Genomic DNA, 130,142 nt, shown 5'->3' with positions numbered 1-130,142 from the left:
TCGCCCTCTGTTTCAGCCCCTCTGTTTCAGCCCCTCTGTTTCAGCCCCTCTGTTTCTCGCCCTCTGATTCAGCCCCTCTGTTTCAGCCCTTCTGTTTCTCGCCCTAAGTTTCAGCCCCTCTGTTTCAGCCCCTCTGTATCAGCCCCTCTGTTTCAGCCACTCTTTTTCAGCCCCTCTGTATCAGCCCCTCTGTTTCAGCCCCTCTGTTTCAGCCCCTCTGTATCAGTCCCTCTGTTTCAGCCCCACTGTTTCTCGCCCTCTGTTTCTCGCCCAATGTTTCAGCCCCTCTGTTTCAGCCCCTCTGTTTCAGCCCCTCTGTTTCAGCCTCTCTGTTTCTCGCCCTCTGTTTCAGCCCCTCTGTTTCAGCCCCTCTGTATCAGCCCCGCTGTTTCAGCACCTCTGTTTCTAGCCCTCTGTTTCTCGCCCTCTGTTTCAGCCCCTCTGTTTCAGCCCCTCTGTTTCAGCCCCTCTGTTTCAGCCCCTTTATTTATCGCCCTCTGTTTCTCTCTCTCTGTTTCTCGCCCTCTGTTTCTCGCCCTCTGGTTCACCCCTCTGATCCAGCCCCTCTGTATCAGCCCCTCTGTTTCAGCCCCTCTGTTTCTCGCCCTCTGTTTCAGCCCCTCTGTTTCAGCCCCTCTGTTTCAGCCCCTCTGTTTCAGCTCCTCTTTTTCTCGCACTCTGTTTCAGCCCCTTTGTTTCTCGCCCTCTGTTTCAGCCCCTCTGTTTCAGCCCCTCTGTTTCATCCCCTCTGTTTCTCGCCCTCTGTTTCAGCCCCTCTGTTTCAGCCCCTCTGTTTCAGCCCTTCTGTTTCTCGCCCTCTGTTTCAGCCCCTCTGTTTCAGCCCCTCTGTATCAGCCCCTCTGTTTCAGCCACTCTGTTTCAGCCCCTCTGTATCAGCCCCTCTGTTTCAGCCCCTCTGTTTCAGCCCCTCTGTATCAGTCCCTCTGTTTCAGCCCCACTGTTTCTCGCCCACTGTTTCTCGCCCTCTGTTTCAGCCCCTCTGTTTCAGCCCCTCTGTTTCAGCCTCTCTGTTTCAGCCCCTCTGTTTCAGCCCCTCTGTTTCTCGCCCTCTGTTTCTCGCCCTCTGTTTCTCGCTCTCTGTTTCTCGCCCTCTGTTTCTCGCCCTCTGTTTCAGCCCCTCTGTTTCACCCCTCTGTATCAGCCCCTCTGTTTCAGCCCCTCTGTTTCTCGCCCTCTGTTTCAGCCCCTCTGTTTCTCGCCCTCTGTTTCTCGCCCTCTGTTTCAGCCCCTCTGTTTCTAGCCCTCAGTTTCACGCCAACTGTTTCTCGCCCTCTGTTTCAGCCCCTCTGTTTCATCCCCTCTGTTTCAGCCCCATTGTTTCAGCCCCTCTGTTTCTCGCCCTCTGTTTCTCGCCCTCGGTTTCAGCCCCTCTGTTTCTCGCCCTCTGTTTCAGCCCCTCTGTTTCTCGCCCTCTGTTTCAGCCCCTCTGTTTCAGCCCCTCTGTTTCAGCCCCTCTGTTTCAGCCCTTCTGTTTCAGCCCCTCTGTTTCAGCCCCTCTGTTTCTCGCCCTCTGTTTCAGCCCCTCTGGTTCTCGCCCTCTGTTTCAGCCCCTCTGTTTCAGCCCCTCTGTTTCAGCCCCACTGTTTCAGCCCCTCTGTTTCTCGCCCTCTGTTTCTCGCCCTCGGTTTCAGCCCCTGTGTTTCTCGCCCTCTGTTTCTCGCCCTCTGTTTCTCGCTTTCTGTTTCTCGCCCTCTGTTTCTCGCCCTCTGTTTCAGCCCCTCTGTTTCTCGCCCTCTGTTTCAGCCCCTCTGTTTCTCGCCCTCTGTTTCAGCCCCTCTGTTTCAGCCCCTCTGTTCCAGCACCTCTGTTTCATCCCCTCTGTTTCTCGCCCTCTGTTTCAGCCCCTCTGTTTCAGCCTCTCTGTTTCTCGCCCTCTCTTTCAGCCCCTCTGTTTCAGCCCCTCTGTATCAGCCCCTCTGTTTCAGCCCCACTGTTTCTAGCCCTCTGTTTCTCGCCCTCTGTTTCAGCCCCTCTCTTTCAGCCCCTCTGTTTCAGCCCCTCTGTTTCAGCCCCTCTGTTTCTCGCCCTCTGTTTCTCGCTCTCTGTTTCTCGCCTACTGTTTCTCGCCCTTTGTTTCAGCCCCTCTGATCCAGCCCCTCTGTATCAGCCCCTCTGTTTCAGCCCCTCTGTTTCTCGCCCTCTGTTTCAGCCCCTCTGTTTCAGCCCCTCTGTTTCAGCCCCTCTGTTTCAGCTCCTCTGTTTCTCGCCCTCTGTTTCTCGCCATCTGTTTCAGCCCCTCTGTTTCTCGCAATCTGTTTCAGCCCCTGTGTTTCTCGCCCTCTGTTTCAGCCCCTCTGTTTCAGCCCCTCTGTTTCAGCCCCTCTGTTTCTCGCCCTCTGATTCAGCCCCTCTGTTTCAGCCCTTCTGTTTCTCGCCCTCTGTTTCAGCCCCTCTGTTTCAGCCCCTCTGTATCAGCCCCTCTGTTTCAGCCACTCTGTTTCAACCCCTCTGTATCAGCCCCTCTGTTTCAGCCCCTCTGTTTCTCGCCCTCTGTTTCAGCCCCTCTGTTTCAGCCCCTCTGTTTCAGCCCCTCTGTTTCAGCTCCTCTGTTTCTCGCCCTCTGTTTCGCGCCATCTGTTTCAGCCCCTCTGTTTCTCGCACTCTGTTTCAGCCCCTCTGTTTCAGCCCCTCTGTTTCAGCCCCTCTGTTTCTCGCCCTCTGTTTCTCGCCCTCTGTTTCTCGCCCTCTGTTTCAGCCCCTCTGTTTCAGCCCCTCTATTTCTCGCCCTCTGTTTCAGCCCCTCTGTTTCAGCCCCTCTGTTTCAGCCCCTCTGTTTCTCGCCCTCTGTTTCTCGCTCTCTGTTTCTCGCCCTCTGTTTCTCGCCCTTTGTTTCAGCCCCTCTGTTTCTCGCCCTCTGTTTCAGCCCCTCTGTTTCAGCCCCTCTGTTTCAGCTCCTCTGTTTCTCGCCCTCTGTTTGTCGCCCTCTGTTTCAGCACCTCTGTTACTCGCACTCTGTTTCAGTCCATCTGTTTCTCGCCCTCTGTTTCAGCCCCTCTGTTTCAGCCCCTCTGTTTCTGCCCCTCTGTTTCTCGCCCTCTGTTTCAGCCCCTCTGTTTCTCGCCCTCTGTTTCAGCCCCTCTGTTTCTCGCTCTCTGTTTCTCGCCCTCTGTTCCTGGCCCTCTGTTTCAGCCCCTCTGTTTCAGCCCCTCTGGTTCAGCCCCTCTGTTTCAGCCCCTCTGTTTCTCGCCCTCTGTTTCAGCCCCTCTGTTTCAGCCCCTCTGTTTCTCGCCCTCTGTTTCAGCCCCTCTGTTTCAGCCCCTCTGTATCAGCCCCTCTGTTTCAGCCCCTCTGTTTCTAGCCCTCTGTTTCTCGCCCTCTGTTTCTCGCACTCTGTTTCAGCCCCTCTGTTACAGCCCCTCTGTTTCAGCCCATCTGTTTCTCGCCCTCTGTTTCTCGCTCTCTGTTTCTCGCCCTCAGTTTCTCGCCCTCTGTTTCAGCCCCTCTGTTTCTCGCACTCTGTTTCAGCCCCTCTGTTTCAACCCCTCTGTTTCAGCTACTCTGTTTCTCGCCCTCTGTTTGTCGCCCTCTGTTTCAGCCCCACTGTTTCTCGCCCTCTGTTTCAGCCCCTCTGTTTCAGCCCCTCTGTATCAGCCCCTCTGTTTCAGCCCCTCTGTTTCTAGCGCTCTGTTTCTCGCCCTCTGTTTCTCGCCCTCTGTTTCAGCCCCTTTGTTTCAGCCCCTCTGTTTCAGCCCCTCTGTTTCAGCCCCTCTGTTTCAGCCCCTCTGTTTCTCGCTCTCTGTTTCTCGCCCTCTGTTTCAGCCCCTCTGTTACTCGCACTCTGTTTCAGCCCCTCTGTTTCTGCCCCTCTGTTTCTCGCCCTCTGTTTCAGCCCCTCTGTTTCTCGCCCTCTGTTTCAGCCCCTCTGTTTCTCGCTCTCTGTTTCTCGCCCTCTGTTCCTGGCCCTCTGTTTCAGCCCCTCTGTTTCAGCCCCTCTGGTTCAGCCCCTCTGTTTCAGCCCCTCTGTTTCTCGCCCTCTGTTTCAACCCCTCTGTTTCAGCCCCTCTGTTTCTCGCTCTCTGTTTCAGCCCCTCTGTTTCAGCCCCTCTGTATCAGCCCCTCTGTTTCAGCCCCTCTGTTTCTAGCCCTCTGTTTCTCGCCCTCTGTTTCTCGCACTCTGTTTCAGCCCCTCTGTTTCAGCCCCTCTGTTTCAGCCCCTCTGTTTCAGCCCATCTGTTTCTCGCCCTCTGTTTCTCGCTCTCTGTTTCTCGCCCTCTGTTTCTCGCCCTCTGTTTCAGCCCCTCTGTTTCTCGCCCTCTGTTTCAGCCCCTCTGTTTCAACCCCTCTGTTTCAGCTACTCTGTTTCTCGCCCTCTGTTTGTCGCCCTCTGTTTCAGCCCCTCTGTTTCTCGCCCTCTGTTTCAGCCCCTCTGTTTCAGCCCCTCTGTATCAGCCCCTCTGTTTCAGCCCCTCTTGTTCTAGCCCTCTGTTTCTCGCCCTCTGTTTCTCGCCCTCTGTTTCAGCCCCTCTGTTTCAGCCCCTCTGTTTCAGCCCCTCTGTTTCAGCCCCTCTGTTTCTCGCTCTCTGTTTCTCGCCCTCTGTTTCAGCCCCTCTGTTACTCGCACTCTGTTTCAGTCCCTCTGTTTCTCGCCCTCTGTTTCAGCCCCTCTGTTTCAGCCCCTCTGTTTCTCGCCATCTGATTCAGCCCCTCTGTTTCAGCCCATCTGTTTCTCGCCCTCTGTTTCAGCCCCTCTGTTTCAGCCCCTCTGTATTATCCCCTCTGTTTCAGCCCCACTGTTTCTCGCCCTCTGTTTCTCGCCCTCTCTTTCAGCCCGTCTGTTTCAGCCCCTCTGTTTCAGCCTCTCTGTTTCAGCCACTCTGTTTCAGCCCCTCTGTTTCAGCCCCTCTGTTTCAGCCCCTCTGTTTCTCGCTCTCTGTTTCTCGCCCTCTGTTTCAGCCCCTCTGTTACTCGCACTCTGTTTCAGTCCCTCTGTTTCTCGCCCTCTGTTTCAGCCCCTCTGTTTCAGCCCCTCTGTTTCTCGCCATCTGATTCAGCCCCTCTGTTTCAGCCCATCTGTTTCTCGCCCTCTGTTTTAGCCCCTCTGTTTCAGCCCCTCTGTATTATCCCCTCTGTTTCAGCCCCACTGTTTCTCGCCCTCTGTTTCTCGCCCTCTCTTTCAGCCCGTCTGTTTCAGCCCCTCTGTTTCAGCCTCTCTGTTTCAGCCACTCTGTTTCAGCCCCTCTGTTTCTCGCCCTCTGTTTCTCGCTCTCTGTTTCTCGCACTCTGTTTCTCGCCCTCTGTTTCTCGCCCTCTGTTTCAGCCCCTCTGTTTCAGCCCCTCTGGATCAGCCCCTCTGTTTCAGCCCCTCTGTTTCTCGCCCTCTGTTTCAGCCCCTCTGTTTCTCGCCCTCTGTTTCTCGCTCTCTGTTTCAGCCCCTCTGTTTCTAGCCCTCTGTTTCTCGCCCTCTGTTTCTCGCCCTCTGTTTCAGCCCCTCTGTTTCAGCCCCTCTGTTTCAGCCCCTCTGTTTCAGCCCCTCTGTTTCTCGCCCTCTGTTTCAGCCCCTCTGTTTCAGCCCCTCTGTATCAGCCCCTCTGTTTCAGCCCCTCTGTTTCTAGCCCTCTGTTTCTCGCCCTCTGTTTCTCGCACTCTGTTTCAGCCCCTCTGTTTCAGCCCCTCTGTTTCAGCCCCTCTGTTTCAGCCCATCTGTTTCTCGCCCTCTGTTTCTCGCTCTCTGTTTCTCGCCCTCAGTTTCTCGCCCTCTGTTTCAGCCCCTCTGTTTCAACCCCTCTGTTTCAGCTACTCTGTTTCTCGCCCTCTGTTTGTCGCCCTCTGTTTCAGCCCCACTGTTTCTCGCCCTCTGTTTCAGCTCCTCTGTTTCAGCCCCTCTGTATCAGCCCCTCTGTTTCAGCCCCTCTGTTTCTAGCGCTCTGTTTCTCGCCCTCTGTTTCTCGCCCTCTGTTTCAGCCCCTCTGTTTCAGCCCCTCTGTTTCAGCCCCTCTGTTTCAGCCCCTCTGTTTCAGCCCCTCTGTTTCTCGCTCTCTGTTTCTCGCCCTCTGTTTCAGCCCCTCTGTTACTCGCACTCTGTTTCAGCCCCTCTGTTTCTGCCCCTCTGTTTCTCGCCCTCTGTTTCAGCCCCTCTGTTTCTCGCCCTCTGTTTCAGCCCCTCTGTTTCTCGCTCTCTGTTTCTCGCCCTCTGTTCCTGGCCCTCTGTTTCAGCCCCTCTGTTTCAGCCCCTCTGGTTCAGCCCCTCTGTTTCAGCCCCTCTGTTTCTCGCCCTCTGTTTCAACCCCTCTGTTTCAGCCCCTCTGTTTCTCGCCCTCTGTTTCAGCCCCTCTGTTTCAGCCCCTCTGTATCAGCCCCTCTGTTTCAGCCCCTCTGTTTCTAGCCCTCTGTTTCTCGCCCTCTGTTTCTCGCACTCTGTTTCAGCCCCTCTGTTTCAGCCCCTCTGTTTCAGCCCCTCTGTTTCAGCCCATCTGTTTCTCGCCCTCTGTTTCTCGCTCTCTGTTTCTCGCCCTCTGTTTCTCGCCCTCTGTTTCAGCCCCTCTGTTTCTCGCCCTCTGTTTCAGCCCCCTTGTTTCAACCCCTCTGTTTCAGCTACTCTGTTTCTCGCCCTCTGTTTGTCGCCCTCTGTTTCAGCCCCTCTGTTTCTCGCCCTCTGTTTCAGCCCCTCTGTTTCAGCCCCTCTGTATCAGCCCCTCTGTTTCAGCCCCTCTGTTTCTAGCCCTCTGTTTCTCGCCCTCTGTTTCTCGCCCTCTGTTTCAGCCCCTCTGTTTCAGCCCCTCTGTTTCAGCCCCTCTGTTTCAGCCCCTCTGTTTCTCGCTCTCTGTTTCTCGCCCTCTGTTTCAGCCCCTCTGGTACTCGCACTCTGTTTCAGTCCCTCTGTTTCTCGCCCTCTGTTTCAGCCCCTCTGTTTCAGCCCCTCTGTTTCTCGCCATCTGATTCAGCCCCTCTGTTTCAGCCCATCTGTTTCTCGCCCTCTGTTTCAGCCCCTCTGTTTCAGCCCCTCTGTATTATCCCCTCTGTTTCAGCCCCACTGTTTCTCGCCCTCTGTTTCTCGCCCTCTCTTTCAGCCCGTCTGTTTCAGCCCCTCTGTTTCAGCCTCTCTGTTTCAGCCACTCTGTTTCAGCCCCTCTGTTTCAGCCCCTCTGTTTCAGCCCCTCTGTTTCTCGCTCTCTGTTTCTCGCCCTCTGTTTCAGCCCCTCTGTTACTCGCACTCTGTTTCAGTCCCTCTGTTTCTCGCCCTCTGTTTCAGCCCCTCTGTTTCAGCCCCTCTGTTTCTCGCCATCTGATTCAGCCCCTCTGTTTCAGCCCATCTGTTTCTCGCCCTCTGTTTTAGCCCCTCTGTTTCAGCCCCTCTGTATTATCCCCTCTGTTTCAGCCCCACTGTTTCTCGCCCTCTGTTTCTCGCCCTCTCTTTCAGCCCGTCTGTTTCAGCCCCTCTGTTTCAGCCTCTCTGTTTCAGCCACTCTGTTTCAGCCCCTCTGTTTCTCGCCCTCTGTTTCTCGCCCTCTGTTTCTCGCACTCTGTTTCTCGCCCTCTGTTTCTCGCCCTCTGTTTCAGCCCCTCTGTTTCAGCCCCTCTGGATCAGCCCCTCTGTTTCAGCCCCTCTGTTTCTCGCCCTCTGTTTCAGCCCCTCTGTTTCTCGCCCTCTGTTTCTCGCTCTCTGTTTCAGCCCCTCTGTTTCTAGCCCTCTGTTTCTCGCCCTCTGTTTCTCGCCCTCTGTTTCAGCCCCTCTGTTTCAGCCCCTCTGTTTCAGCCCCACTGTTTCAGCCCCTCTGTTTCTCGCCCGCTGTTTCTCGCCCTCGGTTTCAGCCCCTCTGTTTCTCGCCCTCTGTTTCAGCCAATCTGTTTCTCGCCCTCTGTTTCAGCCCCTCTGTTTCAGCCCCTCTGTTTCAGCCCCTCTGTTTCTCGCCCTCTGTTTCTCGCCCTCTGTTTCAGCCCCACTGTTTCAGCCCCTCTGTTTCAGCCCCTCTGTTTCAGCCCCTCTGTTTCTCGCCCTCTGTTTTAGCCCCTCTTTTTCAGCCCCTCTGTTTCAGCCCCTCTGTTTCATCCCCTCTGTTTCACGCCCTCTGTTTCAGCCCCTCTGTTTCAGCCTCTCTGTTTCTCGCCCTCTGTTTCAGCCCCTCTGTTTCAGCCCCTCTGTATCAGCCCCTCTGTTTCAGCCCCTCTGTTTCTAGCCCTCTGTTTCTCGCCCTCTGTTTCAGCCCCTCAGTTTCAGCCCCTCTGTTTCAGCCCATCTGTTTCAGCCCCTTTGTTTCTCGCCCTCTGTTTCTCGCTCTCTGTTTCTCGCCCTCTGTTTCTCGCCCTCTGGTTCAGCCCCTCTGATCCAGCCCCTCTGTATCAGCCCCTCTGTTTCAGCACCTCTGTTTCTCGCCCTCTGTTTCAGCCCCTCTGTTTCAGCCTCTCTGTTTCAGCTTCTCTGTTTCTCGCACTCTGTTTCAGCCCCTTTGTTTCTCGCCCTCTGTTTCAGCCCCTCTGTTTCAGCCCCTCTGTTTCAGCCCCTCTGTTTCTCGCCCTCTGTTTCAGCCACTCTGTTTCAGCCCCTCTGTTTCACCCCCTCTGTTTCAGCCCCTCTGTTTCTCGCCCTCTGTTTCAGCCCCTCTGTTTCAGCCCCTCTGTTTCTCGCCCTCTGTTTCAGCCCCTCTGTTTCAGCCCCTATGTATCAGCCCCTCTGTTTCAGCCCCTCTGTTTCTAGCCCTCTGTTTCTCGCCCTCTGTTTCTCGCCCTCTGTTTCAGCCACTCTGTTTCAGCCCCTCTGTTTCAGCCCCTCTGTTTCAGCCCCTCTGTTTCTCGCCCTCTGTTTCTCGCTCTCTGTTTCTCGCCCTCTGTTTCTCGCCCTTTGTTTCAGCCCCTCTGTTTCTCGCCCTCTGTTTCAGCCCCTCTGTTTCAGCCCCTCTGTTTCAGCTCCTCTGTTTCTCGCCCTCTGTTTGTCGCCCTCTGTTTCAGCACCTCTGTTACTCGCACTCTGTTTCAGTCCCTCTGTTTCTCGCCCTCTGTTTCAGCCCCTCTGTTTCAGCCCCTCAGTTTCTGCCCCTCTGTTTCTCGCCCTCTGTTTCAGCCCCTCTGTTTCTCGCCCTCTGTTTCAGCCCCTCTGTTTCTCGCTCTCTGTTTCTCGCCCTCTGTTCCTGGCCCTCTGTTTCAGCCCCTCTGTTTCAGCCCCTCTGGTTCAGCCCCTCTGTTTCAGCCCCTCTGTTTCTCGCCCTCTGTTTCAGCCCCTCTGTTTCAGCCCCTCTGTTTCTCGCCCTCTGTTTCAGCCCCTCTGTTTCAGCCCCTCTGTATCAGCCCCTCTGTTTCAGCCCCTCTGTTTCTAGCCCTCTGTTTCTCGCCCTCTGTTTCTCGCACTCTGTTTCAGCCCCTCTGTTTCAGCCCCTCTGTTTCAGCCCCTCTGTTTCAGCCCATCTGTTTCTCGCCCTCTGTTTCTCGCTCTCTGTTTCTCGCCCTCAGTTTCTCGCCCTCTGTTTCAGCCCCTCTGTTTCTCGCCCTCTGTTTCAGCCCCTCTGTTTCAACCCCTCTGTTTCAGCTACTCTGTTTCTCGCCCTCTGTTTGTCGCCCTCTGTTTCAGCCCCACTGTTTCTCGCTCTCTGTTTCAGCCCCTCTGTTTCAGCCCCTCTGTATCAGCCCCTCTGTTTCAGCCCCTCTGTTTCAAGCGCTCTGTTTCTCGCCCTCTGTTTCTCGCCCTCTGTTTCAGCCCCTCTGTTTCAGCCCCTCTGTTTCAGCCCCTCTGTTTCAGCCCCTCTGTTTCAGCCCCTCTGTTTCTCGCTCTCTGTTTCTCGCCCTCTGTTTCAGCCCCTCTGTTACTCGCACTCTGTTTCAGCCCCTCTGTTTCTGCCCCTCTGTTTCTCGCCCTCTGTTTCAGCCCCTCTGTTTCTCGCCCTCTGTTTCAGCCCCTCTGTTTCTCGCTCTCTGTTTCTCGCCCTCTGTTCCTGGCCCTCTGTTTCAGCCCCTCTGTTTCAGCCCCTCTGGTTCAGCCCCTCTGTTTCAGCCCCTCTGTTTCTCGCCCTCTGTTTCAACCCCTCTGTTTCAGCCCCTCTGTTTCTCGCCCTCTGTTTCAGCCCCTCTGTTTCAGCCCCTCTGTATCAGCCCCTCTGTTTCAGCCCCTCTGTTTCTAGCCCTCTGTTTCTCGCCCTCTGTTTCTCGCACTCTGTTTCAGCCCCTCTGTTTCAGCCCCTCTGTTTCAGCCCCTCTGTTTCAGCCCATCTGTTTCTCGCCCTCTGTTTCTCGCTCTCTGTTTCTCGCCCTCTGTTTCTCGCCCTCTGTTTCAGCCCCTCTGTTTCTCGCCCTCTGTTTCAGCCCCTCTGTTTCAACCCCTCTGTTTCAGCTACTCTGTTTCTCGCCCTCTGTATGTCGCCCTCTGTTTCAGCCCCTCTGTTTCTCGCCTCGCGTTTCAGCCCCTCTGTTTCAGCGCCACTGTATCAGCCCCTCTGTTTCAGCCCCTCTGTTTCTAGCCCTCTGTTTCTGGCCCTCTGCTTCTCGCCCTCTGTTTCAGCCCCTCTGTTTCAGCCCCTCTGTTTCAGCCCCTCTGTTTCAGCCCCTCTGTTTCTCGCTCTCTGTTTCTCGCCCTCTGTTTCAGCCCCTCTGTTACTCGCACTCTGTTTCAGTCCCTCTGTTTCTCGCCCTCTGTTTCAGCCCCTCTGTTTCAGCCCCTCTGTTTCTCGCCATCTGATTCAGCCCCTCTGTTTCAGCCCATCTGTTTCTCGCCCTCTGTTTCAGCCCCTCTGTTTCAGCCCCTCTGTATTATCCCCTCTGTTTCAGCCCCACTGTTTCTCGCCCTCTGTTTCTCGCCCTCTCTTTCAGCCCGTCTGTTTCAGCCCCTCTGTTTCAGCCTCTCTGTTTCAGCCACTCTGTTTCAGCCCCTCTGTTTCAGCCCCTCTGTTTCAGCCCCTCTGTTTCTCGCTCTCTGTTTCTCGCCCTCTGTTTCAGCCCCTCTGTTACTCGCACTCTGTTTCAGTCCCTCTGTTTCTCGCCCTCTGTTTCAGCCGCTCTGTTTCAGCCCCTCTGTTTCTCGCCATCTGATTCAGCCCCTCTGTTTCAGCCCATCTGTTTCTCGCCCTCTGTTTCAGCCCCTCTGTTTCAGCCCCTCTGTATTATCCCCTCTGTTTCAGCCCCACTGTTTCACGCCCTCTGTTTCTCGCCCTCTCTTTCAGCCCGTCTGTTTCAGCCCCTCTGTTTCAGCCTGTCTGTTTCAGCCACTCTGTTTCAGCCCCTCTGTTTCTCGCCCTCTGTTTCTCGCCCTCTGTTTCTCACACTCTGTTTCTCGCCCTCTGTTTCTCGCCCTCTGTTTCAGCCCCTCTGTTTCAGCCCCTCTGGATCAGCCCCTCTGTTTCAGCCCCTCTGTTTCTCGCCCTCTGTTTCAGCCCCTCTGTTTCTCGCCCTCTGTTTCTCGCTCTCTGTTTCAGCCCCTCTGTTTCTAGCCCTCTGTTTGTCGCCCTCTGTTTCTCGCCCTCTGTTTCAGCCCCTCTGTTTCAGCCCCTCTGTTTCAGCCCCACTGTTTCAGCCCATCTGTTTCTCGCCCTCTGTTTCTCGCCCTCGGTTTCAGCCCCTCTGTTTCTCGCCCTCTGTTTCAGCCAATCTGTTTCTCGCCCTCTGTTTCAGCCCCTCTGTTTCAGCCCCTCTGTTTCAGCCCCTCTGTTTCTCGCCCTCTGTTTCTCGCCCTCTGTTTCAGCCCCACTGTTTCAGCCCCTCTGTTTCAGCCCCTCTGTTTCAGCCCCTCTGTTTCTCGCCCTCTGTTTTAGCCCCTCTGTTTCAGCCCCTCTGTTTCAGCCCCTCTGTTTCATCCCCTCTGTTTCACGCCCTCTGTTTCAGCCCCTCTGTTTCAGCCTCTCTGTTTCTCGCCCTCTGTTTCAGCCCCTCTGTTTCAGCCCCTCTGTATCTGCCCCTCTGTTTCAGCCCCTCTGTTTCTAGCCCTCTGTTTCTCGCCCTCTGTTTCAGCCCCTCTGTTTCAGCCCCTCTGTTTCAGCCCATCTGTTTCAGCCCCTTTTTTTCTCGCCCTCTGTTTCTCGCTCTCTGTTTCTCGCACTCTGTTTCTCGCCCTCTGGTTCAGCCCCTCTGATCCAGCCCCTCTGTATCAGCCCCTCTGTTTCAGCACCTCTGTTTCTCGCCCTCTGTTTCAGCCCCTCTGTTTCAGCCCCTCTGTTTCAGCCTCTCTGTTTCAGCTCCTCTGTTTCTCACACTCTGTTTCAGCCCCTTTGTTTCTCGCCCTCTGTTTCAGCCCCTCTGTTTCAGCCCCTCTGTTTCAGCCCCTCTGTTTCTCGCCCTCTGATTCAGCCCCTCTGTTTCAGCCCTTCTGTTTCTCGCCCTCTGTTTCAGCCCCTCTGTTTCAGCCCCTCTGTATCAGCCCCTCTGTTTCAGCCACTCTTTTTCAGCCCCTCTGTATCAGCCCCTCTGTTTCAGCCCCTCTGTTTCAGCCCCTCTGTATCAGTCCCTCTGTTTCAGCCCCACTGTTTCTCGCCCTCTGTTTCTCGCCCTCTGTTTCAGCCCCTCTGTTTCAGCCCCTCTGTTTCAGCCTCTCTGTTTCAGCCCCTCTGTTTCAGCCCCTCTGTTTCTCGCCCTCTGTTTCTCGCCCTCTGTTTCTCGCTCTCTGTTTCTCGCCCTCTGTTTCTCGCCCTCTGTTTCAGCCCCTCTGTTTCACCCCTCTGGATCAGCCCCTCTGTTTCACCCCTCTGGATCAGCCCCTCTGTTTCAGCCCTCTGTTTCTCGCCCTCTGTTTCTCGCCCTCTGTTTCAGCCCCTCTGTTTCTAGCCCTCTGTTTCTCGCCCTCTGTTTCTCGCCCTCTGTTTCAGCCCCTCTGTTTCATCCACTCTGTTTCAGCCCCACTGTTTCAGCCCCTCTGTTTCTCGCCCTCTGTTTCTCGCCCTCGGTTTCAGCCCCTCTGTTTCTCGCCCTCTGTTTCAGCCCATCTGTTTCTCGCCCTCTGTTTCAGCCCCTCTGTTTCAGCCCCTCTGTTTCAGCCCCTCTGTTTCAGCCCTTCTGTTTCAGCCCCTCTGTTTCAGCCCCTCTGTTTCTCGCCCTCTGTTTCAGCCCCTCTGGTTCTCGCCCTCTGTTTCAGCCCCTCTGTTTCAGCCCCTCTGTTTCAGCCCCACTGTTTCAGCCCCTCTGTTTCTCGCCCTCTGTTTCTCGCCCTCGGTTTCAGCCCCTGTGTTTCTCGCCCTCTGTTTCTCGCCCTCTGTTTCTCGCTTTCTGTTTCTCGCCCTCTGTTTCTCGCCCTCTGTTTCAGCCCCTCTGTTTCAGCCCCTCTGTTTCAGCCCCTCTGTTTCACGCCCTCTGTTTCATCCCCTCTGTTTCTCGCCCTCTGTTTCAGCCCCTCTGTTTCAGCCCCTCTGTTTCAGCACCTCTGTTTCATCCCCTCTGTTTCTCGCCCTCTGTTTGTCGCCCTCTGTTTCTAGCCCTCTGTTTCAGCCCCTCTGTTTCTCGCCCTCTGTTTCAGCCCCTCTGTTTCAGCCCCTCTGTATCAGCCCCTCTGTTTCAGCCCCTCTGTATCTATCCCTCTGTTTCTCGCCCTCTGTTTCTCGCCCTCTGTTTCAGCCCCTCTGTTTCAGCCCCTCTGTTTCAGCCCCTCTGTTTCAGCCCCTCTGTTTCTCGCTCTCTGTTTCTCGCCCTCTGTTTCAGCCCCTCTGTTATTCGCACTCTGTTTCAGTCCCTCTGTTTCTCGCCCTCTGTTTCAGCCCCTCTGTTTCAGCCCCTCTGTTTCTCGCCATCTGATTCAGCCCCTCTGTTTCAACCCATCTGTTTCTCGCCCTCTGTTTCAGCCCCTCTGTTTCAGCCCCTCTGTATTATCCCCTCTGTTTCAGCCCCACTGTTTCTCGCCCTCTGTTTCTCGCCCTCTCTTTCAGCCCGTCTGTTTCAGCCCCTCTGTTTCAGCCTCTCTGTTTCAGCCACTCTGTTTCAGCCCCTCTGTTTCTCGCCCTCTGTTTCTCGCCCACTGTTTTTCGCACTCTGTTTCTCGCCCTCTGTTTCTCGCCCTCTGTTTCAGCCCCTCTGTTTCAGCCCCTCTGGATCAGCCCCTCTGTTTCAGCCCCTCTGTTTCTCGCCCTCTGTTTCAGCCCCTCTGTTTCTCGCCCTCTGTTTCTCGCTCTCTGTTTCAGCCCCTCTGTTTCTAGCCCTTTGTTTCTCGCCCTCTGTTTCTCGCCCTCTGTTTCAGCCCCTCTGTTTCAGCCCCTCTGTTTCAGCCCCACTGTTTCAGCCCCTCTGTTTCTCGCCCTCTGTTTCTCGCCCTCGGTTTCAGCCCCTCTGTTTCTCGCCCTCTGTTTCAGCCAATCTGTTTCTCGCCCTCTGTTTCAGCCCCTCTGTTTCAGCCCCTCTGTTTCAGCCCCTCTGTTTCTCGCCCTCTGTTTCTCGCCCTCTGTTTCAGCCCCACTGTTTCAGCGCCTCTGTTTCAGCCCCTCTGTTTCAGCCCCTCTGTTTTTCGCCCTCTGTTTTAGCCACTCTGTTTCAGCCCCTCTGTTTCAGCCCCTCTGTTTCATCCCCTCTGTTTCACGCCCTCTGTTTCAGCCCCTCTGTTTCAGCCTCTCTGTTTCTCGCCCTCTGTTTCAGCCCCTCTGTTTCAGCCCCTCTGTAACAGCCCCTCTGTTTCAGCCCCTCTGTTTCTAGCCCTCTGTTTCTCGCCCTCTGTTTCAGCCCCTCTGTTTCAGCCCCTCTGTTTCAGCCCATCTGTTTCAGCCCCTTTGTTTCTCGCCCTCTGTTTCTCGCTCTCTGTTTCTCGCCCTCTGTTTCTCGCCCTCTGGTTCAGCCCCTCTGATCCAGCCCCTCTGTATCAGCCCCTCTGTTTCAGCACCTCTGTTTCTCGCCCTCTGTTTCAGCCCCTCTGTTTCAGCCCCTCTGTTTCAGCCTCTCTGTTTCAGCTCCTCTGTTTCTCGCACTCTGTTTCAGCCCCTTTGTTTCTCGCCCTCTGTTTCAGCCCCTCTGTTTCAGCCCCTCTGTTTCATCCCCACTGTTTCTCGCCCTCTGATTCAGCCCCTCTGTTTCAGCCCTTCTGTTTCTCGCCCTCTGTTTCAGCCCCTCTGTTTCAGCCCCTCTGTATCAGCCCCTCTGTTTCAGCCACTCTTTTTCAGCCCCTCTGTATCAGCCCCTCTGTTTCAGCCCCTCTGTTTCAGCCCCTCTGTATCAGTCCCTCTGTTTCAGCCCCACTGTTTCTCGCCCTCTGTTTCTCGCCCACTGTTTCAGCCCCTCTGTTTCAGCCCCTCTGTTTCAGCCTCTCTGTTTCAGCCCCTCTGTTTCAGCCCCTCTGTTTCTCGCCCTCTGTTTCTCGCCCTCTGTTTCTCGCTCTCTGTTTCTCGCCCTCTGTTTCTCGCCCTCTGTTTCAGCCCCTCTGTTTCACCCCTCTGGATCAGCCCCTCTATTTCAGCCCCTCTGTTTCTCGCCCTCTGTTTCTCGCCCTCTGTTTCAGCCCCTCTGTTTCTAGCCCTCTGTTTCTCGCAATCTGTTTCTCGCCCTCTGTTTCAGACCCTCTGTTTCATCCACTCTGTTTCAGCCCCACTGTTTCAGCCCCTCTGTTTCTCGCCCTCTGTTTCTCGCCCTCGGTTTCAGCCCCTCTGTTTCTCGCCCTCTGTTTCAGACCCTCTGTTTCTCGCCCTCTGTTTCAGCCCCTCTGTTTCAGCCCCTCTGTTTCAGCCCCTCTGTTTCAGCCCTTCTGTTTCTCGCCCTCTGTTTCAGCCCCTCTGTTTCTCGCCCTCTGTTTCAGCCCCTCTGGTTCTCGCCCTCTGTTTCAGCCCCTCTGTTTCAGCCCCTCTGTTTCAGCCCCACTGTTTCAGCCCCTCTGTTTCTCGCCCTCTGTTTCTCGCCCTCGGTTTCAGCCCCTCTGTTTCTCGCCCTCTGTTTCTCGCCCTCAGTTTCTCGCTTTCTGTTTCTCGCCCTCTGTTTCTCGCCCTCTGTTTCAGCCCCTCTGTTTCAGCCCCTCTGTTTCAGCCCCTCTGTTTCACGCCCTCTGTTTCATCCCCTCTGTTTCTCGCCCTCTGTTTCAGCCCCTCTGTTACAGCCCCTCTGTTTCAGCACCTCTGTTTCATCCCCTCTGTTTCTCGCCCTCTGTTTCAGATCCTCTGTTTCAGCCCCTCTGTTTCAGCTCCACTGTTTCCCTTCCTCTGTTTCTCGCCCTCTGTTTCAGCCCCTCTGTTTCAGCCCCTCTGTTTCAGCCCTTCTGTTTCTCGCCCTCTGTTTCAGCCCCTCTGTTTCAGCCCTTCTGTTTCTCGCCCTCTGTTTCAGCCCCTCTGTTTCAGCCCCTCTGTATCAACCCCTCTGTTTCAGCCCCTCTGTTTCAGCCCCTCTGTTTCAGCCCCTCTGTATCAGTCCCTCTGTTTCAGCCCCACTGTTTCTCGCCCTCTGTTTTTCGCCCTCTGTTTCAGCCCCTCTGTTTCAGCCCCTCTGTTTCAGCCTCTCTGTTTCAGCCCCTCTGTTTCAGCCCCTCTGTTTCTCGCCCTCTGTTTCTCGCCCTCTGTTTCTCGCTCTCTGTTTCTCGCCCTCTGTTTCTCGCCCTCTGTTTCAGCCCCTCTGTTTCACCCCTCTGGATCAGCCCCTCTGTTTCAGCCCCTCTGTTTCTCGCCCTCTGTTTCAGCCCCTCTGTTTCTCGCCCTCTGTTTCTCGCCCTCTGTTTCAGCCCCTCTGTTTCAGCACCTCTGTATTAGCCCCTCTGTTTCAGCCCCACTGTTTCTCGCCCTCTGTTTCTCGCCCTCTGTTTCAGCCCCTCTGTTTCAGCCCCTCTGTTTCAGCCTCTCTGTTTCAGCCCCTCTGTTTCAGCCCCTCTGTTTCTCGCCCTCTGTTTCTCGCCCTCTGTTTCTCGCCCTCAGTTTCTCGCTTTCTGTTTCTCGCCCTCTGTTTCTCGCCCTCTGTTTCAGCCCCTCTGTTTCAGCCCCTCTGTTTCAGCCCCTCTGTTTCACGCCCTCTGTTTCATCCCCTCTGTTTCTCGCCCTCTGTTTCAGCCCCTCTGTTTCAGCCCCTCTGTTTCAGCACCTCTGTTTCATCCCCTCTGTTTCTTGCCCTCTGTTTCAGATCCTCTGTTTCAGCCCCTCTGTTTCAGCTCCACTGTTTCCCTTCCTCTGTTTCTCGCCCTCTGTTTCAGCCCCTCTTTTTCAGCCCCTCTGTTTCAGCCCTTCTGTTTCTCGCCCTCTGTTTCAGCCCCTCTGTTTCAGCCCCTCTGTATCAGCCCCTCTGTTTCAGCCACTCTTTTTCAGCCCCTCTGTATCAGCCCCTCTGTTTCAGCCCCTCTGTTTCTGCCCCTCTGTATCAGTCCCTCTGTTTCAGCCCCACTGTTTCTCGCCCTCTGTTTCTCGCCCACTGTTTCAGCCCCTCTGTTTCAGCCCCTCTGTTTCAGCCTCTCTGTTTCAGCCCCTCTGTTTCAGCCCCTCTGTTTCTCGCCCTCTGTTTCTCGCCCTCTGTTTCTCGCTCTCTGTTTCTTGCCCTCTGTTTCTCGCCCTCTGTTTCAGCCCCTCTGTTTCACCCCTCTGGATCAGCCCCTCTATTTCAGCCCCTCTGTTTCTCGCCCTCTGTTTCTCGCCCTCTGTTTCAGCCCCTCTGTTTCTAGCCCTCTGTTTCTCGCCCTCTGTTTCTCGCCCTCTGTTTCAGACCCTCTGTTTCATCCACTCTGTTTCAGCCCCACTGTTTCAGCCCCTCTGTTTCTCGCCCTCTGTTTATCGCCCTCGGTTTCAGCCCCTCTGTTTCTCGCCCTCTGTTTCAGCCCCTCTGTTTCTCGCCCTCTGTTTCAGCCCCTCTGTTTCAGCCCCTCTGTTTCAGCCCCTCTGTTTCAGCCCTTCTGTTTCAGCCCCTCTGTTTCAGCCCCTCTGTTTCTCGCCCTCTGTTTCAGCCCCTCTGGTTCTCGCCCTCTGTTTCAGCCCCTCTGTTTCAGCCCCTCTGTTTCAGACCCACTGTTTCAGCCCCTCTGTTTCTCGCCCTCTGTTTCTCGCCCTCGGTTTCAGCCCCTCTGTTTCTCGCCCTCTGTTTCTCGCCCTCAGTTTCTCGCTTTCTGTTTCTCGCCCTCTGTTTCTCGCCCTCTGTTTCAGCCCCTCTGTTTCAGCCCCTCTGTTTCAGCCCCTCTGTTTCACGCCCTCTGTTTCATCCCCTCTGTTTCTCGCCCTCTGTTTCAGCCCCTCTGTTTCAGCCCCTCTGTTTCAGCACCTCTGTTTCATCCCCTCTGTTTCTCGCCCTCTGTTTCAGATCCTCTGTTTCAGCCCCTCTGTTTCAGCTCCACTGTTTCCCTTCCTCTGTTTCTCGCCCTCTGTTTCAGCCCCTCTGTTTCAGCCCCTCTGTTTCAGCCCTTCTGTTTCTCGCCCTCTGTTTCAGCCCCTCTGTTTCAGCCCCTCTGTTTCAGCCCTTCTGTTTCTCGCCCTCTGTTTCAGCCCCTCTGTTTCAGCCCCTCTGTATCAACCCCTCTGTTTCAGCCCCTCTGTTTCAGCCCCTCTGTATCAGCCCCTCTGTTTCAGCCCCTCTGTTTCAGCTCCTCTGTATCAGTCCCTCTGTTTCAGCCCCACTGTTTCTCGCCCTCTGTTTCTCGCCCTCTGTTTCAGCCCCTCTGTTTCAGCCCCTCTGTTTCAGCCTCTCTGTTTCAGCCCCTCTGTTTCAGCCCCTCTGTTTCTCGCCCTCTGTTTCTCGCCCTCTGTTTCTCGCTCTCTGTTTCTCGCCCTCTGTTTCTCGCCCTCTGTTTCAGCCCCTCTGTTTCACCCCTCTGGATCAGCCCCTCTGTTTCAGCCCCTCTGTTTCTCGCCCTCTGTTTCAGCCCCTCTGTTTCTCGCCCTCTGTTTCTCGCCCTCTGTTTCAGCCCCTCTGTTTCTAGCCCTCTGTTTCTCGCCCTCTGTTTCTCGCCCTCTGTTTCAGCCCCTCTGTTTCATCCCCTCTGTTTCAGCACCATTGTTTCAGCCCCTCTGTTTCTCGCCCTCTGTTTCTCGCCCTCGGTTTCAGCCCCTCTGTTTCTCGCCCTCTGTTTCAGCCCCTCTGTTTCTCGCCCTCTGTTTCAGCCCCTCTGTTTCAGCCCCTCTGTTTCAGCCCCTCTGTTTCAGCCCTTCTGTTTCAGCCCCTCTGTTTCAGCCCCTCTGTTTCTCGCCCTCTGTTTCAGCCCCTCTGGTTCTCGCCCTCTGTTTCAGCCCCTCTGTTTCAGCCCCTCTGTTTCAGCCCCACTGTTTCAGCCCCTCTGTTTCTCGCCCTCTGTTTCTCGCCCTCGGTTTCAGCCCCTGTGTTTCTCGCCCTCTGTTTCTCGCCCTCTGTTTCTCGCTTTCTGTTTCTCGCCCTCTGTTTCTCGCCACCTGTTTCAGCCCCTCTGTTTCAGCCCCTCTGTTTCAGCCCCTCTGTTTCTCGCCCTCTGTTTCAGCCCCTCTGTTTCTCGCCCTCTGTTTCAGCCCCTCTGTTTCAGCCCCTCTGTTCCAGCACATCTGTTTCATCCCCTCTGTTTCTCGCCCTCTGTTTCAGCCCCTCTGTTTCAGCCTCTCTGTTTCTCGCCCTCTGTTTCAGCCCCTCTGTTTCAGCCCCTCTGTATCAGCCCCTCTGTTTCAGCCCCTCTGTTTCTAGCCCTCTGTTTCTCGCCCTCTGTTTCAGCCCCTCTCTTTCAGCCCCTCTGTTTCAGCCCCTCTGTTTCAGCCCCTCTGTTTCTCGCCCTCTGTTTCTCGCTCTCTGTTTCTCGCCCTCTGTTTCTCGCCCTTTGTTTCAGCCCCTCTGATCCAGCCCCTCTGTATCAGCCCCTCTGTTTCAGCCCCTCTGTTTCTCGCCCTCTGTTTCAGCCCCTCTGTTTCAGCCCCTCTGTTTCAGCCCCTCTGTTTCAGCTCCTCTGTTTCTCGCCCTCTGTTTCTCGCTCTCTGTTTCAGCCCCTCTGTTTCTCGCAATCTGTTTCAGCCCCTGTGTTTCTCGCCCTCTGTTTCAGCCCCTCTGTTTCTGCCCCTCTGTTTCAGCCCCTCTCTTTCTCGCCCTCTGATTCAGCCCCTCTGTTTCAGCCCTTCTGTTTCTCGCCCTCTGTTTCAGCCCCTCTGTTTCAGCCCCTCTGTATCAGCCCCTCTGTTTCAGCCACTCTGTTTCAACCCCTCTGTATCAGCCCCTCTGTTTCAGCCCCTCTGTTTCTCGCCCTCTGTTTCAGCCCCTCTGTTTCAGCCCCTCTGTTTCAGCCCCTCTGTTTCAGCTCCTCTGTTTCTCGCCCTCTGTTTCTCGCCATCTGTTTCAGCCCCTCTGTTTCTCGCACTCTGTTTCAGCCCCTCTGTTTCTCGCCCTCTGTTTCAGGCCCTCTGTTCAGCCCCTCTGTTTCAGCCCCTCTGTTTCAGCCGCTCTGTTTCAGCCCCTCTGTTTCAGCCCCTCTGTTTCTCGCCCTCTGTTTCTCGCTCTCTGTTTCTCGCCCTCTGTTTCTCGCCCTCTGTTTCAGCCCCTCTGTTTCTCGCCCTCGGTTTCAAACCCTCTGTTTCAGCCCCTCATTTTCTCGCACTCTGTTTCTCGCCCTCTGTTTCAGCCCCTCTGTTTCAGCCCCTCTGTTTCAGCCTCTCTGTTTCAGCCCCTCTGTTTCAGCCCCTCTGTTTCTCGCCCTCTGTTTCTCGCCCTCTGTTTCTCGCTCTCTGTTTCTCGCCCTCTGTTTCTCGCCCTCTGTTTCAGCCCCTCTGTTTCACCCCTCTGGATCAGCCCCTCTGTTTCAGCCCCTCTGTTTCTCGCCCTCTGTTTCTCGCCCTCTGTTTCAGCCCCTCTGTTTCTAGCCCTCTGTTTCTCGCCCTCTGTTTCTCGCCCTCTGTTTCAGCCCCTCTGTTTCATCCACTCTGTTTCAGCCCCACTGTTTCAGCCCCTCTGTTTCTCGCCCTCTGTTTCTCGCCCTCGGTTTCAGCCCCTCTGTTTCTCGCCCTCTGTTTCAGCCCCTCTGTTTCTCGCCCTCTGTTTCAGCCCCTCTGTTTCAGCCCCTCTGTTTCAGCCCCTCTGTTTCAGCCCTTCTGTTTCAGCCCCTCTGTTTCAGCCCCTCTGTTTCTCGCCCTCTGTTTCAGCCCCTCTGGTTCTCGACCTCTGTTTCAGCCCCTCTGTTTCAGCCCCTCTGTTTCAGCCCCACTGTTTCAGCCCCTCTGTTTCTCGCCCTCTGTTTCTCGCCCTCGGTTTCAGCCCCTGTGTTTCTCGCCCTCTGTTTCTCGCCCTCTGTTTCTCGCTTTCTGTTTCTCGCCCTCTGTTTCTCCCCCTCTGTTTCAGCCCCTCTGTTTCAGCCCCTCTGTTTCAGCCCCTCTGTTTCACGCCCTCTGTTTCATCCCCTCTGTTTCTCGCCCTCTGTTTCAGCCCCTCTGTTTCAGCCCCTCTGTTTCAGCACCTCTGTTTCATCCCCTCTGTTTCTCGCCCTCTGTTTCAGATCCTCTGTTTCAGCCCCTCTGTTTCAGCTCCACTGTTTCCCTCCCTCTGTTTCTCGCCCTCTGTTTCAGCCCCTCTGTTTCAGCCCCTCTGTTTCAGCCCTTCTGTTTCTCGCCCTCTGTTTCAGCCCCTCTGTTTCAGCCCCTCTGTATCAGCCCCTCTGTTTCAGACACTCTGTTTCAGCCCCTCTGTATCAGCCCCTCTGTTTCAGCCCCTCTGTTTCAGCCCCTCTGTATCAGTCCCTCTGTTTCAGCCCCACTGTTTCTCGCCCTCTGTTTCTCGCCCTCTGTTTCAGCCCCTCTGTTTCAGCCCCTCTGTTTCAGCCTCTCTGTTTCAGCCCCTCTGTTTCAGCCCCTCTGTTTCTCGCCCTCTGTTTCTCGCCCTCTGTTTCTCGCTCTCTCTTTCTCGCCCTCTGTTTCTCGCCCTCTGTTTCAGCCCCTCTGTTTCACCCCTCTGGATCAGCCCCTCTGTTTCAGCCCCTCTGTTTCTCGCCCTCTGTTTCAGCCCCTCTGTTTCTCGCCCTCTGTTTCTCGCCCTCTGTTTCAGCCCCTCTGTTTCTAGCCCTTTGTTTCTCGCCCTCTGTTTCTCGCCCTCTGTTTCAGCCCCTCTGTTTCATCCCCTCTGTTTCAGCCCCATTGTTTCAGCCCCTCTGTTTCTCGCCCTCTGTTTCTCGCCCTCGGTTTCAGCCCCTCTGTTTCTCGCCCTCTGTTTCAGCCCCTCTGTTTCTCGCCCTCTGTTTCAGCCCCTCTGTTTCAGACCCTCTGTTTCAGCCCCTCTGTTTCAGCCCTTCTGTTTCAGCCCCTCTGTTTCAGCCCCTCTGTTTCTCGCCCTCTGTTTCAGCCCCTCTGGTTCTCGCCCTCTGTTTCAGCCCCTCTGTTTCAGCCCCTCTGTTTCAGCCCCACTGTTTGAGCCCCTCTGTTTCTCGCCCTCTGTTTCTCGCCCTCGGTTTCAGCCCCTGTGTTTCTCGCCCTCTGTTTCTCGCCCTCTGTTTCTCGCTTTCTGTTTCTCGCCCTCTGTTTCTCGCCCTCTGTTTCAGCCCCTCTGTTTCAGCCCCTCTGTTTCAGCCCCTCTGTTTCTCGCCCTCTGTTTCAGCCCCTCTGTTTCTCGCCCTCTGTTTCAGCCCCTCTGTTTCAGCCCCTCTGTTCCAGCACCTCTGTTTCATCCCCTCTGTTTCTCGCCCTCTGTTTCAGACCCTCTGTTTCAGCCTCTCTGTTTCTCGCCCTCTGTTTCAGCCCCTCTGTTTCAGCCCCTCTGTTTCAGCCCCTCTGTTTCAGCCCCTCTGTTTCTAGCCCTCTGTTTCTCGCCCTCTGTTTCAGCCCCTCTCTTTCAGCCCCTCTGTTTCAGCCCCTCTGTTTCAGCCCCTCTGTTTCTCGCCCTCTGTTTCTCGATCTCTGTTTCTCGCCCTCTGTTTCTCGCCCTTTGTTTCAGCCCCTCTGATCCAGCCCCTCTGTATCAGCCCCTCTGTTTCAGCCCCTCTGTTTCTCGCCCTCTGTTTCAGCCCCTCTGTTTCAGCCCCTCTGTTTCAGCCCCTCTGTTTCAGCTCCTCTGTTTCTCGCCCTCTGTTTCTCGCTCTCTGTTTCAGCCCCTCTGTTTCTCGCAATCTGTTTCAGCCCCTGTGTTTCTCGCCCTCTGTTTCAGCCCCTCTGTTTCAGCCCCTCTGTTTCAGCCCCTCTGTTTCTCGCCCTCTGATTCAGCCCCTCTGTTTCAGCCCTTCTGTTTCTCGCCCTCTGTTTCAGCCCCTCTGTTTCAGCCCCTCTGTATCAGCCCCTCTGTTTCAGCCACTCGGTTTCAACCCCTCTGTATCAGCCCCTCTGTTTCAGCCCCTCTGTTTCTCGCCCTCTGTTTCAGCCCCTCTGTTTCAGCCCCTCTGTTTCAGCCCCTCTGTTTCAGCTCCTCTGTTTCTCGCCCTCTGTTTCTCGCCCTCTGTTTCAGCCCCTCTGTTTCTCGCACTCTGTTTCAGCCCCTCTGTTTCTCGCCCTCTGTTTCAAGCCCTCTGTTTCAGTCCCTCTGTTTCAGCCCCTCTGTTTCAGCCGCTCTGTTTCAGCCCCTCTGCTTCTCGCCCTCTGTTTCTCGCCCTCTGTTTCTCGTTCTCTGTTTCTCGCCCTCTGTTTCTCGCCCTCTGTTTCAGCCCCTCTGTTTCTCGCCCTCGGTTTCAAACCCTCTGTTTCAGCGCCTCATTTTCTCGCACTCTGTTTCAGCCCCTCTGTTTCTCGCCCTCTGTTTCAGCCCCTCTGTTTCAGCCCCTCTGTATCAGCCCCTCTTTTTCAGCCCCTCTGTTTCTCGCCGTCTGTTTCTCGCCCTCTGTTTCAGCCCCTCTGTTTCAGCCCCTCTCTTTCAGCCCCTCTATTTCAGCCCCTCTGTTTCTCGCCCTCTGTTTCTCGCCCTCTGTTACTCGCTTTCTGTTTCTCGCCCTCTGTTTCTCGCCCTCTGTTTCAGCCCCTCTGTTTCAGCCCCTCTGTTTCAGCCCCTCTGTTTCTCGCCCTCTGTTTCAGCCCCTCTGTTTCTCGCCCTCTGTTTCAGCCACTCTGTTTCAGCCCCTCTGTTTCACCCCCTCTGTTTCAGCCCCTCTGTTTCTCGCCCTCTGTTTCAGCCCCTCTGTTTCAGCCCCTCTGTTTCTCGCCCTCTGTTTCAGCCCCTCTGTTTCAGCCCCTCTGTATCAGCCCCTCTGTTTCAGCCCCTCTGTTTCTAGCCCTCTGTTTCTCGCCCTCTGTTTCTCGCCCTCTGTTTCAGCCACTCTGTTTCAGCCCCTCTGTTTCAGCCCAGCTGTTTCAGCCCCTCTGTTTCTCGCCCTCTGTTTCTCGCTCTCTGTTTCTCGCCCTCTGTTTCTCGCCCTTTGTTTCAGCCCCTCTGTTTCTCGCCCTCTGTTTCAGCCCCTCTGTTTCAACCCCTCTGTTTCATCCCCTCTGTTTCTCGCCCTCTGTTTCAGATCCTCTGTTTCAGCCCCTCTGTTTCAGCTCCACTGTTTCCCTCCCTCTGTTTCTCGCCCTCAGTTTCAGCCCCTCTGTTTCAGCCCCTCTGTTTCAACCCTTCTGTATCTCGCCCTCTGTTTCAGCCCCTCTGTTTCAGCCCCTCTGTTTCAGCCCTTCTGTTTCTCGCCCTCTGTTTCAGCCCCTCTGTTTCAGCCCCTCTGTATCAGCCCCTCTGTTTCAGCCCCTCTGTTTCAGCCCCTCTGTATCAGCCCCTCTGTTTCAACCCCTCTGTTTCAGCCCCTCTGTATCAGTCCCTCTGTTTCAGCCCCACTGTTTCTCGCCCTCTGTTTCTCGCCCTCTGTTTCAGCCCCTCTGTTTCAGCCCCTCTGTTTCAGCCTCTCTGTTTCAGCCCCTCTTTCAGCCCCTCTGTTTCTCGCCCTCTGTTTCTCGCCCTCTGTTTCTCGCTCTCTGTTTCTCGCCCTCTGTTTCTCGCCCTCTGTTTCAGCCCCTCTGTTTCACCCCTCTGGATCAGCCCCTCTGTTTCAGCCCCTCTGTTTCTCGCCCTCTGTTTCAGCCCCTCTGTTTCTCGCCCTCTGTTTCTCGCCCTCTGTTTCAGCCCCTCTGTTTCTAGCCCTCTGTTTCTCGCCCTCTGTTTCTCGCCCTCTGTTTCAGCCCCTCTGTTTCATCCCCTCTGTTTCAGCCCCATTGTTTCAGCCCCTCTGTTTCTCGCCCTCTGTTTCTCGCCCTCGGTTTCAGCCCCTCTGTTTCTCGCCCTCTGTTTCAGCCCCTCTGTTTCTCGCCCTCTGTTTCAGCCCCTCTGTTTCAGCCCGTCTGTTTCAGCCCCTCTGTTTCAGCCCTTCTGTTTCAGCCCCTCTGTTTCAGCCCCTCTGTTTCTCGCCCTCTGTTTCAGCCCCTCTGGTTCTCGCCCTCTGTTTCAGCCCCTCTGTTTCAGCCCCTCTGTTTCAGCCCCACTGTTTCAGCCCCTCTGTTTCTCGCCCTCTGTTTCTCGCCCTCGGTTTCAGCCCCTGTGTTTCTCGCCCTCTGTTTCTCGCCCTCTGTTTCTCGCTTTCTGTTTCTCGCCCTCTGTTTCTCGCCCTCTGTTTCAGCCCCTCTGTTTCAGCCCCTCTGTTTCAGCCCCTCTGTTTCTCGCCCTCTGTTTCAGCCCCTCTGTTTCTCGCCCTCTGTTTCAGCCCCTCTGTTTCAGCCCCTCTGTTCCAGCACCTCTGTTTCATCCCCTCTGTTTCTCGCCCTCTGTTTCAGCCCCTCTGTTTCAGCCTCTCTGTTTCTCGCCCTCTGTTTCAGCCCCTCTGTCTCAGCCCCTCTGTATCAGCCCCTCTGTTTCAGCCCCTCTGTTTCTAGCCCTCTGTTTCTCGCCCTCTGTTTCAGCCCCTCTCTTTCAGCCCCTCTGTTTCAGCCCCTCTGTTTCAGCCCCTCTGTTTCTCGCCCTCTGTTTCTCGCTCTCTGTTTCTCGCCCTCTGTTTCTCGCCCTTTGTTTCAGCCCCTCTGATCCAGCCCCTCTGTATCAGCCCCTCTGTTTCAGCCCCTCTGTTTCTCGCCCTCTGTTTCAGCCCCTCTGTTTCAGCCCCTCTGTTTCAGCCCCTCTGTTTCAGCTCCTCTGTTTCTCGACCTCTGTTTCTCGCTCTCTGTTTCAGCCCCTCTGTTTCTCGCAATCTGTTTCAGCCCCTGTGTTTCTCGCCCTCTGGTTCAGCCCCTCTGTTTCTGCCCCTCTGTTTCAGCCCCTCTGTTTCTCGCCCTCTGATTCAGCCCCTCTGTTTCAGCCCTTCTGTTTCTCGCCCTCTGTTTCAGCCCCTCTGTTTCAGCCCCTCTGTATCAGCCCCTCTGTTTCAGCCACTCTGTTTCAAATACTCTGTATCAGCCCCTCTGTTTCAGCCCCTCTGTTTCTCGCCCTCTGTTTCAGCCCCTCTGTTTCAGCCCCTCTGTTTCAGCCCCTCTGTTTCAGCTCCTCTGTTTCTCGCCCTCCGTTTCTCGCCATCTGTTTCAGCCCCTCTGTTTCTCGCACTCTGTTTCAGCCCCTCTGTTTCTCGCCCTCTGTTTCAGGCCCTCTGTTCAGCCCCTCTGTTTCAGCCCCTCTGTTTCAGCCGCTCTGTTTCAGCCCCTCTGCTTCTCGCCCTCTGTTTCTCGCCCTCTGTTTCTCGCTCTCTGTTTCTCGCCCTCTGTTTCTCGCCCTCTGTTTCAGCCCCTCTGTTTCTCGCCCTCGGTTTCAAACCCTCTGTTTCAGCCCCTCATTTTCTCGCACTCTGTTTCTCGCCCTCTGTTTCAGCCCCTCTGTTTCAGCCCCTCTGTTTCAGCCTCTCTGTTTCAGCCCCTCTGTTTCAGCCCCTCTGTTTCTCGCCCTCTGTTTCTCGCCCTCTGTTTCTCGCTCTCTGTTTCTCGCCCTCTGTTTCTCGCCCTCTGTTTCAGCCCCTCTGTTTCACCCCTCTGGATCAGCCCCTCTGTTTCAGCCCCTCTGTTTCTCGCCCTCTGTTTCTCGCCCTCTGTTTCAGCCCCTCTTTTTCTAGCCCTCTGTTTCTCGCCCTCTGTTTCTCGCCCTCTGTTTCAGCCCCTCTGTTTCATCCACTCTGTTTCAGCCCCACTGTTTCAGCCCCTCTGTTTCTCGCCCTCTGTTTCTCGCCCTCGGTTTCAGCCCCTCTGTTTCTCGCCCTCTGTTTCAGCCCCTCTGTTTCTCGCCCTCTGTTTCAGCCCCTCTGTTTCAGCCCCTCTGTTTCAGCCCTTCTGTTTCAGCCCCTCTGTTTCAGCCCCTCTGTTTCTCGCCCTCTGTTTCAGCCCCTCTGGTTCTCGCCCTCTGTTTCAGCCCCTCTGTTTCAGCCCCTCTGTTTCAGCCCCACTGTTTCAGCCCCTCTGTTTCTCGCCCTCTGTTTCTCGCCCTCGGTTTCAACCCCTGTGTTTCTCGCCCTCTGTTTCTCGCCCTCTGTTTCTCGCTTTCTGTGTCTCGCCCTCTGTTTCTCGCCCTCTGTTTCAGCCCCTCTGTTTCAGCCCCTCTGTTTCAGCCCCTCTGTTTCACGCCCTCTGTTTCATCCCCTCTGTTTCTCGCCCTCTGTTTCAGCCCCTCTGTTTCAGCCCCTCTGTTTCAGCACCTCTGTTTCATCCCCTCTGTTTCTCGCCCTCTGTTTCAGATCCTCTGTTTCAGCCCCTCTGTTTCAGCTCCACTGTTTCCCTCCCTCTGTTTCTCGCCCTCTGTTTCAGCCCCTCTGTTTCAGCCCCTCTGTTTCAGCCCTTCTGTTTCTCGCCCTCTGTTTCAGCCCCTCTGTTTCAGCCCCTCTGTATCAGCCCCTCTGTTTCAGCCACTCTGTTTCAGCCCCTCTGTATCAGCCCCTCTGTTTCAGCCCCTCTGTTTCAGCCCCTCTGTATCAGTCCCTCTGTTTCAGCCCCACTGTTTCTCGCCCTCTGTTTCTCGCCCTCTGTTTCAGCCCCTCTGTTTCAGCCCCTCTGTTTCAGCCTCTCTGTTTCAGCCCCTCTGTTTCATCCCCTCTGTTTCTCGCCCTCTGTTTCTCGCCCTCTGTTTCTCGCTCTCTGTTTCTCGCCCTCTGTTTCTCGCCCTCTGTTTCAGCCCCTCTGTTACACCCCTCTGGATCAGCCCCTCTGTTTCAGCCCCTCTGTTTCTCGCCCTCTGTTTCAGCCCCTCTGTTTCTCGCCCTCTGTTTCTCGCCCTCTGTTTCAGCCCCTCTGTTTCTAGCCCTCTGTTTCTCGCCCTCTGTTTCTCGCCCTCTGTTTCAGCCCCTCTGTTTCATCCCCTCTGTTTCAGCCCCATTGTTTCAGCCCCTCTGTTTCTCGCCCTCTGTTTCTCGCCCTCGGTTTTAGCCCCTCTGTTTCTCGCCCTCTGTTTCAGCCCCTCTGTTTCTCGCCCTCTGTTTCAGCCACTCTGTTTCAGCCCCTCTGTTTCAGCCCCTCTGTTTCAGCCCTTCTGTTTCAGCCCCTCTGTTTCAGCCCCTCTGTTTCTCGCCCTCTGTTTCAGCCCCTCTGGTTCTCGCCCTCTGTTTCAGCCCCTCTGTTTCAGCCCCTCTGTTTCAGCCCCACTGTTTCAGCCCCTCTGTTTCTCGCCCTCTGTTTCTCGCCCTCGGTTTCAGCCCCTGTGTTTCTCGCCCTCTGTTTCTCGCCCTCTGTTTCTCGCTTTCTGTTTCTCGCCCTCTGTTTCTCGCCCTCTGTTTCAGCCCCTCTGTTTCAGCCCCTCTGTTTCAGCCCCTCTGTTTCTCGCCCTCTGTTTCAGCCCCTCTGTTTCTCGCCCTCTGTTTCAGCCCCTCTGTTTCAGCCCCTCTGTTCCAGCACCTCTGTTTCATCCCCTCTGTTTCTCGCCCTCTGTTTCAGCCCCTCTGTTTCAGCCTCTCTGTTTCTCGCCCTCTGTTTCAGCCCCTCTGTTTCAGCCCCTCTGTTTCAGCCCCTCTGTTTCAGCCCCTCTGTTTCTAGCCCTCTGTTTCTCGCCCTCTGTTTCAGCCCCTCTCTTTCAGCCCCTCTGTTTCAGCCCCTCTGTTTCAGCCCCTCTGTTTCTCGCCCTCTGTTTCTCGCTCTCTGTTTCTCGCCCTCTGTTTCTCGCCCTTTGTTTCAGACCCTCTGATCCAGCCCCTCTGAATCAGCCCCTCTGTTTCAGCCCCTCTGTTTCTCGCCCTCTGTTTCAGCCCCTCTGTTTCAGCCCCTCTGTTTCAGCCCCTCTGTTTCAGCTCCTCTGTTTCTCGCCCTCTGTTTCTCGCTCTCTGTTTCAGCCCCTCTGTTTCTCGCAATCTGTTTCAGCCCCTGTGTTTCTCGCCCTCTGTTTCAGCCCCTGTGTTTCAGCCCCTCTGTTTCAGCCCCTCTGTTTCTCGCCCTCTGATTCAGCCCCTCTGTTTCAGCCCTTCTGTTTCTCGCCCTATGTTTCAGCCCCTCTGTTTCAGCCCCTCTGTATCAGCCCCTCTGTTTCAGCCACTCTGTTTCAACCCCACTGTGTCAGCCCCTCTGTTTCAGCCCCTCTGTTTCTCGCCCTCTGTTTCAGCCCCTCTGTTTCAGCCCCTCTGTTTCAGCCCCTCTGTTTCAGCTCCTCTGTTTCTCGCCCTCTGTTTCTCGCCATCTGTTTCAGCCCCTCTGTTTCTCGCACTCTGTTTCATCCCCTCTGTTTCTCGCCCTCTGTTTCAGGCCCTCTGTTTCAGCCCCTCTGTTTCAGCCCCTCTGTTTCAGCCCCTCTGTATCAGCCCCTCTGTTTCAGCCCCTCTGTTTCTAGCCCTCTGTTTCTCGCCCTCTGTTTCTCGCTCTCTGTTTCAGCCACTCTGTTTCAGCCCCTCTGTTTCAGCCCCTCTGTTTCAGCCCCTCTGTTTCTCGCCCTCTGTTTCTCGTTCTCTGTTTCTCGCCCTCTGTTTCTCGCCCTCTGTTTCAGCCCCTCTGTTTCTCGCCCTCGGTTTCAAACCCTCTGTTTCAGCCCCTCATTTTCTCGCACTCTGTTTCAGCCCCTCTGTTTCTCGCCCTCTGTTTCAGCCCCTCTGTTTCAGCCCCTCTGTATCAGCCCCTCTTTTTCAGCCCCTCTGTTTCTCGCCGTCTGTTTCTCGCCCTCTGTTTCAGCCCCTCTGTTTCAGCCCCTCTCTTTCAGCCCCTCTATTTCAGCCCCTCTGTTTCTCGCCCTCTGTTTCTCGCCCTCTGTTACTCGCTTTCTGTTTCTCGCCCTCTGTTTCTCGCCCTCTGTTTCAGCCCCTCTGTTTCAGCCCCTCTGTTTCAGCCCCTCTGTTTCTCGCCCTCTGTTTCAGCCCCTCTGTTTCTCGCCCTCTGTTTCAGCCACTCTGTATCAGCCCCTCTGTTTCACCCCCTCTGTTTCAGCCCCTCTGTTTCTCGCCCTCTGTTTCAGCCCCTCTGTTTCAGCCCCTCTGTTTCTCGCCCTCTGTTTCAGCCCCTCTGTTTCAGCCCCTCTGTATCAGCCCCTCTGTTTCAGCCCCTCTGTTTCTAGCCCTCTGTTTCTCGCCCTCTGATTCTCGCTCTCTGTTTCAGCCACTCTGTTTCAGCCCCTCTGTTTCAGCCCCTCTGTTTCAGCCCCTCTGTTTCTCGCCCTCTGTTTCTCGCTCTCTGTTTCTCGCCCTCTGTTTCTCGCCCTTTGTTTCAGCCCCTCTGTTTCTCGCCCTCTGTTTCAGCCCCTCTGTTTCAACCCCTCTGTTTCAGCTCCTCTGTTTCTCGCCCTCTGTTTGTCGCCCTCTGTTTCAGCACCTCTGTTTCTCGCACTCTGTTTCAGTCCCTCTGTTTCTCGCCCTCTGTTTCAGCCCCTCTGTTTCAGCCCCTCTGTTTCTGCCCCTCTGTTTCTCGCCCTCTGTTTCAGCCCCTCTGTTTCTCGCCCTCTGTTTCAGCCCCTCTGTTTCTCGCTCTCTGTTTCTCGCCCTCTGTTCCTGGCCCTCTGTTTCAGCCCCTCTGTTTCAGCCCCTCTGGTTCAGCCCCTCTGTTTCAGCCCCTCTGTTTCTCGCCCTCTGTTTCAGCCCCTCTGTTTCAGCCCCTCTGTTTCTCGCCCTCTGTTTCAGCCCCTCTGTTTCAGCCCCTCTGTATCAGCCCCTCTGTTTCAGCCCCTCTGTTTCTAGCCCTCTGTTTCTCGCCCTCTGTTTCTCGCACTCTGTTTCAGCCCCTCTGTTTCAGCCCCTCTGTTTCAGCCCCTCTGTTTCAGCCCATCTGTTTCTCGCCCTCTGTTTCTCGCTCTCTGTTTCTCGCCCTCTGTTTCTCGCCCTCTGTTTCAGCCCCTCTGTTTCTCGCCCTCTGTTTCAGCCCCTCTGTTTCAACCCCTCTGTTTCAGCTACTCTGTTTCTCGCCCTCTGTTTGTCGCCCTCTGTTTCAGCCCCTCTGTTTCTCGCCCTCTGTTTCAGCCCCTCTGTTTCAGCCCCTCTGTATCAGCCCCTCTGTTTCAGCCCCTCTGTTTCTAGCCCTCTGTTTCTCGCCCTCTGTTTCTCGCCCTCTGTTTCAGCCCCTCTGTTTCAGCCCCTCTGTTTCAGCCCCTCTGTTTCAGCCCCTCTGTTTCTCGCCCTCTGTTTCTCGCTCTCTGTTTCTCGCCCTCTGTTTCAGCCCCTCTGTTACTCGCACTCTGTTTCAGTCCCTCTGTTTCTCGCCCTCTGTTTCAGCCCCTCTGTTTCAGCCCCTCTGTTTCTCGCCATCTGATTCAGCCCCTCTGTTTCAGCCCATCTGTTTCTCGCCCTCTGTTTCAGCCCCTCTGTTTCAGCCCCTCTGTATTAGCCCCTCTGTTTCAGCCCCACTGTTTCTCGCCCTCTGTTTCTCGCCCTCTTTTTCAGCCCCTCTGTTTCAGCCCCTCTGTTTCAGCCTCTCTGTTTCAGCCCCTCTGTTTCAGCCCCTCTGTTTCTCGCCCTCTGTTTCTCGCCCTCTGTTTCTCGCACTCTGTTTCTCGCCCTCTATTTCTCGCCCTCTGTTTCAGCCCCTCTGTTTCAGCCCCTCTGGATCAGCCCCTCTGTTTCAGCCCCTCTGTTTCTCGCCCTCTGTTTCAGCCCCTCTGTTTCTCGACCTCTGTTTCTCGCTCTCTGTTTCAGCCCCTCTGTTTCTAGCCCTCTGTTTCTCGCCCTCTGTTTCTCGCCCTCTGTTTCAGCCCCTCTGTTTCAGCCCCTCTGTTTCAGCCCCTAAAGTTCTCGCCCTCTGTTTCTCGCCCTCTGTTTCAGCCCCACTGTTTCAGCCCCTCTGTTTCATCCTCTCTGTTTCAGCCCCTCTGTTTCAGCCCCTCTGTTTCTCGCACTCTGTTTCTCGCCCTCTATTTCTCGCCCTCTGTTTCAGCCCCTCTGTTTCAGCCCCTCTGGATCAGCCCCTCTGTTTCAGCCCCTCTGTTTCTCGCCCTCTGTTTCAGCCCCTCTGTTTCTCGCCCTCTGTTTCTCGCTCTCTGTTTCAGCCCCTCTGTTTCTAGCCCTCTGTTTCTCGCCCTCTGTTTCTCGCCCTCTGTTTCAGCCCCTCTGTTTCAGCCCCTCTGTTTCAGCCCCTAAAGTTCTCGCCCTCTGTTTCTCGCCCTCTGTTTCAGCCCCACTGTTTCAGCCCCTCTGTTTCAGCCCCTCTGTTTCAGCCCCTCTGTTTCTCGCCCTCTGTTTCAGCCCCTCTGTTTCAGCCCCTCTGTTTCAGCCCCTCTGTTTCATCCCCTCTGTTTCTCGCCCTCTGTTTCAGCCCCTCTGTTTCAGCCTCTCTGTTTCGCGCCCTCTGTTTCAGCCCCTCTGTTTCAGCCCCTCTGTATCAGCCCCTCTGTTTCAGCCCCTCTGTTTCTAGCCCTCTGTTTCTCGCCCTCTGTTTCAGCCCCTCAGTTTCAGCCCCTCTGTTTCAGCCCATCTGTTTCAGCCCCTTTGTTTCTCGCCCTCTGTTTCTCGCTCTCTGTTTCTCGCCCTCTGTTTCTCGCCCTCTGGTTCAGCCCCTCTGATCCAGCCCCTCTGTATCAGCCCCTCTGTTTCAGCACCTCTGTTTCTCGCCCTCTGTTTCAGTCCCTCTGTTTCAGCCCCTCTGTTTCAGCCTCTCTGTTTCAGCTCCTCTGTTTCTCGCACTCTGTTTCAGCCCCTTTGTTTCTCGCCCTCTGTTTCAGCCCCTCTGTTTCAGCCCCTCTGTTTCAGCCCCTCTGTTTCTCGCCCTCTGATTCAGCCCCTCTGTTTCAGCCCTTCTGTTTCTCGCCCTCTGTTTCAGCCCCTCTGTTTCAGCCCCTCTGTATCAGCCCCTCTGTTTCAGCCACTCTTTTTCAGCCCCTCTGTATCAGCCCCTCTGTTTCAGCCCCTCTGTTTCAGCCCCTCTGTATCAGTCCCTCTGTTTCAGCCCCACTGTTTCTCGCCCTCTGTTTCTCGCCCTCTGTTTCAGCCCCTCTGTTTCAGCCCCTCTGTTTCAGCCTCTCTGTTTCAGCCCCTCTGTTTCAGCCCCTCTGTTTCTCGCCCTCTGTTTCTCGCCCTCTGTTTCTCGCTCTCTCTTTCTCGCCCTCTGTTCTCGCCCTCTGTTTCAGCCCCTCTGTTTCACCCCTCTGGATCAGCCCTTCTGTTTCAGCCCCTCTGTTTCTCGCCCTCTGTTTCAGCCCCTCTGTTTCTCGCCCTCTGTTTCTCGCCCTCTGTTTCAGCCCCTCTGTTTCTAGCCCTCTGTTTCTCGCCCTCTGTTTCTCGCCCTCTGTTTCAGCCCCTCTGTTTCATCCCCTCTGTTTCAGCCCCACTGTTTCAGCCCCTCTGTTTCTCGCCCTCTGTTTCTCGCCCTCGGTTTCAGCCCCTCTGTTTCTCGCCCTCTGTTTCAGCCCCTCTGTTTCTCGCCCTCTGTTTCAGCCCCTCTGTTTCAGCCCCTCTGTTTCAGCCCTTCTGTTTCAGCCCCTCTGTTTCAGCCCCTCTGTTTCTCGGCCTCTGTTTCAGCCCCTCTGGTTCTCGCACTCTGTTTCAGCCCCTCTGTTTCAGCCCCTCTGTTTCAGCCCCACTGTTTCAGCCCCTCTGTTTCTCGCCCTCTGTTTCTCGCCCTCGGTTTCAGCCCCTGTGTTTCTCGCCCTCTGTTTCTCGCCCTCTGTTTCTCGCTTTCTGTTTCTCGCCCTCTGTTTCTCGCCCTCTGTTTCAGCTCCTCTGTTTCAGCCCCTCTGTTTCAGCCCCTCTGTTTCTCGCCCTCTGTTTCATCCCCTCTGTTTCTTGCCCTCTGTTTCAGCCCCTCTGTTTCAGCCCCTCTGTTTCAGCACCTCTGTTTCATCCCCTCTGTTTCTCGCCCTCTGTTTCAGATCCTCTGTTTCAGCCTCTCTGTTTCTCGCCCTCTGTTTCAGCCCCTCTGTTTCAGCCCCTCTGTATCAGCCCCTCTGTTTCAGCCCCTCTGTTTCTAGCCCTCTGTTTCTCGCCCTCTGTTTCAGCCCCTCTCTTTCAGCCCCTCTGTTTCAGCCCCTCTGTTTCAGCCCCTCTGTTTCTCGCCCTCTGTTTCAGCCCCTCTGTTTCAGCCCCTCTGTATCAGCCCCTCTGTTTCAGCCCCTCTGTTTCTAGCCCTCTGTTTCTCGCCCTCTGTTTCAGCCCCTCTCTTTCAGCCCCTCTGTATCAGCCCCTCTGTTTCAGCCCCTCTGTTTCTCGCCCTCTGGTTCAGGCCCTCTGTTTCAGCCCCTCTGTTTCAGCCCCTCTGTTTCAGCTCCTCTGTTTCTCGCCCTCTGTTTCTCGCCATCTGTTTCAGCCCCTCTGTTTCTCGCACTCTGTTTCAGCCCCTCTGTTTCTCGCCCTCTGTTTCCGGCCCTCAGTTCAGCCACTCTGTTTCAGCCCCTCTGTTTCAGCCGCTCTGTTTCAGCCCCTCTGCTTCTCGCCCTCTGTTTCTCACCCTCTGTTTCTCGCTCTCTGTTTCTCGCCCTCTGTTTCTCGCCCTCTGTTTCAGCCCCTCTGTTTCTCGCCATCGGTTTCAAACCCTCTCTTTCAGCCCCTCATTTTCTCGCCCTCTGTTTCAGCCCCTCTGTTTCTCGCCCTCTGTTTCAGCCCCTCTGTTTCAGCCCCTCTGTATCAGCCCCTCTTTTTCAGCCCCTCTGTTTCTCGCCGTCTGTTTCTCGCCCTCTGTTTCAGCCCCTCTGTTTCAGCCCCTCTCTTTCTGCCCCTCTATTTCAGCCCCTCTGTTTCTCGCCCTCTGTTTCTCGCCCTCTGTTACTCGCTTTCTGTTTCTCGCCCTCTGTTTCTCGCCCTCTGTTTCAGCCCCTCTGTTTCAACCCGTCTGTTTCAGCCCCTCTGTTTCTCGCCCTCTGTTTCAGCCCCTCTGTTTCTCGCCCTCTGTTTCAGCCACTCTGTTTCAGCCCCTCTGTTTCAGCCCCTCTGTTTCAGCCCCTCTGTTTCTCGCCCTCTGTTTCAGCCCCTCTGTTTCAGCCCCTCTGTTTCTCGCCCTCTGTTTCAGCCCCTCTGTTTCAGCCCCTCTGTATCAGCCCCTCTGTTTCAGCCCCTCTGTTTCTAGCCCTCTGTTTCTCGCCCTCTGTTTCTCGCCCTCTGTTTCAGCCACTCTGTTTCAGCCCCTCTGTTTCAGCCCCTCTGTTTCAGCCACTCTGTTCTCGCCCTCTGTTTCTCGCTCTCTGTTTCTCGCCCTCTGTTTCTCGCCCTTTGTTTCAGCCCCTCTGTTTCTCGCCCTCTGTTTCAGCCCCTCTGTTTCAACCCCTCTGTTTAAGCTCCTCTGTTTCTCGCCCTCTGTTTGTCGCCCTCTGTTTCAGCACCTCTGTTTCTCGCACTCTGTTTCAGTCCCTCTGTTTCTCGCCCTCTGTTTCAGCCCCTCTGTTTCAGCCCCTCTGTTTCAGCCCCTCTGTTTCTCGCCCTTTGTTTCAGCCCCTCTGTTTCTCGCCCTCTGTTTCAGCCCCTCTGTTTCTCGCTCTCTGTTTCTCGCCCTCTGTTCCTGGCCCTCTGTTTCAGCCCCTCTGTTTCAGCCCCTCTGGTTCAGCCCCTCTGTTTCAGCCCCTCTGTTTCTCGCCCTCTGTTTCAGCCCCTCTGTTTCAGCCCCTCTGTTTCTCGCCCTCTGTTTCAGCCCCTCTGTTTCAGCCCCTCTGTATCAGCCCCTCTGTTTCAGCCCCTCTGTTTCTAGCCCTCTGTTTCTCGCCCTCTGTTTCTCGCCCTCTGTTTCAGCCCCTCTGTTTCAGCCCCTCTGTTTCAGCCCCTCTGTTTCAGCCCATCTGTTTCTCGCCCTCTGTTTCTCGCTCTCTGTTTCTCGCCCTCTGTTTCTCGCCCTCTGTTTCAGCCCCTCTGTTTCTCGCCCTCTGTTTCAGCCCCTCTGTTTCAACCCCTCTGTTTCAGCTCCTCTGTTTCTCGCCCTCTGTTTCTCGCCCTGTGTTTCAGCCCCTCTGTTTCTCGCACTCTGTTTCAGTCCCTCTGTTTCTCGCCCTCTGTTTCAGCCCCTCTGTTTCAGCCCCTCTGTTTCTCGCCCTCTGTTTCTCGCTCTCTGTTTCTCGCCCTCTGTTTCTCGCCCTCTGTATCAGCCCCTCTGTTTCTCGCCCTCTGTTTCAGCCCCTCTGTTTCAACCCCTCTGTTTCAGCTCCTCTGTTTCTCGCCCTCTGTTTCAGCCCCTCTGTTTCTCGCACTCTGTTTCAGTCCCTCTGTTTCTCGCCCTCTGTTTCAGCCCCTCTGTTTCAGCCCAGCTGTTTCTCGCCATCTGATTCAGCCCCTCTGTTTCAGCCCCTCTGTTTCTCGCCCTCTGTTTCAGCCCATCTGTTTCAGCCCCTCTGTACCAGCCCCTCTGTTTCAGCCCCTCTGTTTCTCGCCCTCTGTTTCTCGCCCTCTGAATCAGCCCCTCTGTTTCAGCCCCTCTGTTTCAGACTCTCTGTTTCAGCCCCTGTGTTTCAGCCCCTCTGTTTCTCGCCCTCTGTTTCTCGCCCTCTGTTTCTCGCTCTCTGTTTCTCGCCCACTGTTTCTCGCCCTCTGTTTCAGCCCCTCTGTTTCAGCCCCTCTGGATCAGCCCCTCTGTTTCAGCCCCTCTGTTTCTCGCCCTCTGTTTCTGCCCCTCTGTTTCTCGCCCTCTGTTTCTCGACCTCTGTTTCAGCCCCTCTGTTTCAGCCCCTCTGTTTCAGCCCCTCTGTTTCTCGCCCTCTGTTTCAGCCACTCTGTTTCAGCCCCTCTGTTTCAGCCCCACTGTTTCAGCCCCTCTGTTTCTCGCCCTCTGTTTCTCGCCCTCGGTTTCAGCCCCTCTGTTTCTCGCCCTCAGTTTCTCGCCCTCTGTTTCTCGCTTTCTGTTTCTCGCCCTCTGTTTCTCGCCGTCTGTTTCAGCCCCTCTGTTTCAGCCCCTCTGTTTCAGCCCCTCTGTTTCTCGCCCTCTGTCTCAGCCCCTCTGTTTCTCGCCCTCTGTTTCAGCCCCTCTGTTTCAACCCCTCTGTTTCAGCTCCTCTGTTTCTCGCCCGCTGTTTCTCGCCCTCTGTTTCAGCCCCTCTGTTTCTCGCACTCTGTTTCAGTCCCTCTGTTTCTCGCCCTCTGTTTCAGCCCCTCTGTTTCAGCCCCTCTGTTTCTCGCCATCTGATTCAGCCCCTCTGTTTCAGCCCCTCTGTTTCTCGCCCTCTGTTTCAGCCCATCTGTTTCAGCCCCTCTGTACCAGCCCCTCTGTTTCAGCCCCTCTGTTTCTCGCCCTCTGTTTCTCGCCCTCTGAATCAGCCCCTCTGTTTCAGCCCCTCTGTTTCAGACTCTCTGTTTCAGCCCCTCTGTTTCAGCCCCTCTGTTTCTCGCCCTCTGTTTCTCGCCCTCTGTTTCTCGCTCTCTGTTTCTCGCCCACTGTTTCTCGCCCTCTGTTTCAGCCCCTCTGTTTCTGCCCCTCTGGATCAGCCCCTCTGTTTCAGCCCCTCTGTTTCAGCCTCTCTGTTTCTCGCCCTCTGTTTCAGCCCCTCTGTTTCAGCCCCTCTGTATCAGCCCCTCTGTTTCAGCCCCTCTGTTTCTAGCCCTCTGTTTCTCGCCCTCAGTTTCAGCCCCTCTGATTCAGCCCCTCTGTTTCATCCCCTCTGTTTCAGCCCCTCTGTTTCTTCCCTCTGTTTCTCGCCCTCTGTTTCAGCCCCTCTGTTTCAGCCCCTCTGTTTCAGCCCCTCTGTTTCAGCCCCTCTGTTGCAGCCTCACTGTTTCTCGCCCTCTGTTTCTCGCTCTCTGTTTCTCGCCCTCTGTTTCTGGCCCTCTGTTTCAGCCCCTCTGTTTCAGCCCCTCTGTATCAGCCCCTCTGTTTCAGCCCCTCTGTTTCTCCCCCTCTGTTTCAGCCCCTCTGTTTCAGCCCCTCTGTTTCAGCCCCTCTGTTTCACCTCCTCTGTTTCTCGCCCTCTGTTTCTCGCCATCTGTTTCAGCCCCTCTGTTTCTCGCCCTCTGTTTCAGCCCCTCTGTTTCAACCCCTCTGTTTCAGTCCCTCTGTTTCTCGCCCTCTGTTTCAGCCTCTCTGTTTCAGCCCCTCTGTTTCAGCCCCATTGTTTCTCGCCCTCTGTTTCAGCCCCTCTGTTTCTCGCCCTCTGTTTCAGCCCCTCTGTTTCTCGCTCTCTGTTTCTCGCCCTCTGTTCCTGGCCCTCTGTTTCAGCCCCTCTGTTTCAGCCCCTCTGGTTCAGCCCCTCTGTTTCAGCCCCTCTGTTTCTCGCACTCTGTTTCAGTCCCTCTGTTTCTCGCCCTCTGTTTCAGCCCCTCTGTTTCAGCCCCTCTGTTTCAGCCGCTCTGTTTCTCGCCCTCTGTTTCTCGCCCTCTGTTTCTCGCTCTCTGTTTCTCGCCCTCTGTTTCTCGCCCTCTGTTGCAGCCCCTCTGTTTCACCCCTCTGGATCAGCCCCTCTGTTTCAGCCCCTCTGTTTCTCGCCCTCTGTTTCAGCCCCTCTGTTTCTCGCCCTCTGTTTCTCGCCCTCTGTTTCAGCCCCTCTGTTTCTAGCCCTCTGTTTCTCGCCCTCTGTTTCTCGCCCTCTGTTTCAGCCCCTCTGTTTCATCCCCTCTGTTTCAGCCCCACTGTTTCAGCCCCTCTGTTTCTCGCCCTCTGTTTCTCGCCCTCGGTTTCAGCCCCTCTGTTTCTCGCCCTCTGTTTCAGCCCCTCTGTTTCAGCCCCTCTGTTTCAGCCCCTCTGTTTCAGCCCTTCTGTTTCAGCCCCTCTGTTTCAGCCCCTCTGTTTCTCGCCCTCTGTTTCAGCCCCTCTGGTTCTCGCCCTCTGTTTCAGCCCCTCTGTTTCAGCCCCTCTGTTTCAGCCCCACTGTTTCAGCCCCTCTGTTTCTCGCCCTCTGTTTCTCGCCCTCGGTTTCAGACCCTGTGTTTCTCGCCCTCTGTTTCTCGCCCTCTGTTTCTCGCTTTCTGTTTCTCGCCCTCTGTTTCTCGCCCTCTGTTTCAGCCCCTCAGTTTCAGCCCCTCTGTTTCAGCCCATCTGTTTCTCGCCCTCTGTTTCAGCCCCTCTGTTTCTCGCCCTCTGTTTCAGCCCCTCTGTTTCAGCCCCTCTGTTTCAGCACCTCTGTTTCATCCCCTCTGTTTCTCGCCCTCTGTTTCAGATCCTCTGTTTCAGCCTCTCTGTTTCTCGCCCTCTGTTTCAGCCCCTCTGTTTCAGCCCCTCTGTATCAGCCCCTCTGTTTCAGCCCCTCTGTTTCTAGCCCTCTGTTTCTCGCCCTCTGTTTCAGCCCCTCTCTTTCAGCCCCTCTGTTTCAGCCCCTCTGTTTCAGCCCCTCTGTTTCTCGCATTCTGTTTCTCGCTCTCTGTTTCTCGCCCTCTGTTTCTCGCCCTCTGTTTCAGGCCCTCTGTTCAGCCACTCTGTTTCAGCCCCTCTGTTTCAGCCGCTCTGTTTCAGCCCCTCTGCTTCTCGCCCTCTGTTTCTCGCCCTCTGTTTCTCGCTCTCTGTTTCTCGCCCTCTGTTTCTAGCCCTCTGTTTCAGCCCCTCTGTTTCTCGCCCTCGGTTTCAAACCCTCTGTTTCAGCAGCTCATTTTCTCGCCCTCTGTTTCAGCCCCTCTGTTTCTCGCACCCTGTTTCAGCCCCTCTGTTTCAGCCCCTCTGTATCAGCCCCTCTGTTTCAGCCCCTCTGTTTCTCGCCGTCTGTTTCTCGCCCTCTGTTTCAGCCCCTCTGTTTCAGCCCCTCTCTTTCAGCCCCTCTATTTCAGCCCCTCTGTTTCTCGCCCTCTGTTTCTCGCCCTCTGTTACTCGCTTTCTGTTTCTCGCCCTCTGTATCTCGCCCTCTGTTTCAGCCCCTCTGTTTCAACCCGTCTGTTTCAGCCCCTCTGTTTCTCGCCCTCTGTTTCAGCCCCTCTGTTTCTCGCCCTCTGTTTCAGCCACTCTGTTTCAGCCCCTCTGTTTCAGCCCCTCTGTTTCAGCCCCTGTGTTTCTCGCCCTCTGTTTCAGCCCCTCTGTTTCAGCCCCTCTGTTTCTCGCCCTCTGTTTCAGCCCCTCTGTTTCAGCCCCTCTGTATCAGCCCCTCTGTTTCAGCCCCTCTGTTTCTAGCCCTCTGTTTCTCGCCCTCTGTTTCTCGCCCTCTGTTTCAGCCACTCTGTTTCAGCCCCTCTGTTTCAGCCCCTCTGTTTCAGCCCCTCTGTTTCTCGCCCTCTGTTTCTCGCTCTCTGTTTCTCGCCCTCTGTTTCTCGCCCTTTGTTTCAGCCCCTCTGTTTCTCGCCCTCTGTTTCAGCCCCTCTGTTTCAACCCCTCTGTTTCAGCTCCTCTGTTTCTCGCCCTCTGTTTGTCGCCCTCTGTTTCAGCACCTCTGTTTCTCGCACTCTGTTTCAGTCCCTAAGTTTCTCGCCCTCTGTTTCAGCCCCTCTGTTTCAGCCCCTCTGTTTCAGCCCCTCTGTTTCTCGCCCTTTGTTTCAGCCCCTCTGTTTCTTGCCCTCTGTTTCAGCCCCTCTGTTTCTCGCTCTCTGTTTCTCGCCCTCTGTTCCTGGCCCTCTGTTTCAGCCCCTCTGTTTCAGCCCCTCTGGTTCAGCCCCTCTGTTTCAGCCCCTCTGTTTCTCGCCCTCTGTTTCAGCCCCTCTGTTTCAGCCCCTCTGTTTCTCGCCCTCTGTTTCAGCACCTCTGTTTCAGCCCCTCTGTATCAGCCCCTCTGTTTCAGCCCCTCTGTTTCTAGCACTCTGTTTCAGTCCCTCTGTTTCTCGCCCTCTGTTTCAGCCCCTCTGTTTCAGGCCCTCTGTTTCAGCCCCTCTGTTTCTCGCCCTTTGTTTCAGCCCCTCTGTTTCTCGCCCTCTGTTTCAGCCCCTCTGTTTCTCGCTCTCTGTTTCTCGCCCTCTGTTCCTGGCCCTCTGTTTCAGCCCCTCTGTTTCAGCCCCTCTGGTTCAGCCCCTCTGTTTCTCGCCCTCTGTTTCTCGCCCTCTGTTTCAGCCCCTCTGTTTCAGCCCCTCTGTTTCAGCCCCTCTGTTTCAGCCCATCTGTTTCTCGCCCTCTGTTTCTCGCTCTCTGTTTCTCGCCCTCTGTTTCTCGCCGTCTGTTTCAGCCCCTCTGTATCTCGCCCTCTGTTTCAGCCCCTCTGTTTCAACCCCTCTGTTTCAGCTCCTCTGTTTCTCGCCCTCTGTTTCTCGCCCTCTGTTTCAGCCCCTCTGTTTCTCGCACTCTGTTTCAGTCCCTCTGTTTCTCGCCCTCTGTTTCAGCCCCTCTGTTTCAGCCCCTCTGTTTCTCGCCCTCTGTTTCTCGCACTCTGTTTCTCGCCCTCTGTTACTCGCCCTGTGTATCAGCCCCTCTGTTTCTCGCCCTCTGTTTCAGCCCCTCTGTTTCAACCCCTCTGTTTCAGCTCCTCTGTTTCTCGCCCGCTGTTTCTCGCCCTCTGTTTCAGCCCCTCTGTTTCTCGCACTCTGTTTCAGTCCCTCTGTTTCTCGCCCTCTGTTCCAGCCCCTCTGTTTCAGCCCATCTGTTTCTCGCCATCTGATTCAGCCCCTCTGTTTCAGCCCCTCTGTTTCTCGCCCTCTGTTTCAGCCCATCTGTTTCAGCCCCTCTGTACCAGCCCCTCTGTTTCAGCCCCTCTGTTTCTCGCCCTCTGTTTCTCGCCCTCTGATTCAGCCCCTCTGTTTCAGCCCCTCTGTTTCAGACTCTCTGTTTCAGCCCCTCTGTTTCAGCCCCTCTGTTTCTCGCCCTCTGTTTCTCGCCCTCTGTTTCTCGCTCTCTGTTTCTCGCCCACTGTTTCTCGCCCTCTGTTTCAGCCCCTCTGTCTCAGCCCCTCTGGATCAGCCCCTCTGTTTCAGCCCCTCTGTTTCTCGCCCTCTGTTTCTGCCCCTCTGTTTCTCGCCCTCTGTTTCTCGACCTCTGTTTCAGCCCCTCTGTTTCAGCCCCTCTGTTTCAGCCCCTCTGTTTCTCGCCCTCTGTTTCAGCCACTCTGTTTCAGCCCCTCTGTTTCAGCCCCACTGTTTCAGCCCCTCTGTTTCTCGCCCTCTGTTTCACGCCCTCGGTTTCAGCCCCTCTGTTTCTCGCCCTCAGTTTCTCGCCCTCTGTTTCTCGCTTTCTGTTTCTCGCCCTCTGTTTCACGCCGTCTGTTTCAGCCCCTCTGTTTCAGCCCCTCTGTTTCAGCCCCTCTGTTTCTCGCCCTCTGTCTCAGCCCCTCTGTTTCTCGCCCTCTGTTTCAGCCCCTCTGTTTCAGCCCCTCTGTTTCAGCCCCTCTGTTTCATCCCCTCTGTTTCTCGCCCTCTGTTTCAGCCCCTCTGTTTCAGCCTCTCTGTTTCTCTCCCTCTGTTTCAGCCCCTCTGTTTCAGCCCCTCTGTATCAGCCCCTCTGTTTCAGCCCCTCTGTTTCTAGCCCTCTGTTTCTCGCCCTCTGTTTCAGCCCCTCTGTTTCAGCCCCTCTGTTTCAGCCCCTCTGTTTCAGCCCCTCTGTTTCTTGCCCTCTGTTTCTCGCCCTCTGTTTCAGCCCCTCTGTTTCAGCCCCTCTGTTTCAGCCCCTCTGTTTCAGCCCCTCTGTTGCAGCCCCACTGTTTCTCTCCCTCTGTTTCTCGCTCTCTGTTTCTCGCCCTCTGTTTCTCGCCCTCTGTTTCAGCCCCTCTGTTTCAGCCCCTCTGTATCAGCCCCTCTGTTTCAGCCCCTCTGTTTCTCCCCCTCTGTTTCAGCCCCTCTGTTTCAGCCCCTCTGTTTCAGCCCCTCTGTTTCAGCCCCTCTGTTTCTCCCCCTCTGTTTCAGCCCCTCTGTTTCAGCCCCTCTGTTTCAGCCCCTCTGTTTCAGCTCCTCTGTTTCCCGCCCTCTGTTTCTCGCCATCTGTTTCAGCCCCTCTGTTTCTCGCACTCTGTTTCAGCCCCTCTGTTTCAACCCCTCTGTTTCAGCTCCTCTGTTTCTCGCCCTCTGTTTGTCGCCCTCTGTTTCAGCCCCTCTGTTTCAGCCCCTCTGTTTCAGCACCGCTGTTTCATCCCCTCTGTTTCTCGCCCTCTGTTTCAGATCCTCTGTTTCAGCCTCTCTGTTTCTCGCCCTCTGTTTCAGCCCCTCTGTTTCAGCCCCTCTGTATCAGCCCCTCTGTTTCAGCCCCTCTGTTTCTAGCCCTCTGTTTCTCGCCCTCTGTTTCAGCCCCTCTCTTTCAGCCCCTCTGTTTCAGCCCCTCTGTTTCAGCCCCTCTGTTTCTCGCATTCTGTTTCTCGCTCTCTGTTTCTCGCCCTCTGTTTCTCGCCCTCTGTTTCAGGCCCTCTGTTCAGCCACTCTGTTTCAGCCCCTCTGTTTCAGCCGCTCTGTTTCAGCCCCTCTGCTTCTCGCCCTCTGTTTCTCGCCCTCTGTTTCTCGCTCTCTGTTTCTCGCCCTCTGTTTCTAGCCCTCTGTTTCAGCCCCTCTGTTTCTCGCCCTCGGTTTCAAACCCTCTGTTTCAGCAGCTCATTTTCTCGCCCTCTGTTTCAGCCCCTCTGTTTCTCGCCCTCTGTTTCAGCCCCTCTGTTTCAGCCCCTCTGTATCAGCCCCTCTGTTTCAGCCCCTCTGTTTCTCGCCGTCTGTTTCTCGCCCTCTGTTTCAGCCCCTCTGTTTCAGCCCCTCTCTTTCAGCCCCTCTATTTCAGCCCCTCTGTTTCTCGCCCTCTGTTTCTCGCCCTCTGTTACTCGCTTTCTGTTTCTCGCCCTCTGTATCTCGCCCTCTGTTTCAGCCCCTCTGTTTCAACCCGTCTGTTTCAGCCCCTCTGTTTCTCGCCCTCTGTTTCAGCCCCTCTGTTTCTCGCCCTCTGTTTCAGCCACTCTGTTTCAGCCCCTCTGTTTCAGCCCCTCTGTTTCAGCCCCTGTGTTTCTCGCCCTCTGTTTCAGCCCCTCTGTTTCAGCCCCTCTGTTTCTCGCCCTCTGTTTCAGCCCCTCTGTTTCAGCCCCTCTGTATCAGCCCCTTTGTTTCAGCCCCTCTGTTTCTAGCCCTCTGTTTCTCGCCCTCTGTTTCTCGCCCTCTGTTTCAGCCACTCTGTTTCAGCCCCTCTGTTTCAGCCCCTCTGTTTCAGCCCCTCTGTTTCTCGCCCTCTGTTTCTCGCTCTCTGTTTCTCGCCCTCTGTTTCTCGCCCTTTGTTTCAGCCCCTCTGTTTCTCGCCCTCTGTTTCAGCCCCTCTGTTTCAACCCCTCTGTTTCAGCTCCTCTGTTTCTCGCCCTCTGTTTGTCGCCCTCTGTTTCAGCACCTCTGTTTCTCGCACTCTGTTTCAGTCCCTAAGTTTCTCGCCCTCTGTTTCAGCCCCTCTGTTTCAGCCCCTCTGTTTCAGCCCCTCTGTTTCTCGCCCTTTGTTTCAGCCCCTCTGTTTCTTGCCCTCTGTTTCAGCCCCTCTGTTTCTCGCTCTCTGTTTCTCGCCCTCTGTTCCTGGCCCTCTGTTTCAGCCCCTCTGTTTCAGCCCCTCTGGTTCAGCCCCTCTGTTTCAGCCCCTCTGTTTCTCGCCCTCTGTTTCAGCCCCTCTGTTTCAGCCCCTCTGTTTCTCGCCCTCTGTTTCAGCACCTCTGTTTCAGCCCCTCTGTATCAGCCCCTCTGTTTCAGCCCCTCTGTATCTAGCACTCTGTTTCAGTCCCTCTGTTTCTCGCCCTCTGTTTCAGCCCCTCTGTTTCAGGCCCTCTGTTTCAGCCCCTCTGTTTCTCGCCCTTTGTTTCAGCCCCTCTGTTTCTCGCCCTCTGTTTCAGCCCCTCTGTTTCTCGCTCTCTGTTTCTCGCCCTCTGTTCCTGGCCCTCTGTTTCAGCCCCTCTGTTTCAGCCCCTCTGGTTCAGCCCCTCTGTTTCTCGCCCTCTGTTTCTCGCCCTCTGTTTCAGCCCCTCTGTTTCAGCCCCTCTGTTTCAGCCCCTCTGTTTCAGCCCATCTGTTTCTCGCCCTCTGTTTCTCGCTCTCTGTTTCTCGCCCTCTGTTTCTCGCCCTCTGTTTCAGCCCCTCTGTTTCTCGCCCTCTGTTTCAGCCCCTCTGTTTCAACCCCTCTGTTTCAGCTCCTCTGTTTCTCGCCCTCTGTTTCTCGCCCTCTGTTTCAGCCCCTCTGTTTCTCGCACTCTGTTTCAGTCCCTCTGTTTCTCGCCCTCTGTTTCAGCCCCTCTGTTTCAGCCCCTCTGTTTCTCGCCCTCTGTTTCTCGCACTCTGTTTCTCGCCCTCTGTTACTCGCCCTGTGTATCAGCCCCTCTGTTTCTCGCCCTCTGTTTCAGCCCCTCTGTTTCAACCCCTCTGTTTCAGCTCCTCTGTTTCTCGCCCGCTGTTTCTCGCCCTCTGTTTCAGCCCCTCTGTTTCTCGCACTCTGTTTCAGTCCCTCTGTTTCTCGCCCTCTGTTTCAGCCCCTCTGTTTCAGCCCCTCTGTTTCTCGCCATCTGATTCAGCCCCTCTGTTTCAGCCCCTCTGTTTCTCGCCCTCTGTTTCAGCCCATCTGTTTCAGCCCCTCTGTACCAGCCCCTCTGTTTCAGCCCCTCTGTTTCTCGCCCTCTGATTCAGCCCCTCTGTTTCAGCCCCTCTGTTTCAGACTCTCTGTTTCAGCCCCTCTGTTTCAGCCCCTCTGTTTCTCGCCCTCTGTTTCTCGCCCTCTGTTTCTCGCTCTCTGTTTCTCGCCCACTGTTTCTCGCCCTCTGTTTCAGCCCCTCTGTCTCAGCCCCTCTGGCTCAGCCCCTCTGTTTCAGCCCCTCTGTTTCTCGCCCTCTGTTTCTGCCCCTCTGTTTCTCGCCCTCTGTTTCTCGCCCTCTGTTTCAGCCCCTCTGTTTCTCGCCCTCTGTTTCAGCCACTCTGTTTCAGCCCCTCTGTTTCAGCCCCTCTGTTTCAGCCCCTCTGTTTCTCGCCCTCTGTTTCAGCCCCTCTGTTTCAGCCCCTCTGTTTCTCGCCCTCTGTTTCAGCCCCTCTGTTTCAGCCCCTCTGTATCAGCCCCTCTGTTTCAGCCCCTCTGTTTCTAGCCCTCTGTTTCTCGCCCTCTGTTTCTCGCCCTCTGTTTCAGCCACTCTGTTTCAGCCCCTCTGTTTCAGCCCCTCTGTTTCAGCCACTCTGTTCTCGCCCTCTGTTTCTCGCTCTCTGTTTCTCGCCCTCTGTTTCTCGCCCTTTGTTTCAGCCCCTCTGTTTCTCGCCCTCTGTTTCAGCCCCTCTGTTTCAACCCCTCTGTTTAAGCTCCTCTGTTTCTCGCCCTCTGTTTGTCGCCCTCTGTTTCAGCACCTCTGTTTCTCGCACTCTGTTTCAGTCCCTCTGTTTCTCGCCCTCTGTTTCAGCCCCTCTGTTTCAGCCCCTCTGTTTCAGCCCCTCTGTTTCTCGCCCTTTGTTTCAGCCCCTCTGTTTCTCGCCCTCTGTTTCAGCCCCTCTGTTTCTCGCTCTCTGTTTCTCGCCCTCTGTTCCTGGCCCTCTGTTTCAGCCCCTCTGTTTCAGCCCCTCTGGTTCAGCCCCTCTGTTTCAGCCCCTCTGTTTCTCGCCCTCTGTTTCAGCCCCTCTGTTTCAGCCCCTCTGTTTCTCGCCCTCTGTTTCAGCCCCTCTGTTTCAGCCCCTCTGTATCAGCCCCTCTGTTTCAGCCCCTCTGTTTCTAGCCCTCTGTTTCTCGCCCTCTGTTTCTCGCCCTCTGTTTCAGCCCCTCTGTTTCAGCCCCTCTGTTTCAGCCCCTCTGTTTCAGCCCATCTGTTTCTCGCCCTCTGTTTCTCGCTCTCTGTTTCTCGCCCTCTGTTTCTCGCCCTCTGTTTCAGCCCCTCTGTTTCTCGCCCTCTGTTTCAGCCCCTCTGTTTCAACCCCTCTGTTTCAGCTCCTCTGTTTCTCGCCCTCTGTTTCTCGCCCTGTGTTTCAGCCCCTCTGTTTCTCGCACTCTGTTTCAGTCCCTCTGTTTCTCGCCCTCTGTTTCAGCCCCTCTGTTTCAGCCCCTCTGTTTCTCGCCCTCTGTTTCTCGCTCTCTGTTTCTCGCCCTCTGTTTCTCGCCCTCTGTATCAGCCCCTCTGTTTCTCGCCCTCTGTTTCAGCCCCTCTGTTTCAACCCCTCTGTTTCAGCTCCTCTGTTTCTCGCCCTCTGTTTCAGCCCCTCTGTTTCTCGCACTCTGTTTCAGTCCCTCTGTTTCTCGCCCTCTGTTTCAGCCCCTCTGTTTCAGCCCAGCTGTTTCTCGCCATCTGATTCAGCCCCTCTGTTTCAGCCCCTCTGTTTCTCGCCCTCTGTTTCAGCCCATCTGTTTCAGCCCCTCTGTACCAGCCCCTCTGTTTCAGCCCCTCTGTTTCTCGCCCTCTGTTTCTCGCCCTCTGAATCAGCCCCTCTGTTTCAGCCCCTCTGTTTCAGACTCTCTGTTTCAGCCCCTGTGTTTCAGCCCCTCTGTTTCTCGCCCTCTGTTTCTCGCCCTCTGTTTCTCGCTCTCTGTTTCTCGCCCACTGTTTCTCGCCCTCTGTTTCAGCCCCTCTGTTTCAGCCCCTCTGGATCAGCCCCTCTGTTTCAGCCCCTCTGTTTCTCGCCCTCTGTTTCTGCCCCTCTGTTTCTCGCCCTCTGTTTCTCGACCTCTGTTTCAGCCCCTCTGTTTCAGCCCCTCTGTTTCAGCCCCTCTGTTTCTCGCCCTCTGTTTCAGCCACTCTGTTTCAGCCCCTCTGTTTCAGCCCCACTGTTTCAGCCCCTCTGTTTCTCGCCCTCTGTTTCTCGCCCTCGGTTTCAGCCCCTCTGTTTCTCGCCCTCAGTTTCTCGCCCTCTGTTTCTCGCTTTCTGTTTCTCGCCCTCTGTTTCTCGCCGTCTGTTTCAGCCCCTCTGTTTCAGCCCCTCTGTTTCAGCCCCTCTGTTTCTCGCCCTCTGTCTCAGCCCCTCTGTTTCTCGCCCTCTGTTTCAGCCCCTCTGTTTCAACCCCTCTGTTTCAGCTCCTCTGTTTCTCGCCCGCTGTTTCTCGCCCTCTGTTTCAGCCCCTCTGTTTCTCGCACTCTGTTTCAGTCCCTCTGTTTCTCGCCCTCTGTTTCAGCCCCTCTGTTTCAGCCCCTCTGTTTCTCGCCATCTGATTCAGCCCCTCTGTTTCAGCCCCTCTGTTTCTCGCCCTCTGTTTCAGCCCATCTGTTTCAGCCCCTCTGTACCAGCCCCTCTGTTTCAGCCCCTCTGTTTCTCGCCCTCTGTTTCTCGCCCTCTGAATCAGCCCCTCTGTTTCAGCCCCTCTGTTTCAGACTCTCTGTTTCAGCCCCTCTGTTTCAGCCCCTCTGTTTCTCGCCCTCTGTTTCTCGCCCTCTGTTTCTCGCTCTCTGTTTCTCGCCCACTGTTTCTCGCCCTCTGTTTCAGCCCCTCTGTTTCTGCCCCTCTGGATCAGCCCCTCTGTTTCAGCCCCTCTGTTTCAGCCTCTCTGTTTCTCGCCCTCTGTTTCAGCCCCTCTGTTTCAGCCCCTCTGTATCAGCCCCTCTGTTTCAGCCCCTCTGTTTCTAGCCCTCTGTTTCTCGCCCTCTGTTTCAGCCCCTCTGATTCAGCCCCTCTGTTTCATCCCCTCTGTTTCAGCCCCTCTGTTTCTTCCCTCTGTTTCTCGCCCTCTGTTTCAGCCCCTCTGTTTCAGCCCCTCTGTTTCAGCCCCTCTGTTTCAGCCCCTCTGTTGCAGCCTCACTGTTTCTCGCCCTCTGTTTCTCGCTCTCTGTTTCTCGCCCTCTGTTTCTGGCCCTCTGTTTCAGCCCCTCTGTTTCAGCCCCTCTGTATCAGCCCCTCTGTTTCAGCCCCTCTGTTTCTCCCCCTCTGTTTCAGCCCCTCTGTTTCAGCCCCTCTGTTTCAGCCCCTCTGTTTCACCTCCTCTGTTTCTCGCCCTCTGTTTCTCGCCATCTGTTTCAGCCCCTCTGTTTCTCGCCCTCTGTTTCAGCCCCTCTGTTTCAACCCCTCTGTTTCAGTCCCTCTGTTTCTCGCCCTCTGTTTCAGCCTCTCTGTTTCAGCCCCTCTGTTTCAGCCCCATTGTTTCTCGCCCTCTGTTTCAGCCCCTCTGTTTCTCGCCCTCTGTTTCAGCCCCTCTGTTTCTCGCTCTCTGTTTCTCGCCCTCTGTTCCTGGCCCTCTGTTTCAGCCCCTCTGTTTCAGCCCCTCTGGTTCAGCCCCTCTGTTTCAGCCCCTCTGTTTCTCGCACTCTGTTTCAGTCCCTCTGTTTCTCGCCCTCTGTTTCAGCCCCTCTGTTTCAGCCCCTCTGTTTCAGCCCCTCTGTTTCTCGCCCTCTGTTTCTCGCCCTCTGTTTCTCGCTCTCTGTTTCTCGCCCTCTGTTTCTCGCCCTCTGTTTCAGCCCCTCTGTTTCACCCATCTGGATCAGCCCCTCTGTTTCAGCCCCTCTGTTTCTCGCCCTCTGTTTCAGCCCCTCTGTTTCTCGCCCTCTGTTTCTCGCCCTCTGTTTCAGCCCCTCTGTTTCTAGCCCTCTGTTTCTCGCCCTCTGTTTCTCGCCCTCTGTTTCAGCCCCTCTGTTTCATCCCCTCTGTTTCAGCCCCACTGTTTCAGCCCCTCTGTTTCTCGCCCTCTGTTTCTCGCCCTCGGTTTCAGCCCCTCTGTTTCTCGCCCTCTGTTTCAGCCCCTCTGTTTCAGCCCCTCTGTTTCAGCCCCTCTGTTTCAGCCCTTCTGTTTCAGCCCCTCTGTTTCAGCCCCTCTGTTTCTCGCCCTCTGTTTCAGCCCCTCTGGTTCTCGCCCTCTGTTTCAGCCCCTCTGTTTCAGCCCCTCTGTTTCAGCCCCACTGTTTCAGCCCCTCTGTTTCTCGCCCTCTGTTTCTCGCCCTCGGTTTCAGACCCTGTGTTTCTCGCCCTCTGTTTCTCGCCCTCTGTTTCTCGCTTTCTGTTTCTCGCCCTCTGTTTCTCGCCCTCTGTTTCAGCCCCTCTGTTTCAGCCCCTCTGTTTCAGCCCCTCTGTTTCTCGCCCTCTGTTTCAGCCCCTCTGTTTCTCGCCCTCTGTTTCAGCCCCTCTGTTTCAGCCCCTCTGTTTCAGCACCTCTGTTTCATCCCCTCTGTTTCTCGCCCTCTGTTTCAGATCCTCTGTTTCAGCCTCTCTGTTTCTCGCCCTCTGTTTCAGCCCCTCTGTTTCAGCCCCTCTGTATCAGCCCCTCTGTTTCAGCCCCTCTGTTTCTAGCCCTCTGTTTCTCGCCCTCTGTTTCAGCCCCTCTCTTTCAGCCCCTCTGTTTCAGCCCCTCTGTTTCTCGCATTCTGTTTCTCGCTCTCTGTTTCTCGCCCTCTGTTTCTCGCCCTCTGTTTCAGGCCCTCTGTTCAGCCACTCTGTTTCAGCCCCTCTGTTTCAGCCGCTCTGTTTCAGCCCCTCTGCTTCTCGCCCTCTGTTTCTCGCCCTCTGTTTCTCGCTCTCTGTTTCTCGCCCTCTGTTTCTAGCCCTCTGTTTCAGCCCCTCTGTTTCTCGCCCTCGGTTTCAAACCCTCTGTTTCAGCAGCTCATTTTCTCGCCCTCTGTTTCAGCCCCTCTGTTTCTCGCACCCTGTTTCAGCCCCTCTGTTTCAGCCCCTCTGTATCAGCCCCTCTGTTTCAGCCCCTCTGTTTCTCGCCGTCTGTTTCTCGCCCTCTGTTTCAGCCACTCTGTTTCAGCCCCTCTCTTTCAGCCCCTCTATTTCAGCCCCTCTGTTTCTCGCCCTCTGTTTCTCGCCCTCTGTTACTCGCTTTCTGTTTCTCGCCCTCTGTATCTCGCCCTCTGTTTCAGCCCCTCTGTTTCAACCCGTCTGTTTCAGCCCCTCTGTTTCTCGCCCTCTGTTTCAGCCCCTCTGTTTCTCGCCCTCTGTTTCAGCCACTCTGTTTCAGCCCCTCTGTTTCAGCCCCTCTGTTTCAGCCCCTGTGTTTCTCGCCCTCTGTTTCAGCCCCTCTGTTTCAGCCCCTCTGTTTCTCGCCCTCTGTTTCAGCCCCTCTGTTTCAGCCCCTCTGTATCAGCCCCTCTGTTTCAGCCCCTCTGTTTCTAGCCCTCTGTTTCTCGCCCTCTGTTTCTCGCCCTCTGTTTCAGCCACTCTGTTTCAGCCCCTCTGTTTCAGCCCCTCTGTTTCAGCCCCTCTGTTTCTCGCCCTCTGTTTCTCGCTCTCTGTTTCTCGCCCTCTGTTTCTCGCCCTTTGTTTCAGCCCCTCTGTTTCTCGCCCTCTGTTTCAGCCCCTCTGTTTCAACCCCTCTGTTTCAGCTCCTCTGTTTCTCGCCCTCTGTTTGTCGCCCTCTGTTTCAGCACCTCTGTTTCTCGCACTCTGTTTCAGTCCCTAAGTTTCTCGCCCTCTGTTTCAGCCCCTCTGTTTCAGCCCCTCTGTTTCAGCCCCTCTGTTTCTCGCCCTTTGTTTCAGCCCCTCTGTTTCTTGCCCTCTGTTTCAGCCCCTCTGTTTCTCGCTCTCTGTTTCTCGCCCTCTGTTCCTGGCCCTCTGTTTCAGCCCCTCTGTTTCAGCCCCTCTGGTTCAGCCCCTCTGTTTCAGCCCCTCTGTTTCTCGCCCTCTGTTTCAGCCCCTCTGTTTCAGCCCCTCTGTTTCTCGCCCTCTGTTTCAGCACCTCTGTTTCAGCCCCTCTGTATCAGCCCCTCTGTTTCAGCCCCTCTGTTTCTAGCACTCTGTTTCAGTCCCTCTGTTTCTCGCCCTCTGTTTCAGCCCCTCTGTTTCAGGCCCTCTGTTTCAGCCCCTCTGTTTCTCGCCCTTTGTTTCAGCCCCTCTGTTTCTCGCCCTCTGTTTCAGCCCCTCTGTATCTCGCTCTCTGTTTCTCGCCCTCTGTTCCTGGCCCTCTGTTTCAGCCCCTCTGTTAAAGCCCCTCTGGTTCAGCCCCTCTGTTTCTCGCCCTCTGTTTCTCGCCCTCTGTTTCAGCCCCTCTGTTTCAGCCCCTCTGTTTCAGCCCCTCTGTTTCAGCCCATCTGTTTCTCGCCCTCTGTTTCTCGCTCTCTGTTTCTCGCCCTCTGTTTCTCGCCGTCTGTTTCAGCCCCTCTGTATCTCGCCCTCTGTTTCAGCCCCTCTGTTTCAACCCCTCTGTTTCAGCTCCTCTGTTTCTCGCCCTCTGTTTCTCGCCCTCTGTTTCAGCCCCTCTGTTTCTCGCACTCTGTTTCAGTCCCTCTGTTTCTCGCCCTCTGTTTCAGCCCCTCTGTTTCAGCCCCTCTGTTTCTCGCCCTCTGTTTCTCGCACTCTGTTTCTCGCCCTCTGTTACTCGCCCTGTGTATCAGCCCCTCTGTTTCTCGCCCTCTGTTTCAGCCCCTCTGTTTCAACCCCTCTGTTTCAGCTCCTCTGTTTCTCGCCCGCTGTTTCTCGCCCTCTGTTTCAGCCCCTCTGTTTCTCGCACTCTGTTTCAGTCCCTCTGTTTCTCGCCCTCTGTTCCAGCCCCTCTGTTTCAGCCCATCTGTTTCTCGCCATCTGATTCAGCCCCTCTGTTTCAGCCCCTCTGTTTCTCGCCCTCTGTTTCAGCCCATCTGTTTCAGCCCCTCTGTACCAGCCCCTCTGTTTCAGCCCCTCTGTTTCTCGCCCTCTGTTTCTCGCCCTCTGATTCAGCCCCTCTGTTTCAGCCCCTCTGTTTCAGACTCTCTGTTTCAGCCCCTCTGTTTCAGCCCCTCTGTTTCTCGCCCTCTGTTTCTCGCCCTCTGTTTCTCGCTCTCTGTTTCTCGCCCACTGTTTCTCGCCCTCTGTTTCAGCCCCTCTGTCTCAGCCCCTCTGGATCAGCCCCTCTGTTTCAGCCCCTCTGTTTCTCGCCCTCTGTTTCTGCCCCTCTGTTTCTCGCCCTCTGTTTCTCGACCTCTGTTTCAGCCCCTCTGTTTCAGCCCCTCTGTTTCAGCCCCTCTGTTTCTCGCCCTCTGTTTCAGCCACTCTGTTTCAGCCCCTCTGTTTCAGCCCCACTGTTTCAGCCCCTCTGTTTCTCGCCCTCTGTTTCACGCCCTCGGTTTCAGCCCCTCTGTTTCTCGCCCTCAGTTTCTCGCCCTCTGTTTCTCGCTTTCTGTTTCTCGCCCTCTGTTTCACGCCGTCTGTTTCAGCCCCTCTGTTTCAGCCCCTCTGTTTCAGCCCCTCTGTTTCTCGCCCTCTGTCTCAGCCCCTCTGTTTCTCGCCCTCTGTTTCAGCCCCTCTGTTTCAGCCCCTCTGTTTCAGCCCCTCTGTTTCATCCCCTCTGTTTCTCGCCCTCTGTTTCAGCCCCTCTGTTTCAGCCTCTCTGTTTCTCTCCCTCTGTTTCAGCCCCTCTGTTTCAGCCCCTCTGTATCAGCCCCTCTGTTTCAGCCCCTCTGTTTCTAGCCCTCTGTTTCTCGCCCTCTGTTTCAGCCCCTCTGTTTCAGCCCCTCTGTTTCAGCCCCTCTGTTTCAGCCCCTCTGTTTCTTGCCCTCTGTTTCTCGCCCTCTGTTTCAGCCCCTCTGTTTCAGCCCCTCTGTTTCAGCCCCTCTGTTTCAGCCCCTCTGTTGCAGCCCCACTGTTTCTCTCCCTCTGTTTCTCGCTCTCTGTTTCTCGCCCTCTGTTTCTCGCCCTCTGTTTCAGCCCCTCTGTTTCAGCCCCTCTGTATCAGCCCCTCTGTTTCAGCCCCTCTGTTTCTCCCCCTCTGTTTCAGCCCCTCTGTTTCAGCCCCTCTGTTTCAGCCCCTCTGTTTCAGCCCCTCTGTTTCTCCCCCTCTGTTTCAGCCCCTCTGTTTCAGCCCCTCTGTTTCAGCCCCTCTGTTTCAGCTCCTCTGTTTCTCGCCCTCTGTTTCTCGCCATCTGTTTCAGCCCCTCTGTTTCTCGCACTCTGTTTCAGCCCCTCTGTTTCAACCCCTCTGTTTCAGCTCCTCTGTTTCTCGCCCTCTGTTTGTCGCCCTCTGTTTCAGCCCCTCTGTTTCAGCCCCTCTGTTTCAGCACCTCTGTTTCATCCCCTCAGTTTCTCGCCCTCTGTTTCAGATCCTCTGTTTCAGCCTCTCTGTTTCTCGCCCTCTGTTTCAGCCCCTCTGTTTCAGCCCCTCTGTATCAGCCCCTCTGTTTCAGCCCCTCTGTTTCTAGCCCTCTGTTTCTCGCCCTCTGTTTCAGCCCCTCTCTTTCAGCCCCTCTGTTTCAGCCCCTCTGTTTCAGCCCCTCTGTTTCTCGCATTCTGTTTCTCGCTCTCTGTTTCTCGCCCTCTGTTTCTCGCCCTCTGTTTCAGGCCCTCTGTTCAGCCACTCTGTTTCAGCCCCTCTGTTTCAGCCGCTCTGTTTCAGCCCCTCTGCTTCTCGCCCTCTGTTTCTCGCCCTCTGTTTCTCGCTCTCTGTTTCTCGCCCTCTGTTTCTAGCCCTCTGTTTCAGCCCCTCTGTTTCTCGCCCTCGGTTTCAAACCCTCTGTTTCAGCAGCTCATTTTCTCGCCCTCTGTTTCAGCCCCTCTGTTTCTCGCCCTCTGTTTCAGCCCCTCTGTTTCAGCCCCTCTGTATCAGCCCCTCTGTTTCAGCCCCTCTGTTTCTCGCCGTCTGTTTCTCGCCCTCTGTTTCAGCCCCTCTGTTTCAGCCCCTCTCTTTCAGCCCCTCTATTTCAGCCCCTCTGTTTCTCGCCCTCTGTTTCTCGCCCTCTGTTACTCGCTTTCTGTTTCTCGCCCTCTGTATCTCGCCCTCTGTTTCAGCCCCTCTGTTTCAACCCGTCTGTTTCAGCCCCTCTGTTTCTCGCCCTCTGTTTCAGCCCCTCTGTTTCTCGCCCTCTGTTTCAGCCACTCTGTTTCAGCCCCTCTGTTTCAGCCCCTCTGTTTCAGCCCCTGTGTTTCTCGCCCTCTGTTTCAGCCCCTCTGTTTCAGCCCCTCTGTTTCTCGCCCTCTGTTTCAGCCCCTCTGTTTCAGCCCCTCTGTATCAGCCCCTTTGTTTCAGCCCCTCTGTTTCTAGCCCTCTGTTTCTCGCCCTCTGTTTCTCGCCCTCTGTTTCAGCCACTCTGTTTCAGCCCCTCTGTTTCAGCCCCTCTGTTTCAGCCCCTCTGTTTCTCGCCCTCTGTTTCTCGCTCTCTGTTTCTCGCCCTCTGTTTCTCGCCCTTTGTTTCAGCCCCTCTGTTTCTCGCCCTCTGTTTCAGCCCCTCTGTTTCAACCCCTCTGTTTCAGCTTCTCTGTTTCTCGCCCTCTGTTTGTCGCCCTCTGTTTCAGCACCTCTGTTTCTCGCACTCTGTTTCAGTCCCTAAGTTTCTCGCCCTCTGTTTCAGCCCCTCTGTTTCAGCCCCTCTGTTTCAGCCCCTCTGTTTCTCGCCCTTTGTTTCAGCCCCTCTGTTTCTTGCCCTCTGTTTCAGCCCCTCTGTTTCTCGCTCTCTGTTTCTCGCCCTCTGTTCCTGGCCCTCTGTTTCAGCCCCTCTGTTTCAGCCCCTCTGGTTCAGCCCCTCTGTTTCAGCCCCTCTGTTTCTCGCCCTCTGTTTCAGCCCCTCTGTTTCAGCCCCTCTGTTTCTCGCCCTCTGTTTCAGCACCTCTGTTTCAGCCCCTCTGTATCAGCCCCTCTGTTTCAGCCCCTCTGTATCTAGCACTCTGTTTCAGTCCCTCTGTTTCTCGCCCTCTGTTTCAGCCCCTCTGTTTCAGGCCCTCTGTTTCAGCCCCTCTGTTTCTCGCCCTTTGTTTCAGCCCCTCTGTTTCTCGCCCTCTGTTTCAGCCCCTCTGTTTCTCGCTCTCTGTTTCTCGCCCTCTGTTCCTGGCCCTCTGTTTCAGCCCCTCTGTTTCAGCCCCTCTGGTTCAGCCCCTCTGTTTCTCGCCCTCTGTTTCTCGCCCTCTGTTTCAGCCCCTCTGTTTCAGCCCCTCTGTTTCAGCCCCTCTGTTTCAGCCCATCTGTTTCTCGCCCTCTGTTTCTCGCTCTCTGTTTCTCGCCCTCTGTTTCTCGCCCTCTGTTTCAGCCCCTCTGTTTCTCGCCCTCTGTTTCAGCCCCTCTGTTTCAACCCCTCTGTTTCAGCTCCTCTGTTTCTCGCCCTCTGTTTCTCGCCCTCTGTTTCAGCCCCTCTGTTTCTCGCACTCTGTTTCAGTCCCTCTGTTTCTCGCCCTCTGTTTCAGCCCCTCTGTTTCAGCCCCTCTGTTTCTCGCCCTCTGTTTCTCGCACTCTGTTTCTCGCCCTCTGTTACTCGCCCTGTGTATCAGCCCCTCTGTTTCTCGCCCTCTGTTTCAGCCCCTCTGTTTCAACCCCTCTGTTTCAGCTCCTCTGTTTCTCGCCCGCTGTTTCTCGCCCTCTGTTTCAGCCCCTCTGTTTCTCGCACTCTGTTTCAGTCCCTCTGTTTCTCGCCCTCTGTTTCAGCCCCTCTGTTTCAGCCCCTCTGTTTCTCGCCATCTGATTCAGCCCCTCTGTTTCAGCCCCTCTGTTTCTCGCCCTCTGTTTCAGCCCATCTGTTTCAGCCCCTCTGTACCAGCCCCTCTGTTTCAGCCCCTCTGTTTCTCGCCCTCTGATTCAGCCCCTCTGTTTCAGCCCCTCTGTTTCAGACTCTCTGTTTCAGCCCCTCTGTTTCAGCCCCTCTGTTTCTCGCCCTCTGTTTCTCGCCCTCTGTTTCTCGCTCTCTGTTTCTCGCCCACTGTTTCTCGCCCTCTGTTTCAGCCCCTCTGTCTCAGCCCCTCTGGCTCAGCCCCTCTGTTTCAGCCCCTCTGTTTCTCGCCCTCTGTTTCTGCCCCTCTGTTTCTCGCCCTCTGTTTCTCGACCTCTGTTTCAGCCCCTCTGTTTCAGCCCCTCTGTTTCAGCCCCTCTGTTTCTCGCCCTCTGTTTCAGCCACTCTGTTTCAGCCCCTCTGTTTCAGCCCCACTGTTTCAGCCCCTCTGTTTCTCGCCCTCTGTTTCACGCCCTCGGTTTCAGCCCCTCTGTTTCTCGCCCTCAGTTTCTCGCCCTCTGTTTCTCGCTTTCTGTTTCTCGCCCTCTGTTTCTCGCCGTCTGTTTCAGCCCCTCTGTTTCAGCCCCTCTGTTTCAGCCCCTCTGTTTCTCGCCCTCTGTTTCTCGCCCTCTGTTTCAGCCCCTCTGTTTCAGCCCCTCTGTTTCAGCCCCTCTGTTTCATCCCCTCTGTTTCTCGCCCTCTGTTTCAGCCCCTCTGTTTCAGCCTCTCTGTTTCTCGCCCTCTGTTTCAGCCCCTCTGTTTCAGCCCCTCTGTATCAGCCCCTCTGTTTCAGCCCCTCTGTTTCTAGCCCTCTGTTTCTCGCCCTCTGTTTCAGCCCCTCTGTTTCAGCCCCTCTGTTTCAGCCCCTCTGTTTCAGCCCCTCTGTTTCTTGCCCTCTGTTTCTCGCCCTCTGTTTCAGCCCCTCTGTTTCAGCCCCTCTGTTTCAGCCCCTCTGTTTCAGCCCCTCTGTTGCAGCCCCACTGTTTCTCTCCCTCTGTTTCTCGCTCTCTGTTTCTCGCCCTCTGTTTCTCGCCCTCTGTTTCAGCCCCTCTGTTTCAGCCCCTCTGTATCAGCCCCTCTGTTTCAGCCCCTCTGTTTCTCCCCCTCTGTTTCAGCCCCTCTGTTTCAGCCCCTCTGTTTCAGCCCCTCTGTTTCAGCTCCTCTGTTTCTCGCCCTCTGTTTCTCGCCATCTGTTTCAGCCCCTCTGTTTCTCGCACTCTGTTTCAGCCCCTCTGTTTCAACCCCTCTGTTTCAGCTCCTCTGTTTCTCGCCCTCTGTTTGTCGCCCTCTGTTTCAGCACCTCTGTTTCTCGCACTCTGTTTCAGTCCCTCTGTTTCACGCCCTCTGTTTCAGCCCCTCTGTTTCAGCCCCTCTGTTTCTCGCCCTCTGTTTCAGCCCCTCTGTTTCTCGCCCTCTGTTTCAGCCCCTCTGTTTCTCGCTCTCTGTTTCTCGCCCTCTGTTCCTGGCCCTCTGTTTCAGCCCCTCTGTTTCATCCCCTCTGGTTCAGCCCCTCTGTTTCAGCCCCTCTGTTTCTCGCCCTCTGTTTCAGTCCCTCTGTTTCACGCCCTCTGTTTCAGCCCCTCTGTTTCAGCACCTCTGTTTCTCGCCCTCAGTTTCAGCCCCTCTGTTTCTCGCCCTCTGTTTCAGCCCCTCTGTTTCTCGCTCTCTGTTTCTCGCCCTCTGTTCCTGGCCCTCTGTTTCTCGCCCTCTGTTTCAGCCCCTCTGTTTCAGCCCCTCTGTTTCTCGCCCTCTGTTTCAGCCCCTCTGTTTCAGCCCCTCTGTATCAGCCCCTCTGTTTCAGCCCCTCTGTTTCAGCCCCTCTGTTTCAGCGCATCTGTTTCTCGCCCTCTGTTTCTCGCTCTCTGTTTCTCACCCTCTGTTTCTCGCCCTCTGTTTCAGCCCCTCTGTTTCTCGCCCTCTGTTTCAGCCCCTCTGTTTCAACCCCTCTGTTTCAGCTCCTCTGTTTCTCGCCTTCTGTTTGTCGCCCTCTGTTTCAGCCCCTCTGTTTCTCGCACTCTGTTTCATTCCCTCTGTTTCTCGCCCTCTGTTTCAGCCCCTCTGTTTCAGCCCCTCTGTTTCTCACCCTCTGTTTCTCGCTCTCTGTTTCTCGCCCTCTGTTTCTCGCCCTGTGTATCAGCCCCTCTGTTTCTCGCCCTCTGTTTCAGCCCCTCTGTTTCAACCCCTCTGTTTCAACTCCTCTGTTTCTCGCCCTCTGTTTCTCGCCCTCTGTTTCAGCCCCTCTGTTTCTCGTCCTCTGTTTCAGCCCCTCTGTTTCAGCCCCTCTGTATCAGCCCCTCTGTTTCAGCCCCTCTGTTTCTCCCCCTCTGTTTCAGCCCCTCTGTTTCAGCCCCTCTGTTTCAGCCCCTCTGTTTCAGCTCCTCTGTTTCTCGCCCTCTGTTTCTCGCCATCTGTTTCAGCCCCTCTGTTTCTCGCACTCTGTTTCAGCCCCTCTGTTTCAACCCCTCTGTTTCAGCTCCTCTGTTTCTCGCCCTCTGTTTGTCGCCCTCTGTTTCAGCCCCTCTGTTTCTCGCACTCTGTTTCAGTCCCTCTGTTTCTCGCCCTCTGTTTCAGCCCCTCTGTTTCAGCCCCTCGGTTTCAGCGCCTCTGTTTCTCGCCCTCTGTTTCAGCCCCTCTGTTTCTCGCCCTCTGTTTCAGCCCCTCTGTTTCTCGCTCTCTGTTTCTCGCCCTCTGTTCCTGGCCCTCTGTTTCAGCCCCTCTGTTTCAGCCCCTCTGGTTCAGCCCCTCTGTTTCAGCCCCTCTGTTTCTCGCCCTCTGTTTCAGCCCCTCTGTTTCAGCCCCTCTGTTTCTCGCCCTCTGTTTCAGCCCCTCTGTTTCAGCCCCTCTGTATCAGCCCCTCTGTTTCAGCCCCTCTGTTTCTAGCCCTCTGTTTCTCGCCCTCTGTTTCTCGCCCTCTGTTTCAGCCCCTCTGTTTCAGCCCCTCTGTTTCAGCCCCTCTGTTTCAGCCCATCTGTTTCAGCTCCTCTGTTTCTCGCCCTCTGTTTGTCGCCCTCTGTTTCAGCCCCTCTGTTTCTCGCACTCTGTTTCAGTCCCTCTGTTTCTCGCCCTCTGTTTCAGCCCCTCTGTTTCAGCCCCTCTGTTTCTCGCCCTCTGTTTCTCGCTCTCTGTTTCTCGCCCTCTGTTTCTCGCCCTGTGTATCAGCCCCTCTGTTTCTCGCCCTCTGTTTCAGCCCCTCTGTTTCAACCCCTCTGTTTCAGCTCCTCTGTTCCTCGCCCTCTGTTTCTCGCCCTCTGTTTCAGCCCCTCTGTTTCTCGCACTCTGTTTCAGTCCCTCTGTTTCTCGCCCTCTGTTTCAGCCCCTCTGTTTCAGCCCCTCTGTTTCTCGCCATCTGATTCAGCCCCTCTGTTTCAGCCCCTCTGTTTCTCGCCCTCTGTTTCAGCCCATCTGTTTCAGCCCCTCTGTACCAGCCCCTCTGTTTCAGCCCCTCTGTTTCTCGCCCTCTGTTTCTCGCCCTCTGATTCAGCCCCTCTGTTTCAGCCCCTCTGTTTCAGACTCTCTGTTTCAGCCCCTCTGTTTCAGCCCCTCTGTTTCTCGCCCTCTGTTTCTCGCCCGCTGTTTCTCGCTCTCTGTTTCTCGCCCACTGTTTCTCGCCCTCTGTTTCAGCCCCTCTGTTTCAGCCCCTCTGGATCAGCCCCTCTGTTTCAGCCCCTCTGTTTCTCGCCCTCTGTTTCAGCCCCTCTGTTTCTCGCCCTCTGTTTCTCGACCTCTGTTTCAGCTCCTCTGTTTCAGCCCCTCTGTTTCAGCCCCTCTGTTTCTCGCCCTCTGTTTCAGCCACTCTGTTTCAGCCCCTCTGTTTCAGCCCCACTGTTTCAGCCCCTCTGTTTCTCGCCCTCTGTTTCTCGCCCTCGGTTTCAGCCCCTCTGTTTCTCGCCCTCAGTTTCTCGCCCTCTGTTTCTCGCTTTCTGTTTCTCGCCCTCTGTTTCTCGCCCTCTGTTTCAGCCCCTCTGTTTCAGCCCCTCTGTTTCTCGCCCTCTGTCTCAGCCCCTCTGTTTCTCGCCCTCTGTTTCAGCCCCTCTGTTTCAGCCCCTCTGTTTCTCGCCCTCTGTTTCTCGCCCTCTGTTTCTCGCTCTCTGATTCTCGCCCTCTGTTTCTCGCCCTCTGTTTCAGCCCCTCTTTTTCACCCCTCTGGATCAGCCCCTCTGTTTCAGCCCCTCTGTTTCTCGCCCTCTGTTTCAGCCCCTCTGTTTCTCGCCCTCTGTTTCTCGCCCTCTGTTTTAGCCCCTCTGTTTCTAGCCCTCTGTTTCTCGCCCTCTGTTTCTCGCCCTCTGTTTCAGCCCCTCTGTTTCATCCCCTCTGTTTCAGCCCCACTGTTTCAGCCCCTCTGTTTCTCGCCCTCTGTTTCTCGCCCTCTCTTTCAAACCCTCTGTTTCTCGCCCTCTGTTTCAGCCCCTCTGTTTCTCGCCCTCTGTTTCAGCCCCTCTGTTTCAGCCCCTCTGTTTCAGCCCCTCTGTTTCAGCCCTTCTGTTTCAGCCCCTCTGTTTCAGCCCCTCTGTTTCTCGCCCTCTGTTTCAGCCCCTCTGGTTCTCGCCCTCTGTTTCAGCCCCTCTGTTTCAGCCCCTCTGTTTCAGCCCCACTGTTTCAGCCCCTCTGTTTCTCGCCCTCTGTTTCTTGCCCTCGGTTTCAGACCCTGTGTTTCTCGCCCTCTGTTTCTCGCCCTCTGTTTCTCGCTTTCTGTTTCTCGCACTCTGTTTCTCGCCCTCTGTTTCAGCCCCTCTGTTTCAGCCCCTCTGTTTCAGCCCCTCTGTTTCTCGCCCTCTGTTTCAGCCCCTCTGTTTCTCGCCCTCTGTTTCAGCCCCTCTGTTTCAGCCCCTCTGTTTCAGCCCCTCTGTTTCATCCCCTCTGTTTCTCGCCCTCTGTTTCAGCCCCTCTGTTTCAGCCTCTCTGTTTCTCGCCCTCTGTTTCAGCCCCTCTGTTTCAGCCCCCCTGTATCAGCCCCTCTGTTTCAGCCCCTCTGTTTCTAGCCCTCTGTTTCTCGCCCTCTGTTTCAGCCCCTCTCTTTCAGCCCCTCTGTTTCAGCCCCTCTGTTTCAGCCCCTCTGTTTCTCGCCCTCTGTTTCTCGCTCTCTGTTTCTCGCCCTCTGTTTCTCGCCCTCTGTTTCAGCCCCTCTGATCCAGCCCCTCTGTATCAGCCCCTCTGTTTCAGCCCCTCTGTTTCTCGCCCTCTGTTTCAGCCCCTCTGTTTCAGCCCCTCTGTTTCAGCCCCTCTGTTTCAGCTCCTCTTTTTCAGCCCCTGTGTTTCTCGCCCTCTGTTTCAGCCCCTCTGTTTCAGCCCCTCTGTTTCATCCCCTCTGTTTCGCGCCCTCTGATTCAGCCCCTCTGTTTCAGCCCTTCTGTTTCTCGCCCTCTGTTTCAGCCCCTCTGTTTCAGCCCCTCTGTATCAGCCCCGCTGTTTCAGCCACTCTGTTTCAACCCCTCTGTATCAGCCCCTCTGTTTCAGCCCCTCTGTTTCTCGCCCTCTGTTTCTCGCCATCTGTTTCAGCCCCTCTGTTTCTCGCACTCTGTTTCAGCCCCTCTGTTTCAGCCCCTCTGTTTCAGCCGCTCTGTTTCAGCCCCTCTGCTTCTCGCCGTCTGTTTCTCGCCGTCTGTTTCCCGCACTCTGTTTCTCGCCCTCTGTTTCTCGCACTCTGTTTCAGCCCCTCTGTTTCTCGTCCTCGGTTTCAAACCCTCTGTTTCAGCCCCTCATTTTCTCGCCCTCTGTTTCAGCCCCTCTGTTTCTCGCCCTCTGTTTCAGCCCCTCTGTTTCAGCCCCTCTGTATCAGCCCCTCTTTTTCAGCCCCTCTGTTTCTCGCCGTCTGTTTCTCGCCCTCTGTTTCAGCCCCTCTGTTTCAGCCCCTCTCTTTCAGCCCCTCTATTACAGCACCTCTGTTTCTCGCCCTCTGTTTCTCGCACTCTGTTACTCGCTTTCTGTTTCTCGCCCTCTGTTTCTCGCCCTCTGTTTCAGCCCCTCTGTTTCAGCCCCTCTGTTTCAGCCCCTCTGTTTCTCGCCCTCTGTTTCAGCCCCTCTGTTTCTCGCCCTCTGTTTCAGCCACACTGTTTCAGCCCCTCTGTTTCAGCCCCTCTGTTTCAGCCCCTCTGTTTCTCGCCCTCTGTTTCAGCCCCTCTGTTTCAGCCCCTCTGTTTCTCGCCCTCTGTTTCAGCCCCTCTGTTTCAGGCCCTCTGTATCAGCCCCTCTGTTTCAGCCCCTCTGTTTCTAGCCCTCTGTTTCTCGCCCTCTGTTTCTCGCCCTCTGTTTCAGCCACTCTGTTTCAGCCCCTCTGTTTCAGCCCCTCTGTTTCAGCCCCTCTGTTTCTCGCCCTCTGTTTCAGCCCCTCTGTTTCAACCCCTCTGTTTCAGCTCCTCTGTTTCTCGCCCTCTGTTTCTCGCCCTCTGTTTCAGCCCCTCTGTTTCTCGTCCTCTGTTTCAGCCCCTCTGTTTCAGCCCCTCTGTATCAGCCCCTCTGTTTCAGCCCCTCTGTTTCTCCCCCTCTGTTTCAGCCCCTCTGTTTCAGCCCCTCTGTTTCAGCCCCTCTGTTTCAGCTCCTCTGTTTCTCGCCCTCTGTTTCTCGCCATCTGTTTCAGCCCCTCTGTTTCTCGCACTCTGTTTCAGCCCCTCTGTTTCAACCCCTCTGTTTCAGCTCCTCTGTTTCTCGCCCTCTGTTTGTCGCCCTCTGTTTCAGCACCTCTGTTTCTCGCACTCTGTTTCAGTCCCTCTGTTTCTCGCCCTCTGTTTCAGCCCCTCTGTTTCAGCCCCTCTGTTTCAGCGCCTCTGTTTCTCGCCCTCTGTTTCAGCCCCTCTGTTTCTCGCCCTCTGTTTCAGCCCCTCTGTTTCTCGCTCTCTGTTTCTCGCCCTCTGTTCCTGGCCCTCTGTTTCAGCCCCTTTGTTTCAGCCCCTCTGGTTCAGCCCCTCTGTTTCAGCCCCTCTGTTTCTCGCCCTCTGTTTCAGCCCCTCTGTTTCAGCCCCTCTGTTTCTCGCCCTCTGTTTCAGCCCCTCTGTTTCAGCCCCTCTGTATCAGCCCCTCTGTTTCAGCCCCTCTGTTTCTAGCCCTCTGTTTCTCACCCTCTGTTTCTCGCCCTCTGTTTCAGCCCCTCTGTTTCAGCCCCTCTGTTTCAGCCCCTCTGTTTCAGCCCATCTGTTTCAGCTCCTCTGTTTCTCGCCCTCTGTTTGTCGACCTCTGTTTCAGCCCCTCTGTTTCTCGCACATTGTTTCAGTCCCTCTGTTTCTCGCCCTCTTTTTCAGCCCCTCTGTTTCAGCCCCTCTGTATCTCGCCCTCTGTTTCTCGCTCTCTGTTTCTCGCCCTCTGTTTCTCGCCCTGTGTATCAGCCCCTCTGTTTCTCGCCCTCTGTTTCAGCCCCTCTGTTTCAACCCCTCTGTTTCAGCTCCTCTGTTTCTCGCCCTCTGTTTCTCGCCCTCTGTTTCAGCCCCTCTGTTTCTCGCACTCTGTTTCAGTCCCTGTGTTTCTCGCCCTCTGTTTCAGCCCCTCTGTTTCAGCCCCTCTGTTTCTCGCCATCTGATTCAGCCCCTCTGTTTCAGCCCCTCTGTTTCTCGCCCTCTGTTTCAGCCCATCTGTTTCAGCCCCTCTGTACCAGCCCCTCTGTTTCAGCCCCTCTGTTTCTCGCCCTCTGTTTCTCGCCCTCAGATTCAGCCCCTCTGTTTCAGCCCCTCTGTTTCAGACTCTCTGTTTCAGCCCCTCTGTTTCAGCCCCTCTGTTTCTCGCCCTCTGTTTCTCGCCCTCTGTTTCTCGCTCTCTGTTTCTCGCCCACTGTTTCTCGCCCTCTGTTTCAGCCCCTCTGTTTCAGCCCCTCTGGATCAGCCCCTCTGTTTCAGCCTCTCTGTTTCTCGCCCTCTGTTTCAGCCCCTCTGTTTCTCGCCCTCTGTTTCTCGACCTCTGTTTCAGCTCCTCTGTTTCAGCCCCTCTGTTTCAGCCCCTCTGTTTCTCGCCCTCTGTTTCAGCCACTCTGTTTCAGCCCCTCTGTTTCAGCCCCACTGTTTCAGCCCCTCTGTTTCTCGCCCTCTGTTTCTCGCCCTCGGTTTCAGCCCCTCTGTTTCTCGCCCTCAGTTTCTCGCCCTCTGTTTCTCGCTTTCTGTTTCTCGCCCTCTGTTTCTCGCCCTCTGTTTCAGCCCCTCTGTTTCAGCCCCTCTGTTTCAGCCCCTCTGTTTCTCGCCCTCTGTCTCAGCCCCTCTGTTTCTCGCCCTCTGTTTCAGCCCCTCTGTTTCAGCCTCTCTGTTTCTCGCCCTCTGATTCAGCCCCTCTGTTTCAGCCCCTCTGTATCAGCACCTCTGTTTCAGCCCCTCTGTTTCTAGCCCTCTGTTTCTCGCCCTCTGTTTCAGCCCCTCTGTTTCATCCCCTCTGTTTCAGCCCCTCTGTTTCAGCCCCTCTGTTTCTAGCTCTCTGTTTCTCGCCCTCTGTTTCAGCCCCTCTGTTTCAGCCCCTCTGTTTCAGCCCCTCTGTTGCAGCCCCACTGTTTCTCGCCCTCTGTTTCTCGCTCTCTGTTTCTCGCCCTCTGTTTCTCGCCCTCTGTTTCAGCCCCTCTGTTTCAGCCCCTCTGTATCACGCCCTCTGTTTCAGCCCCTCTGTTTCAGCCCCTCTGTATCAGCCCCTCTGTTTCAGCCCCTCTGTTTCTGGCCCTCTGTCTCAGCCCCTCTGTTTCTCGCCCTCTGTTTCAGCCCCTCTGTTTCAGCCCCTCTGTTTCATCCCCTCTGTTTCTCGCCCACTGTTTCAGCCCCTCTGTTTCAGCCTCTCTGTTTCTCGCCCTCTGTTTCAGCCCCTCTGTTTCAGCCCCTCTGTATCAGCCCCTCTGTTTCAGCCCCTCTGTTTCTAGCCCTCTGTTTCTCGCCCTCTGTTTCAGCCCCTCTGTTTATGCCCCTCTGTTTCAGCCCCTCTGTTTCAGCCCCTCTGTTTCTAGCTCTCTGTTTCTCGCCCTCTGTTTCAGCCCCTCTGTTTCAGCCCCTCTGTTTCAGCCCCTCTGTTTCAGCCCCTCTGTTGCAGCCCCACTGTTTCTCGCCCTCAATTTCTCGCTCTCTGTTTCTCGCCCTCTGTTTCTCGCCCTCTGTTTCAGCCCCTCTGTTTCAGCCCCTCTGTATCAGCCCCTCTGTTTCAGCCCCTCTGTTTCTCCCCCTCTGTTTCAGCCCCTCTGTTTCAGCTCCTCTGTTTCTCGCCCTCTGTTTCTCGCCATCTGTTTCAGCCCCTCTGTTTCTCGCACTCTGTTTCAGCCCCTCTGTTTCAGCCCCTCTGTTTCAGCCCCTCTGTTTCTCGCCCTCTGTTTCTCGCTCTCTGTTTCTCGCCCTCTGTATCTCGCCCTCTGGTTCAGCCTCTCTGATCAAGCCCCTCTGTATCAGCCCCTCTGTTTCAGCCCCTCTGTTTCTCGCCCTCTGTTTCAGCCCCTCTGTTTCAGCCCCTCTGTTTCAGCCCCTCTGTTTCAGCTCCTCTGTTTCTCGCACTCTGTTTCAGCCCCTTTGTTTCTCGCCCTCTGTTTCAGCCCCTCTGTTTCAGCCCCTCTGTTTCAGCCCCTCTGTTTCTCGCCCTCTGATTCAGCCACTCTGTTTCAGCCCTTCTGTTTCTCGCCCTCTGTTTCAGCCCCTCTGTTTCAGCCCCTCTGTATCAGCCCCTCTGTTTCAGCCACTCTGTTTCAGCCCCTCTGTATCAGCCCCTCTGTTTCAGCCCCTCTGTTTCAGCCCCTCTGTATCAGTCCCTCTGTTTCAGCCCCACTGTTTATCGCCCTCTGTTTCTCGCCCTCTGTTTCAGCCCCTCTGTTTCAGCCCCACTGTTTCAGCCTCTCTGTTTCAGCCCCTCTGTTTCAGCCCCTCTGTTTCTCGCCCTCTGTTTCTCGCCCTCTGTTTCTCGCTCTCTGTTTCTCGCCCTCTGTTTCTCGCCCTCTGTTTCAGCCCCTCTTTTTCACCCCTCTGGATCAGCCCCTCTGTTTCAACCCCTCTGTTTCTCGCCCTCTGTTTCAGCCCCTCTGTTTCAGCCCCTCTGTTTCTCGCCATCTGATTCAGCCCCTCTGTTTCAGCCCCTCTGTTTCTCGCCCTCTGTTTCAGCCCATCTGTTTCAGCCCCTCTGTACCAGCCCCTCTGTTTCAGCCCCTCTGTTTCTCGCCCTCTGTTTCTCGCCCTCAGATTCAGCCCCTCTGTTTCAGCCCCTCTGTTTCAGACTCTCTGTTTCAGCCCCTCTGTATCAGCCCCTCTGTTTCAGCCCCTCTGTTTCTCCCCCTCTGTTTCAGCCCCTCTGTTTCAGCCCCTCTGTTTCAGCCCCTCTGTTTCAGCTCCTCTGTTTCTCGCCCTCTGTTTCTCGCCATCTGTTTCAGCCCCTCTGTTTCTCGCACTCTGTTTCAGCCCCTCTGTTTCAGCCCCTCTGTTTCAGCCCCTCTGTTTCTCGCCCTCTGTTTCAGCCCCTCTGTTTCAACCCCTCTGTTTCAGCTCCTCTGTTTCTCGCCCTCTGTTTCTCGCCCTCTGTTTCAGCCCCTCTGTTTCTCGTCCTCTGTTTCAGCCGCTCTGTTTCAGCCCCTCTGTATCAGCCCCTCTGTTTCAGCCCCTCTGTTTCTCCCCCTCTGTTTCAGCCCCTCTGTTTCAGCCCCTCTGTTTCAGCCCCTCTGTTTCAGCTCCTCTGTTTCTCGCCCTCTGTTTCTCGCCATCTGTTTCAGCCCCTCTGTTTCTCGCACTCTGTTTCAGCCCCTCTGTTTCAACCCCTCTGTTTCAGCTCCTCTGTTTCTCGCCCTCTGTTTGTCGCCCTCTGTTTTAGCACCTCTGTTTCTCGCACTCTGTTTCAGTCCCTCTGTTTCTCGCCCTCTGTTTCAGCCCCTCTGTTTCAGCCCCTCTGTTTCAGCGCCTCTGTTTCTCGCCCTCTGTTTCAGCCCCTTTGTTTCTCGCCCTCTGTTTCAGCCCCTCTGTTTCTCGCTCTCTGTTTCTCGCCCTCTGTTCCTGGCCCTCTGTTTCAGCCCCTCTGTTTCAGCCCCTCTGGTTCAGCCCCTCTGTTTCAGCCCCTCTGTTTCTCGGCCTCTGTTTCAGCCCCTCTGTTTCAGCCCCTCTGTTTCTCGCCCTCTGTTTCAGCCCCTCTGTTTCAGCCCCTCTGTATCAGCCCCTCTGTTTCAGCCCCTCTGTTTCTAGCCCTCTGTTTCTCACCCTCTGTTTCTCGCCCTCTGTTTCAGCCCCTCTGTTTCAGCCCCTCTGTTTCAGCCCCTCTGTTTCAGCCCATCTGTTTCAGCTCCTCTGTTTCTCGCCCTCTGTTTGTCGACCTCTGTTTCAGCCCCTCTGTTTCTCGCACATTGTTTCAGTCCCTCTGTTTCTCGCCCTCTTTTTCAGCCCCTCTGTTTCAGCCCCTCTGTATCTCGCCCTCTGTTTCTCGCTCTCTGTTTCTCGCCCTCTGTTTCTCGCCCTGTGTATCAGCCCCTCTGTTTCTCGCCCTCTGTTTCAGCCCCTCTGTTTCAACCCCTCTGTTTCAGCTCCTCTGTTTCTCGCCCTCTGTTTCTCGCCCTCTGTTTCAGCCCCTCTGTTTCTCGCACTCTGTTTCAGTCCCTGTGTTTCTCGCCCTCTGTTTCAGCCCCTCTGTTTCAGCCCCTCTGTTTCTCGCCATCTGATTCAGCCCCTCTGTTTCAGCCCCTCTGTTTCTCGCCCTCTGTTTCAGCCCATCTGTTTCAGCCCCTCTGTACCAGCCCCTCTGTTTCAGCCCCTCTGTTTCTCGCCCTCTGTTTCTCGCCCTCAGATTCAGCCCCTCTGTTTCAGCCCCTCTGTTTCAGACTCTCTGTTTCAGCCCCTCTGTTTCAGCCCCTCTGTTTCTCGCCCTCTGTTTCTCGCCCTCTGTTTCTCGCTCTCTGTTTCTCGCCCACTGTTTCTCGCCCTCTGTTTCAGCCCCTCTGTTTCAGCCCCTCTGGATCAGCCCCTCTGTTTCAGCCCCTCTGTTTCTCGCCCTCTGTTTCAGCCCCTCTGTTTCTCGCCCTCTGTTTCTCGACCTCTGTTTCAGCTCCTCTGTTTCAGCCCCTCTGTTTCAGCCCCTCTGTTTCTCGCCCTCTGTTTCAGCCACTCTGTTTCAGCCCCTCTGTTTCAGCCCCACTGTTTCAGCCCCTCTGTTTCTCGCCCTCTGTTTCTCGCCCTCGGTTTCAGCCCCTCTGTTTCTCGCCCTCAGTTTCTCGCCCTCTGTTTCTCGCTTTCTGTTTCTCGCCCTCTGTTTCTCGCCCTCTGTTTCAGCCCCTCTGTTTCAGCCCCTCTGTTTCAGCCCCTCTGTTTCTCGCCCTCTGTCTCAGCCCCTCTGTTTCTCGCCCTCTGTTTCAGCCCCTCTGTTTCAGCCTCTCTGTTTCTCGCCCTCTGATTCAGCCCCTCTGTTTCAGCCCCTCTGTATCAGCACCTCTGTTCCAGCCCCTCTGTTTCTAGCCCTCTGTTTCTCGCCCTCTGTTTCAGCCCCTCTGTTTCATCCCCTCTGTTTCAGCCCCTCTGTTTCAGCCCCTCTGTTTCTAGCTCTCTGTTTCTCGCCCTCTGTTTCAGCCCCTCTGTTTCAGCCCCTCTGTTTCAGCCCCTCTGTTGCAGCCCCACTGTTTCTCGCCCTCTGTTTCTCGCTCTCTGTTTCTCGCCCTCTGTTTCTCGCCCTCTGTTTCAGCCCCTCTGTTTCAGCCCCTCTGTATCACGCCCTCTGTTTCAGCCCCTCTGTTTCAGCCCCTCTGTATCAGCCCCTCTGTTTCAGCCCCTCTGTTTCTGGCCCTCTGTCTCAGCCCCTCTGTTTCTCGCCCTCTGTTTCAGCCCCTCTGTTTCAGCCCCTCTGTTTCATCCCCTCTGTTTCTCGCCCACTGTTTCAGCCCCTCTGTTTCAGCCTCTCTGTTTCTCGCCCTCTGTTTCAGCCCCTCTGTTTCAGCCCCTCTGTATCAGCCCCTCTGTTTCAGCCCCTCTGTTTCTAGCCCTCTGTTTCTCGCCCTCTGTTTCAGCCCCTCTGTTTATGCCCCTCTGTTTCAGCCCCTCTGTTTCAGCCCCTCTGTTTCTAGCTCTCTGTTTCTCGCCCTCTGTTTCAGCCCCTCTGTTTCAGCCCCTCTGTTTCAGCCCCTCTGTTTCAGCCCCTCTGTTGCAGCCCCACTGTTTCTCGCCCTCTGTTTCTCGCTCTCTTTTTCTCGCCCTCTGTTTCTCGCCCTCTGTTTCAGCCCCTCTGTTTCAGCCCCTCTGTATCAGCCCCTCTGTTTCAGCCCCTCTGTTTCTCCCCCTCTGTTTCAGCCCCTCTGTTTCAGCTCCTCTGTTTCTCGCCCTCTGTTTCTCGCCGTCTGTTTCAGCCCCTCTGTTTCTCGCACTCTGTTTCAGCCCCTCTGTTTCAGCCCCTCTGTTTCAGCCCCTCTGTTTCTCGCCCTCTGTTTCACGCTCTCTGTTTCTCGCCCTCTGTATCTCGCCCTCTGGTTCAGCCTCTCTGATCAAGCCCCTCTGTATCAGCCCCTCTGTTTCAGCCCCTCTGTTTCTCGCCCTCTGTTTCAGCCCCTCTGTTTCAGCCCCTCTGTTTCAGCCCCTCTGTTTCAGCTCCTCTGTTTCTCGCACTCTGTTTCAGCCCCTTTGTTTCTCGCCCTCTGTTTCAGCCCCTCTGTTTCAGCCCCTCTGTTTCAGCCCCTCTGTTTCTCGCCCTCTGATTCAGCCACTCTGTTTCAGCCCTTCTGTTTCTCGCCCTCTGTTTCAGCCCCTCTGTTTCAGCCCCTCTGTATCAGCCCCTCTGTTTCAGCCACTCTGTTTCAGCCCCTCTGTATCAGCCCCTCTGTTTCAGCCCCTCTGTTTCAGCCCCTCTGTATCAGTCCCTCTGTTTCAGCCCCACTGTTTATCGCCCTCTGTTTCTCGCCCTCTGTTTCAGCCCCTCTGTTTCAGCCCCACTGTTTCAGCCTCTCTGTTTCAGCCCCTCTGTTTCAGCCCCTCTGTTTCTCGCCCTCTGTTTCTCGCCCTCTGTTTCTCGCTCTCTGTTTCTCGCCCTCTGTTTCTCGCCCTCTGTTTCAGCCCCTCTTTTTCACCCCTCTGGATCAGCCCCTCTGTTTCAACCCCTCTGTTTCTCGCCCTCTGTTTCAGCCCCTCTGTTTCTCGCCCTCTGTTTCTCGCCCTCTGATTTAGCCCCTCTGTTTCTAGCCCTCTGTTTCTCGCCCTCTGTTTCTCGCCCTCTGTTTCAGCCCCTCTGTTTCATCCCCTCTGTTTCAGCCCCACTGTTTCAGCCCCTCTGTTTCTCGCCCTCTGTTTCTCGCCCTCGGTTTCAGCCCCTCTGTTTCTAGCCCTCTGTTTCAGCCCCTCTGTTTCTCGCCCTCTGTTTCAGCCCCTCTGTTTCAGCCCCTCTGTTTCAGCCCCTCTGTTTCAGCCCTTCTGTTTCAGCCCCTCTGTTTCAGCCCCTCTGTTTCTCGCCCTCTGTTTCAGCCCCTCTGGTTCTCGCCCTCTGTTTCAGCCCCTCTGTTTCAGCCCCTCTGTTTCAGCCCCACTGTTTCAGCCCCTCTGTTTCTCGCCCTCTGTTTCTCGCCCTCGGTTTCAGCCCCTGTGTTTCTCGCCCTCTGTTTCTCGCCCTCTGTTTCTCGCTTTCTGTTTCTCGCCCTCTGTTTCTCGCCCTCTGTTTCAGCCCCTCTGTTTCAGCCCCTCTGTTTCAGCCCCTCTGTTTCTCGCCCTCTGTTTCAGCCCCTCTGTTTCTCGCCCTCTGTTTCAGCCCCTCTGTTTCAGCCCCTCTGTTTCAGCCCCTCTGTTTCATCCCCTCTGTTTCTCGCCCTCTGTTTCAGCCCCTCTGTTTCAGCCTCTCTGTTTCTCGCCCTCTGTTTCAGCCCCTCTGTTTCAGCCCCCCTGTATCAGCCCCTCTGTTTCATCCCCTCTGTTTCAGCCCCTCTGTTTCAGCCCCCCTGTATCAGCCCCTCTGTTTCACCCCTCTGTTTCAGCCTCTCTGTTTCTCGCCCTCTGTTTCAGCCCCTCTCTTTCAGCCCCTCTGTTTCAGCCCCTCTGTTTCAGCCCCTCTGTTTCTCGCCCTCTGTTTCTCGCTCTCTGTTTCTCGCCCTCTGTTTCTCGCCCTCTGTTTCAGCCCCTCTGATCCAGCCCCTCTGTATCAGCCCCTCTGTTTCAGCCCCTCTGTTTCTCGCCCTCTGTTTCAGCCCCTCTGTTTCAGCCCCTCTGTTTCAGCCCCTCTGTTTCAGCTCCTCTTTTTCAGCCCCTGTGTTTCTCGCCCTCTGTTTCAGCCCCTCTGTTTCAGCCCCTCTGTTTCATCCCCTCTGTTTCGCGCCCTCTGATTCAGCCCCTCTGTTTCAGCCCTTCTGTTTCTCGCCCTCTGTTTCAGCCCCTCTGTTTCAGCCCCTCTGTATCAGCCCCGCTGTTTCAGCCACTCTGTTTCAACCCCTCTGTATCAGCCCCTCTGTTTCAGCCCCTCTGTTTCTCGCCCTCTGTTTCAGCCCCTCTGTTTCTCGCCCTCTGTTTCAGCCCCTCTGTTTCAGCCCCTCTGTATCAGCCCCTCTTTTTCAGCCCCTCTGTTTCTTGCCGTCTGTTTCTCGCCCTCTGTTTCAGCCCCTCTGTTTCATCCCCTCTCTTTCAGCCCCTCTATTACAGCACCTCTGTTTCTCGCCCTCTGTTTCTCGCCCTCTGTTACTCGCTTTCTGTTTCTCGCCCTCTGTTTCTCGCCCTCTGTTTCAGCCCCTCTGTTTCAGCCCCTCTGTTTCAGCCCCTCTGTTTCTCGCCCTCTGTTTCAGCCCCTCTGTTTCTCGCCATCTGTTTCAGCCACACTGTTTCAGCCCCTCTGTTTCAGCCCCTCTGTTTCAGCCCCTCTGTTTCTCGCCCTCTGTTTCAGCCCCTCTGTTTCAGCCCCTCTGTTTCTCGCCCTCTGTTTCAGCCCCTCTGTTTCAGCCCCTCTGTATCAGCCCCTCTGTTTCAGCCCCTCTGTTTCTAGCCCTCTGTTTCTCGCCCTCTGTTTCTCGCCCTCTGTTTCAGCCACTCTGTTTCAGCCCCTCTGTTTCAGCCCCTCTGTTTCAGCCCCTCTGTTTCTCGCCCTCTGTTTCAGCCCCTCTGTTTCAGCCCCTCTGTTTCTCGCACTCTGTTTCAGTCCCTCTGTTTCTCGCCCTCTGTTTCAGTCCCTCTGTTTCAGCCCCTCTGTTTCAGCCCCTCTGTTTCTCGCCCTCTGTTTCAGCCCCTCTGTTTCTCGCCCTCAGTTTCAGCCCCTATGTTTATCGCTCTCTGTTTCTCGCCCTCTGTTCCTGGCCCTCTGTTTCAGCCCCTCTGTTTCAGCCCCTCTGGTTAAGCCCCTCTGTTTCAGCCCCTCTGTTTCTCGCCCTCTGTTTCAGCCCCTCTGTTTCAGCCCCTCTGTTTCTCGCCCTCTGTTTCAGCCCCTCTGTTTCAGCCCCTCTGTATCAGCCCCTCTGTTTCAGCTCCTCTGTTTCTAGCCCTCTGTTTCTCGCCCTCTGTTTCTCGCCCTCTGTTTCAGCCCCTCTGTTTCAGCCCCTCTTTTTCAGCCCATCTGTTTCAGCCCATCTGTTTCTCGCCCTCTGTTTCTCGCTCTCTGTTTCTCGCCCTCTGTTTCTCGCCCTCTGTTTCAGCGCCTCTGTTTCTCGCCCTCTGTTTCAGCCCCTCTGTTTCAACCCCTCTGTTTCAGCTCCTCTGTTTCTCGCCCTCTGGTTCAGCCCCTCTGTTTCTCGCACTCTGTTTCAGTCCCTCTGTTTCTCGCCCTCTGTTTCAGCCACTCTGTTTCAGCCCCTCTGTTTCTCGCCCTCTGTTTCTCGCTCTCTGTTTCAGCCCCTCTGTTTCTCGCCCTCTGTTTCAGCCCCTCTGTTTCTCGTCCTCTGTTTCAGCCCCTCTGTTTCAACCCCTCTGTTTCAGCTTCTCTGTTTCTCGCCCTCTGTTTCTCGCCCTCTGTTTCAGCCCCTCTGTTTCTCGCACTCTGTTTCAGTCCCGCTGTTTCAGCCCCTCTGTTTCTCGCCATCTAATTCAGCCCCTCTGTTTCAGCCCCTCTGTTTCTCGCCCTCTGTTTCAGCCCCTCTGTTTCAGCCCCTCTGTACCAGCCCCTCTGTTTCAGCAGCACTGTTTCTCGCCCTCTGTTTCTCGCCCTCTGATTCAGCCCCTCTGTTTCAGCCCCTCTGTTTCAGCCTCTCTGTTTCAGCCCCTCTGTGTCAGCCCCTCTGTTTCACGCCCTCTGTTTCTCGCCCTCTGTTTCTCGCTCTCTGTTTCTCGCCCACTGTTTCTCGCCCTCTGTTTCAGCCCCTCTGTTTCAGCCCCTCTGGATCAGCCCCTCTGTTTCAGCCCCTCTGTTTCTCGCCCTCTGTTTCAGCCCCTCTGTTTCTCGCCCTCTGTTTCTCGACCTCTGTTTCAGCCCCTCTGTTTCAGCCCCTCTGTTTCAGCCCCTCTGTTTCTCGCCCTTTGTTTCAGCCTCTCTGTTTCAGCCCCTCTGTTTCACCCCCACTGTTTCAGCCCCTCTGTATCTCGCCCTCTGTTTCTCGCCCTCGGTTTCAGCCCCTCTGTTTCTCGCCCTCAGTTTCTCGCCCTCTGTTTCTCGCTTTCTGTTTCTCGCCCTCTGTTTCTCGCCCTCTGTTTCAGCCCCTCTGTTTCAGCCCCTCTGTTTCAGCCCCTCTGTTTCTCGCCCTCTGTCTCAGCCCCTCTGTTTCTCGCCCTCTGTTTCAGCCCCTCTGTTTCAGCCCCTCTATTTCAGCCCCTCTGTTTCATCCCCTCTGTTTCTCGCCCTCTGTTTCAGCCCCTCTGTTACAGCCTCTCTGTTTCTCGCCCACTGTTTCAGCCCCTCTGTTTCAGCCCCTCTGTATCAGCCCCTCTGTTTCAGCCCCTCTGTTTCTATCCCTCTGTTTCTCGCCCTCTGTTTCAGCCCCTCTGTTTCAGCCCCTCTGTTTCAGCCCCTCTGTTTCAGCCCCTCTGTTTCTCGCCCTCTGTTTCTCGCTCTCTGTTTCTCGCCCTCTGTTTCTCGCCCTTTGTTTCTGCCCCTCTGATCCAGCCCCTCTGTATCAGCCCCTCTGTTTCAGCCCCTCTGTTTCTCGCCCTCTGTTTCAGCCCCTCTGTTTCAGCCCCTCTGTTTCAGCCCCTCTGTTTCAGCTCCTCTGTTTCTCGCACTCTGTTTCTCGCCATCTGTTTCAGCCCCTCTGTTTCTCGCACTCTGTTTCAGCCCCTCTGTTTCTCGCCCTCTGTTTCAGCCCCTCTGTTTCAGCCCCTCTGTTTCAGCCCCTCTGTTTCTCGCCCTCTGATTCATCCCCTCTGTTTCAGCCCTTCTGTTTCTCGCCCTCTGTTTCAGCCCCTCTGTTTCAGCCCCTCTGTATCAGCCCCTCTGTTTCAGCCACTCTGTTTCAGCCCATCTGTATCAGCCCCTCTGTTTCAGCCCCTGTGTTTCTCGCCCTCTGTTTCAGCCCCTCTGTTTCAGCCCCTCTGTTTCAGCCCCTCTGTTTCAGCTCCTCTGTTTCTCGCCCTCTGTTTCTCGCCATCTGTTTCAGCCCCTCTGTTTCTCGCCCTCTGTTTCTCGCTCTCTGTTTCTCGCCCTCTGTTTCTCGCCCTATGTTTCTGCCCCTCTGATCCAGCCCCTCTGTATCAGCCCCTCTGTTTCAGCCCCTCTGTTTCTCGCCCTCTGTTTCAGCCCCTCTGTTTCAGCCTCTCTGTTTCAGCCCCTCTGTGTCAGCCCTCTGTTTCACGCCCTCTGTTTCTCGCCCTCTGTTTCTCGCTCTCTGTTTCTCGCCCACTGTTTCTCGCCCTCTGTTTCAGCCCCTCTGTTTCAGCCCCTCTGGATCAGCCCCTCTGTTTCAGCCCCTCTGTTTCTCGCCCTCTGTTTCAGCCCCTCTGTTTCTCGCCCTCTGTTTCTCGACCTCTGTTTCAGCCCCTCTGTTTCAGCTCCTCTGTTTCAGCCCCTCTGTTTCTCGCCCATTGTTTCAGCCCCTCTGTTTCAGCCCCTCTGTTTCAGCCCCACTGTTTCAGCCCCTTTGTATCTCGCCCTCTGTTTCTCGCCCTCGGTTTCAGCCCCTCTGTTTCTCGCCCTCAGTTTCTCGCCCTCTGTTTCTCGCTTTCTGTTTCTCGCCCTCTGTTTCTCGCCCTCTGTTTCAGCCCCTCTGTTTCAGCCCCTCTGTTTCAGACCCTCTGTTTCTCGCCCTCTGTCTCAGCCCCTCTGTTTCTCGCCCTCTGTTTCAGCCCCTCTGTTTCAGCCCCTCTATTTCAGCCCCTCTGTTTCATCCCCTCTGTTTCTCGCCCTCTGTTTCAGCCCCTCTGTTACAGCCTCTCTGTTTCTCGCCCTCTGTTTCAGCCCCTCTGTTTCAGCCCCTCTGTATCAGCCCCTCTGTTTCAGCCCCTCTGTTTCTATCCCTCTGTTTCTCGCCCTCTGTTTCAGCCCCTCTGTTTCAGCCCCTCTGTTTCAGCCCCTCTGTTTCAGCCCCTCTGTTTCTCGCCCTCTGTTTCTCGCTCTCTGTTTCTCGCCCTCTGTTTCTCGCCCTTTGTTTCTGCCCCTCTGATCCAGCCCCTCTGTATCAGCCCCTCTGTTTCAGCCCCTCTGTTTCTCGCCCTCTGTTTCAGCCCCTCTGTTTCAGCCCCTCTGTTTCAGCCCCTCTGTTTCAGCTCCTCTGTTTCTCGCACTCTGTTTCTCGCCATCTGTTTCAGCCCCTCTGTTTCTCGCACTCTGTTTCAGCCCCTCTGTTTCTCGCCCTCTGTTTCAGCCCCTCTGTTTCAGCCCCTCTGTTTCAGCCCCTCTGTTTCTCGCCCTCTGATTCAGCCCCTCTGTTTCAGCCCTTCTGTTTCTCGCCCTCTGTTTCAGCCCCTCTGTTTCAGCCCCTCTGTATCAGCCCCTCTGTTTCAGCCACTCTGTTTCAGCCCCTCTGTATCAGCCCCTCTGTTTCAGCCCCTCTGTTTCTCGCCCTCTGTTTCAGCCCCTCTGTTTCAGCCCCTCTGTTTCAGCCCCTCTGTTTCAGCTCCTCTGTTTCTCGCCCTCTGTTTCTCGCCATCTGTTTCAGCCCCTCTGTTTCTCGCCCTCTGTTTCTCGCTCTCTGTTTCTCGCCCTCTGTTTCTCGCCCTATGTTTCTGCCCCTCTGATCCAGCCCCTCCGTATCAGCCCCTCTGTTTCAGCCCCTCTGTTTCTCGCCCTCTGTTTCAGCCCCTCTGTTTCAGCCCCTCTGTTTCAGCCCCTCTGTTTCAGCTCCTCTGTTTCTCGCACTCTGTTTCTCGCCATCTGTTTCAGCCCCTCTGTTTCTCGCACTCTGTTTCAGCCCCTCTGTTTCTCGCCCTCTGTTTCAGCCCCTCTGTTTCAGCCCCTCTGTTTCAGCCCCTCTGTTTCTCGCCCTCTGATTCAGCCCCTCTGTTTCAGCCCTTCTGTTTCTCGCCTTCTGTTTCAGCCCCTCTGTTTCAGTCCCTCTGTATCAGCCCCTCTGTTTCAGCCACTCTGTTTCACCCCCTCTGTATCAGCCCCTCTGTTTCAGCCCCTCTGTTTCTCGCCCTCTGTTTCAGCCCCTCTGTTTCAGCCCCTCTGTTTCAGCCCCTCTGTTTCAGCTCCTCTGTTTCTCGCCCTCTGTTTCTCGCCATCTGTTTCAGCCCCTCTGTTTCTCGCCCTCTGTTTCAGCCACTCTGTTTCAGCCGCTCTGTTTCAGCCCCTCTGCTTCTCGCCCTCTGTTTCTCGCCCTCTGTTTCTCGCTCTCTGTTTCTCGCCCTCTGTTTCTCGCCCTCCTTTTCAGCCCCCCTGTTTCTCGCCCTCTGTTTCAAACACTCTGTTTCAGCCCCTCAGATTCTCGCCCTCTGTTTCAGCCCCTCTGTTTCTCGCACCCTGTTTCAGCCCCTCTGTTTCAGCCCCTCTGAATCAGCCCCTCTGTTTCAGCCCCTCTGTTTCTCGCCGTCTGTTTCTCGCCCTCTGTTTCAGCCCCTCTGTTTCAGCCACTCTCTTTCAGCCCCTCTATTACAGCCCCTCTGCTTCTCGCCCTCTGTTTCTCGCCCTCTGTTTCTCGCTTTCTGTTTCTCGCCCTCTGTTTCTCGCCCTCTGTTTCAGCCCCTCTGTTTCAGCCCCTCTGTTTCAGCCCCTCTGTTTCTCGCCCTCTGTTTCAGCCCCTCTGTTTCTCGCCCTCTGTTTCAGCCACTCTGTTTCAGCCCCTCTGTTTCAGCCCCTCTGTTTCAGCCGCTCTGTTTCTCGCCCTCTGTTTCAGCCCCTCTGTTTCAGCCCCTCTGTTTCTCGCCCTCTGTTTCAGCCCCTCTGTTTCAGCCCCTCTGTATCAGCCCCTCTGTTTCAGCCCCTCTGTTTCTAGCCCTCTGTTTCTCGCCCTCTGTTTCTCGCCCTCTGTTTCAGCCCCTCTGTTTCAGCCCCTCTGTTTCAGCCCCTCTGTTTCAGCCCATCTGTTTCTCGCCCTCTGTTTCTCGCTCTCTGTTTCTTGCCCTCTGTTACTCGCCCTCTGTTTCAGTCCCTCTGTTTCTCGCCCTCTGTTTCAGCCCCTCTGTTTCAACCCCTCTGTTTCAGCTCCTCTGTTTCTCGCCCTCTGTTTGTCGCCCTCTGTTTCAGCACCTCTGTTTCTCGCACTCTGTTTCAGTCCCTTTGTTTCTCGCCCTCTGTTTCAGCCCCACTGTTACAGCCCCTCTGTTTCAGCCCCTCTGTTTCTCGCCCTCTGTTTCAGCCCCTCTGTTTCTCGCCCTCTGTTTCAGCCCCTCTGTTTCTCGCTCTCTGTTTCTCGCCCTCTGTTCCTGGCCCATTGTTTCAGCCCCTCTGTATCAGCCCCTCTGGTTCAGCCCCTCTGTTTCAGCCCCTCTGTTTCAGCCCCTCTGGTTCAGCCCCTCTGTTTCATCCCCTCTGTTTCTCGCCCTCTTTTTCAGCCCCTCTGTTTCAGCCTCTCTGTTTCACGCCCTCTGTTTCAGCCCCTCTGTTTCAGCCCCTCTGTATCAGCCCCTCTGTTTCAGCCCCTCTGTTTCTAGCCCTCTGTTTCTCGCCCTCTGTTTCAGCCCCTCTGTTTCAGCCCCTCTGTTTCAGCCCCTCTGTTTCAGCCCCTCTGTTTCAGCCCCACTGTTTCTCGCCCTCTGTTTCTCGCTCTCTGTTTCTCGCCCTCTGTTTCTCACCCTCTGTTTCAGCCCCTCTGTTTCAGCCCCTCTGTATCAGCCCCTCTGTTTCAGCCCCTCTGTTTCTCCCCCTCTGTTTCAGCCCCTCTGTTTCAGCCCCTCTGTTTCAGCCCCTCTGTTTCAGCTCCTCTGTTTCTCGCCCTCTGTTTCTCGCCATCTGTTTCAGCCCCTCTGTTTCTCGCCCTCTGTTTCAGCCCCTCTGTTTCAGCTCCTCTGTTTCTCGCCCTCTGTTTCTCGCCATCTGTTTCAGCCCCTCTGTTTCTCGCACTCTGTTTCAGCCCCTCTGTTTCTCGCCCTCTGTTTCAGCCCCTCTGTTCAGCCCCTCTGTTTCAGCCCCTCTGTTTCAGCCGCTCTGTTTCAGCCCCTCTGCTTCTCGCCCTCTGTTTCTCGCCCTCTGTTTCTCGCTCTCTGTTTCTCGCCCTCTGTTTCTCGCCCTCCTTTTCAGCCCCTCTGTTTCTCGCCCTCTGTTTCAAACCCTCTGTTTCAGCCCCTCAGTTTCTCGCCCTCTGTTTCAGCCCCTCTGTTTCTCGCCCTCTGTTTCAGCCCCTCTGTTTCAGCCCCTCTGTATCAGCCCCTCTGTTTCAGCCCCTCTGTTTCTCGCCGTCTGTTTCTCGCCCTCTGTTTCAGCCCCTCGGTTTCAGCCACTCTCTTTCAGCCCCTCTATTACAGCCCCTCTGCTTCTCGCCCTCTGTTTCTCGCCCTCTGTTTCTCGCTTTCTGTTTCTCGCCCTCTGTTTCTCGCCCTCTGTTTCAGCCCCTCTGTTTCAGCCCCTCTGTTTCAGCCCCTCTGTTTCTCGCCCTCTTTTTCAGCCCCTCTGTTTCTCGCCCTCTGTTTCAGCCACTCTGTTTCAGCCCCTCTGTTTCAGCCCCTCTGTTTCAGCCCCTCTGTTTCTCGCCCTCTGTTTCAGCCCCTCTGTTTCAGCCCCTCTGTTTCTCGCCCTCTGTTTCAGCCCCTCTGTTTCAGCCCCTCTGTATCAGCCCCTCTGTTTCAGCCCCTCTGTTTCTATCCCTCTGTTTCTCGCCCTCTGTTTCTCGCCCTCTGTTTCAGCCCCTCTGTTTCAGCCCCTCTGTTTCAGCCCCTCTGTTTCAGCCCGTCTGTTTCTCGCCCTCTGTTTCTCGCTCTCTGTTTCTTGCCCTCTGTTTCTCGCCCTCTGTTTCAGCCCCTCTGTTTCTCGCACTCTGTTTCAGCCCCTCTGTTTCAACCCCTCTGTTTCAGCTCCTCTGTTTCTCGCCCTCTGTTTGTCGCCCTCTGTTTCAGCACCTCTGTTTCTCGCACTCTGTTTCAGTCCCTCTGTTTCTCGCCCTCTGTTTCAGCCCCTCTGTTACAGCCCCTCTGTTTCAGCCCCTCTGTTTCTCGCCCTCTGTTTCAGCCCCTCTGTTTCTCGCCCTCTGTTTCAGCCCCTCTGTTTCTCGCTCTCTGTTTCTCGCCCTCTGTTCCTGGCCCTCTGTTTCAGCCCCTCTGTTTCAGCCCCTCTGGTTCAGCCCCTCTGTTTCAGCCCCTCTGTTTCTCGCCCTCTGTTTCAGCTTCTCTGTTTCTCGCCCTATGTTTCAGCCCCTCTGTTTCAGCCCCTCTGTAACAGCCCCCCTGTTTCAGCCCCTCTGTTTCTCGCCCTCTGTTTCTCGCCCTCTGTTTCAGCCCCACTGTTTCAGACCCTCTCTTTCAGCCCCTCTGTTTCAGCCCCTCTGTTTCTCGTACTCTGTTTCTCGCCCTCTGTTTCTCGCTTTCAGTTTCTCGCCCTCTGTTTCTCGCCCTCTGTTTCAGCCCCTCTGTTTCAGCCCCTCTGTTTCAGCCCCTCTGTTTCTCGCCCTCTGTTTCAGCCCCTCTGTTTCTCGCCCTCTGTTTCAGCCCCTCTGTTTCAGCCCCTCTGTTTCAGCCCCGCTGTTTCATCCCCTCTGTTTCTCGCCCATTGTTTCTCGCCCTCTGTTTCAGCCTCTCTGTTTCACGCCCTCTGTTTCAGCCCCTCTGTTTCAGCCCCTCTGTATCAGCCCCTCTGTTTCAGCCCCTCTGTTTCTAGCCTTCTGTTTCTCGCCCTCTGTTTCAGCCCCTCTGTTTCAGCCCCTCTGTTTCAGCCCCTCTGTTTCAGCCCCACTGTTTCTCGCCCTCTGTTTCTCGCTCTCTGTTTCTCGCCCTCTGTTTCTCACCCTCTGTTTCAGCCCCTCTGTTTCAGCCCCTCTGTATCAGCCCCTCTGTTTCAGCCCCTCTGTTTCTCCCCCTCTGTTTCAGCCCCTCTGTTTCAGCCCCTCTGTTTCAGCCCCTCTGTTTCAGCTCCTCTGTTTCTCGCCCTCTGTTTCTCGCCATCTGTTTCAGCCCCTCTGTTTCTCGCACTCTGTTTCAGCCCCTCTGTTTCTCGCCCTCTGTTTCAATCCCACTGTTTCAGCCCGTCTGTTTCAGCCCCTCTGTTTCTCGCACTCTGATTCAGCCCCTCTATTTCAGCCCTTCTGTTTCTCGCCCTCTGTTTCAGCCCCTCTGATTCAGACCCTCTGTATCAGCCCCTCTGTTTCAGCCACTCTGTTTCACCCCCTCTGTATCAGCCCCTCTGTTTCAGCCCCTCTGTTTCTCGCCCTCTGTTTCAGCCCCTCTGTTTCAGCCCCTCTGTTTCAGCCCCTCTGTTTCAGCTCCTCTGTTTCTCGCCCTCTGTTTCTCGCCCTCTGTTTCAGCCCCTCTGTTTCAGCCCCTCTGTTTCAGCCCCTCTGTTTCATCCCCTCTGTTTCTCGCCCTCTGTTTCAGCCCCTCTGTTTCAGCCTCTCTGTTTCTCGCCCTCTGTTTCAGCCCCTCTGTTTCAGCCCCTCTGTATCAGCCCCTCTGTTTCAGCCCCTCTGTTTCTAGCCCTCTGTTTCTCGCCCTCTGTTTCAGCCCCTCTCTTGCAGCCCCTCTGTTTCAGCCCCTCTGTTTCAGCCCCTCTGTTTCTCGCCCTCTGTTTCTCGCTCTCTGTTTCTCGCCCTCTGTTTCTCGCCCTCTGTTTCAGCCCCTCTGATCCAGCCCCTCTGTATCAGCCCCTCTGTTTCAGCCCCTCTGTTTCTCGCCCTCTGTTTCAGCCCCTCTGTTTCAGCCCCTCTGTTTCAGCCCCTCTGTTTCAGCTCCTCTGTTTCAGTGCCTCTGTTTCTCGCCATCTGTTTCAGCCCCTCTGTTTTTCGCAATCTTTTTCAGCCCCTGTGTTTCTCGCCCTCTGTTTCAGCCCCTCTGTTTCAGCCCCTCTGTTTCGCGCCCTCTGATTCAGCCCCTCTGTTTCAGCAATTCTGTTTCTCGCCCTCTGTTTCAGCCCCTCTGTTTCAGCCCCTCTGTATCCGTCCCTCTGTTTCAGCCACTCTGTTTCAACCCCTCTGTATCAGCCCCTCTGTTTCAGCCCCTCTGTTTCTCGCCCTCTGTTTCTCGCCATCTGTTTCAGCCCCTCTGTTTCTCGCACTCTGTTTCAGCCCCTCTGTTTCTCGCCCTCTGTTTCAGCCCCTCTGTTCAGCCCCTCTGTTTCAGCCCCTCTGTTTCAGCCGCTCTGTTTCAGCCCCTCTGCTTCTCGCCCTCTGTTTCTCGCCGTCTGTTTCCCGCTCTCTGTTTCTCGCCCTCTGTTTCTCGCACTCTGTTTCAGCCCCTCTGTTTCTCGCCCTCGGTTTCAAACCCTCTGTTTCAGCCCCTCATTTTCTCGCCCTCTGTTTCAGCCCCTCTGTTTCTCGCCCTTTGTTTCAGCCCCTCTGTTTCAGCCCCTCTGTATCAGCCCCTCTTTTTCAGCCCCTCTGTTTCTGGCCGTCTGTTTCTCGCCCTCTGTTTCAGCCCCTCTGTTTCAGCCCCTCTCTTTCAGCCCCTCTATTACAGCCCCTCTGTTTCTCGCCCTCTGTTTCTCGCCCTCTGTTACTCGCTTTCTGTTTCTCGCCCTCTGTTTCTCGCCCTCTGTTTCAGCCCCTCTGTTTCAGCCCGTCTGTTTCAGTCCCTCTGTTTCTCGCCCTCTGTTTCAGCCCCTCTGTCTCTCGCCCTCTGTTTCAGCCACACTGTTTCAGCCCCTCTGTTTCAGCCCCTCTGTTTCAGCCCCTCTGTTTCTCGCCCTCTGTTTCAGCCCCTCTGTTTCAGCCCCTCTGTTTCTCGCCCTCTGTTTCAGCCCCTCTGTTTCAGCCCCTCTGTATCAGCCCCTCTGTTTCAGCCCCTCTGTTTCTAGCCCTCTGTTTCTCGCCCTCTGTTTCTCGCCCTCTGTTTCAGCCACTCTGTTTCAGCCCCTCTGTTTCAGCCCCTCTGTTTCAGCCCCTCTGTTTCTCGCCCTCTGTTTCAGCCCCTATGTTTCAGCCCCTCTGTTTCTCGCACTCTGTTTCAGTCCGTCTGTTTCTCGCCCTCTGTTTCAGTCCCTCTGTTTCAGCCCCTCTGTTTCAGCCCCTCTGTTTCTCGCCCTCTGTTTCAGCCCCTCTGTTTCTCGCCCTCTGTTTCAGCCCCTATGTTTCTCGCTCTCTGTTTCTCGCCCTCTGTTCCTGGCCCTCTGTTTCAGCCCCTCTGTTTCAGCCCCTCTGGTTAAGCCCCTCTGTTTCAGCCCCTCTGTTTCTCGCCCTCTGTTTCAGCCCCTCTGTTTCAGCCCCTCTGTTTCTCGCCCTCTGTTTCAGCCCCTCTGTTTCAGCCCCTCTGTATCAGCCCCTCTGTTTCAGCTCCTCTGTTTCTAGCCCTCTGTTTCTCGCCCTCTGTTTCTCGCCCTCTGTTTCAGCCCCTCTGTTTCAGCCCCTCTTTTTCAGCCCCTCTGTTTCAGCCCATCTGTTTCTCGCCCTCTGTTTCTCGCTCTCTGTTTCTCGCCCTCTGTTTCTCGCCCTCTGTTTCAGCGCCTCTGTTTCTCGCCCTCTGTTTCAGCCCCTCTGTTTCAACCCCTCTGTTTCAGCTCCTCTGTTTCTCGCCCTCTGGTTCAGCCCCTCTGTTTCTCGCACTCTGTTTCAGTCCCTCTGTTTCTCGCCCTCTGTTTCAGCCCCTCTGTTTCAGCCCCTCTGTTTCTCGCCCTCTGTTTCTCGCTCTCTGTTTCAGCCCCTCTGTTTCTCGCCCTCTGTTTCAGCCCCTCTGTTTCTCGTCCTCTGTTTCAGCCCCTCTGTTTCAACCCCTCTGTTTCAGCTTCTCTGTTTCTCGCCCTCTGTTTCTCGCCCTCTGTTTCAGCCCCTCTGTTTCTCGCACTCTGTTTCAGTCCCGCTGTTTCAGCCCCTCTGTTTCTCGCCATCTGATTCAGCCCCTCTGTTTCAGCCCCTCTGTTTCTCGCCCTCTGTTTCAGCCCCTCTGTTTCAGCCCCTCTGTACCAGCCCCTCTGTTTCAGCAGCACTGTTTCTCGCCCTCTGTTTCTCGCCCTCTGATTCAGCCCCTCTGTTTCAGCCCCTCTGTTTCAGCCTCTCTGTTTCAGCACCTCTGTGTCAGCCCCTCTGTTTCACGCCCTCTGTTTCTCGCCCTCTGTTTCTCGCTCTCTGTTTCTCGCCCACTGTTTCTCGCCCTCTGTTTCAGCCCCTCTGTTTCAGCCCCTCTGGATCAGCCCCTCTGTTTCAGCCCCTCTGTTTCTCGCCCTCTGTTTCAGCCCCTCTGTTTCTCGCCCTCTGTTTCTCGACCTCTGTTTCAGCCCCTCTGTTTCAGCCCCTCTGTTTCAGCCCCTCTGTTTCTCGCCCTTTGTTTCAGCCCCTCTGTTTCAGCCCCTCTGTTTCAGCCCCACTGTTTCAGCCCCTCTGTATCTCGCCCGCTGTTTCTCGCCCTCGGTTTCAGCCCCTCTGTTTCTCGCCCTCAGTTTCTCGCCCTCTGTTTCTCGCTTTCTGTTTCTCGCCCTCTGTTTCTCGCCCTCTGTTTCAGCCCCTCTGTTTCTCGCCCTCTTTTTCAGCCCCTCTGTTTCTCGCCCTCTGTTTCAGCCACTCTGTTTCAGCCCCTCTGTTTCAGCCCCTCTGTTTCAGCCCCTCTGTTTCTCGCCCTCTGTTTCAGCCCCTCTGTTTCAGCCCCTCTGTTTCTCGCCCTCTGTTTCAGCCCCTCTGTTTCAGCCCCTCTGTATCAGCCCCTCTGTTTCAGCCCCTCTGTTTCTATCCCTCTGTTTCTCGCCCTCTGTTTCTCGCCCTCTGTTTCAGCCCCTCTGTTTCAGCCCCTCTGTTTCAGCCCCTCTGTTTCAGCCCGTCTGTTTCTCGCCCTCTGTTTCTCGCTCTCTGTTTCTTGCCCTCTGTTTCTCGCCCTCTGTTTCAGCCCCTCTGTTTCTCGCACTCTGTTTCAGCCCCTCTGTTTCAACCCCTCTGTTTCAGCTCCTCTGTTTCTCGCCCTCTGTTTGTCGCCCTCTGTTTCAGCACCTCTGTTTCTCGCACTCTGTTTCAGTCCCTCTGTTTCTCGCCCTCTGTTTCAGCCCCTCTGTTACAGCCCCTCTGTTTCAGCCCCTCTGTTTCTCGCCCTCTGTTTCAGCCCCTCTGTTTCTCGCCCTCTGTTTCAGCCCCTCTGTTTCTCGCTCTCTGTTTCTCGCCCTCTGTTCCTGGCCCTCTGTTTCAGCCCCTCTGTTTCAGCCCCTCTGGTTCAGCCCCTCTGTTTCAGCCCCTCTGTTTCTCGCCCTCTGTTTCAGCTTCTCTGTTTCTCGCCCTATGTTTCAGCCCCTCTGTTTCAGCCCCTCTGTAACAGCCCCCCTGTTTCAGCCCCTCTGTTTCTCGCCCTCTGTTTCTCGCCCTCTGTTTCAGCCCCACTGTTTCAGACCCTCTCTTTCAGCCCCTCTGTTTCAGCCCCTCTGTTTCTCGTACTCTGTTTCTCGCCCTCTGTTTCTCGCTTTCAGTTTCTCGCCCTCTGTTTCTCGCCCTCTGTTTCAGCCCCTCTGTTTCAGCCCCTCTGTTTCAGCCCCTCTGTTTCTCGCCCTCTGTTTCAGCCCCTCTGTTTCTCGCCCTCTGTTTCAGCCCCTCTGTTTCTAGCCCTCTGTTTCTCGCCCTCTGTTTCTCGCCCTCTGTTTCAGCCACTCTGTTTCAGCCCCTCTGTTTCAGCCCCTCTGTTTCAGCCCCTCTGTTTCTCGCCCTCTGTTTCAGCCCCTATGTTTCAGCCCCTCTGTTTCTCGCACTCTGTTTCAGTCCGTCTGTTTCTCGCCCTCTGTTTCAGTCCCTCTGTTTCAGCCCCTCTGTTTCAGCCCCTCTGTTTCTCGCCCTCTGTTTCAGCCCCTCTGTTTCTCGCCCTCTGTTTCAGCCCCTATGTTTCTCGCTCTCTGTTTCTCGCCCTCTGTTCCTGGCCCTCTGTTTCAGCCCCTCTGTTTCAGCCCCTCTGGTTAAGCCCCTCTGTTTCAGCCCCTCTGTTTCTCGCCCTCTGTTTCAGCCCCTCTGTTTCAGCCCCTCTGTTTCTCGCCCTCTGTTTCAGCCCCTCTGTTTCAGCCCCTCTGTATCAGCCCCTCTGTTTCAGCTCCTCTGTTTCTAGCCCTCTGTTTCTCGCCCTCTGTTTCTCGCCCTCTGTTTCAGCCCCTCTGTTTCAGCCCCTCTTTTTCAGCCCCTCTGTTTCAGCCCATCTGTTTCTCGCCCTCTGTTTCTCGCTCTCTGTTTCTCGCCCTCTGTTTCTCGCCCTCTGTTTCAGCGCCTCTGTTTCTCGCCCTCTGTTTCAGCCCCTCTGTTTCAACCCCTCTGTTTCAGCTCCTCTGTTTCTCGCCCTCTGGTTCAGCCCCTCTGTTTCTCGCACTCTGTTTCAGTCCCTCTGTTTCTCGCCCTCTGTTTCAGCCCCTCTGTTTCAGCCCCTCTGTTTCTCGCCCTCTGTTTCTCGCTCTCTGTTTCAGCCCCTCTGTTTCTCGCCCTCTGTTTCAGCCCCTCTGTTTCTCGTCCTCTGTTTCAGCCCCTCTGTTTCAACCCCTCTGTTTCAGCTTCTCTGTTTCTCGCCCTCTGTTTCTCGCCCTCTGTTTCAGCCCCTCTGTTTCTCGCACTCTGTTTCAGTCCCGCTGTTTCAGCCCCTCTGTTTCTCGCCATCTGATTCAGCCCCTCTGTTTCAGCCCCTCTGTTTCTCGCCCTCTGTTTCAGCCCCTCTGTTTCAGCCCCTCTGTACCAGCCCCTCTGTTTCAGCAGCACTGTTTCTCGCCCTCTGTTTCTCGCCCTCTGATTCAGCCCCTCTGTTTCAGCCCCTCTGTTTCAGCCTCTCTGTTTCAGCACCTCTGTGTCAGCCCCTCTGTTTCACGCCCTCTGTTTCTCGCCCTCTGTTTCTCGCTCTCTGTTTCTCGCCCACTGTTTCTCGCCCTCTGTTTCAGCCCCTCTGTTTCAGCCCCTCTGGATCAGCCCCTCTGTTTCAGCCCCTCTGTTTCTCGCCCTCTGTTTCAGCCCCTCTGTTTCTCGCCCTCTGTTTCTCGACCTCTGTTTCAGCCCCTCTGTTTCAGCCCCTCTGTTTCAGCCCCTCTGTTTCTCGCCCTTTGTTTCAGCCCCTCTGTTTCAGCCCCTCTGTTTCAGCCCCACTGTTTCAGCCCCTCTGTATCTCGCCCGCTGTTTCTCGCCCTCGGTTTCAGCCCCTCTGTTTCTCGCCCTCAGTTTCTCGCCCTCTGTTTCTCGCTTTCTGTTTCTCGCCCTCTGTTTCTCGCCCTCTGTTTCAGCCCCTCTGTTTCTCGCCCTCTTTTTCAGCCCCTCTGTTTCTCGCCCTCTGTTTCAGCCACTCTGTTTCAGCCCCTCTGTTTCAGCCCCTCTGTTTCAGCCCCTCTGTTTCTCGCCCTCTGTTTCAGCCCCTCTGTTTCAGCCCCTCTGTTTCTCGCCCTCTGTTTCAGCCCCTCTGTTTCAGCCCCTCTGTATCAGCCCCTCTGTTTCAGCCCCTCTGTTTCTATCCCTCTGTTTCTCGCCCTCTGTTTCTCGCCCTCTGTTTCAGCCCCTCTGTTTCAGCCCCTCTGTTTCAGCCCCTCTGTTTCAGCCCGTCTGTTTCTCGCCCTCTGTTTCTCGCTCTCTGTTTCTTGCCCTCTGTTTCTCGCCCTCTGTTTCAGCCCCTCTGTTTCTCGCACTCTGTTTCAGCCCCTCTGTTTCAACCCCTCTGTTTCAGCTCCTCTGTTTCTCGCCCTCTGTTTGTCGCCCTCTGTTTCAGCACCTCTGTTTCTCGCACTCTGTTTCAGTCCCTCTGTTTCTCGCCCTCTGTTTCAGCCCCTCTGTTACAGCCCCTCTGTTTCAGCCCCTCTGTTTCTCGCCCTCTGTTTCAGCCCCTCTGTTTCTCGCCCTCTGTTTCAGCCCCTCTGTTTCTCGCTCTCTGTTTCTCGCCCTCTGTTCCTGGCCCTCTGTTTCAGCCCCTCTGTTTCAGCCCCTCTGGTTCAGCCCCTCTGTTTCAGCCCCTCTGTTTCTCGCCCTCTGTTTCAGCTTCTCTGTTTCTCGCCCTATGTTTCAGCCCCTCTGTTTCAGCCCCTCTGTAACAGCCCCCCTGTTTCAGCCCCTCTGTTTCTCGCCCTCTGTTTCTCGCCCTCTGTTTCAGCCCCACTGTTTCAGACCCTCTCTTTCAGCCCCTCTGTTTCAGCCCCTCTGTTTCTCGTACTCTGTTTCTCGCCCTCTGTTTCTCGCTTTCAGTTTCTCGCCCTCTGTTTCTCGCCCTCTGTTTCAGCCCCTCTGTTTCAGCCCCTCTGTTTCAGCCCCTCTGTTTCTCGCCCTCTGTTTCAGCCCCTCTGTTTCTCGCCCTCTGTTTCAGCCCCTCTGTTTCAGCCCCTCTGTTTCAGCCCCGCTGTTTCATCCCCTCTGTTTCTCGCCCTCTGTTTCTCGCCCTCTGTTTCAGCCTCTCTGTTTCACGCCCTCTGTTTCAGCCCCTCTGTTTCAGCCCCTCTGTATCAGCCCCTCTGTTTCAGCCCCTCTGTTTCTAGCCCTCTGTTTCTCGCCCTCTGTTTCAGCCCCTCTGTTTCAGCCCCCCTGTTTCAGCCCCTCTGTTTCTCGCCCTCTGTTTCTCGCCCTCTGTTTCAGCCCCACTGTTTCAGACCCTCTCTTTCAGCCCCTCTGTTTCAGCCCCTCTGTTTCTCGTACTCTGTTTCTCGCCCTCTGTTTCTCGCTTTCAGTTTCTCGCCCTCTGTTTCTCGCCCTCTGTTTCAGCCCCTCTGTTTCAGCCCCTCTGTTTCAGCTCCTCTGTTTCTCGCCCTCTGTTTCTCGCCATCTGTTTCAGCCCCTCTGTTTCTCGCACTCTGTTTCAGCCCCTCTGTTTCTCGCCCTCTGTTTCAATCCCACTGTTTCAGCCCGTCTGTTTCAGCCCCTCTGTTTCTCGCACTCTGATTCAGCCCCTCTATTTCAGCCCTTCTGTTTCTCGCCCTCTGTTTCAGCCCCTCTGATTCAGACCCTCTGTATCAGCCCCTCTGTTTCAGCCACTCTGTTTCACCCCCTCTGTATCAGCCCCTCTGTTTCAGCCCCTCTGTTTCTCGCCCTCTGTTTCAGCCCCTCTGTTTCAGCCCCTCTGTTTCAGCCCCTCTGTTTCAGCTCCTCTGTTTCTCGCCCTCTGTTTCTCGCCCTCTGTTTCAGCCCCTCTGTTTCAGCCCCTCTGTTTCAGCCCCTCTGTTTCATCCCCTCTGTTTCTCGCCCTCTGTTTCAGCCCCTCTGTTTCAGCCTCTCTGTTTCTCGCCCTCTGTTTCAGCCCCTCTGTTTCAGCCCCTCTGTATCAGCCCCTCTGTTTCAGCCCCTCTGTTTCTAGCCCTCTGTTTCTCGCCCTCTGTTTCAGCCCCTCTCTTGCAGCCCCTCTGTTTCAGCCCCTCTGTTTCAGCCCCTCTGTTTCTCGCCCTCTGTTTCTCGCTCTCTGTTTCTCGCCCTCTGTTTCTCGCCCTCTGTTTCAGCCCCTCTGATCCAGCCCCTCTGTATCAGCCCCTCTGTTTCAGCCCCTCTGTTTCTCGCCCTCTGTTTCAGCCCCTCTGTTTCAGCCCCTCTGTTTCAGCCCCTCTGTTTCAGCTCCTCTGTTTCAGTGCCTCTGTTTCTCGCCATCTGTTTCAGCCCCTCTGTTTTTCGCAATCTTTTTCAGCCCCTGTGTTTCTCGCCCTCTGTTTCAGCCCCTCTGTTTCAGCCCCTCTGTTTCGCGCCCTCTGATTCAGCCCCTCTGTTTCAGCAATTCTGTTTCTCGCCCTCTGTTTCAGCCCCTCTGTTTCAGCCCCTCTGTATCCGTCCCTCTGTTTCAGCCACTCTGTTTCAACCCCTCTGTATCAGCCCCTCTGTTTCAGCCCCTCTGTTTCTCGCCCTCTGTTTCTCGCCATCTGTTTCAGCCCCTCTGTTTCTCGCACTCTGTTTCAGCCCCTCTGTTTCTCGCCCTCTGTTTCAGCCCCTCTGTTCAGCCCCTCTGTTTCAGCCCCTCTGTTTCAGCCGCTCTGTTTCAGCCCCTCTGCTTCTCGCCCTCTGTTTCTCGCCGTCTGTTTCCCGCTCTCTGTTTCTCGCCCTCTGTTTCTCGCACTCTGTTTCAGCCCCTCTGTTTCTCGCCCTCGGTTTCAAACCCTCTGTTTCAGCCCCTCATTTTCTCGCCCTCTGTTTCAGCCCCTCTGTTTCTCGCCCTTTGTTTCAGCCCCTCTGTTTCAGCCCCTCTGTATCAGCCCCTCTTTTTCAGCCCCTCTGTTTCTGGCCGTCTGTTTCTCGCCCTCTGTTTCAGCCCCTCTGTTTCAGCCCCTCTCTTTCAGCCCCTCTATTACAGCCCCTCTGTTTCTCGCCCTCTGTTTCTCGCCCTCTGTTACTCGCTTTCTGTTTCTCGCCCTCTGTTTCTCGCCCTCTGTTTCAGCCCCTCTGTTTCAGCCCGTCTGTTTCAGTCCCTCTGTTTCTCGCCCTCTGTTTCAGCCCCTCTGTCTCTCGCCCTCTGTTTCAGCCACACTGTTTCAGCCCCTCTGTTTCAGCCCCTCTGTTTCAGCCCCTCTGTTTCTCGCCCTCTGTTTCAGCCCCTCTGTTTCAGCCCCTCTGTTTCTCGCCCTCTGTTTCAGCCCCTCTGTTTCAGCCCCTCTGTATCAGCCCCTCTGTTTCAGCCCCTCTGTTTCTAGCCCTCTGTTTCTCGCCCTCTGTTTCTCGCCCTCTGTTTCAGCCACTCTGTTTCAGCCCCTCTGTTTCAGCCCCTCTGTTTCAGCCCCTCTGTTTCTCGCCCTCTGTTTCAGCCCCTATGTTTCAGCCCCTCTGTTTCTCGCACTCTGTTTCAGTCCCTCTGTTTCTCGCCCTCTGTTTCAGTCCCTCTGTTTCAGCCCCTCTGTTTCAGCCCCTCTGTTTCTCGCCCTCTGTTTCAGCCCCTCTGTTTCTCGCCCTCTGTTTCAGCCCCTATGTTTCTCGCTCTCTGTTTCTCGCCCTCTGTTCCTGGCCCTCTGTTTCAGCCCCTCTGTTTCAGCCCCTCTGGTTAAGCCCCTCTGTTTCAGCCCCTCTGTTTCTCGCCCTCTGTTTCAGCCCCTCTGTTTCAGCCCCTCTGTTTCTCGCCCTCTGTTTCAGCCCCTCTGTTTCAGCCCCTCTGTATCAGCCCCTCTGTTTCAGCTCCTCTGTTTCTAGCCCTCTGTTTCTCGCCCTCTGTTTCTCGCCCTCTGTTTCAGCCCCTCTGTTTCAGCCCCTCTTTTTCAGCCCCTCTGTTTCAGCCCATCTGTTTCTCGCCCTCTGTTTCTCGCTCTCTGTTTCTCGCCCTCTGTTTCTCGCCCTCTGTTTCAGCGCCACTGTTTCTCGCCCTCTGTTTCAGCCCCTCTGTTTCAACCCCTCTGTTTCAGCTCCTCTGTTTCTCGCCCTCTGGTTCAGCCCCTCTGTTTCTCGCACTCTGTTTCAGTCCCTCTGTTTCTCGCCCTCTGTTTCAGCCCCTCTGTTTCAGCCCCTCTGTTTCTCGCCCTCTGTTTCTCGCTCTCTGTTTCAGCCCCTCTGTTTCTCGCCCTCTGTTTCAGCCCCTCTGTTTCTCGTCCTCTGTTTCAGCCCCTCTGTTTCAACCCCTCTGTTTCAGCTTCTCTGTTTCTCGCCCTCTGTTTCTCGCCCTCTGTTTCAGCCCCTCTGTTTCTCGCACTCTGTTTCAGTCCCGCTGTTTCAGCCCCTCTGTTTCTCGCCATCTGATTCAGCCCCTCTGTTTCAGCCCCTCTGTTTCTCGCCCTCTGTTTCAGCCCCTCTGTTTCAGCCCCTCTGTACCAGCCCCTCTGTTTCAGCAGCACTGTTTCTCGCCCTCTGTTTCTCGCCCTCTGATTCAGCCCCTCTGTTTCAGCCCCTCTGTTTCAGCCTCTCTGTTTCAGCACCTCTGTGTCTGCCCCTCTGTTTCACGCCCTCTGTTTCTCGCCCTCTGTTTCTCGCTCTCTGTTTCTCGCCCACTGTTTCTCGCCCTCTGTTTCAGCCCCTCTGTTTCAGCCCCTCTGGATCAGCCCCTCTGTTTCAGCCCCTCTGTTTCTCGCCCTCTGTTTCAGCCCCTCTGTTTCTCGCCCTCTGTTTCTCGACCTCTGTTTCAGCCCCTCTGTTTCAGCCCCTCTGTTTCAGCCCCTCTGTTTCTCGCCCTTTGTTTCAGCCCCTCTGTTTCAGCCCCTCTGTTTCAGCCCCACTGTTTCAGCCCCTCTGTATCTCGCCCTCTGTTTCTCGCCCTCGGTTTCAGCCCCTCTGTTTCTCGCCCTCAGTTTCTCGCCCTCTGTTTCTCGCTTTCTGTTTCTCGCCCTCTGTTTCTCGCCCTCTGTTTCAGCCCCTCTGTTTCAGCCCCTCTGTTTCAGCCCCTCTGTTTCTCGCCCTCTGTCTCAGCCCCTCTGTTTCTCGCCCTCTGTTTCAGCCCCTCTGTTTCAGCCCCTCTATTTCAGCCCCTCTGTTTCATCCCCACTGTTTCTCGCCCTCTGTTAAAGCCCCTCTGTTACAGCCTCTCTGTTTCTCGCCCTCTGTTTCAGCCCCTCTGTTTCAGCCCCTCTGTATCAGCCCCTCTGTTTCAGCCCCTCTGTTTCTATCCCTCTGTTTCTCGCCCTCTGTTTCAGCCCCTCTGTTTCAGCCCCTCTGTTTCAGCCCCTCTGTTTCAGCCCCTCTGTTTCTCGCCCTCTGTTTCTCGCTCTCTGTTTCTCGCCCTCTGTTTCTCGCCCTTTGTTTCTGCCCCTCTGATCCAGCCCCTCTGTATCAGCCCCTCTGTTTCAGCCCCTCTGTTTCTCGCCCTCTGTTTCAGCCCCTCTGTTTCAGCCCCTCTGTTTCAGCCCCTCTGTTTCAGCTCCTCTGTTTCTCGCACTCTGTTTCTCGCCATCTGTTTCAGCCCCTCTGTTTCTCGCACTCTGTTTCAGCCCCTCTGTTTCTCGCCCTCTGTTTCAGCCCCTCTGTTTCAGCCCCTCTGTTTCAGCCCCTCTGTTTCTCGCCCTCTGATTCAGCCCCTCTGTTTCAGCCCTTCTGTTTCTCGCCCTCTGTTTCAGCCCCTCTGTTTCAGCCCCTCTGTATCAGCCCCTCTGTTTCAGCCACTCTGTTTCAGCCCCTCTGTATCAGCCCCTCTGTTTCAGCCCCTCTGTTTCTCGCCCTCTGTTTCAGCCCCTCTGTTTCAGCCCCTCTGTTTCAGCCCCTCTGTTTCAGCTCCTCTGTTTCTCGCCCTCTGTTTCTCGCCATCTGTTTCAGCCCCTCTGTTTCTCGCCCTCTGTTTCTCGCTCTCTGTTTCTCGCCCTCTGTTTCTCGCCCTATGTTTCTGCCCCTCTGATCCAGCCCCTCTGTATCAGCCCCTCTGTTTCAGCCCCTCTGTTTCTCGCCCTCTGTTTCAGCCCCTCTGTTTCAGCCTCTCTGTTTCAGCCCCTCTGTGTCAGCCCCTCTGTTTCACGCCCTCTGTTTCTCGCCCTCTGTTTCTCGCTCTCTGTTTCTCGCCCACTGTTTCTCGCCCTCTGTTTCAGCCCCTCTGTTTCAGCCCCTCTGGATCAGCCCCTCTGTTTCAGCCCCTCTGTTTCTCGCCCTCTGTTTCAGCCCCTCTGTTTCTCGCCCTCCGTTTCTCAACCTCTGTTTCAGCCCCTCTGTTTCAGCTCCTCTGTTTCAGCCCCTCTGTTTCTCGCCCATTGTTTCAGCCCCTCTGTTTCAGCCCCTCTGTTTCAGCCCCACTGTTTCAGCCCCTCTGTATCTCGCCCTCTGTTTCTAGCCCTCGGTTTCAGCCCCTCTGTTTCTCGCCCTCAGTTTCTCGCCCTCTGTTTCTCGCTTTCTGTTTCTCGCCCTCTGTTTCTCGCCCTCTGTTTCAGCCCCTCTGTTTCAGCCCCTCTGTTTCAGACCCTCTGTTTCTCGCCCTCTGTCTCAGCCCCTCTGTTTCTCGCCCTCTGTTTCAGCCCCTCTGTTTCAGCCCCTCTATTTCAGCCCCTCTGTTTCATCCCCTCTGTTTCTCGCCCTCTGTTTCAGCCCCTCTGTTACAGCCTCTCTGTTTCTCGCCCTCTGTTTCAGCCCCTCTGTTTCAGCCCCTCTGTATCAGCCCCTCTGTTTCAGCCCCTCTGTTTCTATCCCTCTGTTTCTCGCCCTCTGTTTCAGCCCCTCTGTTTCAGCCCCTCTGTTTCAGCCCCTCTGTTTCAGCCCCTCTGTTTCTCGCCCTCTGTTTCTCGCTCTCTGTTTCTCGCCCTCTGTTTCTCGCCCTTTGTTTCTGCCCCTCTGATCCAGCCCCTCTGTATCAGCCCCTCTGTTTCAGCCCCTCTGTTTCTCGCCCTCTGTTTCAGCCCCTCTGTTTCAGCCCCTCTGTTTCAGCCCCTCTGTTTCAGCTCCTCTGTTTCTCGCACTCTGTTTCTCGCCATCTGTTTCAGCCCCTCTGTTTCTCGCACTCTGTTTCAGCCCCTCTGTTTCTCGCCCTCTGTTTCAGCCCCTCTGTTTCAGCCCCTCTGTTTCAGCCCCTCTGTTTCTCGCCCTCTGATTCAGCCCCTCTGTTTCAGCCCTTCTGTTTCTCGCCCTCTGTTTCAGCCCCTCTGTTTCAGCCCCTCTGTATCAGCCCCTCTGTTTCAGCCACTCTGTTTCAGCCCCTCTGTATCAGCCCCTCTGTTTCAGCCCCTCTGTTTCTCGCCCTCTGTTTCAGCCCCTCTGTTTCAGCCCCTCTGTTGCAGCCCCTCTGTTTCAGCTCCTCTGTTTCTCGCCCTCTGTTTCTCGCCATCTGTTTCAGCCCCTCTGTTTCTCGCCCTCTGTTTCTCGCTCTCTGTTTCTCGCCCTCTGTTTCTCGCCCTATGTTTCTGCCCCTCTGATCCAGCCCCTCTGTATCAGCCCCTCTGTTTCAGCCCCTCTGTTTCTCGCCCTCTGTTTCAGCCCCTCTGTTTCAGCCCCTCTGTTTCAGCCCCTCTGTTTCAGCTCCTCTGTTTCTCGCACTCTGTTTCTCGCCATCTGTTTCAGCCCCTCTGTTTCTCGCACTCTGTTTCAGCCCCTCTGTTTCTCGCCCTCTGTTTCAGCCCCTCTGTTTCAGCCCCTCTGTTTCTCGCCCTCTGTTTCAGCCCCTCTGTTTCTCGCCCTCTGTTTCAGCCACTCTGTTTCAGCCCCTCTGTTTCAGCCCCTCTGTTTCAGCCCCTCTGTTTCTCGCCCTCTGTTTCAGCCCCTCTGTTTCAGCCCCTCTGTTTCTCGCCCTCTGTTTCAGCCCCTCTGTTTCAGCCCCTCTGTATCAGCCCCTCTGTTTCAGCCCCTCTGTTTCTATCCCTCTGTTTCTCGCCCTCTGTTTCTCGCCCTCTGTTTCAGCCCCTCTGTTTCAGCCCCTCTGTTTCAGCCCCTCTGTTTCAGCCCGTCTGTTTCTCGCCCTCTGTTTCTCGCTCTCTGTTTCTTGCCCTCTGTTTCTCGCCCTCTGTTTCAGCCCCTCTGTTTCTCGCACTCTGTTTCAGCCCCTCTGTTTCAACCCCTCTGTTTCAGCTCCTCTGTTTCTCGCCCTCTGTTTGTCGCCCTCTGTTTCAGCACCTCTGTTTCTCGCACTCTGTTTCAGTCCCTCTGTTTCTCGCCCTCTGTTTCAGCCCCAGTGTTACAGCCCCTCTGTTTCAGCCCCTCTGTTTCTCGCCCTCTGTTTCAGCCCCTCTGTTTCTCGCCCTCTGTTTCAGCCCCTCTGTTTCTCGCTCTCTGTTTCTCGCCCTCTGTTCCTGGCCCTCTGTTTCAGCCCCTCTGTTTCAGCCCCTCTGGTTCAGCCCCTCTGTTTCAGCCCCTCTGTTTCTCGCCCTCTGTTTCAGCCTCTCTGTTTCTCGCCCTATGTTTCAGCCCCTCTGTTTCAGCCCCTCTGTAACAGCCCCCCTGTTTCAGCCCCTCTGTTTCTCGCCCTCTGTTTCTCGCCCTCTGTTTCAGCCCCACTGTTTCAGACCCTCTCTTTCAGCCCCTCTGTTTCAGCCCCTCTGTTTCTCGCCCTCTGTTTCTCGCTTTCAGTTTCTCGCCCTCTGTTTCTCACCCTCTGTTTCAGCCCCTCTGTTTCAGCCCCTCTGTTTCAGCCCCTCTGTTTCTCGCCCTCTGTTTCAGCCCCTCTGTTTCTCGCCCTCTGTTTCAGCCCCTCTGTTTCAGCCCCTCTGTTTCAGCCCCGCTGTTTCATCCCCTCTGTTTCTCGCCCTCTGTTTCTCGCACTCTGTTTCAGTCCCTCTGTTTCTCGCCCTCTGTTTCAGCCCCTCTGTTTCAGCCCCTCTGTTTCTCGCCCTCTGTTTCTCGCTATCTGTTTCAGCCCCTCTGTTTCTCGCCCTCTGTTTCAGCCCCTCTGTTTCTCGTCCTCTGTTTCAGCCCCTCTGTTTCAACCCCTCTGATTCAGCTTCTCTGTTTCTCGCCCTCTGTTTCTCGCCCTCTGTTTCAGCCCCTCTGTTTCTCGCACTCTGTTTCAGTCCCGCTGTTTCAGCCCCTCTGTTTCTCGCCATCTGATTCAGCCCCTCTGTTTCAGCCCCTCTGTTTCTCGCCCTCTGTTTCAGCCCCTCTGTTTCAGCCCCTCTGTACCAGCCCCTCTGTTTCAGCAGCACTGTTTCTCGCCCTCTGATTCAGCCCCTCTGTTTCAGCCCCTCTGTTTCAGCCTCTCTGTTTCAGCACCTCTGTGTCAGCCCCTCTGTTTCACGCCCTCTGTTTCTCGCCCTCTGTTTCTCGCTCTCTGTTTCTCGCCCACTGTTTCTCGCCCTCTGTTTCAGCCCCTCTGTTAGCGCCCCTCTGGATCAGCCCCTCTGTTTCAGCCCCTCTGTTTCTCGCCCTCTGTTTCAGCCCCTCTGTTTCTCGCCCTCTGTTTCTCGACCTCTGTTTCAGCCCCTCTGTTTCAGCCCCTCTGTTTCAGCCCCTCTGTTTCTCGCCCTTTGTTTCAGCCCCTCTGTTTCAGCCCCTCTGTTTCAGCGCCACTGTTTCAGCCCCTCTGTATCTCGCCCTCTGTTTCTCGCCCTCGGTTTCAGCCCCTCTGTTTCTCGCCCTCAGTTTCTCGCCCTCTGTTTCTCGCTTTCTGTTTCTCGCCCTCTGTTTCTCGCCCTCTGTTTCAGCCCCTCTGTTTCAGCCCCTCTCTTTCAGCCCCTCTGTTTCTCGCCCTCTGTCTCAGCCCCTCTGTTTCTCGCCCTCTGTTTCAGCCCCTCTGTTTCAGCCCCTCTATTTCAGCCCCACTGTTTCTCGCCCTCTGTTTCAGCCCCTCTGTTACAGCCTCTCTGTTTCTCGCCCTCTGTTTCAGCCCCTCTGTTTCAGCCCCTCTGTATCAGCCCCTCTGTTTCAGCCCCTCTGTTTCTATCCCTCTGTTTCTCGCCCTCTGTTTCAGCCCCTCTGTTTCAGCCCCTCTGTTTCAGCCCCTCTGTTTCAGCCCCTCTGTTTCTCGCCCTCTGTTTCTCGCTCTCTGTTTCTCGCCCTCTGTTTCTCGCCCTTTGTTTCTGCCCCTCTGATCCAGCCCCTCTGTATCAGCCCCTCTGTTTCAGCCCCTCTGTTTCTCGCCCTCTGTTTCAGCCCCTCTGTTTCAGCCCCTCTGTTTCAGCCCCTCTGTTTCAGCTCCTCTGTTTCTCGCACTCTGTTTCTCGCCATCTGTTTCAGCCCCTCTGTTTCTCGCACTCTGTTTCAGCCCCTCTGTTTCTCGCCCTCTGTTTCAGCCCCTCTGTTTCAGCCCCTCTGTTTCAGCCCCTCTGTTTCTCGCCCTCTGATTCAGCCCCTCTGTTTCAGCCCTTCTGTTTCTCGCCCTCTGTTTCAGCCCCTCTGTTTCAGCCCCTCTGTATCAGCCCCTCTGTTTCAGCCACTCTGTTTCAGCCCCTCTGTATCAGCCCCTCTGTTTCAGCCCCTCTGTTTCTCGCCCTCTGTTTCAGCCCCTCTGTTTCAGCCCCTCTGTTTCAGCCCCTCTGTTTCAGCTCCTCTGTTTCTCGCCCTCTGTTTCTCGCCATCTGTTTCAGCCCCTCTGTTTCTCGCCCTCTGTTTCTCGCTCTCTGTTTCTCGCCCTCTGTTTCTCGCCCTATGTTTCTGCCCCTCTGATCCAGCCCCTCTGTATCAGCCCCTCTGTTTCAGCCCCTCTGTTTCTCGCCCTCTGTTTCAGCCCCTCTGTTTCAGCCTCTCTGTTTCAGCCCCTCTGTGTCAGCCCCTCTGTTTCACGCCCTCTGTTTCTCGCCCTCTGTTTCTCGCTCTCTGTTTCTCGCCCACTGTTTCTCGCCCTCTGTTTCAGCCCCTCTGTTTCAGCCCCTCTGGATCAGCCCCTCTGTTTCAGCCCCTCTGTTTCTCGCCCTCTGTTACAGCCCCTCTGTTTCTCGCCCTCTGTTTCTCGACCTCTGTTTCAGCCCCTCTGTTTCAGCTCCTCTGTTTCAGCCCCTCTGTTTCTCGCCCATTGTTTCAGCCCCTCTGTTTCAGCCCCTCTGTTTCAGCCCCACTGTTTCAGCCCCTCTGTATCTCGCCCTCTGTTTCTCGCCCTCGGTTTCAGCCCCTCTGTTTCTCGCCCTCAGTTTCTCGCCCTCTGTTTCTCGCTTTCTGTTTCTCGCCCTCTGTTTCTCGCCCTCTGTTTCAGCCCCTCTGTTTCAGCCCCTCTGTTTCAGACCCTCTGTTTCTCGCCCTCTGTCTCAGCCCCTCTGTTTCTCGCCCTCTGTTTCAGCCCCTCTGTTTCAGCCCCTCTATTTCAGCCCCTCTGTTTCATCCCCTCTGTTTCTCGCCCTCTGTTTCAGCCCCTCTGTTACAGCCTCTCTGTTTCTCGCCCTCTGTTTCAGCCCCTCTGTTTCAGCCCCTCTGTATCAGCCCCTCTGTTTCAGCCCCTCTGTTTCTGTCCCTCTGTTTCTCGCCCTCTGTTTCAGCCCCTCTGTTTCAGCCCCTCTGTTTCAGCCCCTCTGTTTCAGCCCCTCTGTTTCTCGCCCTCTGTTTCTCGCTCTCTGTTTCTCGCCCTCTGTTTCTCGCCCTTTGTTTCTGCCCCTCTGATCCAGCCCCTCTGTATCAGCCCCTCTGTTTCAGCCCCTCTGTTTCTCGCCCTCTGTTTCAGCCCCTCTGTTTCAGCCCCTCTGTTTCAGCCCCTCTGTTTCAGCTCCTCTGTTTCTCGCACTCTGTTTCTCGCCATCTGTTTCAGCCCCTCTGTTTCTCGCACTCTGTTTCAGCCCCTCTGTTTCTCGCCCTCTGTTTCAGCCCCTCTGTTTCAGCCCCTCTGTTTCAGCCCCTCTGTTTCTCGCCCTCTGATTCAGCCCCTCTGTTTCAGCCCTTCTGTTTCTCGCCCTCTGTTTCAGCCCCTCTGTTTCAGCCCCTCTGTATCAGCCCCTCTGTTTCAGCCACTCTGTTTCAGCCCCTCTGTATCAGCCCCTCTGTTTCAGCCCCTCTGTTTCTCGCCCTCTGTTTCAGCCCCTCTGTTTCAGCCCCTCTGTTGCAGCCCCTCTGTTTCAGCTCCTCTGTTTCTCGCCCTCTGTTTCTCGCCATCTGTTTCAGCCCCTCTGTTTCTCGCCCTCTGTTTCTCGCTCTCTGTTTCTCGCCCTCTGTTTCTCGCCCTATGTTTCTGCCCCTCTGATCCAGCCCCTCTGTATCAGCCCCTCTGTTTCAGCCCCTCTGTTTCTCGCCCTCTGTTTCAGCCCCTCTGTTTCAGCCCCTCTGTTTCAGCCCCTCTGTTTCAGCTCCTCTGTTTCTCGCACTCTGTTTCTCGCCATCTGTTTCAGCCCCTCTGTTTCTCGCACTCTGTTTCAGCCCCTCTGTTTCTCGCCCTCTGTTTCAGCCCCTCTGTTTCAGCCCCTCTGTTTCAGCCCCTCTGTTTCTCGCCCTCTGATTCAGCCCCTCTGTTTCAGCCCTTCTGTTTCTCGCCCTCTGTTTCAGCCCCTCTGTTTCAGTCCCTCTGTATCAGCCCCTCTGTTTCAGCCACTCTGTTTCAGCCCCTCTGTATCAGCCCCTCTGTTTCAGCCCCTCTGTTTCTCGCCCTCTGTTTCAGCCCCTCTGTTTCAGCCCCTCTGTTTCAGCCCCTCTGTTTCAGCTCCTCTGTTTCTCGCCCTCTGTTTCTCGCCATCTGTTTCAGCCCCTCTGTTTCTCGCCCTCTGTTTCAGCCACTCTGTTTCAGCCGCTCTGTTTCAGCCCCTCTGCTTCTCGCCCTCTGTTTCTCGCCCTCTGTTTCTCGCTCTCTGTTTCTCGCCCTCTGTTTCTCGCCCTCCTTTTCAGCCCCTCTGTTTCTCGCCCTCTGTTTCAAACACTCTGTTTCAGCCCCTCAGATTCTCGCCCTCTGTTTCAGCCCCTCTGTTTCTCGCACCCTGTTTCAGCCCCTCTGTTTCAGCCCCTCTGTATCAGCCCCTCTGTTTCAGCCCCTCTGTTTCTCGCCGTCTGTTTCTCGCCCTCTGTTTCAGCCCCTCTGTTTCAGCCACTCTCTTTCAGCCCCTCTATTACAGCCCCTCTGCTTCTCGCCCTCTGTTTCTCGCCCTCTGTTTCTCGCTTTCTGTTTCTCGCCCTCTGTTTCTCGCCCTCTGTTTCAGCCCCTCTGTTTCAGCCCCTCTGTTTCAGCCCCTCTGTTTCTCGCCCTCTGTTTCAGCCCCTCTGTTTCTCGCCCTCTGTTTCAGCCACTCTGTTTCAGCCCCTCTGTTTCAGCCCCTCTGTTTCAGCCCCTCTGTTTCTCGCCCTCTGTTTCAGCCCCTCTGTTTCAGCCCCTCTGTTTCTCGCCCTCTGTTTCAGCCCCTCTGTTTCAGCCCCTCTGTATCAGCCCCTCTGTTTCAGCCCCTCTGTTTCTAGCCCTCTGTTTCTCGCCCTCTGTTTCTCGCCCTCTGTTTCAGCCCCTCTGTTTCAGCCCCTCTGTTTCATCCCCTCTGTTTCAGCCCATCTGTTTCTCTCCCTCTGTTTCTCGCTCTCTGTTTCTTGCCCTCTGTTACTCGCCCTCTGTTTCAGTCCCTCTGTTTCTCGCCCTCTGTTTCAGCCCCTCTGTTTCAACCCCTCTGTTTCAGCTCCTCTGTTTCTCGCCCTCTGTTTGTCGCCCTCTGTTTCAGCACCTCTGTTTCTCGCACTCTGTTTCAGTCCCTTTGTTTCTCGCCCTCTGTTTCAGCCCCACTGTTACAGCCCCTCTGTTTCAGCCCCTCTGTTTCTCGCCCTCTGTTTCAGCCCCTCTGTTTCTCGCCCTCTGTTTCAGCCCCTCTGTTTCTCGCTCTCTGTTTCTCGCCCTCTGTTCCTGGCCCTCTGTTTCAGCCCCTCTGTATCAGCCCCTCTGGTTCAGCCCCTCTGTTTCAGCTCCACTGTTTCTCGCCCTCTGTTTCTCGCCCTCTGTTTCTCGCTCTCTGTTTCTCGCCCTCTGTTTCTCACCCTCTGTTTCAGCCCCTCTGTTTCAGCCCCTCTGTATCAGCCCCTCTGTTTCAGCCCCTCTGTTTCTCCCCCTCTGTTTCAGCCCCTCTGTTTCAGCCCCTCTGTTTCAGCCCCTCTGTTTCAGCTCCTCTGTTTCTCGCCCTCTGTTTCTCGCCATCTGTTTCAGCCCCTCTGTTTCTCGCCCTCTGTTTCAGCCCCTCTGTTTCAGCTCCTCTGTTTCTCGCCCTCTGTTTCTCGCCATCTGTTTCAGCCCCTCTGTTTCTCGCACTCTGTTTCAGCCCCTCTGTTTCTCGCCCTCTGTTTCAGCCCCTCTGTTCAGCCCCTCTGTTTCAGCCCCTCTGTTTCAGCCGCTCTGTTTCAGCCCCTCTGCTTCTCGCCCTCTGTTTCTCGCCCTCTGTTTCTCGCTCTCTGTTTCTCGCCCTCTGTTTCTCGCCCTCCTTTTCAGCCCCTCTGTTTCTCGCCCTCTGTTTCAAACCCTCTGTTTCAGCCCCTCAGTTTCTCGCCCTCTGTTTCAGCCCCTCTGTTTCTCGCCCTCTGTTTCAGCCCCTCTGTTTCAGCCCCACTGTATCAGCCCCTCTGTTTCAGCCCCTCTGTTTCTCGCCGTCTGTTTCTCGCCCTCTGTTTCAGCCCCTCGGTTTCAGCCACTCTCTTTCAGCCCCTCTATTACAGCCCCTCTGCTTCTCGCCCTCTGTTTCTCGCCCTCTGTTTCTCGCTTTCTGTTTCTCGCCCTCTGTTTCTCGCCCTCTGTTTCAGCCCCTCTGTTTCAGCCCCTCTGTTTCAGCCCCTCTGTTTCTCGCCCTCTGTTTCAGCCCCTCTGTTTCTTGCCCTCTGTTTCAGCCACTCTGTTTCAGCCCCTCTGTTTCAGCCCCTCTGTTTCAGCCCCTCTGTTTCTCGCCCTCTGTTTCAACCCCTCTGTTTCAGCCCCTCTGTTTCTCGCCCTCTGTTTCAGCCCCTCTGTTTCAGCCCCTCTGTATCAGCCCCTCTGTTTCAGCCCCTCTGTTTCTATCCCTCTGTTTCTCGCCCTCTGTTTCTCCCCCTCTGTTTCAGCCCCTCTGTTTCAGCCCCTCTGTTTCAGCCCCTCTGTTTCAGCCCGTCTGTTTCTCGCCCTCTGTTTCTCGCTCTCTGTTTCTTGCCCTCTGTTTCTCGCCCTCTGTTTCAGCCCCTCTGTTTCTCGCACTCTGTTTCAGCCCCTCTGTTTCAACCCCTCTGTTTCAGCTCCTCTGTTTCTCGCCCTCTGTTTGTCGCCCTCTGTTTCAGCACCTCGGTTTCTCGCACTCTGTTTCAGTCCCTCTGTTTCTCGCCCTCTGTTTCAGCCCCTCTGTTACAGCCCCTCTGTTTCAGCCCCTCTGTTTCTCGCCCTCTGTTTCAGCCCCTCTGTTTCTCGCCCTCTGTTTCAGCCCCTCTGTTTCTCGCTCTCTGTTTCTCGCCCTCTGTTCCTGGCCCTCTGTTTCAGCCCCTCTGTTTCAGCCCCTCTGGTTCAGCCCCTCTGTTTCAGCCCCTCTGTTTCTCGCCCTCTGTTTCAGCCTCTCTGTTTCTCGCCCTATGTTTCAGCCCCTCTGTTTCAGCCCCTCTGTAACAGCCCCCCTGTTTCAGCCCCTCTGTTTCTCGCCCTCTGTTTCTCGCCCTCTGTTTCAGCCCCTCTGTTTCAGCCCCTGTCTTTCAGCCCCTCTGTTTCAGCCCCTCTGTTTCTCGTACTCTGTTTCTCGCCCTCTGTTTCTCGCTTTCTGTTTCTCGCCCTCTGTTTCTCGCCCTCTGTTTCAGCCCCTCTGTTTCAGCCCCTCTGTTTCAGCCCCTCTGTTTCTCGCCCTCTGTTTCAGCCCCTCTGTTTCTCGCCCTCTGTTTCAGCCCCTCTGTTTCAGCCCCTCTGTTTCAGCCCCGCTGTTTCATCCCCTCTGTTTCTCGCCCTCTGTTTCTCGCCCTCTGTTTCAGCCTCTCTGTTTCACGCCCTCTGTTTCAGCCCCTCTGTTTCAGCCCCTCTGTATCAGCCCCTCTGTTTCAGCCCCTCTGTTTCTAGCCCTCTGTTTCTCGCCCTCTGTTTCAGCCCCTCTGTTTCAGCCCCTCTGTTCAGGCCCCTCTGTTTCAGCCCCACTGTTTCTCGCCCTCTGTTTCTCGCTCTCTGTTTCTCGCCCTCTGTTTCTCACCCTCTGTTTCAGCCCCTCTGTTTCAGCCCCTCTGTATCAGCCCCTCTGTTTCAGCCCCTCTGTTTCTCCCCCTCTGTTTCAGCCCCTCTGTTTCAGCCCCTCTGTTTCAGCCCCTCTGTTTCAGCTCCTCTGTTTCTCGCCCTCTGTTTCTCGCCATCTGTTTCAGCCCCTCTGTTTCTCGCACTCTGTTTCAGCCCCTCTGTTTCTCGCCCTCTGTTTCAATCCCACTGTTTCAGCCCGTCTGTTTCAGCCCCTCTGTTTCTCGCACTCTGATTCAGCCCCTCTATTTCAGCCCTTCTGTTTCTCGCCCTCTGTTTCAGCCCCTCTGATTCAGACCCTCTGTATCAGCCCCTCTGTTTCAGCCACTCTGTTTCACCCCCTCTGTATCAGCCCCTCTGTTTCAGCCCCTCTGTTTCTCGCCCTCTGTTTCAGCCCCTCTGTTTCAGCCCCTCTGTTTCAGCCCCTCTGTTTCAGCTCCTCTGTTTCTCGCCCTCTGTTTCTCGCCCTCTGTTTCAGCCCCTCTGTTTCAGCCCCTCTGTTTCAGCCCCTCTGTTTCATCCCCTCTGTTTCTCGCCCTCTGTTTCAGCCCCTCTGTTTCAGCCTCTCTGTTTCTCGCCCTCTGTTTCAGCCCCTCTGTTTCAGCCCCTCTGTATCAGCCCCTCTGTTTCAGCCCCTCTGTTTCTAGCCCTCTGTTTCTCGCCCTCTGTTTCAGCCCCTCTCTTGCAGCCCCTCTGTTTCAGCCCCTCTGTTTCAGCCCCTCTGTTTCTCGCCCTCTGTTTCTCGCTCTCTGTTTCTCGCCCTCTGTTTCTCGCCCTCTGTTTCAGCCCCTCTGATCCAGCCCCTCTGTATCAGCCCCTCTGTTTCAGCCCCTCTGTTTCTCGCCCTCTGTTTCAGCCCCTCTGTTTCAGCCCCTCTGTTTCAGCCCCTCTGTTTCAGCTCCTCTGTTTCAGTGCCTCTGTTTCTCGCCATCTGTTTCAGCCCCTCTGTTTCTCGCAATCTTTTTCAGCCCCTGTGTTTCTCGCCCTCTGTTTCAGCCCCTCTGTTTCAGCCCCTCTGTTTCGCGCCCTCTGATTCAGCCCCTCTGTTTCAGCAATTCTGTTTCTCGCCCTCTGTTTCAGCCCCTCTGTTTCAGCCCCTCTGTATCCGCCCCTCTGTTTCAGCCACTCTGTTTCAACCCCTCTGTATCAGCCCCTCTGTTTCAGCCCCTCTGTTTCTCGCCCTCTGTTTCTCGCCATCTGTTTCAGCCCCTCTGTTTCTCGCACTCTGTTTCAGCCCCTCTGTTTCTCGCCCTCTGTTTCAGCCCCTCTGTTCAGCCCCTCTGTTTCAGCCCCTCTGTTTCAGCCGCTCTGTTTCAGCCCCTCTGCTTCTCGCCCTCTGTTTCTCGCCGTCTGTTTCCCGCTCTCTGTTTCTCGCCCTCTGTTTCTCGCACTCTGTTTCAGCCCCTCTGTTTCTCGCCCTCGGTGTCAAACCGTCTGTTTCAGCCCCTCATTTTCTCGCCCTCTGTTTCAGCCCCTCTGTTTCTCGCCCTTTGTTTCAGCCCCTCTGTTTCTGCCCCTCTGTATCAGCCCCTCTTTTTCAGCCCCTCTGTTTCTGGCCGTCTGTTTCTCGCCCTCTGTTTCAGCCCCTCTGTTTCAGCCCCTCTCTTTCAGCCCCTCTATTACAGCCCCTCTGTTTCTCGCCCTCTGTTTCTCGCCCTCTGTTACTCGCTTTCTGTTTCTCGCCCTCTGTTTCTCACCCTCTGTTTCAGCCCCTCTGTTTCAGCCCCTCGGTTTCAGCCCCTCTGTTTCTCGCCCTCTGTTTCAGCCCCTCTGTTTCTCGCCCTCTGTTTCAGCCACACTGTTTCAGCCCCTCTGTTTCAGCCCCTCTGTTTCAGCCCCTCTGTTTCTCGCCCTCTGTTTCAGCCCCTCTGTTTCAGCCCCTCTGTTTCTCGCGGTCTGTTTCAGCCCCTCTGTTTCAGCCCCTCTGTATCAGCCCCTCTGTTTCAGCCCCTCTGTTTCTAGCCCTCTGTTTCTCGCCCTCTGTTTCTCGCCCTCTGTTTCAGCCACTCTGTTTCAGCCCCTCTGTTTCAGCCCCTCTGTTTCAGCCCCTCTGTTTCTCGCCCTCTGTTTCCCGCCCTCTGTTTCAGCACCTCTGTTTCTCGCACTCTGTTTCAGTCCCTCTGTTTCTCGCCCTCTGTTTCAGCCCCTCTGTTTCAGCCCCTCTGTTTCAGCCCCTCTGTTTCTCGCCCTCTATTTCAGCCCCTCTGTTTCTCGCCCTCTGTTTCAGCCCCTCTGTTTCTCGCTCTCTGTTTCTCGCCCTCTGTTCCTGGCCCTCTGTTTCAGCCCCTCTGTTTCAGCCCGTCTGGTTCAGCCCCTCTGTTTCAGCCCCTCTGTTTCTCGCCCTCTGTTTCAGCCCCTCTGTTTCAGCCCCTCTGTTTCTCGCCCTCTGTTTCAGCACCTCTGTTTCAGCCCCTCTGTATCAGCCCCTCTGTTTCAGCCCCTCTGTTTCTAGCCCTCTGTTTCTCGCCCTCTGTTTCTCGCCTTCGGTTTCAGCCCCTATGTTTCAGCCCCTCTGTTTCAGCCCCTCTGTTTCAGCCCATCTGTTTCTCGCCCTCTGTTTCACGCTCTCTGTTTCACGCCCTCTGTTTCTCGCCCTCTGTTTCAGCCCCTCTGTTTCTCGCCCTCTGTTTCAGCCCCTCTGTTTCAACCCCTCTGTTTCAGCTCCTCTGTTTCTCGCCCTCTGTTTGTCGCCCTCTGGTTCAGCCCCTCTGTTTCTCGCACTCTGTTTCAGTCCCTCTGTTTCTCGCCCTCTGTTTCAGCCCCTCTGTTTCAGCCCCTCTGTTTCTCGCCCGCTGTTTCTCGCTCTCTGTTTCTCGGCCTCTGTTTCTCGCCCTCTGTTTCAGCCCTTCTGTTTCTCGTCCTCTGTTTCAGCCCCTCTCTTTCAACCCCTCTGTTTCAGCTCCTCTGTTTCTCGCCCTCTGTTTCTCGCCCTCTGTTTCAGCCCCTCTGTTTCTCGCACTCTGTTTCAGTCCCTCTGTTTCAGCCCCTCTGTTTCTCACATCTGATTCAGCCCCTCTGTTTCATCCCCTCTGTTTCTCGCCCTCTGTTTCAGCCCCTCTGTTACAGCCCCTCTGTACCAGCCCCTCTGTTTCAGCCGCACTGTTTCTCGCCCTCTGTTTCTCGCCCTCTGATTCAGCCCCTCTGTTTCAGCCCCTCTGTTTCAGCCTCTCTGTTTCAGCCCCTCTGTGTCAGCCCCTCTGTTTCTCGCCCTCTGTTTCTCGCCCTCTGTTTCTCGCTCTCTGTTTCTCGCCCACTGTTTCTCGCCCTCTGTTTCAGCCCCTCTGTTTCATCCCCTCTGGATCAGCCCCTCTGTTTCAGCCCCTCTGTTTCTCGCCCTCTGTTTCAGCCCCTCTGTTTCTCGCCCTCTGTTTCTCGACCTCTGTTTCAGCCCCTCTGTTTCAGCCCCTCTGTTTCAGCCCCTCTGTTTCTCGCCCTCTGTTTCAGCCCCTCTGTTTCAGCCCCTCTGTTTCAGCCCCACTGTTTCAGCCCCTCTGTATCTCGCCCTCTGTTTCTCGCCCTCGGTTTCAGCCCCTCTGTTTCTCGCCCTCAGTTTCTCGCCCTCTGTTTCTCGCTTTCTGTTTCTCGCCCTCTGTTTCTCGCCCTCTGTTTCAGCCCCTCTGTTTCAGCCCCTCTGTTTCAGCCCCTCTGTTTCTCGCCCTCTGTCTCAGCCCCTCTGTTTCTCGCCCTCTGTTTCAGCCCCTCTGTTTCAACCCCTCTGTTTCAGCCCCTCTGTTTCATCCCCTCTGTTTCTCGCCCTCTGTTTTAACCCCTCTGTTACAGCCTCTCTGTTTCTCGCCCTCTGTTTCAGCCCCTCTGTTTCAGCCCCTCTGTATCAGCCCCTCTCTTTCAGCCCCTCTGTTTCTAGCCCTCTGTTTCTGGCCCTCTGTTTCAGCCCCTCTGTTTCAGCCCCTCTGTATCAGCCCCTCTGTTTCAGCCCCTCTGTTTCTAGCCCTCTGTTTCTCGCCCTCTGTTTCTCGCCCTCTGTTTCTCGCTCTCTGTTTCTCGCCCACTGTTTCTCGCCCTCTGTTTCAGCCCCTCTGTTTCATCCCCTCTGGATCAGCCCCTCTGTTTCAGCCCCTCTGTTTCTCGCCCTCTGTTTCTCGACCTCTGTTTCAGCCCCTCTGTTTCAGCACCTCTGTTTCAGCCCCTCTGTTTCTCGCCCTCTGTTTCAGCCCCTCTGTTTCAGCCCCTCTGTTTCAGCCCCACTGTTTCATCCCCTCTGTATCTCGCCCTCTGTTTCTCGCCCTCGGTTTCAGCCCCTCTGTTTCACGCCCTCAGTTTCTCGCCCTCTGTTTCTCGCTTTCTGTTTCTCGCCCTCTGTTTCTCGCCCTCTGTTTCAGCCCCTCTGTTTCAGCCCCTCTGTTTCAGCCCCTCTGTTTCTCGCCCTCTGTCTCAGCCCCTCTGTTTCTCGCCCTCTGTTTCAGCCCCTCTGTTTCAGCCCCTCTGTTTCAGCCCCTCTGTTTCATCCCCTCTGTTTCTCGCCCTCTGTTTCAGCCCCTCTGTTACAGCCTCTCTGTTTCTCGCCCTCTGTTACAGCCCCTCTGTTTCAGCCCCTCTGTATCAGCCCCTCTGTTTCAGCCCCTCTGTTTCTAGCCCTCTGTTTCTCGCCCTCTGTTTCAGCCCCTCTGTTTCAGCCCCTCTGTTTCAGCCCCTCTGTTTCAGCCCCTCTGTTTCTCGCCCTCTGTTTCTCGCTCTCTGTTTCTCGCCCTCTGTTTCTCGCCCTCTGTTTCAGCCCCTCTGATCCAGCCGCTCTGTATCAGCCCCTCTGTTTCAGCCCCTCTGTTTCTCGCCCTCTGTTTCAGCCCCTCTGGTTCAGCCCCTCTGTTTCAGCCCCTCTGTTTCAGCTCCTCTGTTTCTCGCCCTCTGTTTCAGCCCCTCTGTTTCAGCCGCTCTGTTTCAGCCCCTCTGTTTCTCGCCCTCTGATTCAGCCCCTCTGTTTCAGCCCTTCTGTTTCTCGCCCTCTGTTTCAGCCCCTCTGTTTCAGCCCCTCTGTATCAGCCACTCTGTTTCAGCCACTCTGTTTCAGCCTCTCTGTATCAGCCCCTCTGTTTCAGCCCCTCTGTTTCTCGCCCTCTGTTTCAGCCCCTCTGTTTCAGCCCCTTCTGTTTCAGCCCCTCTGTTTCAGCTCCTCTGTTTCTCGCCCTCTGTTTCTCGCCATCTGTTTCAGCCCCTCTGTTTCTCGCACTCTGTTTCAGCCCCTCTGTTTCTCGCCCTCTGTTTCAGCCCCTCTGTTCAGCCCCTCTGTTTCAGCCCCTCTGTTTCAGCCGCTCTGTTTCAGCCCCTCTGCTTCTCGCCCTCTGTTTCTCGCCCTCTGTTTCTCGCTCTCAGTTTCTCGCCCTCTGTTTCTCGCCCTCCTTTTCAGCCCCTCTGTTTCTCGCCCTCTGTTTCAAACCCTCTGTTTCAGCCCCTCAGTTTCTCGCCCTCTGTTTCAGCCCCTCTGTTTCTCGCCCTCTGTTTCAGCCCCTCTGTTTCAGCCCCTCTGTATCAGCCCCTCTGTTTCAGCCCCTCTGTTTCTCGCCGTCTGTTTCTCGCCCTCTGTTTCAGCCCCTCTGTTTCAGCCACTCTCTTTCAGCCCCTCTATTACAGCCCCTCTGCTTCTCGCCCTCTGTTTCTCGCCCTCTGTTTCTCGCTTTCTGTTTCTCGCCCTCTGTTTCTCGCCCTCTGTTTCAGCCCCTCTGTTTCAGCCCCTCTGTTTCAGCCCCTCTGTTTCAAGCCCTCTGTTTCAGCCCCTCTGTTTCTCGCCCTCTGTTTCAGCCACTCTGTTTCAGCCCCTCTGTTTCAGCCCCTCTGTTTCAGCCCCTCTGTTTCTCGCCCTCTGTTTCAGCCCCTCTGTTTCAGCCCCTCTGTTTCTCGCCCTCTGTTTCAGCCCCTCTGTTTCAGCCCCTCTGTTTCTCGCCCTCTGTTTCATCCCCTCTGTTTCAGCCCCTCTGTATCAGCCCCTCTGTTTCAGCCCCTCTGTTTCTCGCCCTCTGTTTCAGCCCCTCTGTTTCAGCCCCTCTGTTTCAGCCCATCTGTTTCTCGCCCTCTGTTTCTCGCTCTCTGTTTCTTGCCCTCTGTTTCTCGCCCTCTGTTTCAGTCTCTCTGTTTCTCGCCCTCTGTTTCAGCCCCTCTGTTTCAACCCCTCTGTTTCGGCACCTCTGTTTCTCGCCCTCTGTTTGTCGCCCTCTGTTTCAGCACCTCTGTTTCTCGCACTCTGTTTCAGTCCCTCTGTTTCTCGCCCTCTGTTTCTCGCTTTCTGTTTCTCGCCCTCTGTTTCTCGCCCTCTGTTTCAGCCCCTCTGTTTCAGCCCCTCTGTTTCAGCCCCTCTGTTTCAAGCCCTCTGTTTCAGCCCCTCTGTTTCTCGCCCTCTGTTTCAGCCACTCTGTTTCAGCCCCTCTGTTTCAGCCCCTCTGTTTCAGCCCCTCTGTTTCTCGCCCTCTGTTTCAGCCCCTCTGTTTCAGCCCCTCTGTTTCTCGCCCTCTGTTTCAGCCCCTCTGTTTCAGCCCCTCTGTTTCTCGCCCTCTGTTTCAGCCCCTCTGTTTCAGCCCCTCTGTATCAGCCCCTCTGTTTCAGCCCCTCTGTTTCTCGCCCTCTGTTTCAGCCCCTCTGTTTCAGCCCCTCTGTTTCATCCCCTCTGTTTCAGCCCATCTGTTTCTCGCCCTCTGTTTCTCGCTCTCTGTTTCTTGCCCTCTGTTTCTCGCCCTCTGTTTCAGTCTCTCTGTTTCTCGCCCTCTGTTTCAGCCCCTCTGTTTCAACCCCTCTGTTTCAGCTCCTCTGTTTCTCGCCCTCTGTTTGTCGCCCTCTGTTTCAGCACCTCTGTTTCTCGCACTCTGTTTCAGTCCCTCTGTTTCTCGCCCTCTGTTTCAGTCCCTCTGTTACAGCCCCTCTGTTTCAGCCCCTCTGTTTCAGCCCCTCTGTTTCAGCCCCTCTGTTTCTCGCCCTCTGTTTCAGCCCCTCTGTTTCAGCCCCTCTGTATCAGCCCCTCTGTTTCAGCCCCTCTGTTTCATCCCCTCTGTTTCAGCCCCTCTGTTTCTCGCCCTCTGTTTCATCCCCTCTGTTTCAGCCCCTCTGTTTCAGCCCCGCTGTTTCATCCCCTCTGTTTCTCGCCCTTTTTTTCTGCCCCCCTGTTTCAGCCTCTCTGTTTCACGCCCTCTGTTTCAGCCCCTCTGTTTCAGCCCCTCTGTATCAGCCCCTCTGTTTCAGCCCCTCTGTTTCACCCCCTCTGTTTCTCGCCCTCTGTTTCAGCCCCTCTGTTTCAGCCCCTCTGTATCAGCCCCTCTGTTTCAGCCCCTCTGTTTCTAGCCCTCTGTTTCTCGCCCTCTGTTTCTCGCCCTCTGTTTCAGCCCCTCTGTTTCAGCCCCTCTGTTTCAGCCCCTCTGTTTCAGCCCATCTGTTTCTCGCTCTCTGTTTCTCGCTCTCTGTTTCTTGCCCTCTGTTTCTCGCCCTCTGTTTCAGCCCCTCTGTTTCTCGCCCTCTGTTTCAGCCCCTCTGTTTCAACCCCTCTGTTTCAGCTCCTCTGTTTCTCACCCTCTGTTTCAGCCCCTCTGTTTCAGCCCCTCTGTATCAGCCCCTCTGTTTCAGCCCCTCTGTTTCTCCCCCTCTGTTTCAGCCCCTCTGTTTCAGCCCCTCTGTTTCAGCCCCTCTGTTTAAGCTCCTCTGTTTCTCGCCCTCTGTTTCTCGCCATCTGTTTCAGCCCCTCTGTTTCTCGCCCTCTGTTTCAGCCCCTCTGTTTCAGCCCCTCTGTTTCAGCCCCTCTGTTTCAGCTCCTCTGTTTCTCGCCCTCTGTTTCTCGCCATCTGTTTCAGCCCCTCTGTTTCTCGCACTCTGTTTCAGCCCCTCTGTTTCTTGCCCTCTGTTTCAGCCCCTCTGTTCAGCCCCTCTGTTTCAGCCCCTCTGTTTCAGCCCCTCTGTATCAGCCCCTCTGTTTCAGCCCCTCTGTTTGTAGCCCTCTGTTTCTCGCCCTCTGTTTCTCGCCCTCTGTTTCTCGCTCTCTGTTTCTCGCCCACTGTTTCTCGCCCTCTGTTTCAGCCCCTCTGTTTCATCCCCTCTGGATCAGCCCCTCTGTTTCAGCCCCTCTGTTTCTCGCCCTCTGTTTCAGCCCCTCTGTTTCTCGCCCTCTGTTTCTCGACCTCTGTTTCAGCCCCTCTGTTTCAGCCCCTCTGTTTCAGCCCCTCTGTTTCTCGCCCTCTGTTTCAGCCCCTCTGTTTCAGCCCCTCTGTTTCAGCCCCACTGTTTCAGCCCCTCTGTATCTCGCCCTCTGTTTCTCGCCCTCGGTTTCAGCCCCTCTGTTTCTCGCCCTCAGTTTCTCGCCCTCTGTTTCTCGCTTTCCGTTTCTCGCCCTTTGTTTCTCGCCCTCTGTTTCAGCCCCTCTGTTTCAGCCCCTCTGTTTCTCGCCCTCTGTCTCAGCCCCTCTGTTTCTCGCCCTCTGTTTCAGCCCCTCTGTTTCAGCCCCTCTGTTTCATCCCCTCTGTTTCTCGCCCTCTGTTTCAGCCCCTCTGTTACAGCCTCTCTGTTTCTCGCCCTCTGTTTCAGCCCCTCTGTTTCAGCCCCTCTGTATCAGCCCCTCTGTTTCAGCCCCTCTGTTTCTAGCCCTCTGTTTCTCGCCCTCTGTTTCAGCCCCTCTGTTTCAGCCCCTCTGTTTCAGCCCCTCTGTTTCAGCCCCTCTGTTTCTCGCCCTCTGTTTCTCGCTCTCTGTTTCTCGCCCTCTGTTTCTCGCCCTCTGTTTCAGCCCCTCTGATCCAGCCCCTCTGTATCAGCCCCTCTGTTTCAGCCCCTCTGTTTCTCGCCCTCTGTTTCAGCCCCTCTGGTTCAGCCCCTCTGTTTCAGCCCCTCTGTTTCAGCTCCTCTGTTTCTCGCCCTCTGTTTCTCGCCCTCTGTTTCTCGCCATCTGTTTCAGCCCCTCTGTTTCTCGCACTCTGTTTCAGCCCCTCTGTTTCTCGCCCTCTGTTTCAGCCCCTCTGTTTCAGCCCCTCTGTTTCAGCCCCTCTGTTTCTCGCCCTCTGATTCAGCCCCTCTGTTTCAGCCCTTCTGTTTCTCGCCCTCTGTTTCAGCCCCTCTGTTTCAGCCCCTCTGTATCAGCCCCTCTGTTTCAGCCACTCTGTTTCAGCCCCTCTGTATCAGCCCCTCTGTTTCAGCACCTCTGTTTCTCGCCCTCTGTTTCAGCCCCTCTGTTTCAGCCCCTCTGTTTCAGCCCCTCTGTTTCAGCTCCTCTGTTTCTCGCCCTCTGTTTCTCGCCATCTGTTTCAGCCCCTCTGTTTCTCGCACTCTGATTCAGCCCCTCTGTTTCTCGCCCTCTGTTTCAGCCCCTCTGTTCAGCCCCTCTGTTTCAGCCCCTCTGTTTCAGCCGCTCTGTTTCAGTCCCTCTGCTTCTCGCCCTCTGTTTCTCGCCCTCTGTTTCTCGCTCTCAGTTTCTCGCCCTCTGTTTCTCGCCCTCCTTTTCAGCCCCTCTGTTTCTCGCCCTCTGTTTCAAACCCTCTGTTTCAGCCCCTCAGTTTCTCGCCCTCTGTTTCAGCCCCTCTGTTTCTCGCCCTCTGTTTCAGCCCCTCTGTTTCAGCCCCTCTGTATCAGCCCCTCTTTTTCAGCCCCTCTGTTTCTCGCCGTCTGTTTCTCGCCCTCTGTTTCAGCCCCTCTGTTTCAGCCACTCTCTTTCAGCCCCTCTATTACAGCCCCTCTGCTTCTCGCCCTCTGTTTCTCGCCCTCTGTTTCTCGCTTTCTGTTTCTCGCCCTCTGTTTCTCGCCCTCTGTTTCAGCCCCTCTGTTTCAGCCCCTCTGTTTCAGCCCCTCTGTTTCAAGCCCTCTGTTTCAGCCCCTCTGTTTCTCGCCCTCTGTTTCAGCCACTCTGTTTCAGCCCCTCTGTTTCAGCCCCTCTGTTTCAGCCCCTCTGTTTCTCGCCCTCTGTTTCAGCCCCTCTGTTTCAGCCCCTCTGTTTCTCGCCCTCTGTTTCAGCCCCTCTGTTTCAGCCCCTCTGTATCAGCCCCTCTGTTTCAGCCCCTCTGTTTCTAGCCCTCTGTTTCTCGCCCTCTGTTTCTCGCCCTCTGTTTCAGCCCCTCTGTTTCAGCCCCTCTGTTTCAGCCCCTCTGTTTCAGCCCATCTGTTTCTCGCCCTCTGTTTCTCGCTCTCTGTTTCTTGCCCTCTGTTTCTCGCCCTCTGTTTCAGTCTCTCTGTTTCTCGCCCTCTGTTTCAGCCCCTCTGTTTCAACCCCTCTGTTTCAGCTCCTCTGTTTCTCGCCCTCTGTTTGTCGCCCTCTGTTTCAGCACCTCTGTTTCTCGCACTCTGTTTCAGTCCCTCTGACTCTCGCCCTCTGTTTCAGCCCCTCTGTTACAGCCCCTCTGTTTCAGCCCCTCTGTTTCAGCCCCTCTGTTTCAGCCCCTCTGTTTCTCGCCCTCTGTTTCAGCCCCTCTGTTTCAGCCCCTCTGTATCAGCCCCTCTGTTTCAGCCCCTCTGTTTCTCGCCCTCTGTTTCAGCCCCTCTGTTACAGCCTCTCTGTTTCACCCCCTCTGTTTCTCGCCCTCTGTTTCAGCCCCTCTGTTTCAGCCCCTCTGTATCAGCCCCTCTGTTTCAGCCCCTCTGTTTCTAGCCCTCTGTTTCTCGCCCTCTGTTTCTCGCCCTCTGTTTCAGCCCCTCTGTTTCAGCCCCTCTGTTTCAGCCCCTCTGTTTCAGCCCATCTGTTTCTCGCCCTCTGTTTCTCGCTCTCTGTTTCTTGCCCTCTGTTTCTCGCCCTCTGTTTCAGCCCCTCTGTTTCTCGCCCTCTGTTTCAGCCCCTCTGTTTCAACCCCTCTGTTTCAGATCCTCTGTTTCTCACCCTCTGTTTCAGCCCCTCTGTTTCAGCCCCTCTGTATCAGCCCCTCTGTTTCAGCCCCTCTGTTTCTCGCCCTCTGTTTCAACCCCTCTGTTTCAGCCCCTCTGTTTCAGCCCCGCTGTTTCATCCCCTCTGTTTCTCGCCCTTTTTTTCTGCCCCCCTGTTTCAGCCTCTCTGTTTCACGCCCTCTGTTTCAGCCCCTCTGTTTCAGCCCCTCTGTATCAGCCCCTCTGTTTCAGCCCCTCTGTTTCTAGCCCTCTGTTTCTCGCCCTCTGTTTCAGCCCCTCTGTTTCAGCCCCTCTGTTTCAGCCCCTCTGTTTCAGCCCCACTGTTTCTCGCCCTCTGTTTCTCGCTCTCTGTTTCTCGCCCTCTGTTTCTCACCCTCTGTTTCAGCCCCTCTGTTTCAGCCCCTCTGTATCAGCCCCTCTGTTTCAGCCCCTCTGTTTCTCCCCCTCTGTTTCAGCCCCTCTGTTTCAGCCCCTCTGTTTCAGCCCCTCTGTTTCAGCTCCTCTGTTTCTCGCCCTCTGTTTCTCGCCATCTGTTTCAGCCCCTCTGTTTCTCGCCCTCTGTTTCAGCCCCTCTGTTTCAGCCCCTCTGTTTCAGCCCCTCTGTTTCAGCTCCTCTGTTTCTCGCCCTCTGTTTCTCGCCATCTGTTACAGCCCCTCTGTTTCTCGCACTCTGTTTCAGCCCCTCTGTTTCTCGCCCTCTGTTTCAGCCCCTCTGTTCAGCCCCTCTGTTTCAGCCCCTCTGATTCAGCCGCTCTGTTTCAGCCCCTCTGCTTCTCGCCCTCTGTTTCTCGCCCTCTGTTTCTCGCTCTCTGTTTCTCGCCCTCTGTTTCTCGCCCTCCTTTTCAGCCCCTCTGTTTCTCGCCCTCTGTTTCAAACCCTCTGTTTCAGCCCCTCAGTTTCTCGCCCTCTGTTTCAGCCCCTCTGTTTCTCGCCCTCTGTTTCGGCCCCTCTGTTTCAGCCCCTCTGTATCAGCCCCTATGTTTCAGCCCCTCTGTTTCTCGCCGTCTGTTTCTCGCCCTCTGTTTCAGCCCCTCTGTTTCAGCCACTCTCTTTCAGCCCCTCTATTACAGCCCCTCTGCTTCTCGCCCTCTGTTTCTCGCCCTCTGTTTCTCGCTTTCTGTTTCTCGCCCTCTGTTTCTCGCCCTCTGTTTCAGCCCCTCTGTTTCAGCCCCTCTGTTTCAGCCCCTCTGTTTCTCGCCCTCTGTTTCAGCCACTCTGTTTCAGCCCCTCTGTTTCAGCCTCTCTGTTTCAGCCCCTCTGTTTCTCGCCCTCTGTTTCAGCCCCTCTGTTTCAGCCCCTCTGTTTCTCGCCCTCTGTTTCAGCCCCTCTGTTTCAGCTCCTCTGTATCAGCCCCTCTGTTTCAGCCCCTCTGTTTCTAGCCCTCTGTTTCTCGCCCTCTGTTTCGCGCCCTCTGTTTCAGCCCCTCTGTTTCAGCCCCTCTGTTTCAGCCCCTCTGTTTCAGCCCATCTGTTTCAGCCCCTCTGTTTCAGCCCATCTGTTTCTCGCCCTCTGTTTCTCGCTCTCTGTTTCAGCCCCTCTGTTTCAGCCCCTCTGTTTCAGCCCCTCTGTTTCAGCCCATCTGTTTCTCGCCCTCTGTTTCTCGCTCTCTGTTTCTTGCCCTCTGTTTCTCGCCCTCTGTTTCAGCCCCTCTGTTTCTCGCCCTCTGTTTCAGCCCCTCTGTTTCAACCCCTCTGTTTCAGCTCCTCTGTTTCTCACCCTCTGTTTCAGCCCCTCTGTTTCAGCCCCTCTGTATCAGCCCCTCTGTTTCAGCCCCTCTGTTTCTCCCCCTCTGTTTCAGCCCCTCTGTTTCAGCCCCTCTGTTTCAGCCCCTCTGTTTCAGCTCCTCTGTTTCTCGCCCTCTGTTTCTCGCCATCTGTTTCAGCCCCTCTGTTTCTCGCCCTCTTTTTCAGCCCATCTGTTTCAGCCCCTCTGTTTCAGCCCCTCTGTTTCAGCTCCTCTGTTTCTCGCCCTCTGTTTCTCGCCATCTGTTTCAGCCCCTCTGTTTCTCGCACTCTGTTTCAGCCCCTCTGTTCAGCCCCTCTGTTTCAGCCCCTCTGTTTCAGCCGCTCTGTTTCACCCCCTCTGCTTCTCGCCCTGTGTTTCTCACCCTCTGTTTCTCGCTCTCTGTTTCTCGCCCTCTGTTTCTCGCCCTCATTTTCAGCCCCTCTGTTTCTCGCCCTCTGTTTCAAACCCTCTGTTTCAGCCCCTCAGTTTCTCGCCCTCTGTTTCAGCCCCTCTGTTTCTCGCCCTCTGTTTCAGCCCCTCTGTTTCAGCCCCTCTGTATCAGCCCCTCTGTTTCAGCCCCTCTGTTTCTCTCCGTCTGTTTCTCGCCCTCTGTTTCAGCCGCTCTGTTTCAGCCACTCTCTTTCAGCCCCTCTATTACAGCCCCTCTGCTTCTCGCCCTCTGTTTCTCGCCCTCTGTTTCTCGCTTTCTGTTTCTCGCCCTCTGTTTCTCGCCCTCTGTTTCAGCCCCTCTGTTTCAGCCCCTCTGTTTCAGCCCCTCTGTTTCTCGCCCTCTGTTTCAGCCCCTCTGTTTCTCGCCCTCTGTTTCAGCCACTCTGTTTCAGCCCCTCTGTTTCAGCCCCTCTGTTTCAGCCCCTCTGTTTCTCGCCCTCTGTTTCAGCCCCTCTGTTTCAGCCCCTCTGTTTCTCGCCCTCTGTTTCAGCCCCTCTGTTTCAGCCCCTCTGTTTCAGCCCCTCTGTTTCAGCCCATCTGTTTCTCGCCCTCTGTTTCTCGCTCTCTGTTTCTTGCCCTCTGTTTCTCGCCCTCTGTTTCAGCCCCTCTGTTTCTCTCCCTCTGTTTCAGCCCCTCTGTTTCAACCCCTCTGTTTCAGCTCCTCTGTTTCTCGCCCTCTGTTTGTCGCCCTCTGTTTCAGCACCTCTGTTTCTCGCACTCTGTTTCAGTCCCTCTGTTTCTCGCCCTCTGTTTCAGCCCCTCTGTTACAGCCCCTCTGTTTCAGCCCCTCTGTTTCTCGCCCTCTGTTTCAGCCCCTCTGTTTCTCGCTCTCTGTTTCAGCCCCTCTGTTTCTCGCTCTCTGTTTCTCGCCCTCTGTTCCTGGCCCTCTGTTTCAGCCCCTCTGTTTCAGCCCCTCTGGTTCAGCCCCTCTGTTTCAGCCCCTCTGTTTCTCGCCCTCTGTTTCAGCCTCTCTGTTTCTCTCCCTATGTTTCAGCCCCTCTGTTTCAGCCCCTCTGTAACAGCCCCCCTGTTTCAGCCCCTCTGTTTCTCGCCCTCTGTTTCTCGCCCTCTGTTTCAGCCCCTCTGTTTCAGCCCCTCTCTTTCAGCCCCTCTGTTTCAGCCCCTCTGTTTCTCGTACTATGTTTCTCGCCCTCTGTTTCTCGCTTTCTGTTTCTCGCCCTCTGTTTCTCGCACTCTGTTTCAGCCCCTCTGTTTCAGCCCCTCTGTTTCAGCCCCTCTGTTTCTCGCCCTCTGTTTCAGCCCCTCTGTTTCTCGCCCTCTGTTTCAGCCCCTCTGTTTCAGCCCCTCTGTTTCAGCCCCGCTGTTTCATCCCCTCTGTTTCTCGCCCTCTTTTTCAGCCCCTCTGTTTCAGCCTCTCTGTTTCACGCCCTCTGTTTCAGCCCCTCTGTTTCAGCCCCTCTGTATCAGCCCTCTGTTTCTGCCCCTCTGTTTCTAGCCCTCTGTTTCTCGCCCTCTGTTTCAGCCCCTCTGTTTCAGCCCCTCTGTTTCAGCCCCTCTGTTTCAGCCCCTCTGTTTCAGCCCCACTGTTTCTCGCCCTCTGTTTCTCGCTCTCTGTTTCTCGCCCTCTGTTTCTCACCCTCTGTTTCAGCCCCTCTGTTTCAGCCCCTCTGTATCAGCCCCTCTGTTTCAGCCCCTCTGTTTCTCCACCTCTGTTTCAGCCCCTCTGTTTCAGCCCCTCTGTTTCAGCCCCTCTGTTTCAGCTCCTCTGTTTCTCGCCCTCTGTTTCTCGCCATCTGTTTCAGCCCCACTGTTTCTCGCACTCTGTTTCAGCCCCTCTGTTTCTCGCCCTCTGTTTAAGCCACACTGTTTCAGCCCGTCTGTTTCAGCCCCTCTGTTTCTCGCCCTCTGATTCAGCCCCTCTGTTTCAGCCCTTCTGTTTCTCGCCCACTGTTTCAGCCCCTCTGATTCAGCCCCTCTGTGTCAGCCCCTCTGTTTCAGCCACTCTGTTTCAGCCCCTCTGTATCAGCCCCTCTGTTTCAGCCCCTCTGTTTCTCGCCCTCTGTTTCAGCCCCTCTGTTTCAGCCCCTCAGCTTCAGCCCCTCTGTTTCAGTTCCTCTGTTTCTCGCCCTCTGTTTCTCGCCCTCTGTTTCAGCCCCTCTGTTTCAGCCCCTCTGTTTCAGCCCCTCTGTTTCATCCCCTCTGTTTCTCGCCCTCTGTTTCAGCCCCTCTGTTTCAGCCTCTCTGTTTCTCGCCCTCTGTTTCAGCCCCTCTGTTTCAGCCCCTCTGTATCAGCCCCTCTGTTTCAGCCCCTCTGTTTCTAGCCCTCTGTTTCTCGCCCTCTGTTTCAGCCCCTCTCTTGCAGCCCCTCTGTTTCAGCCCCTCTGTTTCAGCCCCTCTGTTTCTCGCCCTCTGTTTCCCACTCTCTGTTTCTCGCCACGTGTTTCTCGCCCTCTGTTTCAGCCCCTCTGATCCAGCCCCTCCGTATCAGCCCCTCTGTTTCATCCCCTCTGTTTCTCGCCCTCTGTTTCAGCCCCTCTGTTTCAGCCCCTCTGTTTCAGCTCCACTGTTTCAGTCCCTCTGTTTCTCGCCATCTGTTTCAGTCCCTCTGTTTCTCGCAATCTTTTTCAGCCCCTGTGTTTCTCGCCCTCTGTTTCAGCCCCTCTGTTTCAGCCCCTCTGTTTCAGCCCCTCTGTTTCGCGCCCTCTGATTCAGCAACTCTGTTTCAGCCCTTCTGTTTCTCGCCCTCTGTTTCAGCCCCTCTGTTTCAGCCCCTCTGTATCAGCCCCTCTGTTTCAGCCACTCTGTTTCAACCCCTCTGTATCAGCCCCTCTGTTTCAGCCCCTCTGTTTCTCGCCCTCTGTTTCTCGCCATCTGTTTCAGCCCCTCTGTTTCCCGCACTCTGTTTCAGCCCCTCTGTTTCTCGCCCTCTGTTTCAGCCCCTCTGTTCAGCCCCTCTGTATCAGCCCCTCTGTTTCAGCCACTCTGTTTCAACCCCTCTGTATCAGCCCCTCTGTTTCAGCCCCTCTGTTTCTCGCCCTCTGTTTCTCGCCATCTGTTTCAGCCCCTCTGTTTCCCGCACTCTGTTTCAGCCCCTCTGTTTCTCGCCCTCTGTTTCAGCCCCTCTGTTCAGCCCCTCTGTTTCAGCCCCTCTGTTTCAGCCGCTCTGTTTCAGCCCCTCTGCTTCTCGCCCTCTGTTTCTCGCCGTCTGTTTCCCGCTCTCTGTTTCTCGCCCTCTGTTTCTCGCACTCTGTTTCAGCCCCTCTGTTTCTCGCCCTCGGTTTCAAACCCTCTGTTTCAGCCCCTCATTTTCTCGCCCTCTGTTTCAGCCCCTCTGTTTCTCGCCCTTTGTTTCAGCCCCTCTGTTTCAGCCCCTCTGTATCAGCCCCTCTTTTTCAGCCCCTCTGTTTCTCGCCGTCTGTTTCTCGCCCTCTGTTTCAGCCCCTCTGTTTCAGCCCCTCTCTTTCAGCCCCTCTATTACAGCCCCTCTTTTTCTCGCCCTCTGTTTCTCGCCCTCTGTTACTCGCTTTCTGTTTCTCGCCCTCTGTTTCTCGCCCTCTGTTTCAGCCCCTCTGTTTCAGCCCCTCTGTTTCAGCCCCTCTGTTTCTCGCCCTCTGTTTCAGCCCCTCTGTTTCTCGCCCTCTGTTTCAGCCACACTGTTTCAGCCCCTCTGTTTCAGCCCCTCTGTTTCAGCCCCTCTGTTTCTCGCCCTCTGTTTCAGCCCCTCTGTTTCAGCCCCTCTGTTTCTCGCCCTCTGTTTCAGCCCCTCTGTTTCAGACCCTCTGTATCAGCCCCTCTGTTTCAGCCCCTCTGTTTCTAGCCCTCTGTTTCTCGCCCTCTGTTTCTCGCCCTCTGTTTCAGCCACTCTGTTTCAGCCCCTCTGTTTCAGCCCCTCTGTTTCAGCCCCTCTGTTTCTCGCCCTCTGTTTCCCGCCCTCTGTTTCAGCACCTCTGTTTCTCGCACTCTGTTTCAGTTCCTCTGTTTCTCGCCCTCTGTTTCAGCCCCTCTGTTTCAGCCCCTCTGTTTCAGCCCCTCTGTTTCTCGCCCTCTGTTTCAGCCCCTCTGTTTCTCGCCCTCTGTTTCAGCCCCTCTGTTTCTCGCTCTCTGTTTCTCGCCCTCTGTTCCTGGCCCTCTGTTTCAGCCCCTCTGTTTCAGCCCCTCTGGTTCAGCCCCTCTGTTTCAGCCCCTCTGTTTCTCGCCCTCTGTTTCAGCCCCTCTGTTTCAGCCCCTCTGTTTCTCGCCCTCTGTTTCAGCCCCTCTGTTTCAGCCCCTCTGTATCAGCCCCTCTGTTTCAGCCCCTCTGTTTCTAGCCCTCTGTTTCTCGCCCTCTGTTTCTCGCCCTCTGTTTCAGCCCCTCTGTTTCAGCCCCTCTGTTTCAGCCCCTCTGTTTCAGCCCATCTGTTTCTCGCCCTCTGTTTCTCGCTCTCTGTTTCTCGCCCTCTGTTTCTCGCCCTCTGTTTCAGCCCCTCTGTTTCTCGCCCTCTGTTTCAGCCCCTCTGTTTCAACCCCTCTGTTTCAGCTCCTCTGTTTCTCGCCCTCTGTTTGTCGCCCTCTGGTTCAGCCCCTCTGTTTCTCGCACTCTGTTTCAGTCCCTCTGTTTCTCGCCCTCTGTTTCAGCCCCTCTGTTTCAGCCCCTCTGTTTCTCGCCCTCTGTTTCTCGCTCTCTGTTTCTCGGCCTCTGTTTCTCGCCCTCTGTTTCAGCCCCTCTGTTTCTCGTCCTCTGTTTCAGCCCCTCTGTTTCAACCCCTCTGTTTCAGCTCCTCTGTTTCTCGCCCTCTGTTTCTCGCCCTCTGTTTCAGCCCCTCTGTTTCTCGCACTCTGTTTCAGTCCCTCTGTTTCAGCCCCTCTGTTTCTCGCCATCTGATTCAGCCCCTCTGTTTCAGCTCCTCTGTTTCTCGCCCTCTGTTTCAGCCCCTCTGTTTCAGCCCCTCTGTACCAGCCCCTCTGTTTCAGCCGCACTGTTTCTCGCCCTCTGTTTCTCGCCCTCTGATTCAGCCCCTCTGTTTCAGCCCCTCTGTTTCAGCCTCTCTGTTTCAGCCCCTCTGTGTCAGCCCCTCTGTTTCTCGCCCTCTGTTTCTCGCCCTCTGTTACTCGCTCTCTGTTTCTCGCCGACTGTTTCTCGCCCTCTGTTTCAGCCCCTCTGTTTCAGCCCCTCTGGATCAGCCCCTCTGTTTCAGTCCCTCTGTTTCTCGCACTCTGTTTCAGCCCCTCTGTTTCTCGCCCTCCGTTTCTCGACCTCTGTTTCAGCCCCTCTGTTTCAGCCCCTCTGTTTCAGCCCCTCTGTTTCTCGCCCTCTGTTTCAGCCCCTCTGTTTCAGCCCCTCTGTTTCAGCCCCACTGTTTCAGCCCCTCTGTATCTCGCCCTCTGTTTCTCGCCCTCGGTTTCAGCCCCTCTGTTTCTCGCCCTCAGTTTCTCGCCCTCTGTTTCTCGCTTTCTGTTTCTCGCCCTCTGTTTCTCGCCCTCTGTTTCAGCCCCTCTGTTTCAGACCCTCTGTTTCAGCCCCTCTGTTTCTCGCCCTCTGTCTCAGCCCCTCTGTTTCTCGCCCTCTGTTTCAGCCCCTCTGTTTCAGCACCCTCTGTTTCAGCCCCTCTGTTTCATCCCCTCTGTTTCTCGCCCTCTGTTTCAGCCCCTCTGTTTCAGCCCCTCTGTATCAGCCCCTCTGTTTCAGCCCCTCTGTTTCTAGCCCTCTGTTTCTCGCCCTCTGTTTCAGCCCCTCTGTTTCAGCCCCTCTGTTTCAGCCCCTCTGTTTCAGCCCCTCTGTTTCTCGCCCTCTGTTTCTCGCTCTCTGTTTCTCGCCCTCTGTTTCTCGCCCTCTGTTTCAGCCCCTCTGATCCAGCCCCTCTGTATCAGCCCCTCTGGTTCAGCCCCTCTGTTTCTCGCACTCTGTTTCAGTCCCTCTGTTTCTCGCCCTCTGTTTCAGCCCCTCTGTTTCAGCCCCTCTGTTTCTCGCCCTCTGTTTCTCGCTCTCTGTTTCTCGGCCTCTGTTTCTCGCCCTCTGTTTCAGCCCCTCTGTTTCTCGTCCTCTGTTTCAGCCCCTCTGTTTCAACCCCTCTGTTTCAGCTCCTCTGTTTCTCGCCCTCTGTTTCTCGCCCTCTGTTTCAGCCCCTCTGTTTCTCGCACTCTGTTTCAGTCCCTCTGTTTCAGCCCCTCTGTTTCTCGCCATCTGATTCAGCCCCTCTGTTTCAGCTCCTCTGTTTCTCGCCCTCTGTTTCAGCCCCTCTGTTTCAGCCCCTCTGTACCAGCCCCTCTGTTTCAGCCGCACTGTTTCTCGCCCTCTGTTTCTCGCCCTCTGATTCAGCCCCTCTGTTTCAGCCCCTCTGTTTCAGCCTCTCTGTTTCAGCCCCTCTGTGTCAGCCCCTCTGTTTCTCGCCCTCTGTTTCTCGCCCTCTGTTTCTCGCTCTCTGTTTCTCGCCGACTGTTTCTCGCCCTCTGTTTCAGCCCCTCTGTTTCAGCCCCTCTGGATCAGCCCCTCTGTTTCAGCCCCTCTGTTTCTCGCACTCTGTTTCAGCCCCTCTGTTTCTCGCCCTCTGTTTCTCGACCTCTGTTTCAGCCCCTCTGTTTCAGCCCCTCTGTTTCAGCCCCTCTGTTTCTCGCCCTCTGTTTCAGCCCCTCTGTTTCAGCCCCTCTGTTTCAGCCCCACTGTTTCAGCCCCTCTGTATCTCGCCCTCTGTTTCTCGCCCTCGGTTTCAGCCCCTCTGTTTCTCGCCCTCAGTTTCTCGCCCTCTGTTTCTCGCTTTCTGTTTCTCGCCCTCTGTTTCTCGCCCTCTGTTTCAGCCCCTCTGTTTCAGACCCTCTGTTTCAGCCCCTCTGTTTCTCGCCCTCTGTCTCAGCCCCTCTGTTTCTCGCCCTCAGTTTCTCGCCCTCTGTTTCTCGCTTTCTGTTTCTCGCCCTCTGTTTCTCGCCCTCTGTTTCAGCCCCTCTGTTTCAGCCCCTCTGTTTCAGCACCTCTGTTTCATCCCCTCTGTTTCTCGCCCTCTGTTTCAGCCCCTCTGTTTCAGCCCCTCTGTATCAGCCCCTCTGTTTTAGCCCCTCTGTTTCTAGCCCTCTGTTTCTCGCCCTCTTTTTCAGCCCCTCTGTTTCAGCCCCTCTGTTTCAGCCCCTCTGTTTCAGCCCCTCTGTTTCTCGCCCTCTGTTTCTCGCTCTCTGTTTCTCGCCCTCTGTTTCTCGCCCTCTGTTTCAGCCCCTCTGATCCAGCCCCTCTGTATCAGCCCCTCTGTTTCAGCCCCTCTGTTTCTCGCCCTCTGTTTCAGCCCCTCTGTTTCAGCCCCTCTGTTTCAGCCCCTCTGTTTCAGCTCCTCTGTTTCTCGCCCTCTGTTTCTCGCCATCTGTTTCAGAACCTCTGTTTCTCGCACTCTGTTTCAGCCCCTCTGTTTCTCGCCCTCTGTTTCAGCCCCTCTGTTTCAGCCCCTCTGTTTCAGCCCCTCTGTTTCTCGCCCTCTGATTCAGCCCCTCTGTTTCAGCCCTTCTGTTTCTCGCCCTCTGTTTCAGCCCCTCTGTTTCAGCCCCTCTGTATCAGCCCCTCTGTTTCAGCCCCTCTGTTTCTAGCCCTCTGTTTCTCGCCCTCTGTTTCAGTCCCTCTGTTTCTCGCCCTCTGTTTCAGCCCCTCTGTTACAGCCCCTCTGTTTCAGCACCTCTGTTTCTCGCACTCTGTTTCAGTCCCTCTGTTTCTCGCCCTCTGTTTCAGCCCCTCTGTTACAGCCCCTCTGTTTCAGCCCCTCTGTTTCAGCCCCTCTGTTTCAGCCCCTCTGTTTCTCGCCCTCTGTTTCAGCCCCTCTGTTTCAGCCCCTCTGTATCAGCCCCTCTGTTTCAGCCCCTCTGTTTCTCGCCCTCTGTTTCAGCCCCTCTGTTTCTCGCCCTCTGTTTCATCCCCTCTGTTTCAGCCCCTCTGTTTCAGCCCCGCTGTTTCATCCCCTCTGTTTCTCGCCCTTTTTTTCTGCCCCCCTGTTTCAGCCTCTCTGTTTCACGCCCTCTGTTTCAGCCCCTCTGTTTCAGCCCCTCTGTATCAGCCCCTCTGTTTCAGCCCCTCTGTTTCTAGCCCTCTGTTTCTCGCCCTCTGTTTCAGCCCCTCTGTTTCAGCCCCTCTGTTTCAGCCCCTCTGTTTCAGCCCCACTGTTTCTCGCCCTCTGTTTCTCGCTCTCTGTTTCTCGCCCTCTGTTTCTCACCCTCTGTTTCAGCCCCTCTGTTTCAGCCCCTCTGTATCAGCCCCTCTGTTTCAGCACCTCTGTTTCTCCCCCTCTGTTTCAGCCCCTCTGTTTCAGCCCCTCTGTTTCAGCCCCTCTGTTTCAGCTCCTCTGTTTCTCGCCCTCTGTTTCTCGCCATCTGTTTCAGCCCCTCTGTTTCTCGCCCTCTGTTTCAGCCCCTCTGTTTCAGCCCCTCTGTTTCAGCCCCTCTGTTTCAGCTCCTCTGTTTCTCGCCCTCTGTTTCTCGCCATCTGTTACAGCCCCTCTGTTTCTCGCACTCTGTTTCAGCCCCTCTGTTTCTCGCCCTCTGTTTCAGCCCCTCTGTTCAGCCCCTCTGTTTCAGCCCCTCTGATTCATCCGCTCTGTTTCAGCCCCTCTGCTTCTCGCCCTCTGTTTCTCGCCCTCTGTTTCTCGCTCTCTGTTTCTCGCCCTCTGCTTCTCGCCCTCCTTTTCAGCCCCTCTGTTTCTCGCCCTCTGTTTCAAACCCTCTGTTTCAGCCCCTCAGTTTCTCGCCCTCTGTTTCAGCCCCTCTGTTTCTCGCCCTCTGTTTCGGCCCCTCTGTTTCAGCCCCTCTGTATCAGCCCCTCTGTTTCAGCCCCTCTGTTTCTCGCCGTCTGTTTCTCGCCCTCTGTTTCAGCCCCTCTGTTTCAGCCACTCTCTTTCAGCCCCTCTATTACAGCCCCTCTGCTTCTCGCCCTCTGTTTCTCGCCCTCTGTTTCTCGCTTTCTGTTTCTCGCCCTCTGTTTCTCGCCCTCTGTTTCAGCCCCTCTGTTTCAGCCCCTCTGTTTCAGCCCCTCTGTTTCTCGCCCTCTGTTTCAGCCACTCTGTTTCAGCCCCTCTGTTTCAGCCTCTCTGTTTCAGCCCCTCAGTTTCTCGCCCTCTGTTTCAGCCCCTCTGTTTCAGCCCCTCTGTTTCTCGCCCTCTGTTTCAGCCCCTCTGTTTCAGCCCCTCTGTATCAGCCCCTCTGTTTCAGCCCCTCTGTTTCTAGCCCTCTGTTTCTCGCCCTCTGTTTCGCGCCCTCTGTTTCAGCCCCTCTGTTTCAGCCCCTCTGTTTCAGCCCCTCTGTTTCAGCCCATCTGTTTCAGCCCCTCTGTTTCAGCCCATCTGTTTCTCGCCCTCTGTTTCTCGCTCTCTGTTTCAGCCCCTCTGTTTCAGCCCCTCTGTTTCAGCCCCTCTGTTTCAGCCCATCTGTTTCTCGCCCTCTGTTTCTCGCTCTCTGTTTCTTGCCCTCTGTTTCTCGCCCTCTGTTTCAGCCCCTCTGTTTCTCGCCCTCTGTTTCAGCCCCTCTGTTTCAACCCCTCTGTTTCAGCTCCTCTGTTTCTCACCCTCTGTTTCAGCCCCTCTGTTTCAGCCCCTCTGTATCAGCCCCTCTGTTTCAGCCCCTCTGTTTCTCCCCCTCTGTTTCAGCCCCTCTGTTTCAGCCCCTCTGTTTCAGCCCCTCTGTTTCAGCTCCTCTGTTTCTCGCCCTCTGTTTCTCGCCATCTGTTTCAGCCCCTCTGTTTCTCGCCCTCTGTTTCAGCCCCTCTGTTTCAGCCCCTCTGTTTCAGCCCCTCTGTTTCAGCTCCTCTGTTTCTCGCCCTCTGTTTCTCGCCATCTGTTTCAGCCCCTCTGTTTCTCGCACTCTGTTTAAGCCCCTCTGTTCAGCCCCTCTGTTTCAGCCCCTCTGTTTCAGCCGCTCTGTTTCACCCCCTCTGCTTCTCGCCCTGTGTTTCTCACCCTCTGTTTCTCGCTCTCTGTTTCTCGCCCTCTGTTTCTCGCCCTCATTTTCAGCCCTTCTGTTTCTCGCCCTCTGTTTCAAACCCTCTGTTTCAGCCCCTCAGTTTCTCGCCCTCTGTTTCAGCCCCTCTGTTTCTCGCCCTCTGTTTCAGCCCCTCTGTTTCAGCCCCTCTGTATCAGCCCCTCTGTTTCAGCCCCTCTGTTTCTCGCCGTCTGTTTCTCGCCCTCTGTTTCAGCCCCTCTGTTTCAGCCACTCTCTTTCAGCCCCTCTATTACAGCCCCTCTGCTTCTCGCCCTCTGTTTCTCGCCCTCTGTTTCTCGCTTTCTGTTTCTCGCCCTCTGTTTCTCGCCCTCTGTTTCAGCCCCTCTGTTTCAGCCCCTCTGTTTCAGCCCCTCTGTTTCTCGCCCTCTGTTTCAGCCCCTCTGTTTCTCGCCCTCTGTTTCAGCCACTCTGTTTCAGCCCCTCTGTTTCAGCCCCTCTGTTTCAGCCCCTCTGTTTCTCGCCCTCTGTTTCAGCCCCTCTGTTTCAGCCCCTCTGTTTCTCGCCCTCTGTTTCAGCCCCTCTGTTTCAGCCCCTCTGTATCAGCCCCTCTGTTTCAGCCCCTCTGTTTCTAGCCCTCTGTTTCTCGCCCTCTGTTTCTCGCCCTCTGTTTCAGCCCCTCTGTTTCAGCCCCTCTGTTTCAGCCCCTCTGTTTCAGCCCATCTGTTTCTCGCCCTCTGTTTCTCGCTCTCTGTTACTTGCCCTCTGTTTCTCGCCCTCTGTTTCAGCCCCTCTGTTTCTCTCCCTCTGTTTCAGCCCCTCTGTTTCAACCCCTCTGTTTCAGCTCCTCTGTTTCTCGCCCTCTGTTTGTCGCCCTCTGTTTCAGCACCTCTGTTTCGCGCACTCTGTTTCAGTCCCTCTGTTTCTCGCCCTCTGTTTCAGCCCCTCTGTTACAGCCCCTCTGTTTCAGCCCCTCTGTTTCTCGCCCTCTGTTTCAGCCCCTCTGTTTCTCGCTCTCTGTTTCAGCCCCTCTGTTTCTCGCTCTCTGTTTCTCGCCCTCTGTTCCTGGCCCTCTGTTTCAGCCCCTCTGTTTCAGCCCCTCTGGTTCAGCCCCTCTGTTTCAGCCCCTCTGTTTCTCGCCCTCTGTTTCAGCCTCTCTGTTTCTCGCCCTATGTTTCAGCCCCTCTGTTTCAGCCCCTCTGTAACAGCCCCCCTGTTTCAGCCCCTCTGTTTACCGCCCTCTGTTTCTCGCCCTCTGTTTCAGCCCCTCTGTTTCAGCCCCTCTATTTCAGCCCCTCTGTTTCAGCCCCTCTGTTTCTCGTACTATGTTTCTCGCCCTCTGTTTCTCGCTTTCTGTTTCTCGCCCTCTGTTTCTCGCCCTCTGTTTCAGCCCCTCTGTTTCAGCCCCTCTGTTTCAGCCCCTCTGTTTCTCGCCCTCTGTTTCAGCCCCTCTGTTTCTCGCCCTCTGTTTCAGCCCCTCTGTTTCAGCCCCTCTGTTTCAGCCCCGCTGTTTCATCCCCTCTGTTTCTCGCCCTCTTTTTCAGCCCCTCTGTTTCAGCCTCTCTGTTTCACGCCCTCTGTTTCAGCCCCTCTGTTTCAGCCCCTCTGTATCAGCCCACCTGTTTCAGCCCCTCTGTTTCTAGCCCTCTGTTTCTCGCCCTCTGTTTCAGCCCCTCTGTTTCAGCCCCTCTGTTTCAGCCCCTCTGTTTCAGCCCCTCTGTTTCTCGCCCTCTGTTTCTCGCTCTCTGTTTCTCGCCCTCTGTTTCTCGCCCTCTATTTCAGCCCCTTTGTTTCAGCCCCTCTGTTTCAGCCCCTCTGTTTCAGCTCCTCTGTTTCTCGCCCTCTGTTTCTCGCCATCTGTTTCAGAACCTCTGTTTCTCGCACTCTGTTTCAGCCCCTCTGTTTCTCGCCCTCTGTTTCAGCCCCTCTGTTTCAGCCCCTCTGTTTCAGCCCCTCTGTTTCTCGCCCTCTGATTCAGCCCCTCTGTTTCAGCCCTTCTGTTTCTCGCCCTCTGTTTCAGCCCCTCTGTTTCAGCCCCTCTGTATCAGCCCCTCTGTTTCAGCCCCTCTGTTTCTAGCCCTCTGTTTCTCGCCCTCTGTTTCAGTCCCTCTGTTTCTCGCCCTCTGTTTCAGCCCCTCTGTTACAGCCCCTCTGTTTCAGCACCTCTGTTTCTCGCACTCTGTTTCAGTCCCTCTGTTTCTCGCCCTCTGTTTCAGCCCCTCTGTTACAGCCCCTCTGTTTCAGCCCCTCTGTTTCAGCCCCTCTGTTTCAGCCCCTCTGTTTCTCGCCCTCTGTTTCAGCCCCTCTGTTTCAGCCCCTCTGTATCAGCCCCTCTGTTTCAGCCCCTCTGTTTCTCGCCCTCTGTTTCAGCCCCTCTGTTTCTCGCCCTCTGTTTCATCCCCTCTGTTTCAGCCCCTCTGTTTCAGCCCCGCTGTTTCATCCCCTCTGTTTCTCGCCCTTTTTTTCTGCCCCCCTGTTTCAGCCTCTCTGTTTCACGCCCTCTGTTTCAGCCCCTCTGTTTCAGCCCCTATGTATCAGCCCCTCTGTTTCAGCCCCTCTGTTTCTAGCCCTCTGTTTCTCGCCCTCTGTTTCAGCCCCTCTGTTTCAGCCCCTCTGTTTCAGCCCCTCTGTTTCAGCCCCACTGTTTCTCGCCCTCTGTTTCTCGCTCTCTGTTTCTCGCCCTCTGTTTCTCACCCTCTGTTTCAGCCCCTCTGTTTCAGCCCCTCTGTATCAGCCCCTCTGTTTCAGCCCCTCTGTTTCTCCCCCTCTGTTTCAGCCCCTCTGTTTCAGCCCCTCTGTTTCAGCCCCTCTGTTTCAGCTCCTCTGTTTCTCGCCCTCTGTTTCTCGCCATCTGTTTCAGCCCCTCTGTTTCTCGCCCTCTGTTTCAGCCCCTCTGTTTCAGCCCCTCTGTTTCAGCCCCTCTGTTTCAGCTCCTCTGTTTCTCGCCCTCTGTTTCTCGCCATCTGTTACAGCCCCTCTGTTTCTCGCACTCTGTTTCAGCCCCTCTGTTTCTCGCCCTCTGTTTCAGCCCCTCTGTTCAGCCCCTCTGTTTCAGCCCCTCTGATTCAGCCGCTCTGTTTCAGCCCCTCTGCTTCTCGCCCTCTGTTTCTCGCCCTCTGTTTCTCGCTCTCTGTTTCTCGCCCTCTGCTTCTCGCCCTCCTTTTCAGCCCCTCTGTTTCTCGCCCTCTGTTTCAAACCCTCTGTTTCAGCCCCTCAGTTTCTCGCCCTCTGTTTCAGCCCCTCTGTTTCTCGCCCTCTGTTTCGGCCCCTCTGTTTCAGCCCCTCTGTATCAGCCCCTCTGTTTCAGCCCCTCTGTTTCTCGCCGTCTGTTTCTCGCCCTCTGTTTCAGCCCCTCTGTTTCAGCCACTCTCTTTCAGCCCCTCTATTACAGCCCCTCTGCTTCTCGCCCTCTGTTTCTCGCCCTCTGTTTCTCGCTTTCTGTTTCTCGCCCTCTGTTTCTCGCCCTCTGTTTCAGCCCCTCTGTTTCAGCCCCTCTGTTTCAGCCCCTCTGTTTCTCGCCCTCTGTTTCAGCCACTCTGTTTCAGCCCCTCTGTTTCAGCCTCTCTGTTTCAGCCCCTCAGTTTCTCGCCCTCTGTTTCAGCCCCTCTGTTTCAGCCCCTCTGTTTCTCGCCCTCTGTTTCAGCCCCTCTGTTTCAGCCCCTCTGTATCAGCCCCTCTGTTTCAGCCCCTCTGTTTCTAGCCCTCTGTTTCTCGCCCTCTGTTTCGCGCCCTCTGTTTCAGCCCCTCTGTTTCAGCCCCTCTGTTTCAGCCCCTCTGTTTCAGCCCATCTGTTTCAGCCCCTCTGTTTCAGCCCATCTGTTTCTCGCCCTCTGTTTCTCGCTCTCTGTTTCAGCCCCTCTGTTTCAGCCCCTCTGTTTCAGCCCCTCTGTTTCAGCCCATCTGTTTCTCGCCCTCTGTTTCTCGCTCTCTGTTTCTTGCCCTCTGTTTCTCGCCCTCTGTTTCAGCCCCTCTGTTTCTCGCCCTCTGTTTCAGCCCCTCTGTTTCAACCCCTCTGTTTCAGCTCCTCTGTTTCTCACCCTCTGTTTCAGCCCCTCTGTTTCAGCCCCTCTGTATCAGCCCCTCTGTTTCAGCCCCTCTGTTTCTCCCCCTCTGTTTCAGCCCCTCTGTTTCAGCCCCTCTGTTTCAGCCCCTCTGTTTCAGCTCCTCTGTTTCTCGCCCTCTGTTTCTCGCCATCTGTTTCAGCCCCTCTGTTTCTCGCCCTCTGTTTCAGCCCCTCTGTTTCAGCCCCTCTGTTTCAGCCCCTCTGTTTCAGCTCCTCTGTTTCTCGCCCTCTGTTTCTCGCCATCTGTTTCAGCCCCTCTGTTTCTCGCACTCTGTTTAAGCCCCTCTGTTCAGCCCCTCTGTTTCAGCCCCTCTGTTTCAGCCGCTCTGTTTCACCCCCTCTGCTTCTCGCCCTGTGTTTCTCACCCTCTGTTTCTCGCTCTCTGTTTCTCGCCCTCTGTTTCTCGCCCTCATTTTCAGCCCTTCTGTTTCTCGCCCTCTGTTTCAAACCCTCTGTTTCAGCCCCTCAGTTTCTCGCCCTCTGTTTCAGCCCCTCTGTTTCTCGCCCTCTGTTTCAGCCCCTCTGTTTCAGCCCCTCTGTATCAGCCCCTCTGTTTCAGCCCCTCTGTTTCTCGCCGTCTGTTTCTCGCCCTCTGTTTCAGCCCCTCTGTTTCAGCCACTCTCTTTCAGCCCCTCTATTACAGCCCCTCTGCTTCTCGCCCTCTGTTTCTCGCCCTCTGTTTCTCGCTTTCTGTTTCTCGCCCTCTGTTTCTCGCCCTCTGTTTCAGCCCCTCTGTTTCAGCCCCTCTGTTTCAGCCCCTCTGTTTCTCGCCCTCTGTTTCAGCCCCTCTGTTTCTCGCCCTCTGTTTCAGCCACTCTGTTTCAGCCCCTCTGTTTCAGCCCCTC

This window comes from Stegostoma tigrinum, assembly GCF_030684315.1.
Source record: "Stegostoma tigrinum isolate sSteTig4 chromosome 35 unlocalized genomic scaffold, sSteTig4.hap1 SUPER_35_unloc_1, whole genome shotgun sequence".
In the NCBI taxonomy this organism is placed as follows: Eukaryota; Metazoa; Chordata; class Chondrichthyes; order Orectolobiformes; family Stegostomatidae; genus Stegostoma; species Stegostoma tigrinum.
Note: the sequence above shows the minus strand (reverse complement) of the source record.